The 138,268-nt window shown below is 41.7% G+C and overlaps 1 protein-coding gene across 1 annotated transcript; it reads right to left on the bottom strand.

Annotated features, from left to right (window-relative positions):
• Positions 1 to 29,520: 29,520 nt before the first annotated feature.
• On the bottom strand, positions 29,521 to 120,434 carry lnpep (leucyl/cystinyl aminopeptidase). Its single transcript, XM_034170173.1, is given in 23 exon segments — positions 29,521 to 31,252; positions 35,758 to 35,839; positions 35,947 to 36,087; positions 39,847 to 39,893; positions 39,895 to 40,009; positions 46,701 to 46,885; positions 51,218 to 51,374; positions 51,501 to 51,684; positions 51,774 to 51,862; positions 51,933 to 52,090; positions 57,189 to 57,323; positions 57,459 to 57,590; positions 57,672 to 57,785; positions 57,883 to 58,034; positions 58,148 to 58,268; positions 58,461 to 58,595; positions 61,737 to 61,875; positions 65,180 to 65,370; positions 65,613 to 65,870; positions 70,671 to 70,782; positions 72,898 to 73,100; positions 102,126 to 102,220; positions 120,031 to 120,434. Coding segments are annotated over 23 exon segments (3,141 nt in total). The 5' UTR covers positions 120,059 to 120,434; the 3' UTR covers positions 29,521 to 31,084.
• Positions 120,435 to 138,268: the final 17,834 nt, after the last annotated feature.

Here is a 138,268-nt window from a genome sequence, read left to right as displayed (position 1 = left end):
GTTTATGGTGTGTATGCAGGAAAGGCTTCCTATGCATTACTCTCTCATCCAGCATCTCCTTGTGCAAAGTGCACTGTATAGTTGAACTGATGCACAGAGACACTATATGCAGCAAGATCATGTTGTAAACAGGAAAATTAAGAATGGTTTGTTGAGGCAGGCCAGAAAATTGAGAGGAACAAATGTTTACATTAATGAACACTTGACAAAGAAAAATGTTGATATAGCAAGAGAAGCTAGAAGCCTCCGGAAGCATCAGAAAATTCAGGTGACGTGGACAAGAAATTGCAAAGTGATGATTAAGTCAAATGGAACGCCAGAAGAAGCTAAAGTTATAGTGATAAGAGAACTTTCGGATCTGGAAAGATTTAAATGATGGATATTTGGTTTAATAATGATTATGACTGTGTTGTTAAAAGAACAAGGGTAGGATTAATTGGGGGCAATGAATTCCATGGTATGCTTATGTTTACATTATGTTGAAGTCTGATGTTAATTGTCTTTTTTATTTTATGATGACAGCTGATCCTTTTGAATTTACGTTGGTACAAGAATTACAACCTTTTCAGTATACGGAACATCATATTCAAGATTGGGAATATGAGATAGACCCAGATAATCATTTTTATTCTTCTGTAAATAGTAATTGCTAGTATTATAGTGAGGAGCAGTACAATAAGTGCACTATATGGAATGCGAAGTTCTCAATATTCCACTTTAACAGTTGGAGTTTGTACAAGAATTTTAGGACCTTTCAGTATAATTGCTATAACGGAAACTTGGCTTGCTGACGATGACGTTTCAAATTATGAATTGGAGGGTTATAACTTTAATCATCTGAATAGATATAATAGAGGTGGCGGAGTAGCATTGTATGTTGATAAAAGGCTTAAATACAAAATCAATGATCAAGTGACAATGGCTGTAGAAAATCTTTTGGAATGTATCATAATTGAAATATGTTTGGGAATAAGTAAAAATATAATTGAGACATTCCAGGATTAGAGGACATACTGTCCCCCCACCTGATATTTAAAATACTTTAGTCCAAAATAACAAAATATATCACATAACCTGCCAATTAAACTGTCATAAAGCAAAATATGATAATTTGCTGGAAAGAAATTGTGTCTTTACATAATTAAATATACTGAATAGGTGTAAAATACCCCTAAAAATGAGGTGTTTCTCTTGTCCCTGCCTCCTGGTTGCAAGCTTTTACATCATTTTTAATATCTAAAATAAGTCTTGAATTAATTGTCTTCTGTTGTGTTTTCATTACATGAATCTATTGTACCTGTAAAAAAAAAAAAAATAAAATAAAACATATTTTGAATACTATTTATTGTGCTTTGAAGTTGTGTCCCTGAATGTGCATGCAACCCTGTTACCCATACCTTTTTTCCTGGCTGATGAAGGGTTAAAATATTATGTCATATTACAAACAAGAAATTACATCATCCAAACATTTTCAAAATCCATGGGTAGACCAAAGGTGAGTGCCCACTTTCATCTTTGATATATTTTCAAACGTTTATGGGTTAACTGAGTGCGTAAAGCTAAACCACTCAACCCTGTTGCTTGTAGTTTAAGAATAATGTTGAATAATTTCAATTTTTATTTTCTGTATTTGTAAAACTACATTGGTCCTTGACCTTGGTAAAATAGCTAAATTAAGCAGCTAGCTTTTGTTCATTTGGTAGATGCTGTATTAGCACTGATTTGCAACCCTGTTACATGCAACCCTGTTACTAAAATTATATAACATGGTTATTATCATAGTTAACAGGGTGTTTATGGTAAAAGATGTTTAGTTAAATGATAAAAATTTATTTATTTGTGTATTTTAACGTATTAACATATGAATATCTTTTATATTATTAAAATATTTACATATTTTACATATTTAAAATAGCCAGAATTTACATGTTTCTTCAGTTAGAACAGCATCATTACTGCATAGTGTGCCACAATACATGTAGAGATCAAATAACACCTGAAAATAAATAAATTTTGGTTAGATTGTTGTGATTATTTGTAATTATATTATTATTTGCAATAGATAGGCCAAATATGAGTATTTCTAATATATATATATATATATATATATATATATATATATATATATATATATATATATATATATATATATATATAAAAATCCTTTTGCCAGGCCATATTGTATTTGAAACAGGGTTGCGTGGATACATACACACAGCAAATAAATCATATGTGGTAGAAAAAGTACCGTTGATGGCTGAGCTTGACAAATCATATAATTTAGTAGTTTATGACCCATATTTCTTAAATATACAACATAAGATGCTAAAACTGATGATTTATTTTTAAGAAGTGTATATGCCAAAATGTCCTCTAATTATGGAATGTCCCAATTATTAGTAGTTTTTATAGAGCTCCTGGTTCAAAAATGTAAGAATTTCAAAATTGGGTTGATAAATATTTTTCACAGATGGGTAATAAGCGAGTATTTGTCTGTGGAGATATAAATATTGATCTTTTAAATCTGCATCAAAATAAAGGGACACATGATTTCATTAATACCTTGTACAGCTTAAATTTATATCCAAAAATTACTAAGCCTTCAAGAATAACTTCTCAGTCAGCTACCCTTATTGATAATATATTTACAAATGATAAATACCAAAACAATAAGTGGTTTATTGATCAATGATCAGTGACCACTTACCAATTTTTTATAGTAACAGAGCTGAATTTGAATACTAAATGGAAGGAGAAAATACAATATGTAAAGCATTTGCAATCTGAAGAAACTATTACCGCCCTAAAAAATTATTTACGTGTGCAGGATTGGAATTCCATTTATATATATATATAACAAAAATTGTCTAATTCTACATTGCAGTTTAAATAACAAGTATAATGACCATCCATGGATAACAAATGGACTGCAAAAGGCATGTAAGAAGAAAAATATGTTATATAGAGAGTTCATCAGAAGTAAATCAAGAGAGGCCGAGATTAAATATAAGTACTATAAAAATAAATTAACAACCATTATGCGGAATTGTAAAAAAATAAAAAAAAAATCATACTATGGCAAAATTCTAAATGATAATCAAAATAACATAAAGGAAACATGGAAAATACTGAATAGTATTTTAAGAAATAAACCCAAATCAAAGAATTACCCATCTTACTTTACTTGTAACAATAAAGATGAATATGACATGAACCAAGTAGGGAACAGTTTTAATACATTTTTTGCTAATGTTGGGCCAGATTTAGCAGCTGACATTCCACATACTACATGGGAAAACCAGCAATTAATTGAGAGAAATCCATATACTATGTTTCTTGGCCCAGTTGATGAGAGGGAAATTATTATGGTAGTCAGCACATGTAAAAGTAAAAAGTCAACTGATCATAATGATGTACATATGGCCTTAGTAAAGCAGATAATTCTGGAAATTGCTAAACCATTAGCATATATATTTAATAAATCATTTCAAACGGGAATTGTTCCTAAATGGTATGAAAGTGGCAAAGGTGATACCTGTATTTAAATCTGGTGACAAACATCTTTTTACTAACTACAGGCCTGTGTCTTTATTGTCACAATTTTCTAAGATACTGGAAAAACTTTACCATAACAGACTGGATAGATTTATTGAACTTCACAACCTGCTTGATGACAGTCAATATGGGTTCAGAGCAAATAGGTCCACTGCTTTGGCTTTGTGCAATGCAATCGTAGAGATCAATAAACATGTGGACCAAAGGGAATTAGTAATAGGTCTATTTGTTGACTTAAAAAAGGCTTTTGACACAATCAATCATAACATATTATTTAAAAAGTTGGAACTTTATGGGATAAGAGGAGTGGCTCTGAACTGGATTAAAAGTTATTTGCAAAACCGGAAGCAGTTTGTTAAAATCGGGGACCGCTGTTCTACATATCTGGACATTGTTTGTGGGGTTCCCCAGGGCTCTGTGCTGGGACCAAAATGATTTATTTTATATATTAATGATTTATGTAAAGTTTCCAATGTGTTTAAAGCAGTTCTCTTTGCTGATGACACAAACCTGTTTTGCTCTGGAGAGAATTTGCAGCAATTATTGTTTGATTTGAGAGTTGAAATGATTAAGCTGAAGAGAGTTGGTTTGACATGAACAAACTGTCATTAAATTGGTCAAAAACTAAAATGATGTTATTTGGAAATTATAAACAGGATGTACAAATACAGTTAAATATACTTGGGGTAAATATAGATTGTGTCAAGGAAAATAAGTTGTTAGGTGTGATTATTAATGATAAAATTAACTGGAAAGCTCATATTCAACATATTCAAAAGAAAGTTTCTAAAAGTATTGCAATATTGAATAAGGCAAAGTATATTCGAGATGGTAAATCATTACATACTTTGTACTGTGCACTGATTGCACCTTATTTAACATATTGTGCTGAAGTTTGGGGTAATAACTATAAAACTACATTACAATCATTATTCATCCTTCAAAAAAGAGCATTAAGAATAATTCATAATTCAGGGTTTCAGGATCATACCAATCCGTTGTTTATTAAATCAAAGATATTAAAACTTTATGATATGATTTCATTTAAGACTGTTCAGTTGATGAATAAAGAAAGAAAGAAACAATTACCTCTCAGAATTCAAGAATATTTTACGCTGAGAGAAGGAATGTATAATTTAAGGGGTACATTTTATTTTAAAATTGCTGGCACTAGGACGACTAGGAGGTGCTTCTGTGTCTTTTTTTGGCCCCCCAAAAAATGGAATAATTTACCAGAGAAACTTAAGCAATGTCCAGATATTAACCGGTTCCAACATTTATACAGACAAATGGTATTTTCAAGATATGTATTAGATTAATATGGTTGAGTTGTGTTATATGTAGATGCTGTTGTACTGGAACCTTCATTTCTTTTTTGTTTGTTTTTGTTTTTTGTGAGTTGTCTGGAGAAATATTTGACTTCTTTTATCTGTAACTATGTGCTGCTGTGTTCAGATTGTGTTGGATATAAATGTCTATGAACAGGCATATATGCCTGTTTGATTGATTTTATACAGGAGGGTAGGCGTGGATAAGTGTTGCTTCTACCTACGCCTTTAGGCACCATGTATTTGGTTTATTCTTATCTTATATTTCTTTTCGTCTTTGACTTTTCTGTTATGAGTTTGGTCATTTGTATATGAGTGAATTTCTGTTATGCATGGGTGTCTAATAAAATAATAAAATAAATTATGTTGAACAATCTTTGTTTTCAGGTCATCTGAAATTTGTTTAGAGGTTCCCATGTTGCCACTCATTAGAAGATATGCAAAGAGGGGAAACATTTGCAAATGGCCACCATGAATACCCTTTCTCATGATTGGATTCACCTGTGAAAGGAGGTCAAGGGTCAATGAGCTTACCAAACCAATTCTATGTTCCAATAATTAGTGCTAAATATATTCAAATCAATAAAATAACAAGGGTCCCCAAATTTATGCACCTACCTAATTTTGTTTAAATAATTCTTGCACACTTTCTGTAAATACTACAAACTTCATTTCACTCCTCAAATATCCGTGTGTCCGTCTGCTATATGATATATTTAACTGAAATTTCTGATCCAGACAACCAATGATTTGTAAAGGAAAATTATGAAAATGATCAGGGGTGCCCAAACTTTTGCATACAACTGTATCATAGCACACCTTCAGATATCCAGAAGATGGGTCAGGGCTACATATTTTGGTGGCTAAAGGGGGACCAACACAACATAGGACAGGTGGTCACAAACGTATGGCTAATTGGTGTATTCCTTAAGGCCTTTTGGTGCCAGTGCTTATTTTCGGAATCCGGAACATGAAGGGAGATGGTCTATTACTCCCCCTGGATGCGGTGTTAATCCATTGCAGTTTACTGTCCCAACCAAGGCTGCTACCTAGTTACAGATGGATGGACCAGAACAATGTAGATGAACTGTCTTGATCAAGAATAAAAACATGTTTGTGTAACCTGCATTACACTGCGTCCCTCACTAGGCCAACTAGGACTCACTCAAACTCACACTCATCGGAAAGTGAGGATTTATTTCACCACAGCACCTTCTGCTGACCACCATTACAGTGGCATGACCTGGAATCAAACCCAGCTCTACAGATTGGAAGCTCAACTCCTGATCTATAAAGCCCACTACACTAATAAGTCCTGTTAGACTTAGAAAGGCCAACAAATTTGTTTTATCTTTTTGTGAAGTTGGACACAATTTACTCATACTTTTAAAGCTTCTTCAAAGTATCAAAATCAGTGTTATTGACTTTTCAGTTCCACTTTTGATTAATTTATTTTCCAATTAAGGTTGGGGGGGGGGGGGTGGATCCTATCCCAGTGATCACTGGCCAAGAGGCAGGGTACACCCTGGACAAGCCACCAGTCTAGAGTTGATACATATTGACAAAGTCATTCACATTCACACTGACACCTGTGATCAATGTGGTTCATTCATTCATTCATTTCCTGACATTCAGATATTTTTTGCATTGGCAGTACACCAAGCAGCTTCCTTCCCAAACCAGCTTGGAAATATATCAGTCCAGCATGTTATGGGCATTCGCCAGGGGCCCCATCCCAGTTGGATGTGGCTGAAAGACTTTATCATGGAGAGGACCAGGGGCATCCTCATCCGATGCAGAAACGACTTCAACTAGCTCCTTTCCATACAAAGAAGCAGCACTTGTACTCCGAGTACTCCAAAACTCAGATGTATCTATGACCTTGTTTGTTCAATCATTAGCCACAGTTCATTACCATTATTATGGAAAATAGCAAAAAAAAACTTTTCCACCATTATTGGTCACATGACATACAGAAATAGTCACATGATGTTAAAACACATGGTGTGGTACGTGTGGACTGGCAGTCTGTTAAACGTTGTAAAAGATAGTGGTACAGCAATATTGAAGTTGGGGAAAAAAGCAACAAAACGCCAATATTTAACAGGACTTACCCTTCTATCGCCATGGCTATTATAACGTTATTACAGTTGTCATGAGCGTCTCACTGGAATGACAGCTATCGTGAAAGGGCAAAACCCAGTAGCTGCATTCCATCAGTCAATGGAAATACTGTCATTTCTTTATTGTGTGTCTGTTTTGTACAAATGTGTACTGGAAACTCATCTATTGTTCATGTAGAACTGCTATATGACATATAGCAGTATAGTGACGTATAGCATTATACTGCTATATGATGTATAGCAGTATAATGAAAACTATACAGTATCTCGGGGTCTTGTTCACGAGCGAGGGATGGATGGAGCGTGAGATCTCCAGACGACTCGGTGCAGCATCTGCAGTGATGCGGTCGCTGTATCGGACCGTCGTGATGAAGAGAGAGCTGAGCAGGGGGGCAAAGCTCTCGATTTACTGATAGATCTACGTTCCGACCTTCACCTATGGTCATGAGATTTGGCTCATGACCGAAAGAACGAGATCGCAAGTGCAAGTGGCCGAGATGAGTTTCCTCCGCAGGGTGGCTGGGCACTCCCTTAGAGATAGGGTGAGGAGCTCGGTCACTTGGGAGGAGTTCGGAGTCGAGCCGCTGCTCCTCCACGTCAAAAGGAGCCAGCTGAGGTGGCTCGGGCATCTTTTCTGGATGCCCCCTGGACGCCTCGCTGGAGAGGTGTTCCGGGCACGTCCCATTGGGAGGAGGCCCCGGGGAAGACCCAGGACACACTGGAGGAACTACGTCTCTCGGCTAGCTTGGGAACACCTCGGGGTTGGATCGGGAGGTCTGGGCAGCTTTGCTTGAGCTGCTGCCCCCGCGACCCAACTCTGGATAAAGCAGAAGAAAATGGATGGATGGATAAAAACTATACAAATCATTCCATCTACATTTGTTTGAAGATAGCAGCCGAGAGCCCAAGACAAACAAAGTGAATGAAAGGTAGTGCTGTGGATCACTGTAATTTTGGTGGTGACTCGATCTCGTAGGGGCAGCACAGTCTCACTTGAACCCTGCGTGATACCGTAGGGCAATTGGGAGACGTTGTGTCGGTAAGTGTTAGCCTACAGAGCTAACCAGATTAGCTCCGTTCTCTCGCCTGCAAAACCGCCTCGACACATTTGAGCTCCATCATAAACAAACCGCAACACGTGCCCACTTTCCACCGCATCCTCACTTCTTCTTTATAGTTTCACTTTGTTTGCATGTAATTTACCCAAAATCTCTGAGAAAGTGCTGTGTTTTTGTCCCCGGAAGTAGAGAAATTATGTCATATGCATCATATTTTACCCCTTTAGTGCTCGTTCTCAAACAAGACTGCGCTGCCCAATAAATATTTGCTTAAAGTAGTCAAAAGAGGCCACACAGTCACAGGTACAGTTTAATTCCTCTTCCCTAGATTCCACTAAATTCTTTGCATAGCAGTGATTAGATGTTTTCTTCACAAATCAGCAGTTACATCAGGTCAAACTGATGTCCATCTCCTCTGTTTATGCAACCTGCATAGCTAAAACATTTGCTGTACTCGGTGGCAGCAACAACTTAGAAATTTCAAGTAACAACTGTCAGCCAGAAGCTGTAGTATTGAGCACAAAAGTGCTTATCTAGGAACATCTAATCATTTACATGTTCCTAAACAGCAAAAAGGCAATGTGTTCATTGCACTTTGTCTGAGTGTTTCTTTGTTCGAAGGACATTGCAAAAAGACATGAATAGATTTCAAAGAAATATGGGGGTGCCAGGGTTAGGATTTTATTCAAAAGAAGACCTGAAACTTCATCTACAATTTGCCAGAAGGTACATCTAATTTAATTTAATTTAATTTAATTTAATTTAATTTAATTAGCTTATAATGCGCCAAATCACAGCAAAAGCTGTCTCAAGGCGCCTTACATAAAACAAGTCAACATAAAATTGAATAAATAATTAAAAATGAATAAAAAATTCAAATACATAAATAAAAACAGAAGTAAAAGAATAAAACAAATAAAAATAAAAACTATCCATAAGAAAGAGAATAAAAATAGGTTTTGAGTCTTGACTTAAAAATGTCCACAGACTCAGACTGCCTCATGGTCGCAGGAAGACTGTTCCACAGGGTGGGTGCACGATACGAAAAGGCTCTTTGACCTGCTGACTTCTTCTTCACCCTGGGAACACAGAGAAGTCCCGCATCCTGCGACTGCAAAGCCTGGGCCGGCACATAGAGTTCCACCAGATCACCCAGATAAGATGGCGCCAGTCCATGAACAACCTTATAAGTCAATAACAAAACCTTAAAATCTGCTCTCACAGAGACAGGGAGCCAGTGCAAAGATGCCAAAATGAGTGTGATATGTTCAGACCTTCTGCTACATGTCAGAAGTCTGGCAGCAGCGTTCTAAACCAGCTGAAGACCCCTAATGCTGGACAGTGGTAACCCTGAAAATAGAACATTACAATAATCTAGTCTAGAAGAAACAAAAACATGAATCAGGGACTCAGCATCAGCCATGGACAGGCTGGGGCGGATCCTCGCTGTATTTCTCAGATGGAAAAAAGCAGTTCTAGTAACATCCCTGATGTGGAGGTCGAAAGACAACGTGGGATCAAAAATTACCCCAAGATTCCTCATTTTGTCCATATGATGTATGACACAGGAACCCAGGATGAGCGCCAGCTGGTCAAACTGATGCCGATGTCTCACTGGACCAAGAACCATCATTTCAGTCTTATCAAAGTTTAAAAGTAGGAAGTTACTAGACATCCAACTTCTCACTGACAGAAGACAGTCCTCCAGGGATTTTATGGGAGTGAGATTTCCCGCAGTTATCGGCATGTACAACAGTATCATCAGCATAACAATGAAAGGCAATCCCAAAACTCCGCAGTATACGCCCAAGGGGTGCCACATACAGGGAGAAAAGCAAGGGGCCTAAAACAGATCCCTGTGGAACCCCAAATCTCATGTCAGCAAGGTCAGAGGTAGTGCATTATACAAGACACATTGAGAACGACTGGACAGATATGACGTCAACCAGGCAAGGGCACGTCCAGTAAACCCCAAAAAATTCTCCAACCTATTGAGCAAAATTGTTGTGTGGGCCGCTGAAGAGGAGGTACTGCTGGCCCACCACCAGAGGGCGTCCTGCCTGAATGGCGGGCTTCAGGCACGAGAGGGCGCCGCCTCACAGGAGCAGCCTGGAGTGACAGCTGTCACCCATCATCCACTCATCACCTACTTCCATAAAAGCCAGGCAGCATCTCCACCTCACTGCCGAGATATCGACTACCGACAAGATAAAACTCTCAGCCGTTTTCTGGTGTCAAACGCACAATTGTCTAGATTCTTTGCAGGCGTTCCTGATTAATATCTGCAGCTGGAGGCTGGGATTTGGGGATCGTGAGGAAGACGACGGACTTCGCTCCTCACGCCAAATTGGGATAAGTTATCAGGCGCTGCACGTAATTGTACTGTGTTTGAGGTGGAGGTGTTATTCCCACCTAAGGAACCGTACTTGCTGACCGTTTGCTGGGTGTGTGCACACACACCCGCCGTTAACTGTTTCTGCCTCCTGCCAGCAGTACCAGGTCTGACAGCTGGAGACGGTGCCCACCTGGGGACTCGGGACTTGGCGGCTCCGGCGTACTTCAGACCCGTTGGCAGTGGAAATCGTGTGGGACGATTCTCTGGACAGACGTCTTCTATCCTCGAGCCTGCCCACACGTCACCTTTGTATATTGACTGACTTCAAATTCTGTGATTGTCTGTATTTCATTGTGCACATTCCCAACAGTAAATTGTTGTTTTTTGGCTCATCCATTGTCCATTCATTTACGCCCCCTGTTGTGGGTTCGTCTCACTACATTTTCCCATCAAAAATATGATGATCCATGGTATCAAACGCAGCACTGAGATCTAACAACACCAAAACCGTAGTGGTGTCTGAGTCCATTGCTCACAGAAGATCATTCACAACTTTAGTGAGCGCTGTCTCTGTGGAGTGATATTTCCTAAAAGCAGATTGCAGCGGCTCAAAAAGATCATTCTCAGTGAGGTGGTCTATGAGCTGCCGTGAAACCACCTTTTCTAAAATTTTGGAACAGAATGATAGATTTGATATCGGCAGCGCAGGAGCATGGCACAGAAAAGCCGGCACCTCCGATAAAAATGGGGGCGGAAAGTTCTGTCCACCTGCCGATAACCACACTGCACCACGAACCGGTGGCTGGAGATCCAGCAGAGTTTGATGATCATACACCCACAATGCCTCTGACTCAAAAACAGCATAAATTACATAAAAACAATAAAATAAACAGACTGGAGAGCAGCAGACGAGCAGCCAGACACAACGGCACCATCTTGGCACTCCCTCGAAATTCTTCTGAGATGGAAGCCTAGATTTGATGTTTTGGTGAAAGAAAACCCTCCTCTCTCTCACTTCATCATGAAGCTGTATAATTGGGGATACAAAATGCAAAACATGCACTTTGCACAATTTCTCCAATGACAGCAACAGAAGCCAGAAGCCTGGGTGTCTTGGTGGCTTTCCTCACTTTTCTCCTCCTTGCACAGTTTTTGCAGTTTTTGAGAACTGTCTACTCCATACAGATTTACCATAGAGTGCCATAGTGTTTGTATTTCTTCATAACTGATGTAAATAAAATTCAAGACATATTCAGTGACTTAGAAATGTTCATGTATCCATCCTTCCACTTGTCTGAAGAAAACTGGCAATTAAACAGATTATTTACAGGTATTATACCAAAGGGGCTGATTATTTATGCAACCCATCATCTTGGCTTTTATATTTTTAATTATTTTATATCAAGTTGTAGAGATTTACTTTCAGTTTGAGTCTAATGAAGATAATTTTTGAATTTTTTATATTGACAAGCCTGATTTACTTTTAGTATCTGAAATGCCATAAACAAATTAAAATGCGTGAAATACCAAGGGGCTGAATACTTTTGCAAGCCACTGTAGGTGCCATATGACTTATTTTCATTGTGCAGATAAGAGCAGGAACCAAAAGAAATGGGAGACCTAAGATGGGTATAGAGCAGATAGACGGGGAAAGGAAACTGGACATTAAATCTAACAGTAATAAAATCCTCAGGACAAACCAAGATGGGCAGTCCACAATGACAACTTAAAGAGAACAGGTCGGGTCAGGTCAGGTCAAGGAGTTTGTGTCAGTGGGTGCAACACACCACAGAACAGCCTTGGGTCCTGAATGGCAACTACCCAGGCAGACATCTGCTTCATCCCCACGACTCCTATGTAACCATCTGTCTGTCGCAGGCAGTTGAAATATGGTCATTTCATCAGTCTTTTCCAGTCACTGGGTACTCAACACTGAGGCACCTGTGTGCTGGATCATGCCCAGAGAAATGCACCACATGGCCAAAATGATGCTCCCTCACTATACAGATGATACTCCTCATCTGAGTTTCGCCAAGTAACCACTTACGTAAAACGAAGCCACTCCAGCATAACCCAAAGGTCCTCCAAAGAGACAGAGTACCAAAGAAATCTAGTCATCATCTTAGATCACTGGGTAGCATCCAAGTCTCACAACCATTCACTAAGACAGTAAGCATCAGAACCCTAAAGACTTAATGCTTCATTCTCCTGCAAAGATATCAGCATCGACAAACACCTCTGTCCAGAGACCTCATGACTCCATAAGCTTGGTGTGCCCAATCAGTCGATCGCGATCAACCGCTCAAGCGTATGGAAAAAAAAGAAAATCTGTCACTGGATTCGAGAGGATGTGGTGCTGCTATAACAGACTGATGCAGCAGGTGGCAGAAATGCACCAATACGGATGTTGGCTGCTGTTAAACACCAGAGAAGAAGAGCTCTTCTTCTATGGTGGAGGATAAGAAATGAAAAAGTATCATTTTCATCCTGGATTTTTTTTTTTTCTCATTTATTCGTATGGCAAATCCACCTGTCTTTTCTGCAATTTAAATGTGTCTTTACTGAAGAAAGGGAATTTGGAGCGCCATTTAAGATGATTCACAAGAAATACGATGCTAACTTCTAATGCTAACCCCTCTGCTCGCCCCAAAAAAGTCCAGGAACTGAAAAGTCGGTGAGCAGCACAATGATCCTTAAATATGAATGATGAATCTGGTGAACAAGATTGCAGTGTTCTGTTCAGGCCAGGAGTCTGAGGACACATTCTGTTTGCAGTTGGAGGAGACATACATCTGTTGCACACAGATATTAGTGGCTCAGCAGAGGTAGATATCTGGAACGTTCAAACCATGCTGAATATGCACAGCTTTTGGATTTGAAAGCAAGTTTAAAAGCAAATTACATGTGCTATCAAGCAGGTTGCAACAGATTGACCTGCAGAACTTTCCACACATGGACACAGAACTTAAGCAGCAGGATAAAGACTGTGGATCCTAAGAGTCCACGTTATGATGATCATGTGCAGAGCACCTTGTCAGAATCTGACAGACGCTTCACTTACTTTGCCTCCAAAGAGCCTGTTGTCAGTTTTTGCTGTTTTCCATTTGGGGATGTGGACTGTACATCGTCCAAAGTGGCATCACTCTTCATTCTGGATCCTCACACTGAAAATTGACATTGAGCTGAAATGCAGAGCAACATCTGACATGAATCTGACATGAATCTCGGTCGTCGTCTCTCGTCCTGTTGTGTGTGATCATTGTTCATTGTGCTGATGGGTTTTTTCCTGCATTGCTGCTGCATCAATGAAGGTTTTTCGTTCCCAAGTCTTACCTTGTGTGTGCTTTTTATATGTGTTCATGTACCGGGCCGGCTTATGTGTGTGTTTGTGTGTGTCGTTTGTCGTCATGAGGCCGGTCATGGTTTGCTCAGCCCTGCTGTTGACCTAAGGCAGGACATACATCTGGAGCTGGTCCCCGGGCACCTAAAGGCGACTTCTGCTCCTATCTGGCAATTAGGATGGGTTAAATGCAGTAAACACATTTCATTGTGCAGGGAACATGTTCCTTTGTGCATATGACAATAAAATTCTTTTGAATCCTTGAATGTCCAAATCTGGAATCTAATGCAGACAGAGAGTGTCTGAATGCCTGCTTACGGCTGCAATCAGCTCTTACTGTTCAGACTATGAGAGACGAGCTTCCTCCTCTCGGGGCCAGAAGTCCCACTAAGGTTGGGAACAACTTTTCCAACTTGAGGCCAGTCCGAGGCCTACTTGTGCTTCTTTTCCACCATGTACATTTACTTTAATGATGCATTATTATTGTTAAAACCTGCCAGAAAATTATATTTTATTGGTGCACAATATATTGTGGCTACGCTGTGGGGTTCCATATAGCTTTGTAGATCTTGATACACTGTCAACTTTAAAAGTAGATCTCGGTTCAAAAAAGGTTGGGCACCCCTGCCATAAGCTCCTCCCAAGCACGTCCTGATCTTTTGAAAACCTGATCTTGGTGTTTCCCTTGTGTGCACTGCCTGGGTGGGAGCAGCTCATGGTCACCAAGAGGTTGACATGGAAGCAGAAGCAGGCAGTGGCTGTATGGAGTACACTGCATGACAGCATGAAGTGACAGCCATCAGGTATCACTGCTGCCACACACTCTTGAGAAGGAACGGGAGAGGCATGTTGGTCCCTGGCTGCCTCAAAGACAGGAATAGGTATTGGTGAGGCATGCTGACCCTTGGCCAGTGCAGATACAGAAACAGGGACTGGGAAATTCGCCTACCCTCAGCTGTCTAAGAGGCAGCGACTGGAGAGCCACCCTCAGCCATCTTGGACACAGGAACAAAGATTAGAGCCAGGGTGGTAGGCTTGGATGACTGAAAGAGATAATGCCACTGCAGCACATTCAGTGGCTTCAGTTGCTGGCTGTATGATTTGGACATGCCTGTTGACAGTCCTCCAAACCCACAGGTGACTTCTACCCCCATCTAGAGGCCAAAACGCTGTGTGTTAGTGATAGGGGATTCTATCACCCGCAAAGTTAGATTACAGACACCAGCTGACGTTATGTGTATTCCTGGGGCCAGAGCACCCGACATTGCCTCTCCCATAGGGTGCTATCCTTACACAAGAACAGTCAGCCAAAGGAACACAACACTAGATATAGCCACATCGTTATTCATGCCAGCACCAATGATATTAGGGTGAGACAATTGGAGGTTACAAAAATGGACATAGAGAAGACTTGTGACCTTGGGAGAAAGATGTGATGGCATCAATTAATAGTTTCTGGTCCCCCCCCCCCCCCCCCCCCCCGTCTCTGGGTAATGATGAGGCATTTAGCAGGCTGACATCATTGAATAGGTGGCTGGCACAGTTTTGTAGAGAGGCTTTAGTTTTATTGAGAACTGGTCCTCTTTCTGGGGTTGCCGTGGCTTGCTGGTGCTTGATTTCAAATCTGCCATGAATAAACCATTACTTAAGAAATCTAATCTTGACCCTAGTCTATTGAAAAATTCTAGGCCAATATCAAACCTTTCTTTTGGGGTTGGTAAGGTTAGACCTTACTCCTGTGAAGTGCCTTGAGGCAGCTTTGTTGTGATTTGGTGCTGTATTAATGAAATAAATTGAAATTAAATTGAATTGGATCTGAACTTCCATTTCCTGATGATGGAGGCCACTGTGTTCATTGGGGCCTTCAAAGCAGCAGAAATGTTTCTGTACCTTTCCCCATATTTGTGCCTCAAGACAATCCTGTCTCAGAGGTCTACAGACAGTTCCTTTGACTTCATGCTTGGTTTGTGCTCTGACTTGCACTGTCAACTGTGGGACCTTATATGTAGACAGGTGTGTGTGCGCCTTTCCAAATCATGTCCAATCAACTGAATTTACCCCAGGTGGACCTCAATTAAGCTGTAGAAACATCTCAAGGATGACCAGTGGAAAAAGTGAGCTCAACACCTGAGCTCAATTTCGAGCTTCATAGCAAAGGCTGTGAATACTTATGTACATGTAATTTTTTTTTTTAGTTTTTATTTGTAATAAATTTGCAAAAATCTTAAAAAAAAAACTTTTTTCACATTGTTATTATGGGGTATTGTGTGTAGAACTTTGAGGGAAAAAAAATTGAATCCACTTTGGAATAAGGCTGTAACATAAAGTGTGGAAAAGTGAAGTGCTCTGAATACTTTCCGGATGCACTGTGAAAATATATATATATATATATATATATATATATATATATATATATATATATATATATATATATATATATATATATATATATATATATAGCAAGAATGTCTGCAGTTGCATTCTCAAGATTGATGCAATGTTGCCGGGGCCCAATGTGACAGCTTGTCATGGAGCCCCAAAACCTGGTGGCACCCCTGCTAACTTCATTCACAGCTGAAGTGACCTAAAATCTGTTTTGTATCTTGTCGGTTCACATTCACCATTTTAAGTACATATCTAATCTTTCTACAGAGGACACAGAACATTCATGTAACTAGCCAAATCTGATACAAATGACATTTAATGTTTTGTGCTCCTCGATTCCTATCACTTTATTTGGTACACTGAACACAGCCAGTAAGACTTCCTCCAAAAATAAATGTGATCATATCTCGTCTTTTTGACCTTTGTACGGTGACATGAGGGGAAAAAAAAAAGGTTGTTTGGGTTGATGGGCTCCTCTATCACAACCTGCCTGAGCCCGATGAGTATGGTGCATGATGCATGAAGACATACAGTGTCAATGCTGTGAACATAATCTGTTATTCCACTAAAGTATTTTCCCTTTTTTGGATTGGGGGGAGCTTCTCTCCCCCACTGTACAGTCTGTTGTTGCACTAGGCAGCAAGTGTTGCTGCCCTCTGCTGATAGGCAAGTTTCCTGAATGTGTGTCACAATAAAGACATTTTAAATTTAAAGAAGTAGCAGTTTCACAGACTATAAGAAGTTTAATACTCGTATAACACCTAAATAGACCATTGTCATTTGATTGGTAGATTGTATGTTATGTGACACTGATTTTTTTTTTTTTTGGCCCCATTTTATTGAAAAACAATTTATCTCAATTCTGTGGCGACCCCAAGTGAGAACAAGGAAGCAGCTTAAGAGACATTCATGTTTTTTATGTATTCTAAGAGTCACCTGTGGCCTTTCTGTGTGGAGTTTGCGTGTTCTCCCTGTGTGTGCGTGGGTTCCCTCCAGGTGCGCCAGCTTCCTCCCACATCCAAAAACATGAAGGTTAGGTGGACTGGAAACTTTAAAGTGTGCGTGTACGAGGTCTGTTAGAAAACTATCCGACCTTTTTATTTTTTGCAAAAACCATATGGATTTGAATCACGTGTGATTGCATCAGCCAAGCTTGAACCTTCATGCACATGCGTGAGTTTTTTCACGCCTGTCAGTTGCATCATTCGCCTGTGAGCAGGCTTTGTGTGAGCAGTGGTTCACCCCCCTCATCGGATTTTTATTGCGAGTAAAATGTCTGAACGATTTGGAGCTTTGCTGCATCAAATTTTTCCAGAAACTGTGAGAGACAGCCAGGTGGACACCATTCGGAAAATTCAGATGACTTTCAGGGACGATTTTATGGGGATCACACAAATTAAGGAGTGTTACAGCCAGTTTAAAGACCGCCCACAGCGGCTGAGAGCGCGCCGCACTCTGAGCGGTGATCGATAGGCTGAAACGACCATATCATTTCCAAAGTGAAGGCTGTGTTGATCCGGGACGTCGTCTGATTACCACAGAAATGGCAGAAGACGTGGACATCAGCACTTTTTCGGCACATTCCACTGTTACAGGAGTTTTTGTCATGGAAAGAGCAGCGGAGGAATGCACCACAGAGCCGCGAATGGCGCGGGACAAAAGCACCTCAGTGTTGTATTCACAGGACGGCTTTCAGATGGCTTTCCGTGGCTTTTCAGTCGTGTGACTATTCAAGAAATTGTGGATGAGCTGGACATGCCAGAACATGTCCTGTGAGGCTTCATCACGGCATTGCTTTGCGCCATGCGGCTCCGTCCCGACGTGCGAATTCCTCCGCATGTCTGTCTCAGTGTGCTGAAAAAGTGCTGATGTCCACATCTTCTGCAATTTCTCTGGTAGTCAGACGACGTCCCGGATCAACACAGCGTTCAGTTTGAAAATGAACAGCACATTCCACTGTTACAGGAGTTTTTGTCATGGAAAGAGGAGCGGAGGAATTCGCGCGTCGGGACGGAGCCGCATGGCGCAAAGCAACACCGTGATGAAGCCTCACAGGACATGTCAGATTTCATTATTTTGTGTTATATTTCATGTCATTTGATGTTACAAATAATGTTTAAAATGTTAAACACATTAATATTGGATGGATATCGTATTTGCTGCTGCGTTTAAAAGCCTACATACAGTAGCTTTAAACTGTGAGCAGCAAAGAGCTGCGGCAGACAATTTAACACCATCAGACACAGAACTGTTTTCATTAAATGCTTCTGAATTGGGTTACAGCCGTTATCGTTAGCATTAGATGAGTTTACTCTGCAGAGTATTTTTGTTTTTATTATCGACTAGCTGCCAGACAAGCCGTGCAGGACAGCTTTCAATATTTTATAAATTTTAAGTTTGTGAGATTTTTGCACAAATGATAAACCATCACTGTGCTTTGCTGCATCAAATTTTTCCAGAAACTGTGAGAGGCCTCCAGCTGGACACCATTCGGAAAATTCAGATGGCTTTCAGTGATGATTTTATGGGGATTACACAGATTAAGGAGTGCTCCACCCGGTTTAAAGACCGCCCACAGCGTCTGAGAGCGTGGCACGCTCCGAGCGCCGATGGACAGGCTCAAACCCCGCTCAAACAACCAGATCATTTCCAACGTGAAGGCTTTGTTGATCCGGGACATCGTCTAACTTTCACAAAAAAGGCAGAAGACGTGGACATCAGCACTTTTTCGGCACATTCTACTGTTACAGGAGTTTTTTTCATGGAAAGAGAAGCGGAGGATTGCACCACCATGCCGCTCATGGCGCGGGACAAAAACACCTCCGTGTTGGTCTCACAGGATGGCTTTCAGGTGGCTTTCAGACGGCTTCCGGTTGCTTTTCAGTCGTGTCAGTATCCGAGAAATTGTGCATGAGCTGGACATGCCCCAAGATGTCCTGTGAGGCTTCATCACGGCGGTGCTTTGTGCCATGCGGCTCCGCCGCGACGCGGAGTTCCTCCGCTCCTCTTTCCATGACAAAACTCCTGTAACAGTGGAATGTGCCGTTCATTTCTAAACTAGACGCTGTCTTGATCCAGTATGTCGTCTGACGAGCACAGGAATTGTGAAAAGACGTGGACATCAGCACGTTTTCGGCACATTGAGACAGACGTGCGGAGGAGTTCCGTGCACTGCGGTGGCCGTGATGAAGCCTCACAGGACATGTTGGGGCATGTCCAGCTCATGCTCAATTTCTCGGATAATCACACGACTGAAAAGCAACCGACAGCCTTCTGAAATCCACCTGAAAGCTGTCCTGTGAGACCAACACGGAGGTGGTTTTGTGCCGCGTAATGAACGGCTCTGTGGCACGTCCCTCCGCTTTTCTTTCCATGAAAAAAACTCCTGTAACAGTGGAATGTGCCGTTCATTTCTAAACTGGATGCTGTCTTGATCTGGTATGTCATCTGACAAGTCATGAAAAAGTCATGAAAAACTCATGCATGCGCACGAAGGTTCAAGTTTGGCTGATGCAATCACACGTGATTCAAATCCATATGGCTTTTGCAAAAAATAAAAAGGTCCAATACTTTTTGGACAGACCTCGTATTCTTCCTATTGCACTCATAGACATGGAATATTTGTATATTGCTGTGAAAGTTATAGTCACTAACTTAACAGTATTTAGCTGACATATTTTTTCTTAAATCACAACACAACATGAAAAACTACTAGGTCTGAACTACTGAATGAACCTCTTATGTTATCAACATTTTTTTTAATCATTTAACCACATACAGCAACACATCCAGGTACGGGTGCTGTCAAAATAAATATAATAATGATTTAGTTAATTCATTTAAAGCCTGATTTATGCAGCTGCTGCTCTTTAACTCCGTGTCATGCAATGACGTGCTTGACAGTTTTAAAGTTCTCCATCGCTGGATGGATTAATTTGACTCTCAAGAAGCTTTCTTTCTACAATCATCACCTCCAAATCAAAGGTAAGCTGTACAATTTCCTCTTTTACTGACTTTGTGTGGACTTTTCTGATGCATTTGTAATCAGCGTGTGCACTGCAAAATCTATTATAATATGATGTCAAACAAAGGTGTAAAAGCAGATAAGTGTCAAATCACAGCCTTTTGTGTCTGGTTTAACAGGTGCACGTCCAGGCTGCAGGTCCGAGTCTGAGCACGGTGTGAAAAAATAAACGGTCTGGCTTTTAATCACAGAAATGACTCCGGTCCCACTTTCCTCAAATCTCGCAAGTGTCAGAGCTGAACTCTAATATGTACCTCTGTTACTGTGCACGTCCAGACTGCTCGGGGTTTTTAATGGAAATGCATTGCGGTCGGATGGGATATTTTATCCGATGTGAGTGAAAAAGCTGTTATACACAGTGTTTATTACATGGAAAACAATACAAAAACTTTGGAACTTTTTTGTCCGGTGACTGAGAATATCCGGTTTATACGATTACGTTTTAGATGAGTTTTACTGTACATGGGACTGAACAATAAATTTACCTCTCATAGCTTTGACAATGGTGTCTGCTTCCATCCCACTTAGCTGACTTTATTTTCCCAAATTTTTCTTCTGTTCAGATCTGAAGGGAATCTGTACATCTTGAAGCCCTTGCTGTGTCTATTTGTGCCTCCAAATGCACAACAACCCGGCATTTTCAATGAATAAATAAATAAAATAGCTGGATTTTCATGCAGACAGATTAACAGCAAACACTATTTTGGAACCAAGATGGCACCATGAGTCATGTGACCATTCCCACTCTCAATTAAGGCACTCTAGACACTACTAAAGACTGAAGTATAAAGTTCTTTGTAATCCTGTCTGAGCTCCAAAAAATAATATACACTGCCATACAAATATTTCAGGTACATTACAATAATGTTGCCTTACAACAACAAAGTCTTGGGTTCAAAGCCCACCCATGCCACATCCCCCTTCCAAATCTGGAGTTGCGTCCGGTAGGGCATCTGGCATTAAACTTGTGGCAAATCAGCATGTGGATCCATACCACATGTGCTGTGGCAACCCAAGGAAATGGGAGCCAAATCACACACACAACAATAAAAAAAATAATATAAATCTAATAAATCTGTTTTTATGAACAAATTCGTAAAACCTGTGTCAACTTTTACTTTTAGGAAGCACCATCAGGGGTGATGCATTCAAAATAAAATTTTAGTGGCTTTCCACACACAAATATAGGCCAGGGAAAACTGCAAAATTACTTGTAAGATGAACTATTATTAGATGCAGCGTGTATGCAAATGCGCAGACTTGTGTGGTACTAATTAATGATTCATGGATCGACTGAGTTGGACTATAAATATAGGTTCAATTCTTGGTCACACTACCTGTCTGTGTCTGTGCACAAGACCCTAACTGTGTAGTCTCAGTCCACTCAGCTGTAAAATGGTACCAGCCTTAGATGGGGAAGTAACCCGGGATGAACTCGGAGCCCGTCCAGGGCTAGTTAGTCACGTTCACAAATTGCTCTCGTGCTTTATGAAAGCTTGCAAGCATCAGAATTCTTCGTAGACAAGCACTCCAGGTACTCACAGAGTTACCAGGTCATTGAGATTAAATCAGGACAACTTGAAAAGTACAAGATGTACAGATAAACAGATGATGTTAATCAACGCATGTCAGCTAAAACACATGACTAAATACTCCGTGATGCACCAGAAATATGAAAATGTGACTTTGCAGAAAAGGTTATTTGCATTTTTCATTTGTTCAACAGTAAAAGGTGAAAATTAACATGCAGGATGGATTTCATCATGGTCATTCAATAAACTTCAACTTCTGTCAAGTATTTCTTAGTGTACTTTAACTTTGACTTGTGGAGTGATTTGATTTCTTTTGGGGGGAAAGAGTACAAGAACAGTACAATAAGCAAAGCTTGGGTCACTATGTTTATATAGTGCTGTTTTATTACAAAAATTGCATCAGATTAGTCTTGATCCAGGACCATCCCAAACCCAGACAGTTTGATTCCTCACTCAACCTCTCCAGTGCTGCTGTCAGTGCAGCAAGTCCACAAAGATCATAGCACCACCCACAAAGTCAAGCCCAGGAAACCTTTTATCACTGACAAAATTGACCTGTGACCTGACTGCACAACCTTATCCACCTGCAGTCTGTGCAAGCACTGAACAGAATACAAGACGAAAACACACCCCTGAGGAACACCAGAATTAATGGATCCCCACAGCACTAACAGTATGTGTGTGTGTGAGTTGGCTATTTGACAGTTTGAAAGATTAGATTAGATAGAACTTTATTAATCCCTTGGGAAGACCCCTCAGGGAAACTGAGTTTCCAGTAGCATTGTTTAGCAGCACACAGGATAAGAAGCACACAGAATATCAAAAGTAGAAGTAAAAACAATCTGCAAAATGAATCAGCATGAACCACACATACGTGCTACCAATATTCACACTTACATTCAGTTAGTACTCACAGAGCTACTATGACCTTTTCGGCTTAAAACTGCTCAGGTCACTGAAAAGCAAGTAGCAGGCACCCAATCCTGTTGAGATTCAGCATATATTACTTTTCTATGCATGCGCATTACAATGAAGGGTCATGTGGAGGGGGAGCCAGGACCTATCTCAACCATCATTGGGCGAGAGTCAATAAAATGTGAGAAAATGTCTTCAACCTTAACAAATAATAGGTCCTTCTTGAGCAGTGTTGGAACATGAGCAGTACCTGAAGACACCAACAGAGGGTGGCAACGTGCTTCTCGTAGTGACGAGCCACAGTTTGTCACCCTGGACAGGTGTCAGGTTTGCAGTTTGCATCAGAATAATAAAAGCCATCAGCAAAAAGTTTAATTTACAATTTTCAGTTCCCCACTCAAATTAAAGAAAATTATTTACTGACACAATCAGGAAGTCTTCAAGGATTCTTAGGAAAGAAATATATTACCTGCTATCAAAAAGAGCAACAAGAATCACCCTATTCCGTGCAGTGCACTCAGATGACTGGTTTACGTTAAAAGATCTGGGATGTGTGTTTTCATGATACAGTTTATTCTCATCACGAGATCTGTGAGATGTTTCTTTTGACGTTAAATGTACAATTGCCTTCAGTCGTCCTCTGGGTGCCCAGCTGCTTTCATACACAGTCCCTCCATTTTCAGAGGTAAGAAGGTGAAGTCCAGACTGAAAAGATGTTCCTACTAGCTTGGCTAGTGCAGAATTCCCTTTTGACTGACCTAGTAAGTGCGTTGGTCTGGAGAGCGAGAAATCCGGTGTTCAAACTCCACCGGAGCACAAAAATATGTCACGGTTACAAGTGGGGCAAACTAAAAATAAGGACTCATCTTGATACACTAGGTGGAAGATGTGGCCCACAGCCTTCTGGAGATACAGAAAGGAACGTCCACCGTGTTAACAGAGAACAGCTGAGCTTACAGAATAAGGAACATGTTTTCAGTGCTGACATCTTTAAACCACAACACTGTTGATTCAAACCTGCTCGCAGGCCCTTGTCAATAGTTTTAATAGAAAATGAATTAATTTAAAAAAATATATACTTTTAAAACCAAAGTATTAAATAATATTAATCCTACTGAAAGTGTAACTGAACAGCAACAAGTATGTCAACTTGGGAATAGTGTTCACTTTAAGTTTTATCTGCTTTGAATTGGGTGCAGATGAACCTGCCTGATATCCCGCCCTCTGCACACCCACATACAACCACAAATGGTCAATGTGAAACATTCATTCTCTATACCTGATTACTCCAATCAAGGGTCACAGTGGAGATGGAGCCTATCCCAGCAGTCATTGGGCAAGAGGCAGGGTACATCATAGCCAGCAGACTAACACATTCACACCTACAGTCAATTTAAAGTTACCACTTAGTTCACCTCATCTGCAAGTCTTTGGAAGTGGGAGGAAGGAGGGAACCCATGTGAACTCCACACAGAAAGGCCCAGGAGTGGAGCAGTCCCACGACCTTCTTGCTGTGAAACAACAGTGCTAACCACTAAGCCACTGCACCACCCAAATGCAAAACACCTCAGGAACATTCAAACATCAAGCCTGAAACATGCACTTGTCATTGCAACTGAAAGGAAGAACACATTTCTGAGGCGGATATTGAGGTGCTTGTATGTGATCACAGCTGTGACACTTCCAAACACATGCAAGTTAGGTGAACTGGTGACTCCTAATTGACCATGTATGCGAGTGTGTGCACCCTGGCGTCCTATCCAGGGTGCACGCCTGTTGCCCTATGACTGCTGGGCATAGGTTCCAAGCCTCTGTGACCTTTGATTGGAGTAAGCAGGTCTTGAGAATGAATAATCTAAATCAACACTGGACTAATGAAAACAGTTGTCACTTTTTAACCCAGCAACAGATACAATGATTGATAGCGAATTTATTAATAGAACTACATTGACCTCTAGTGGAAACACTGAAAATGACACATTCTCATGTCGTTTGGCTGCCAAACACCGACCACAGCCAGGGAGCGTGACTGTGCGTGTTACGGGAGATGCCTTAACTGTTTTTAAGCCTCAGGTTCAGGTGAAATGTAAACATGACAGGGGCATGTTGCGCTATTGTTGACTGCTCAAATGGTTATTATAGACTTGAAAGGTGGCGTAAAAGCCGGTGTGGTATTCATGCAACCCGTTTAATTTACACAACTTTTCCACATAAAAGAAAAACCCTGAAGGTTCAAGAAATGGACTCAAATCGTAAGTTTGTTCAATTATAGCTATATCAGTGTTTATTAATAGATGGACTTCGATTTTAAAGAAATCGATGAGTCAAATGGACCCATACAGTAGTGTTCAGAATAATAGTAGTGCTATGTGACTAAAAAGATTAATCCAGGTTTTGAGTACATTTCTTATTGTTACATGGGAAACAAGGTACCAGTAGATTCTCACAAATCCAACAAGACCAAGCATTCATGATATGCACACTCTTAAGGCTATGAAATTGGCTATTAGTAAAAAAAGTAGAAAAGGGGGTGTCCACAATAATAGTAGCATCTGCTGTTGACGCTACAAACTCAAAACTATTATGTTCAAACTGCTTTTAGTTGTATAACCACAGTTTTTCATGATTTCTTCACATCTGCGAGGCATTAATTTTGTTGGTTTGGAACCAAGACTTTGCTCGTTTAAGTAGAAAAGGGGGTGTTCACAATAATAGTAGTGTGGCATTCAGTCAGTGAGTTCGTCAATTTTGTGGAACAAACAGGTGTGAATCAGGTGTCCCCTATGTAAGGATGAAGCCAGCACCTGTTGAACATGCTTTTCTCTTTGAAAGCCTGAGGAAAATGGGACGTTCAAGACATTGTTCAGAAGAACAGCATAGTTTGATTAAAAAGATGATTGGAGAGGGGAAAACTTATACGCAGGTGCAAAAAATTATAGGCTGTTCATCTACAATGATCTCCAATGCTTTAAAATGGACAAAAAACCAGAGACGTGTGGAAGAAAACAGAAAACAACCATCAAAATTGATAGAAGAATAACCAGAATGGCAAAGGCTCACCCATTGATCAGCTCCAGGATGATCAAAGACAGTCTGGAGTTACCTGTAAGTGCTGTGACAGTGAGAAGACGCCTGTGTGAAGATAATTTATTTGCAAGAATCCCCCGCAAAGTCCCTCTGTTAAATAAAAGATGTGCAGAAGAGGTTACAATTTGCCAAAGAACACATCAACTGGTCTAAAGGGAAATGGAGGAATATTTTGTGGACTGATGAGAGTAAAATTGTTCTTTTTGGGTCCAAGGGCCGCAGACAGTTTGTGAGACGACCCCCAAACTCTGAATTCAAGCCACAGTTCACAGTGAAGACAGTGAAGCATGGTGGTGCAAGCATCATGATATGGGCATGTTTCTCCTACTATGGCGTTGGGCCTATATTTTGCATACTTGCATATCATGGATCAGTTTGGATATGTCAAAATACTTGAAGAGGTCATGTTGCCTTATGCTGAAGAGGACATGCCCTTGAAATGGGTGTTTCAACAAGACAATGACCCCAAGCACACTAGTAAACGAGCAAAATCTTGGTTCCAAACTAACAAAATTAATGCCTCGCAGATGTGAAGAAATCATGAACAACTGTGGTTATACAACTAAATACTAGTTTAGTGAATCACAGGATTGCTAAAAAAGCAGTTTGAACATAATAGTTTTGAGTTTGTAGCGTCAACAGCAGATGCTAGTTATTGTGAACACCCCCTTTTCTACTTTTTTTTTTTTTTTTACTAATAGCCCAATTTCATAACCTTAAGAGTGTGCATATCATGACTGCTTGGTCTTGTTGGATTTGTGAGAATGTACTCAATCTACTGGTACCTTGTTTTCCATGTAACAATAAGAAATGTACTCAAAACCTGGATTAATCTTTTTAGTCACATAGCACTACTATTATTCTGAACACTACTGTACTTCCGAAACCCCATGATAGCATGTTTAGTTCCTGTAGATGACAGTTTATAAATGCCTTCCATTCAAAAACTTAAATTCTGACATCGCTGGTCCTGATTCATTGGGGCAAAGGGCTAACATCAGTCAATGCCTTATTTTCAGTATTTTTTCATTTTTGTTGGGGTGTATGAGGTAAATCATGCCAAATGCTTATCACTTTCACATCAGTACAGTGGCAACGACTAGAGTTGTCATGAAAATGCTTTGTGCATTGAATGTGCCGAGGAGGTGAGTGTTAGATACATTACATGCACATCAAGTGACCCATCTGTTAAACTCCTGAGGTTTGCAAATGACACTACAATCATCTACCTCCTGTCTGTAAGCAAACAGGAGGTGGAACAGCTGGTGCCTCTGGTGTGGTCAGAACAAGCTGAACAGCCTCCAAGTGGGATCTGCTAAAAACCACATGAAGCGTCAAGAGTGGAGAACATCTTCACTCTGGCCATCTCAGCAGTGATGTCTTCTATTGGGCAAAATATACCTTCCTCGTCTCACTGCTTTGAGTAACTGAGGTTGACACACACCCTTGCTTGATCTTTGTTCTTTTTCTCCACAGGAACCATGAGGGCACAAAAATTAAAACTCTCATCCTGTTGCTTTATTTGTTCACTCTGGTAATCTATTGGAATAATCGACTCAAGCGACAGTTCTGGGTCTAACTAGGTTTTGGAAAACCTCAGTGTCTGAAATGCCAATCACACTTCCGGCCCTGAGTTGTTCATCAGTTCTTCCTCTAAATTCTCAGTGCTGTGCCAGCTCATACAAACCTCTGGCAAAAGCTTCGATAGGCTCCTCAGGCTTCTGCACTCGCTTGTAAACGCATGTCCTTTCATGTCCTCTTAGGCACAAAATGTTCATTAAATTTGTTCATCTGTGTCATTGTTGAATTCTGAACTTACTCCATCATGGTAAATGGTCTGTATTTATATAGCGCTTTTCCATCTGCCTCAGACGCTCAAAGCGCTTTACAATTATGCCTCACATTCACACAAACGCACTCACAAACTGATGTCAGGGTGCTGCCACGCAAGGCGCTCACTACACACCGGGACCAACTCTGGGATTATGGAACTTGCCCAAGTGCCCTTAGTGATTTTCTGGTCCGGTTGGGGCTTGAACCAAGGATCCTCTGGTCCAAAGCCCAACGCTTAACCACTAGACCATCACCTCCCACATCATCCATTCATCACCATTACCATTAAAAGTTGCCATTCGGTGGAAAACAAACGACTCATAGATGGCCTCCATCCCCTTTCCCATAGCATAAAGAAATGTGTTGACCTGCACGTCACCGTTTTTTACCCAATTTTGTTGCCACTTGATAGTGATCAAACGCCGGCGCCGCATCGACCACTTGGCCAGACACGTAAAGTCAAATGGTTCTGGCGGTCCCAACTTTACCCCTTTATTTTCTCAAGCACATAAAGATGACATCACAGGTGGGCACTATGGTGGCGCGTATAGTCACACTATCACAAAACACAGGGCAAATGTAGTTACCGCACAGTATGCTAACACAAGTTCCTCTTTGTTTCCCCATTAATACAGAAAGCTCCGCATTTACAAAAATGTTTAATCAACTTTCCACCTTTGAAAGTCATCTAAACTGCACTGATCACTTGCGTTCATATTGCATTCCACCATCTGTACCATGATTACACAGGTTCACTTCACAGTCAAAATTTTATCCCATCCCATGATGCATAGCATGCACTGAGGCAAAGTCACTTTTTTTTTTTTTTTTAGCACAGAAACCAGTTTCTTTGTGCTGTATAAAAAGGAAGGCATATTTACAATGATGTCATTCCTCAGGTTTTTAAATTATGCCACATACCTGAACAAACTGGAGGCTGCTGTTGTGCAACTGAGGAAACCTGGACCAGGGACTGATTGGACACTCCTGTCCTTCCACAAAGATGAACTTATCTGCTTTATTCTTAAGTTTTGTTTCCCCAAAGGCTTTATTGTAGTTTTTCCTCAACATTGGAACAACCATCCAAAAAGTTTTAAAGAAACCAAAACACTGTATATTTTTGGACGCTTAAAAGTTTTTTCTTTTCATTTTTAAAAATTATTCTTATTTCAGAATTTTATGTTTTCTTTTTAAGTGATGCATTCATTTTAATAGTGTATCTTGTTGTTTCCTTTCTATAAAATACTGTTTCACTTCTGCCGTTTTGTTCTGTTTGTTTCCACTTTGCATGTACTTTATGAATTAAATATGGGTGGCAGAGTTGTTATAATGCGTGTTGTCTCGAGGGCTGGAACAAGTGCATGCTCTCACTCCGAGGCAGTGGTTTGACTTAACACTACCGCTAAAAAAAAAGAAAAAAAAAAAAAGCCCACTTCACTAATTTCATTTCATAAAACAATTTATTTTTGTCCACAGGAGTGACACTTTTAAAACCCTCTGCAGCATTTCAGCCCAGTGCAAAAACAAAGATGATGTTAGGTTGACAACACATGGCGTTTCACACCAATTCCTCAGTTGTATTGATAGTAAACTGAATTCTGACATAGCATCTTATTGTGAGTGCAAAGAAAGACATCAGCAAAACCCAAGGTAACAGACTTTACATGGAAGCAGCTGCATTTTAATGCTAAACAACAAATCAACGTCCCCCAAAATCAGGTAAAATGATGAATTAAAATGACAGTTTGCAGCTCACAAAGTGTCCTAAACCTTCACCCAATACAACAGTTAAAGGTCCACATGGAGCCGTACATTTCCTACTTAAAAAAAGTATCAACAACTCACACCATATGGACAGTTTCTGCCTTCATCAATGTGAATTATCAAGTGTATCCTCATTTTCTGTGCCACTGCATAAAGCCTGAACATGCACTTGATTTGTGCAGCAAAAAGAGCTGGCAGAGGTCAGAGCTTTACTGAGACTATTTGAGGGAGTGCCTCTTTTTAAGTTCTTCTTCTTTTTGCCCCCAACCAACCGCAGTCATAATAAAACAGTCTTAGCAATCAAGTGTTCGAACGCTCTCCTCACCTTTGACAATTGCTTCTTTTGTAAATTTTGGAATAATTAGCTTCAGAAAAAAATCCATGACAGTGGACTGAGCGACCTGTCAAGAGTCAATATAGTACTTTACACTGATAACACATGCAAACAGGCACCCCCAAACGTCAGAGTGCTGCTATGCCAGGGGCTCACTACATACTGGGAACAAATGAGCGATTTTCCAGTCTGACGGGGATTTGAACTCAGGTCACAAGCACACCGCTTTAACGGCTCTCTCATATGACGCAATTGTCAAAAACACTCAGAGGCTTCATAGCTCAATGTTTTAATATGACTAAGATTGTTTAAAAAAAAAAAAATTAAAGGAAAAATGCCCACACTGGAAGAAGAGACATTATCTTTAAAGTCGTTAATGACTGTGAATTATTAAGCAAGTCAACCGAGGTTCAGAATGAGTCATAAAAATAAAAATTCCTGGAAAAGAAATTGACTGAGTTCCGAATGGGTAGTCAGTCAGAAACAACATGGCTCACGAGCAGCTGAGGGCTCAGACACGTCACTTCTAATATAAAAAGTTCTTTGTTGCACTTTGTATCTTCTGTCTGAATGTTAGCCCTTAACACACAAACATTCTTCAGCAAACCAAGAAATACAATTAAAATGTTCTGACCAAGAGTGCTGGTCAATCCTATGTTTGCAGTTCCTTTTTACAATCTATATACAGAACCAAAAGCAAATGTTAAAACGTTTAAAATGGTACATCCAAAACATTGGTAGCTCAGAAGATGACAATACTTACATCGTAATTACAGGGTTACAATCGTGTTGCTTTGCAACCAAAATGGGCTTATTAATTTGGTAAGTATTTGGCTCCTTGGTGTGCTTGCCGTGCTGCAGAAAACCCCACCTACTACACACAGTGGGAAAGTTTTTAATACATTCAACAGAAAAACACAGACATTTTAAGCTTTAAAAAATTTAATTAAAGCTAAAAGCTTCTCGATGCAATCGGAATAAAACTTAGAAAACGGATTCTGTGCAACACAATGAAGCACAGTGAGGCGTGGTTATTTTTTCAAAGAGTATTTCTATTTATCGTGTCGGTATTCCACCTCTGAACATAAGAGTGATCCCTGACAGCTGCATCTCCAGCCTGAAAACAGACATATTCTTCATAATGTCAACAGCCTACTGGCACAGCAAATGCCGATGAGCAGGCTGAGCCAAAGGAGTGTGGATAAAGTGCTGCTCTCTGATTGTCTGCACCACCGGGAGGTTTACAGGAGAGCAACAAAAGAGGTTTGGTCAATAGCATAAAGTGTGAGGAGTGTGTTTGTGCCTGAAAACCCCTGATCAGAACCACCCTGAGCTAACAACGACAACTCCCAGGACCAATCTCAGAAATCAAACACCCTACCCAACCCTTTGATTAGAACTCTAACCTGGAGAAAAAGACTATTATAGTGCAAACGCTGCCGTTGTCCTCAACACATTCCCCTGTTACTGGTTAGCGGGATGATGGCTGAGTGGAGTGGGCTGTTGTTTCGAGCCAGTCTTGGAGCATGGGAAGGTTCCTGTCCATCCAATGCTGGTTCAGCCTGATTGTTTCCAGGGCTTCTTGCACAATCCGCAAATGAGAGCCATAATCCTTCAAACTGGAGAAGAAAGCCTGCACCTGCACAGAATTTAAAGTGACCAAATTAGATTTAGTGTAACACACTGACAGACAAAAAGAAAACACTTTATACACACCACAAGAAGTGCATGGGAAATCAGGGAGTCATACAAAATAAATCATCGAAAGCTCTTACTGATCTTCGCAGCAGATACAGAAATAAGATGTATAGTCGGTGCAAATCCAATTGGGAGTGGTGACAAATACTCGTACAAAATTCAAGTGTTCCCCAGGAAAGGGTTGGATTTATCAACTTCATTAGGTGTGGGCATGTTGTAATCTGAACACAAATTCAGCCAATTAGCATGACACCTGTCCTGCCTTTTAAACCAGAGTGCACCAGGTGCTGTGGTATTCAAAAACTAAGTGCAGGAATAAGGATTTCTAGTAAGCTAAAAGATAAACGCTAACCTGTGTGGTGGAACTCTCTACATCAGCAAAGACATGCACCAAAGAACTGTCCTTCTGCAAATTTATTAAAGTTATGCAAAGAAATGAGGACCATAATATGCTAGTACACACTGCTGCAAGTGCAGCCAAGCAGAGTGTACAGTACATGTGTTACGAACCTGCTTATGTGTGGCACGTCTGACATGTTGCGTTCTTTGCACAGTGCTAGACAGGGACATCCCTGCTTATTTCAGCAAGACAATGCCAAGCCACATTCTGCACGTGTTACAACAGCGTGGCTTTGTAGTAAAAGAGTACAAGTACTAGACTGGCCTGCCTGCAGTCCAGACCTGTTGCCTATTGAAAATGTGTGGCGTACTATGAAGCGCAAAATACGACAAAGGAGACCCCAGACTGTTGAACAACTGAAGTCATACATCAAGCAAGAATGGGAAAGAATTGCACCTACAAAGCTTCAACAATTAGTGTCCTCAGTTCCCAAACGCTTATTGAGTGTTGTTAGAAGGAAAGGTGATGTAACACAGTGGTAAACATACCACTGTCCCAGCTTTTTTGAAACATGTTGCAGGCATCCATTTCAAAATGAGCAAATATCTGCACAAAAACAAAGTTTATCAGTTTAATAAGCTGTGCTCCTCAAAAAATTTTGGGCATGCTGAAAATTGCATGCCAGCGTGTGACTCATACATCCCACAAATGCTGCCACAAATGCATAAGTTGTAGGTAAGTTATGTGATTGTTGGCACACGTTTCTTGTAATTTACTCATAAGGCTAAATACTTCCATTAATGCTGGCCACTGATTGGCTGAAACCTGCAGTCTTCATGCAAACAGACTGTTTCATTCACACATGGTGTAAATCTGACTTGTTCATTTCAGTCCAATTCACCAGCACAGATGTACATAAATCCACGCAAAGCTCCTGATTTGTGAAAATAATGTCTGGAAATACTTTAATTCGTGGCTGGAAACTCAGTGTTTTAAAGCAAGTCCCTCTGTGGTTTTTCTGCTCCAGGTGCATTTCTCATTCAGTTGTCACGCACTGATCACAAAAAGGAGCACTGTGATGATTTAAACTCTTAGAACGCCGTCGCTGTGGTGTGATCATCAGATGACCTGATCCATCGATCAGGGTGATCACACCTAATTAATGCGCTGTAACTCTTTAAAGCGCCGTCGCTGTGATCATCAGACGACCTGGTCGATTGATCAGGTGAGGTCACGCCTAATTAATGCGCTGTTTAAACATTTGAAGCGCCGTCTCTGTCGGTGATCACCACACCAACAGATCACACAGCACCTCAGTCAAATCACACCTGAAAGCTTGTAAGTTTAAATCATCACAGAGTTTCATTATTCAGGTCTGTGATGACTTGATCAGGTCGGGTGACTGATTAGACCAGAAAGCAGCCGGCACTTTAGACGTTTAAAGAGTCACAGCACTCCAATCATTCATGACAGCATTTACCACAGTGAGCCGACTCATCAGCATTCTGTACACAATGAAAATGGTCCAGGAAGATAAAAAATTTAAATAAAAAATAAAATAACATTAAATTACTCTGTGACTGGCACCACACCGCGCAGTACCGACCCGAACCACTGGGTGTAAACAGGCTGTCGGCATACACTGGCTAATCATCAAGGGGTGACAGCTGCAGTAATTTATTAAACGTACACCAGCGTTTTTAATATGGCCAGCATACGCAGGCTAAATCGTCAAGGTGTGACAGGGCCTTTATAGACATTATCTCGACGTATTTCGACTTATGAGTAACTTACAAGTAGCGTGTGTCAACAATCGCGTAACTTACCTATAACTTATGACCAGTGGTGGGCACAGTTCCACTAATCCGCTAACCACTAATTATCAAAGATAATGTTTTCATTATCGGATTAGCTTTTCAGATAACTTTGAAAACCATTATCGGACTAATTATCTTCAATAAGTTTTGGCCTGATAATTTTGAGGCCTCTAACGTATTTATAACGTACAACAGAAGAAATGCATTTGAGACGCTCTGATCAGGCTCCACTTGGACAACAGCATTAAACTCTTTGTATATTGTGCCTAAAACGCTCGTGAATATATTCTTTGGGTTTATAGACGCTGTTATTGTGTTTGTTTTTTTGTAAAAATGCCAGAAGAAGCTCAGGTTGCTCCTCCATTATTTTCAATTGGAATCATTGCAATCGATTCCTGTTTGCTATTTAGAGTCCTGCTTATGTCAAACACTGTCTGTCGTCTTTGTTCCAGAGTAATATATACATAAGATGTCTGAAATTCAGTCTGCATTTATTAAATTCCATGCGTCTTAAACGTAGCAGACACGGATTATCTGGAATTTTGTTTGGGCAAGTTATCACGGTCTCTACTGCCACCTACTGGCCAATAGTGTTCATGGCAGTATTCGCCCTAAAGCTGGGCAGACACTGCACAATATTTTCAACCGTTGTACTCGGCTCCAGCTCAAACTGTATGACAAAACCGCACAGTGTAAAAGTTCAGAGCTCACGATTTATGTTCTCACACTATACGGCCCGATGCTCTGATGCAATCTGACTGCTCACATTATACGTTCAAAAACCATGTCAGACTCGTGTTTCCAGAAGCAAAATGTACACAGATGCTTTTTTTTTTTTCAAAGTTTATTTACATTTCTTATTTTTACAAAAACTCTCGATGGGAGACATCAAAGTAAAAAAAATACAAGACTTTACATGAATTGAAGAAAGGGAGGAAAAGAAACAGAAGCTGCTCTCCCAAAGAGATGATCACTGTTTATGCTCTCTCCAATTCCGCATCGGTGTTTGCACATACACAGTGCGAGAGGTTGGATGCTTGTAGCGCTTCAGCAGTGGGATACCCTCACAACGGCCGACCAGAATATCAAACAGGTTTGATTTTCATCCGACCATACGATTGCCAATCAGGAGGTGGTCCTGAGAGGTTAAACACAGCTCATTACTCCATGTATACTACACGATGCAGGATGCGCGATTAAGATGAAACTCAGCGCGATCCAAAAAATTCTTGCACGAGTGAAAAATCGTCTGAAAAAGTGCCAAAACTCACACAGTGTAAGCCCATCTTAAGTACTGAGCGTCTGGGCACCAGTAGTTGTCAGTGTTCTATTTATTTTGACACTGGTTATATCAGATGATTATTTAATTACAACTTGGCTTTTTTTTTGAAAATGCCCTTTTTTTTTTTACAAATAAAAAATGGCATATTTTACAAAAGCATGTTTATCTGTAAACACCAACACACGACACACCTCACATTAACGTGTTGGTTTACCTAGAATGAATGAGTCAACCAATCAGTGCTAGAGGAGGCACATTTTACCCATAATCCCTTTGGCATCTGTCTGTTTGTTACAAAACTTCAGAATTAGTGCATTATTCAACATTAAAAGATATATGTTTTAACTTTGTACAAATGACAGAATTGACATTAATGGAGTTATTCTAGCAGTATTAATTTTTAATTGGTTAATTAAGTATTTATTAATTAATGAATCTGTTAGCTGTAGCTTCTGATACATTTTTGGGTGGTTTATCGGTTTAGCTTTATAAAAGATAACTTTTCAGTTAGTTGATTATTTGTTAGCGAAGCTAATTTTTTGGTTAGCTGTGCCCACCACTGCTTATGACCCATGTATGTGGGATGTATAAGCCATACGCTGTCATGTGTCGAAAATATTATCCACAAACGTTTTTCACGAATCGCTGTACTATGACATATACTAGCATGCTTCAACATGCTCTTAACTTATACAAAACTTACCCATAACTTATTAGACTTACGCCAGCGCATTTTCAATAAGTCGGCATACGCTGGCTAAATCGTCATGGTGTGACAGGGCCATAATGAACCTATTCAGGTACTGATTCGCTTGAGGTTCCTAGTGTAACAACAATATTTCTGAACGGGCAGCATTCAGTGTTATCATTGTTTCTGCACAAAATGATTATGGATAGATTGCTTTTGTGGTTTGCACATGGTATAGGCTACTTTCAATTAGACTTTCATAATGGGTCTCTAAAATATGTATAATATATAGATATGTGCCATTACAAAAAATCCATACCTGGTTCAGGTGCGTTTCAGTGGAGAACTGGCAGGTGGCAGACTTTAGGATTTTCTGGATGGAATAGGAACCCAAAGGGAACCTAGTGGCAACAGAATGCATTTATTGCTTCCTGTTCCATTCCAAGTCACTCGTGATCTTGTTACTATTGTTGTAATACATTTTGTGAAGCTGGTGGGGACCACTTACTTCTCTGTGAGGCAGTTCCAGTTTTGCTGTATGAAATCCCAGACAAGCAAGTAGCCAGCAAAGTCTTTACTGACAGTGGTGACGACTGATGGAAACTCATTTGTCTGGATAATGTCTCCCCTGAGAGCAGCTTTCAAAATCCTACAAAGAATGATAAGACTAACAGTACACTCACCCAAACATGAGAAAGAATTCATTTTTGAGTATGTACATTTACACTAGGCCAAATCAAAACACAAGTTGCCCAAAGATACCTAAGGTTTCAGATGTACTCCATGAGCAAGTGCATTGGCAACACTTAATTTCAATTTCAATTTATTTTAATTTATATTGCGCCAAATCACAACAGAGTACCCCAAGGAGCTTCACATAGGCAAGGTCTAACCTTACTAACCCCCAGAGCAACAGTGGTAAGGAAAAACTCCCTCTGAGGAAGAAACCTCAAGCAGACCAGACTCAAAGGGGTGACACTCTGCTTGGGCCATGCTACAGATATAAATTACAGAACAATTCACAGAACAATTCACGGACGTATATACAAGAAATGCTGTTGGTGCACAGGACAGGAGGGTCACCAACACAAATACAACTCCCATTTCTGGATGGAGCTGCACCTTAAACAGAGAGAAAAAACAGAATCAGGCATCAGAAAAACAAGAAATACTGTATAATTTGCCAGCATTAATCAACAAGAAAAACAGAAGAAATACTAAGGTGATCGCCGGCCACTAGCCCTAAGCTTCACTGAAAGACCCAGAATTTAGATAAAGTTGAGGCCGCAGCCCGCTCCAGTTACTAATAAAACAAATTAAAAGAGTAAAAAGCAGAAAACAAAACTGTACCAGTATGCTAGCCATACGAAAAGGAAAAGAAGTGCGTCTTAAGTCTGGACTTGAAAGTCTCCGCAGAATCTGACTGTTTAATTGATGCAGGGAGATCATTCCACAGAACAGGGGCACGATAAGTGAAAGCTCTGTGACCCGCAGTCCTGCACCCTGAGAACGTAAAGCCCAGGCCGATACGTAAGGTTTAATTAGGTCAGCTAAGTAGGGAGGTGCCAGTCCGTGAACAATATTATAGACTAGTAGTAGAACACTTGGAAGGAAAAACTCAGGCATTAAATAGTATTAACATATATTGTGAATATCTATCACAATATATAATTTATTAATGCTGCCAGTTTGAAAAGTATCCTTATGTCTGAAATCTGAAGAAAGTAGCAGGCTCAAGTTATACTTTAGGTCTTTCAGTGAATACTATCAATTATTATTGCTAGTGTATGTCTAAAACTTTTATTGTGAAAAATCAGAACAGGATACGTCCATCTGCTTGCATGTTGCTAGACACCGGCTTCATCCATGCTTCACTATAATGCCGCGTTCACACCGGACAACACACGAGCGACGGCGGCGACAGGTTGCCATGTAATCCCTATGGAAGGATGCGTTGTGGCGCCAAAAAAGTCCAAGCCACGCAATGCAACGTGATGATGCCAATTAAGTGATTTTGAGCGATTGCTGCGTTTGTGGCGCTATATCGCGTTGCATCATGTCGCGTTGCCCTCTTCCCCAATGCTGCGTTCACACCGGACTACATGCAATGCCACAAATTCGCATCCCTCGCCTGGCGATGGACGCATCACCATTGCCCGGTGGGTCGCTCTGCTTTCGCTGCGAAAATTCGCCCAATGCATCATCAAATAGGAGGACCTTCCATTCCGCTCACCGTCAAGTCAACATGCTGGACCTTGATCACACGGTGCGAGCTGCTGTGCTCTGTTTGTTGTGGAAAGCTGACAAACAACGCCAGCGGCACAGTCCCTGGGTTCACAACATCCTCATGAGACGTTCCCAATTCGGGGAGTTTCATTATTTGCTGCAGGAGCTGCGTCTGGATGACAGCTGCTTTAAGCGGTACTTCCGCCTCTCCAGGACCCAGTTTGAGGACCTCCTGTCCCGTTAGTGCGCGCACATGTGAACAATTAAAAAAAAAAAACTGGCTGCTGCGGTGATGCTGCTCGCTCACCACTCCAACTCTGTCATAACTGTGTTATAAACCAGTCACCATTTGTTTTATTATACATCTGTGTAGTTAATAAATAAAATAATCTTCACGGACGATTCGTTCGCGTGCGCATGTGAAAAAAAAAAACTGGCTGCTGCTGCTGTTCGCTCTCCCCTCAAACTCTGTCATAATTGTGAAATAAAGGACAAAAGGGACATAAGTCCTGCTCACAGGCTGGCTGCCAGAGACAGGACATGTCCACATCAAGTATAAACTCCAGACATCTCCATGTCACTACATATCTAGTCCCTGATTGGTCATCGCGACGTGACAAAAATTCAGATTTTTCAACTTGGGGTGGAGGGCAACTGGACGCGATATCACGTCACAAATGCACCAATCGCTCGAAATAGCTTCATTTGCATCGCATTGCGTGGCTTGGACTTTTTTGGTGCCACAACATGTCCTTCCATAGGGATTACATGGCAACCTGTCACCGCCATCGCTCACATGTTGTCCGGTGTGAACGCGGCACAAGTTGAATTGCCCGGTGTGTCGCTCTGCTTTCGCTGCAAAAATTCGCCCCAATGCGACATCAAATAGGAGGAGCTTCCATTCTGCTCGCCATCAAGTCAACATGCCGGACCTTGATCACACGGAGTGAGTTGCTGTGTTCTATTTGTTGTGGAAAGCTGACAAACGTCGCCAGCGGCGCCATCCCTGGGTTCACAACATCCTTATGAGATGTTCCCAATTCGGGGAGATTCAGTATTTGCTGCAGTAGTGACGGCCGCTTTCAGCGGTACTTCCACCTCTCCGGGACCCAGTTTGAGGACCTCCTGTCCTCGCCTGGCGATGGACGCGAATTTGTGATGTCGTGTGTCGTCCGGTGTGAAAGTGGCATTACACCAAAAGATGGCGATATAGCAAAAGACCTTGGGAAATGCTGAATTTGTCATTTGTCAAGAACAAGTTTACTCCATGTAGAAGGTATGCCCCATCATCTCCTCAGCCCTTATCAGCGGGGACTTGGTGGACAGGTTCCCAGACTTAGGGTTTTTGAGCATTCACATTGAGGAAGACTTGACCTGGAGCTCCAACACCACTGCTGTCACGAAGAAGGCAGAGCAGATGCTGCACTTCCTGAGAATAGTCAGGAAGAACTCTCCGACACAAAAACTGCTCCCGAGATGCTGCATCTGTGTGTGGTTTAACAGCTGCACCACTGTTGAGAGGAAGGCCCTCCAGAGGATCATTAACACTGCCCAGAAGATCATCAGTTGCCCTCTCCCCATTCTGAAAGAACTATATACTTCCCGCTGTCTCAAAAGAGCCCAGAACATTTTACAAGATCCAACTCATCCTGGAGACTTGCCACTTGAACTGCTGTCCTCAGGCAAATGGTTCAGGACAATAACAACACAGACAAATAGATTAAAAAAATAGCTTATATCCCAAAGCATTAACAGCACTCAAAGCTGTGTAAAGTTGACTCTTAAGCAATATTCAAGAGGATTGTGTCAGAGCAGATGAATATAAAAAGAGTATGGGCTTTAATTCCACTATTGGTTGCATGACCTTTGACCTTGAATAAGCTCAAAAAGTTAACTGAAGGTCATAAATGTTGAGACCATATGGTTTAAACCTGGTGAAAGGGTTGTGTACTGGTCAGATATAAAGTGGTTCAGTTTTTGACAGAATTGATCAAATATCAAGGCTAGGTCAGCCAGTCTTCATTCCCAGCTGGAGATAAAGAGTGACGCTGTCTGTGTGTTCTGGCAGTGCACCGTCACACCATCCTATTAACTGAAGATGCAGCTTTGATCTTTTTGCAACAGTAAACCACATGACTACAGAATCATTCACGAGGAGGACAAAACAGACACAGGCACTTACCATATGATCTTCCGTGGGTTCTGAGTGGATGCTAGGCCATGGAGTATGTTTTTTTTTCTCTGCGTCATTGGTGACTCTTGGGTATCTTTCCTTCAAAGCTTCCCAACTTTCATCTGAGTGAGCAGCCACAGAGAACACAGTTCTCTGCAGGTCACCTGGGATCCTGCACAAACACAAGGAGCTTTTCTCTCATCACAGCGCCTTTCAAGTCCCTGTTATAATTTTAATGATTGAATCTATTATAACCAGCCACATCCCTGACCTAATACTCCCAACACACTAGAGGTCAAATGAGCCCGAATCGTGTCCGAATGAAAATTCAACCAACATTTGGGGAGTGTCGAGGTGCATTCGAAAACGTCAGACAGCATTCTTAGAGCAGTCTAAACAGTTGGGCACAGTCGTGCAGCCGCAATGAATGTTTTGTACATGTTCAAAGCAGTCGTGGCGCAGTCGAGGTGGAACCACTATGGAACAGCAGTCGAAGTGCCGTCTGACTGCAATCTGACTGCATTCTAAACAATTGGACTGCGTGAAAACAGCATTTGTGACATTTTGATCGCATTCGGCGTGTTTCCACATCGAACGGCGGCCTAATGTCCCGAATGTGCCTGAAGACACCATGAGTAGGCCCCAAGTGCTGCTCTGCCGAACTACAATCATACGGTTTGTAAGTACATTCTTATCCTTCTTACTGCAATCTGGCAGCTGTCCAGGTACTCTTACTGTGTTCCACATACATTTGTACTGTGTTTGGAGGTTCATTCGTACGGCACATGTACAGTAGTGTTCAGAATAACAGTAGTGCTATGTGACTAAAAAGATTAATCCAGGTTTTGAGTATATTTCTTATTGTTACATGGGAAACAAGGTACCAGTAGATTCAGTAGATCATCAACCATCATCAATTTTATTTATATAGCGCCAAATCACAACAAACAGTTGCCCCAAGGCGCTTTATATTGTAAGGCAAGGCCATACAATAATTACGGAAAAAACCCAACGGTCAAAACGACCCCCTGTGAGCAAGCACTTGGCGACAGTGGGAAGGAAAAACTCCCTTTTAACAGGAAGAAACCTCCAGCAGAACCAGGCTCAGGGAGGGGCAGTCTTCTGCTGGGACTGGTTGGGGCTGAGGGAGAGAACCAAGAAAAAGACATGCTGTGGAGGGGAGCAGAGATCAATCACTAAGGATTAAATGCAGAGTGGTGCATACAGAGCAAAAAGAGAAAGAAACACTCAGTGCATCATGGGAACCCCCCAGCAGTCTAAGTCTATAGCAGCATAACTAAGGGATGGTTCAGGGTCACCTGATCCAGCCCTAACTATAAGCTTTAGCAAAAAGGAAAGTTTTAAGCCTAATCTTAAAAGTAGAGAGGGTGTCTGTCTCCCTGATCTGAATTGGGAGCTGGTTCCACAGGAGAGGAGCCTGAAAGCTGAAGGCTCTGCCTCCCATTCTACTCTTACAAACCCTATGAACTACAAGTAAGCCTGCAGTCTGAGAGCGAAGCGCTCTATTGGGGTGATATGGTACTATGAGGTCCCTAAGATAAGATGGGACCTGATTATTCAAAACCTTATAAGTAAGAAGAAGAATTTTAAATTCTATTCTAGAATTAACAGGAAGCCAATGAAGAGAGGCCAATATGTGTGAGATAAGCTCTCTCCTTCTAGTCCCCGCTAGTACTCTAGCTGCAGCATTTTGAATTAACTGAAGGCTTTTCAGGGAACTTTTAGGACAACCTGATAATAATGAATTACAATAGTCCAGCCTAGAGGAAATAAATGCATGAATTAGTTTTTCAGCATCACTCTGAGACAAGACCTTTCTAATTTTAGAGATATTGCGCAAATGCAAAAAGCAGTCCTACATATTTGTTTAATATGCGCATTGAATGACATATCCTGATCAAAAATGACTCCAAGATTTCTCACAGTATTACTAGAGGTCAGGGTAATGCCATCCAGAGTAAGGATCTGGTTAGACACCATGTTTCTAAGATTTGTGGGGCCAAGTACAATAACTTCAGTTTTATCTGAGTTTAAAAGCAGGAAATTAGAGGTCATCCATGTCTTTATGTCTGTAAGACAATCCTGCAGTTTAGCTAATTGGTGTGTGTCCTCTGGCTTCATGGATAGATAAAGCTGGGTATCATCTACGTAACAATGAAAATTTAAGCAATGCCGTCTAATAATACTGCCTAAGGGAAGCATGTATAAAGTGAATAAAATTGGTCCTAGCACAGAACCTTGTGGAACTCCATAATTAACCTTAGTCTGTGAAGAAGATTCCCCATTTACATATAAAATTTTATGGTCAACAGTATCAAAAGCAGCACTGAGGTCTAACAGAACAAGCACAGAAATGAGTCCACTGTCTGAGGCCATAAGAAGATCATTTGTAACCTTCACTAATGCTGTTTCTGTACTATGATGAATTCTAAAACCTGACTGAAACTCTTCAAATAGACCATTCCTCTGCAGATGATCAGTTAGCTGTTTTACAACTACCCTTTCAAGAATTTTTGAGAGAAAAGGAAGGTTGGAGATTGGCCTATAATTAGCTAAGATAGCTGGGTCAAGTGATGGCTTTTTAAGTAATGGTTTAATTACTGCCACCTTAAAAGTCTGTGGTACATAGCCAACTAATAAAGATAGATTGATCATATTTAAGATCAAAATTAATTGCCCCTGGTGGGATGAATAAAGTTGTCTAAGTCTAAGAAGCATTAAATAATGGTAGGGCTTCCTTGAGCAGCGTGGTAGGAATGGGGTCTAATAGACATGTTGATGGTTTGGATGAAGTAACTAATGAAAATAACTCAGACAGAACAATCTGAGAGAAAGAGTCTAACCAAATACCGGCATCACTGAAAGCAGCCAAAGATAACGATACGTCTTTGGGATGGTTATGAGTAATTTTTTCTCTAATAGTTAAAATTTTATTAGCAAAGAAAGTCATGAAGTCATTACTAGTTAAAGTTAAAGGAATACTCGGCTCAATAGAGCTCTGACTCTTTGTCAGCCTGGCTACAGTGCTGAAAAGAAACCTGGGGTTGTTCTTATTTTCTTCAATTAGTGATGAGTAGTAAGATGTCCTAGCTTTACGGAGGGCTTTTTTATAGAGGAACAGACTCTTTTTCCAGGCTAAGTGAAGATCTTCTAAATTAGTGAGATGCCATTTCCTCTCCAGCTTACGGGTTATCTGCTTTAAGCTGCGAGTGTGTGAGTTATACCACGGAGTCAGGCACTTCTGATTTAAAGCTCTCTTTTTCAGAGGAGCATCCAAAGTTGTCTTCAATGAGGATGTAAAACTATTGTGAGATACTCTATCTCACTTACAGAGTTTAAGTAGATACTCTGCACTGTGTTGGTATATGGCATTAGAGAACATAAAGAAGGAATCATATCCTTAAACCTAGTTACAGCGCTTTCTGAAAGACTTCTAGTGTAATGAAACTTATTCCCCACTGCTGGGTAGTCCATCAGAGTAAATGTAAATGTTATTAAGAAATGATCAGACAGAAGGGAGTTTTCAGGGAATACTGTTAAGTCTTCAATTTCCATACCATAAGTCAGAACAAGATCTAAGATATAATTAAAGTGGTGGGTGGACTCATTTACATTTTGAGCAAAGCCAATTGAGTCTAATAATAGATTAAATGCAGTGTTGAGGCTGTCATTCTCAGCATCTGTGTGGATGTTAAAATCGCCCACTATAATTATCTTATCTGAGCTAAGCACTAAGTCAGAAAAAAGGTCTGAAAATTCACAGAGAAACTCACAGTAACAACCAGGAGGACGATAGATAACAACAAATAAAACTGGTTTTTGGGACTTCCAATTTGGATGGACAAGACTAAGAGTCAAGCTTTCAAATTAATTAAAGCTCTGTCTGGGTTTTTGATTAATTAATAAGCTGGAATGGAAGATTGCTGCTAATCCTCCGCCTCGGCCCGTGCTACGAGCATTCTGGCAGTTAGTGTGACTCGTGGGTGTTGACTCATTTAAACTAACATATTCATCCTGCTGTAACCAGGTTTCTGTAAGGCAGAATAAATCAATATGTTGATCAATTATTATATCATTTACTAACAGGGACTTAGAAGAGAGAGACCTAATGTTTAATAGACCACATTTAACTGTTTTAGTCTGTGGTGCAGTTGAAGGTGCTATATTATTTTTTCTTTTTGAATTTTTATGCTTAAATAGATTTTTGCTGGTTATTGGTGGTCTGGGAGCAGGCACCCTCTCTACGGGGATGGGGTAATGAGGGGATGGCAGGGGGAGAGAAGCTGCAGAGAGGTGTGTAAGACTACAACTCTGCTTCCTGGTCCCAACCCTGGATAGTCACGGTTTGGAGGATTTAAGAAAATTGGCCAGATTTCTAGAAATGAGAGCTGCTCCATCCAAAGTGGGATGGATGCCGTCTCTCCTAACAAGACCAGGTTTTCCCCAGAAGCTTTGCCAATTATCTATGAAGCCCACCTCATTTTTTGGACACCACTCAGACAGCCAGCAATTCAAGGAGAACATGCGGCTAAACATGTCACTCCCGGTCCGATTGGGGAGGGGCCCAGAGAAAACTACAGAGTCCGACATTGTTTTTGCAAAGTTACACACCGACGTGAATTACAATCTTACCAAATTTACGCTTAGCCTTAGCCAGCAGTTTCAAATTTCCTTCAATGTCGACTGCTCTGGCCCCCGGAAGACAACTGACTATGGTTGCTGGTGTCGCTAACTTCACATTTCTCAAAACAGAGTCGCCAATAACCAGAGTTTGATCCTCGGCGGGTGTGTCGCCGAGTGGGGAAAAACGGTTAGAAATGTGAACGGGTTGGCGGTGTACACAGGGCTTCTGTTTATGGCTACGCTTCCTCCTCACAGTCACCCAGTCGGCCTGCTTTCCCGGCTGCTCGGGATCTGCCAGAGGGAAACTAACGGCGGCTAAGCTACCTTGATCCGCACCGATTACAGGGTCCTGGCTAGCTGTAGAATTTTCCACGGTGCGGAGCCGAGTCTTCAATTCGCCCAGCCTGGCCTCCAAAGCTACGAATAAGCTACACTTATTACAAGTACCATTACTGCTAAATGAGGCCGAGGAATAACTAAACATTTCACACCCAGAGCAGAAAAGTGCGGGAGAGACAGGAGAAGCCGCCATGCTAAACCGGCTAAGAGCTAGTAGCTGCGCTAAGCTAGCGGATTCCTAAAAACACACAAAGTGAATAATGTGTAAATAATTTAGAGGTGATTCAGCAGAGGGAGTGCTTTAGTTAAGGCACGTGAAGATTACACTGTGAAGCAAATCATTATCTAGGTAACTAGAGCAATCTAACTGCGCAGATTAAACAGCTAACAGATGCAGCAAAACACCGCTGTGATCCGGAACAGGAAGTGATACAATACCGCAGTGAGAGCCAACCACCAGTAGAGGCAAGCAAGAGCTTTCTCACAAATCCAACAAGACCAAGCATTCATGATATGCACATTCTTAAGACTATGAAATTGGGCTATTAGTAAAAAAAAGTAGAAAAGGGGGTGTTCACAATAATAGTAGTGTGGCATTCAGTCAGTGAGTTTGTGAATTTTGTGGAACAAACAGGTGTGAATCAGGTGTCCCCTATTTAAGGATGAAGCCAGCACCTGTTGAACATGCTTTTCTCTTTGAAAGCCTGAGGAAAATGGGACGTTCAAGACATTGTTCAGAAGAACAGTGTAGCTTGATCAAAACGTTGATTGGAGAGGGGAAAACTTATACGCAGGTGCAAAAAATTATAGGCTGTTCATCTACAATGATCTCCAATGCTTTAAAATGGACAAAAAAAAAAACAGACAAAAAAAACAGAAAAAGTAAACAACCATTACAATTTGCCAAAGAACACATCAACTGGCCTAAAGAGGAATGGAGGTATATTTTGTGGACTGACGAGAGTAAAATTGTTCTTTCTGGTTCCAAGGGCCGCAGACAGTTTGTGAGACGACCCCCAAACACTGAACCCAAGCCACAGTTCACAGTGAAGACAGTGAAGCATGGTGGTGCAAGCATCATGATATGGCATGTTTCTCCTACTATGGTGTTGGGCCTATATATCGCATACCAGGTAATCATGGATCAGTTTGGATATGTCAAAATACTTGAAGAGGTCATGTTGCCTTATGCTGAAGAGGACATGCCCTTGAAATGGGTGTTTCAACAAAACAATGACCCCAAGCACACTAGTAAACAAGCAAAATCTTGGTTCCAAACTAACACAATTAATGCCTCACAGATGTGAAGAAATCATGAAAAACTGTGGTTATACAACTAAATACTAGTTTAGTGATTCACAGGATTGCTAAAAAAGCAGTTTGAACATAGTAGTTTTGAGTTTGTAGCGTCAACAGCAGATTCTACTATTACTGTGAACACCCCCTTTTCTACTTTCTTTTACTAATAGCCCAATTTCATAGCCTTAAGAGTGTGCATATCATGAATGCTTGGTCTTGTTGGATTTGTGAAAATCTACTGAATCTACTGGTACCTTGTTTCCCATGTAACAATAAGAAATATACTCAAAACCTGGATTAAACTTTTTAGTCCCATAGCACTACTATTATTCTGAACACTACTGTATGAATCAGTCAGGGCGGGTCAGAGCGCAGTCCTCCACAATTCTTATTACCTCCCAGATGTGGCACAAACTCTGTTTGTTTTGCCATTCTGCCTAATTCGGCTTGGCTCATGCTCATTCGTACTAAGTGTAACGGGGGAATAAAGACGACCTCTAGTATGATAAAGACTTTGGACTGCAGCCATTGTGACAGAACCACGGCGAGCAACATGAACATTTCTCTTGTACTTCACGTACAAAACAGTCCCATTAGACTGGATGTATTGCTTGAAGAGGTCTTTGGCATTCCGGGTGCAGTCGGCATCGTTGAAATCACACGCCATCCCCAACAGAGCCGAGCGCAGCACCTGTCTAGACACTGTCTTCTCCTCCACCCACGTCTGCTTCTCCAACAGAGACCTAAAGAGTTTCAGGATGTAATCCTGTGTAAGGAAGGAAAAAAAAAACTGTCGATGTATGAGTACACAGAAATATTGCAGTCAGTTGAGTAGTCTGTAAAACAACTTCAGAAATTCTCAAACATCACTTTGACTTCACTTATTTTCTATGCACTGCAATCCAATGTGTGTACAAAAACAACTTCACAAGACAATAACATCTTGAATAAAACCTACACACATTAAGGGGTTGATTTACTAAAATCCCAGATAATGAGTGGGCAACTAAATAACCAGCTAAAAAATAAACTATCAATGCCAGGTGATTTAGTTAAAGGCAGAGAAAATAAAAACAACATTTATATTGAGCTTCCTAAGCAAGCATTACAAAGTGCTGGACACCAATTAAAAAATACAATAAAAACTATTAACACAAAAAGAAATGAAAACTACAAATAAGAAGAAAATCCAAACTAATTTTTCCTCATTTAAGGTATCCTACTAGTCACAGAGAAGCAACAGATGAGGACAAATTTATTACCCCCCAATGAAATTTGTCATTTCCTTCAAAATTTTGCCAAATGATTTTTTTTTAACAGAGCAAGGACTTTTCAACACAGCATTTCTAAACATCCTAGTCTTATTTTGGAGGCTAAGATTATTTTACTTTGCACACAGAAACAAAATTATTTCACAAAAACCAAAAATGAGGCATGGTCAAAATTATTAGCCCTCTTAAGAACTGACCTTTATGGGGTCATTCCATGCCAAATGGGTCAAATTTTAAAAAAAAATCCCCCACATGACCCCTTCCAAAAAATAAATAAATAAATAAATAAATAATTGTATTTGTTCCCCTGCCAGAGAAATGGAAATACCCCAAGTTTTAATGAGCCAGCTCTAATACTTTAAGCACAGGAGCAATTTCAAAATCGCAGCATTTTTATTTGAAAAAAGCACTTTATGGCCTACTTTGGAGAGAAATATAGCTTAGCCAAATTAAGTGAAACCCTTCAAACTTACCATTTTAGGTAAAATCGTACTGGAAAACCATATCTGGCATCAAAACAATGATATCTGGCTTCATTTTTTTATCCAACTGTTCTTAAATACTGCCAAAAAATGTATTTTTTCTAAACGAGGTCTGACTTTGAGCATGCACTGTGTTAAAATATATTAATGCCCACACTTCTCTTTAGAGGCATAGACTCTCATGAATTAGTTACAACACCAGAATGTTTCATTTTTCCATTTCAGCCAAAATTGTGCTTGTGAGGGAAAAATTGAAATCGTGCAATTTCAATTTTTCACAAAAATACCCTTTAATTGACCACAAAAATCACCAGGTGAGCAATTAATTAAAACGCTGAAATTGCAACCATGCAAATGGTTGAAATTTGGTTGTTGTAAAGATGATATATACTAAATTTCAAGTTTGGGCAATAAATATTTCTATTTTAATGATTTTTTTTACAATAGGCAATATTCTGTGAAATCGCACATTGACTATATGGTGTTGTCTTAATCAATGGGCTACAAATATGAATATATAGTTATTACATAATAACTATAATAATTATACAATTATTTTAACTTGGTAAAAAACTGTATTGCTGATAGATGCAACAGCACAGGGTACCCAAATGAATGATAAATTTGACAATTTCCCAGAAAAAGGTCAGGCTATATTTAGAATTTCCCAGAAGGTGGGATTAACTGAACAACCGAATTCCAACCTGGTTTCCCAGAAATAGGTCAAAGAATTTCTGGGAATTCTGACCATTGCCTAATCATATTCTCATCAATCATGGAGGCAAAATGTGCTCTAGGGTTGACTTTGCAAGATGAATGTCATCGAAAGACATTGTGTAAGACAGTTGGCTTTCACAATTTTGTTGATTTGAGTGATGCTGGTGCTCGCAAGTACAGTCTGAATGACAGTGATCAGAACAAAGTTGAGTCACTTCTCCCAGGGTTTTTGCACACATAACATGCATACTGATGACAAATATTATTACAGTAGCTAATTTACTATTAGCCTTTTTGCCTGTGCTGTGTCTGCACTAAAACACGTTTTCCTGTACATAACCCAAGAACATAGTTTTCGGACATGATGGCTTTATTTGGTATACATGGTATACATAGATTAAGAGCACTTTGTTTGCAAATGTGTGCATTTTAAAGATTATGTAGGAAATATTACTTGTTCACTGTGTATTTAACTATTAAATAAATATAAGAAATGAATCACTCAGGTAAACCTTGAAAGTATTTTTAGATTACATGACATTGTATATCATGTGTTGTATATCATCTTGGATCTGTATTCATAAAAATTATGACTGTTCAGAAAAATTAAAAATATATAAATATTTCTTGCCCAAACTTGAAATTTAGTATATATAATCTTTACATCCATATAATTGCATGGTTGAAATTTCAATTTTTTTTACCAATTGTTCACCTGGTGATTTTTGTGGTCAATTATGGGGTATGTTTGTGAAAAATCAAAATTGCGTAACTTCAATTTTTCTCTTGCAACAAAATTTAAGCTGAAATGCAAAACTGAAACATTCTGGCATTGGAACTAGTTCATGAGAGTCTATGCCTGTAAAGAGAAGTGTGGGTATTGCTCAAAGTAAGACCTCGTTTAGAAAATATACCATTTTTGGCAGTTTTTAAGAACAGATGGATAAAAAATGAAGCCAGATATCATTGTTTTGATGCCAGATATGGCTTTTCCAGTATGATTTTGCCTAGGATACTAAGTTTGAGGGGTTTCACTTAATTTGGCTAGGCTATACTGCTCTCCAAAGTTGGCCAGAAAGTGCTTTTTTCAAATACGAACAAAAATGCTGCGATTTTGAAACAGCTCCCGTGCCTAAAGTATTAGAGCTGACTCATTAAAACTTGGGGTATTTCTATTTCTCTGGCTGGGGAGCAAGTGCAGTGTTTTTCACTTTTTTTGGAAGGGGTCATGTGGGGACCACTGGCTGACTTGGCATGGAATGACCCTATGTTAAATCAGGGGTTTTCAGAGAGTGGGAGAGTGAGCTCCCCCCAGTTTGAAAACCACTGTGATGTGCTTTAACTGTGTAAATCTTAAACCTTGTAAAATCAAGTTCAAACTGAGGCTTATCTTCTAATGTACACACAGTATTAAAACTTCAGTTACAGTTTGAGCTGTCACGTGAGTAAGCATCAAAACAAATTAGATTAGACTTGAGAAAAATAACTGATGATGCTCTCAAAGCAGAGAAGGAGTTATTACAGCATTTCAAGTGTCTAGAACTGCAGTGAGAAGTATCATCAAGAAATTCAAAGAGAGCCACACGATAAAGGACAAGCCTGGCAGAGGTAGGAAGTGAAAGACTTTCAAAGTGAGAGATGTGTCTAAAGACTCCAGAACAATGTCAAGACACTAGTGAACAGTTTAGACAAGTCGGAAATTGTCGTCTCCAAGAAGGCAATCACTAGCACCCTGGACAGGAATGGACTGCGAGGCTGCAGACCAAGAAAACTCCACTTCTGCAAAAGAGACCCCTTCAAGCCAGACTGAAGTAAGGCCAACCTGGAGAAAGATTTGGTCTCATCTAACCAAAGGATCGTTTGGTCAGATGAGACAAAACTAGAGCTCTTTGGTCAGAGTGACATTGGTTATGTTTGGAGAAAGAAGTGATAGGTGTATAACCCAAATAACACAATCCCCCCAGTGAGGAAGCTTCAGTGTGTCTGGAACTGGGAATTTCAAAAACAATATGTGAAGATTTTGAAAGGAAAACTGGTGCATCAAATTTAACCACTGTCCAATGACTTCATCCTCTTTATGTGCCATTTTAATTTGGTGAGTCCAAAGTTTTGTCAAGCAAGAAAAATTTCATCCTCTTTACGTGCCATTTTAATTCGGCAAACAGGATGTGCACAGGCAGAGAAACTAATGTCCTGGCCATATAAAATGAGAAATTAAAAAAAAAAAGATTTAACTTGTGCGCACAAATAATCAAACAAAATTAAACTGTGGGAATGGATTATATGCTGTGGGCACACATATCATGTCAGCCCCCCCACCATGACTTTTCCTCTCCCCCCATATTTTGCCTGGTGTTCTGTGGCTGTAGACATCTTCATGTGTACTTCCATTCAGGAATTTAGGCAATGGAAAAATCCATCCCCACCACACACAAATTATTTATGTCTGGTGAACTTTGGCCATGGGCTGGCATGATCAATGGTACTAATTTCATATCGCCCTTTATGTCATCAATTTTAAATCTATATCACCCATCCAAATGCCATTTTAAAGAAAATAAATGTGTGAAACCAAATTACATTTTTTTTTTTTGCCTGGCATAGTTTACTAAAGGTGTGTGTGTGTACCTTCATGTGCTTGGAAAGATTCTCCTCCTGTCTTTTATCGAGAAGCTGGTAAATGGTTCTGAGCTGTAGCAGTGCCTCCGTCACAGGAGCAGTCTCATTTTCTTTGGGCATATAATTCAGCAGGGTGACAACTTGTTCGAAAGACACACGTCCCAGTCTGGTCAACACAATAGAGAAAAAAAAGGGGGGTGACAAAAACTGAAAGGATATTTCAATTCATAAGCAGGAATTACAAAACAATGTCTGATTTCAGGTTATCTGTAAATGTGTTTATTCTTCATACTTGGAGAGAGCGAAGATGTTGTGTATAAGTGATGCCCGGTCCTCATGGGTGAAAACACCAACACTGCTGGACAAAGCGTCCACGAGTGCAGCCCAACCCTCATTACCATAGTCAACAATGTAGTAGCCAGTGTTTCTGAAGTTCAGCTTCAGCCACTTCACACTGCCTGGCAGCTTCAGTGTTTCTGAAACACACAAATATGCGTACATTCACAAAAAATTAACCATCACACTTAAGAGATTTTAAAATGTGGCAAACAGAGATGTGTGCTACCTGACTTGGTCTTGAGAGTGAACACTTGACTGCACTCGGGCATCAAACTGCAGCTGTCATTTACGTAGCTCACAGGAATGTTCCACAAGCTAAAGACAGTGCACAACGCAGTTAGCTCTGGGTCACAGTATGCCACGTGTGTGTGTTAATGTATCACACCTGGAAGTGTGCATGGAGCTGTCAGACGTAAGCAGGAAGGGCTCCTGTTTGAGTGTCACCATTTGGCCTTTGAGGCTAACAGTGACCAAAGGGAAGCCTTTCTGTGACGTCCACGAGGTCATCATCTCTGACACATTCTGGTGCTGATGGACTTCAACCTGTGAAGATCCACCATACACTCAAATGAGCAACACATTCATGTTACTTATTTCCAGTGTTGCCACAGTTACTTTGAAAAAGTAATCCGATTACTGATTACTCCTTGAAAAAGTAACTTAGTTACTTTACTGATTACTCAATTGTAAAAGTAACTAAGTTAGATTACTAGTTACTTTTTTAGTTACTTTTCCCAGCTGCCGACAACAACCCTCTGCCACCTCAACATGACAATGATACCTGTTTTGCCAAAACTTACTTTATAGTCACCCTTTCTTGACTTCAATGAAAATAAATACTTGTTTTATAAAAAGTAAAATAAAGACCTCTTTCTTGACCTCATATTTAACTGTTGACAGCACTGTAACAGTAAAACTTGCAATTTCGAACCTACATTTTTTATAAATGTAACTATCAAATTTTAACATTTTTCTAACATTTAAATTCTCTCTAAACATTTTACTTGTCGAAATTATTATTATTTTAAGCAATATTAGTAGTTGTAGTAAAAAACGGCTTCAAAACTGGACCTTTAATCTAGGGGTGTTGTGAGGGGGGGCACATCCTTGCCCCACGCCCCCATTCCATCTGGATTCGCCCCTGCTTTGGCGTTTGAGCACAAAGAATGGATTACATTTATTTATGCAGAAAACATGACCAGATTTACAGGTAAGAAAGTTTTATTGCGTTTTCACATCATGTGGTCCTCAGAAAGAGAGTTTAGGTGCATTTGAGTGGAAAATAGTGTTAGTTGTTGACACGTCGTGGAGGATCAGCTGTTTTTAACGAGACGATACAGAGTGGCTCAGCTCAGAATTCTAAATAAAGGAGGAAAAAAAGTATAAAAATGTCTTTGTAAAGCTCAGTGCAGGTATGCTGATCACCGCGCTTTAAGAGGTGAGGACGAGTCGAGCGGATGAAAAGCTCACAGCTCGCTTAAAGTGGGCAGTTCAGTCGAACCCCGACCTCCTGCCCACAGACCAAGTTTAATGCTGCTATCGACCCACAATGAAAAATAATAGTAACGCACAGTGACATGGAGAAGTAACTTTAATCTGATTACTGATTTGGAAAGATTAACGCGTTAGATTACTCGTTACTAAAAAAAGTGGTCAGACCACTGTGTTATGCTGATATTTCAGATTGAGTCAGTCCACTGTGAAGATCGGTTATTTTGATGTGGCAGGAAAACAAGCTGAATCCAGCTACTCTCATTAAATTATATATCAATGATATAACATCAGTGGATAAGGATTTGGGATACAAAAACATAGTCCTGTGTTTGATTCCCGCTCATGGTACCTGTGTCCTTGGACAAGAAGAAGGAGGACTGTATTTCTATAGCACTTTTCCATCTAGCAGATGTTCAAAGAGTTTTACAACAATGTCCCACATTTACCTCCACAATCAAGGCCGGTACCCATTTTTACAGCTGGCTGGACCGAGACAATGCAAATTAAGGGTCTTGTCCAAGGACACAGACAGGTAGCATGAGCAAGATTCAAACACAGGTCTACATATTACTAGCTCTTTATCCAATGTTCTACCTGTCGCCCCAGCTATAAACACAGATAGGGTGTTTCCTCACAAAAGTAATGTATTACTTATTACTCACTACTTTCGAAAAAAGTAATGCCTTACTTTACTTCTTTGCCATCTGTGGAAAGTAACTCTTTATATTACTAGTTACTCAGAAATAGACTATAGTTAAACCTTAAACCCATGTGCACTGGCACACACAAAATTCCTGTGGTTATAAGAAAGTCTTTCTCTCTCAGCCTTAATGTCGTGATGCCTGCCTAATATTGTGTAGTTCCCACTTTTGCCATCAAAGCAGCCTGGCATAGACTATATTAGACCTCTGAAGGTGTGCTGTGGTATCTGGCACCAAGACATTAGCAGTAGATCATTCTGTTAGACTGGACAACACAGACCAGCCTTCTTTCCCCAAATAGTTTTTGTGAATGAGAAGTCATCTTAAATAGAGTGTGGCTGGTTACATCACAGGATGTTGTCATGATAACCACAGAAACATTTCACAATATCCACATCCATGAAAAAGATAATTCTAGTGCATAATACATATCGTACAAAGAATGTTAACATTGGCCATTACTAGTCTTTATACCAACATCCCCATGAAGGGGTTATAGAGGCACTAAGGCATTACCTCCAACAGAGAGACAGTTCATCTAGTCCTAATAAACTTATTCTGGATCTCACTGAATTGATCATGAAACAATTATATTTGCTTTGAAAATGTGCTTTATTTACAAACGTGGTACAAGCATGGGTACCATTTGTGCACTCAATTATGCAAATTTGTATGTTGAATTTTTTGAAAAGAAATCTGTTCAATCAAGAAAAAAATCCATTCATGCATAAAATTCTCAAATGGTTCAGATACATCGATGATATTTTTTGTGTCTTTAATGGCAGCCCACAAGAGGCCAATGAATTTGTTAATTCACTGGTCATCACCTCATTGGGGGAGGTGATGGTCTAGTGGTTAAGCTGTTGGGCTTGAGTTTTGAACTCAGTCTATTTTTCACACCACAATACAGTACCGAACGAATCAACTTTTTGAATATGCTGGTGATGAAAGCTAATGGTACCACCATTACTTCATTATACGGGAAGGAGACTGATAGAAATACTTTGCTATTAGCTTCAAGATTCCACCCCACACCACTCAAAAAGGGTCTCCCAGTTTTACAGACTTAGGCGCATTTTGTCACTCTAATGAGAATCAGTGGTTTCTGCCACTAGTCTTCTGTGTTTTGCCCCGACGCGTCATTCCTATCGGACAGCGCGAAGCTACGTCACAGTTCAGAGCGGCAAAAGTTGGACTGGGTTGAACTTTGACCATGGCAGCCTGTTGACAAGCGGCAATGCACGCTCCCGTCAGAAGCGTCAGTTTAGCTCGGCTTTTGACGCGACGCTTCTGATGCCTCTAAAAAGCAACGCATCTCCCCGGAAATAATGCTTTTTAGACCGATTCGTGAAGTATCTGACGTTTCCAAAGCGTCCAGTGTGAAAGGCCCTAAACACCCTCCCCTTTTTGTTAGTAGGAGGGGTAAGAATCTTAGAGACTATCTTGTCCGTGCCAACCTTACCCCCAAAGCCGCATCTACCCAGACTTTACTGGCACCTATCCCTAATGGAAATTACGGGCGTGGCAACTGTACACAATGTAATAATACTTAAAAAAAAAAAAAACTACCTTTTTCCAGCACCCCTACAGCGGCAAAAAAATATCCATTCGGAATGTAATAACTTGAACATCTACATATGTGATTTACCTGTTGCGCTGTCCTTGTGGTTTAGCATATGTGGGGAAGACTACAAGAAAATTAAACAAAGATTAATTGTTAGTGTCATGATTGGTATAAAAGGAACATCCCCAAAAGTCTCAGCTGCTCACAAGCAAAGATGGGGTGATGATCACCACATTCTGAACAACTGTGTGAAAAAAATAGTCCAACAGTTTAAGAACACTGTTTCTCAATGTTCAATTGCAAGGAATTTAGGGATTCCATCATCTACGTCCATATTAAAATCAGAAGATTCAGAGAATCTGAACAACTTTCTACACATAAGCGGCAAGGCCGAAAACCAACATTAAATGCCCGTGACCTTCGATCCCTCAGGCGGCACTGCATTAAAACCTGACATCATTGTGTAAAGAATCTTACCGCGTGGGCTCAGAACACTTCAGAAAACCACTGTCAATTAACACAGTTCATCGCTACATCTACAAGTGCAAATTAAAACTCTACCATACAATGCGAAAGCCATACATCAACAACATCCAGAAATGCCACCGCCTTCTCTGGGCCCAAGCTTATTTGAAATGTACAGACACAAAGTGGAAAAGTGTGCTGTGGTCTGACAAGTCTACATTTCAAATTGTTTTTGGAAATCATGGACGTCGTGTCCTCCGGACAAAAGAGGAAAAAGACCATCCAGATTGTTACCAGCAATAAGTTCAAAAGCCAGCATCTGTGATGGTATGGGGGCGTGTTAGTGCCCATGGCATGGGCAACTTACACATCTGTGATGGCACCATCAATGCTGAAAGGTACGTCCAGGTTTTGGACCAACACATGCTGCCATCTAAGCAACGTCTTTTCAGGGACGTCCCTGCTTATTTCAGCAAGACAACGCCAAGCCACATTCTGCACGTGTTACAACAGTGTGGCTTTGTAGTAAAAGAGTGCAGGTACGAGACTGGCCTGCCTGCAGTTCAGACCTGTCGCCCATTGCAAATGTGTGGCACATTACGAAGCGCAAAATACAACAATGGAGACCCCAGACTGTTGAACAACTGAAGTCGTACATCAAGCAAGTATGGGAAAGAATTGCACCTACAAAGCTTCAACAATTAGCGTCCTCAGTTCCCAAATGCTTATTGAGTGTTGTTAGAAGGAAAGGTGATGTAACACAGTGGTAAACATACCACTGTCCCAGTTTTTTTGAAACATGTTGCAGGCATCCATTTCAAAATGAGCAAATATTTTCACAAAAACAATAAAGTTTATCAGTTTGAACATTAAATATCTTGTCTTTGTGATGTATTCAATTGAATATAAGTTGAAGAGGATTTGCAAATCATTGTATTCTGTTTTTATGTGCATTTTACACAACGTCCCAACTCCATTGGAACTGGGGTTGTATTATGCACTAGAATTATCTGTTTCATGGATATGGATGTGGATATTGTGAAATATTTTCTATGGTTACATGACAACATCCTGTGATGTAACCAGCTACACCCTCTTTAAGATGTCTTTTCATTCACAAAAACCATTTGCCTGACAATGGCCACTGGCCGAAACGTTGCTTGATTTAAATTACACTGGTGGTGCAAGTAAAGCAGTGTGTGAGAGCTTTTTTGTCTTCATGTTCATGTTTCTCACGCACCTGTCGCTAAGGGATGTGCGAAGTGACTTCCTCCTTTACATTTTATATGAAGTGGAATTAGATATGGAATTAGACAATATACTGGGTAAGATTTTGCATTTTTGCAGCATAACAGACGAGAGAAAGGAACTGAATGTTTAAAGTTCCCCAGCAGGTAAATCACTCATGCATACCTACCTGTGTGAGAGTGTTCCAGAGGTCATTAGTTTCAGTGTTTGAGCCACTGAACTTTTTTAGGTATTCTATGATACCCTTTCTGAACTGTTCATGCCCTGTCACAGAGACATTCAGCATAAGGAGAAGGGATGCACCCTAGAAAAGAGAGACATCAAAACCACAACGGTCAAACACAAGACAGACTTGAAACTAAGTCAGTGAGACATCCGAATGTCTGCCTGAGAGACAGAAGAAGAGTGTATTAATTGACACCATCTTGGAGTACTGTACCTTCTCGTAAGAGACTGAATCAAACATCTCAGCCACCTGCTCCGGTGTATCAACTTGTGCTGACACTGCATGAGAAGAGTTGAGTGAATCTTTGTCCATGGCTCTGAACCGCATGAACAGAAACAAATCATCCTGCAAGCAGAGGAACACAGTGAAGCACCAACTGCTCCAAAACATATGAAGAGTGACACACGAGACAGACGCATCGCCTACAGTTTCTAGCTGGGGTAACACTGCCTGCAGCGACATGTACTGCATGTATGTGGCAAAGCCTTCATTCAGCCACAAGTCATTCCACCACCTCATAGTTACCAGGTTTCCGAACCACTAGGACACAACATCAGAGTTAGATTAGGAGCTGGTACATATTTACTCTGCATCTTCCACAAGCAAATGGGAGAAAAAACAACAACAAAAAAACTACCTGGTGGGCAAACTCATGTGCTATGACTTGTGCAACTGTTTGTTCCTCCAGAGAAGATGAATGTTTGGCCAACAACAAGCTGGTCTCTCTGAACGTGATCAGGCCCCAGTTTTCCATACCTCCTGCCAGGAAGTCTGGGATGGCAACCAAGTCTGTCAAGGAGAGAAAGACCAAACTGAGACATGTAAAGTTGAATGAGTTGAATACAAAGCAAGGGAAGGATCATTAAAAAAAATACAACTACAAACAGTATTTAAGTGCCCACCAAGCTTTTCAAGAGGGTAGTCAATCTCAAATAATTTATTGAAAAATTCCAGTAATTTGGAAGCTGTATCCAGAGCATAGGCAGTGTGCTCTTTCTTCTCAGGCACAGAGTACACAGACACCTAAAACACACAGACAATTTAATTTCATCGCAACACCAGAAGCTGACTGCAGAATAAAGTACCATGAGGAGTTCAGCATTTTAATTTCAAACCAAAGAAATTACAAATTAAAATAATTTTGCTGTGCCAACTCAGATTAATGAACAGCATAAACAAGACCTCAAAGAATACAGGAGTGTGTTTTACACTTACCAGTGTATTGGAGACATTGTTACTAACACAAGTGAAGTCAGCGACAATGAATGCCAGCAGGTAGGTACTCATGTTGACACTGCTCTTTTCAAACTCATCTAGCAGGAGGCCAGAAGGAAGCTCTGTGGTTTTAGCCTAGAAGACGAGGTACAATTCAAAGATTAGGTGCTAAAGAGGCTAATGTATATTGAATTTGTTCATTCTTGACTACAGGATCCTACAAATCACAGCAGGAGCTGCCATGAAAGTGAAATATACAGCAACACATTTAGTGTAACCCTTGGCTAATAAATTTGAGTAACACATCTATCTATGGAATGTACAATGTCAAATAAAGTGACTTATTCTACTTAAAAATGTAATGTGTAAATTCAAGATTACCTTCCATGATGTAAAAAAAAATGTCCAGCTGCAGAAGACAATTAGCTGGCGAGCAGAAAACAATACTATGCAATTTTTTTTTTCTTTGTCCTTGTGTGTGTGTTGAATGTACTGTATAAGGATGTGTTTTAACAATTAACTAAAAGTAGTGGCTGTTGCATTTGATTAGTAATCTTTGTTCTTGATCATAACCTTAATCAGGATTTCTGATTTGTTCAGAATCCTGAACAAAGGGCAGGTACATTGGTCCTGAATTTTTTTTAATCCTGATTAAAGGTCAAATTAAGATCAATAGGCACATGAAAACATAACTTCATTGGTGAGGAGAATCAAAGATGAAAGATCAAGGTCAAACTCAATATTCAATGATGAGTGATCAGTATTAAAACTTGTTGTTCATGATCAAAAGGTCAGGCACCTTGGTTCTGATTCTGATATTGACTGCAGGCCAAAGCAAGACAGACAGGCATGAAAACATAACCTCCTTGGTGATAAGGATAAAAAAATGAGTGACCAAGGATCAACGTTAAGGATTAAAAATGGATTTTCAGTATCAAAGCCCAGCAGTAAGAATCAAAATTGAGTTATCAGGATCAAAGCTGCTCAGGATTAAAGGTCAGGTTTAAACATTGGCAATCAAAGATAAGAAAACAAAAGAATAAACATCACACAAAGAAAAAACAAAGGCAAAAGGAAAATGTCAACAGATGAAAAACAAACACTGCTGAATCTTGGCTTTGGCATGTGCTCACTGAGTGCCCTTGCATTGTTTTTATTAAATTAAATTCCTCTAACACTCCCCACTCTTATCACATATTACAACAAAAATCTGCCCTATACCTGTAAACCAGCCCTCATGAGATACAAGAAAAAAAAATAGGGCTGATAAGCATGCACTTGTCCTATCCATTTTCCGGCCCTGGAAACTGTGGCAATAAAATCAGGGTGATACAAATCTTAAAACAAAACAGGGTGATACCAAAAAAAAAAGACAATGAAAATACCAGGCTTTGTATCACCCCGCTTTTCATCCAATCAGGAGCCACCATTTCTCAGCCCCACAAATGACACACCCCCATTTTGTGTTACCTTGGTGACAAGTGCAGGATCCTGATACAGGATCCAGATCATTCCAGTCAACCAAGATGTGTGATCAAGGTGAGAATTTTAGCATCCATGGCAGGGAGAATTCTGCAACTTGAGTCTCATACTGAAGTTGTGAGACATCAAGAAGTTAGTGAAGAGGACACTCATGACTTTATAGAGACACATAAAAACAAGAGCACCACCAGGAAAACCGAGAGTGATGTGAACTTCACTGAATGGAACCAAGAAGGAGAAGAGAGGGCTCCTTGTTCTTTCTACAGTGGAACCTCACAAATGAGTTGATGATAACTATATGGTTCTTGTTCTTTATTTTTGTTTTAATATGTGATAAATATCTTATCACATGTCTGGTTATGTATCACAACCTGCATCATGCTCATCGTATCTGTATGAGTCCTCGTCTTTCGGACTCGAGCTGACACAGATACATCAGGGCACAATACAGGGTGTGATACATAACCAGACATGTGATAAGGTATACATATCTTATGCTCTGATACAAGTCAATCTACTTTTAACACACGGAGCAGGATGTTTCAACTTTGGCACCACCGATTTACTAGATAGGGTCGACCTGTACAAAAGGCCAGCCCCGAGCGGATCGTGCCCCGCCATCTTGGAAGTTTGAAGCGCTGCAGCGGTCTCGCGCTGTCTGCCCTTGTAATCACTGTCGATTCTCTGCCCGACTTCTCCGCTGTTATTTACATTTAAGATGTGAAAACTTGTGCTTAGGTCAATTCAGATACGTAGATTCTATTTCTGAAGTCGGATTTATCATAACTGTTGATTGTTTCTCCCTATAAGGCTGCAAATGGAGCGTAAAGTGGGGCTCCTGTCAATAGAAAACTCGTCATCAATCAACTCTCTGGCTGATTCCTCTTTTTTTCCCTCTGTGCTTTGACAGCGAAGGATTAGAACAAAATCATTCCATGCTGGAACACAGCCCACTGCCGACCGCGCCCACCGCCCGGTGAGGAAGGGCAACCACGCGGAGCGTGTGGGTGCCGGAGCCCCCGCCCACCCAGCAACCAAGTTCGCATATATACGACCGCCAAGATCCCCGAACTGGCCAGTAACGCCACTCATGAGCTCCTCGTCATTGTGGACAGCCAGCTGCAGGTAACGGGGAATGATAAGAGTCTTCCCACTGTCCCGAGCAGCGCAGCTGGCCAGCTCAAGGAATCCCAGCAGCCACACACGCAAGCACAGCCGCCAGGTAAACGGGGAGCTCCGGCACCCACACGCCCCACACAGCCACCCCCCTCCACCCAGCAGACGGTGGACACGGCTGACTGGAACCTGCAATCTAGCAGAGGAGAAGCAGGTCTTCGCCTTGGCTCTGGCTTTGCTGCCTGTTTTGCCTCTTCTGCTCATGATTTCATTCTAATCCTTCTCTGTCAAAGCACAGAGAGAGAGAGAAAAAAAAGAGTTGACTGATGACATGAGTTTTCTATTGACAGGAGCTCGACTTTACACTCCATTCACAGCCTTATAGGGAGGAAGGATCAGCAGTTATGATAAATCTGACTTCAGAAATCAAATCTACGTATCTGAATTGACCCAAGCACAAGTTTTCACGTCTTAAATGTAAATAATGGCACAGACGTCGGCCAGAGAATTGACAGTGATTACAAGTGCAAAGCATGCATTTTCCACTGACAGCGAGAGCCTGCTACAGCGCTTCAACCTTCCAAGATGGGCGGCTCAGCGCTCCAGGTCACGTGATCATAATACCTGTCTATTATGGGATGTCTATGTTTGGCACCATAAGAATAAACAGGAAATTACCTTAGGCATGTTGGAAAGAGCGATGAAACTGGGTTCTCTGCTGATTTTAATCAAGAAAGTAGCTTTGAATTCTGGTTCATCAAAACAAGGGAAGGCTTTTCGAGCTGCTAGGGGCTCAAACTGGGTGGCAGCTAAGACCCTGAGGAAAAAGTTGAATATAGTAGTTTAAATACTGTCAACACACACAGTGCATACAAAAAGTATTCAGTGGTTCAGCTGTTGCACATTTTATGTTGCAGCCTAATTTCAAAACTGTAGGAAATTCATTTTTCCCCTCAAAATTCTCCACACAACACTCTATAATGACAACATGAAAAAGGTTTTTTACATTTTCGCAAATTTATGAAGAATAAAAAGCTAAGAAATCACATGTACTTAAGTATTCACACCCTTCACTTAATATTTTGTTGATGCACCTTTTTGTGAATACTGATGTACATGAGATTTCTTAGTTTTTTATTTCAGATAAATTTGCAAAACTCTTTTTTCACATTGTCATTATGGGGTATTGTGTGTAGAATTTTGAGGCAAAAAATTAATTTCATCCATTTTGGAATAAGGTTGTAACATAAAATGCGGAAAAAGTGAAGTGCTGTGAATACTTTCTGGACACACACACACACACACACGTACTCAAACGTTTACATACCCTGGCAGAATGTTTGATTTTTTTTGGGGCCATTTTCCAGAGAGTATGAATGATAACACACACACACACACACACACACACACACAAACATACACAAAAACCCTTTTTTCCACTCATGGTTAGTGATTGTATGAAACCATTTATTGTCAAACAACTGTGTTTACTCCTTTTAAATCATAATGACAACAGAAACTAACTAAATGACCCTTATCAAAAGTTTCCATACCCTAGTGATTTTGGTCTGATAACTACAACTCACCACTCCTGTTCCCGGGAAGGCACCTGCCCTGTATGTTTTCTAACTCTCCCTGATCCACTCCCAGACAATTAACCCTATCAGGTGTGCTCAGCCAATCAGGAGCTGGAAAATAGCACTTAAAAAAAAAAAATCAGGTGTGACTTGAGTAGGTAGACGTGGAAAATTTGCACACATCAACCCAGAAGCTGTGTATGGGACATACTTGAATGTTCGAATATGACAACGATCCAAAACACAAGGCCAAGTCAGCACTTTTTCGGCACATTCCACTGTTACAAGAGTTTTTTTTTCATGGAAAAAGAAGCGGAGGGATGCGCCACCGTGCTGTTCATGGCGCGGGACAAAACCACCTCCGTGTTGGTCTCACAGGACGGCTTTGAGATGGATTTCAGATGGCTGTCGGTGGCTTTAGTCGTGTGGCAGTCAGTAACGGTTACTTTTTAGACCAAGCAGAGGGAAAAAAATATGGAATCACTCAATTCTGAGGAAAAAATTATGGAATCATGAAAAACAAAAGAACGCTCCAACACATCATTAGTATTTTGTTGCACCACCTCTGGCTTTTATAATAGCTTGCAGTCTCTGAGGCATGGACTTAATGAGTGACAAACAGTACTCTTCATCAATCTGGCTCCAACTTTCTCTGATTGCTGTTGCCAGATCAGCTTTGCATGTTGGAGCCTTGTCATGGACCATTTTCTTCAACTTCCACCAAAGATTTTCAATTGGATTAAGATCTGGACTATTTGCAGGCCATGACATTGACCCTATGTGTCTTTTTGCAAGGAATGTTTTCACAGTTTTTGCTCTATGGCAAGATGCATTATCATCTTTAAAAATGATTTCATCATCCCCAAACATCCTTTCAATTGATGGGATAAGAAAAGTGTCCAAAATATCAACGTAAACTTGTGCATTTATTGATGATGTAATGACAGCCATCTCCCCAGTGCCTTTACCTGACATGCAGCCCCATATCATCAATGACTGTGGAAATTTACATTCTCTTCAGGCAGTCATCTTTATAAATCTCATTGGAACGGCACCAAACAAAAGTTCCAGCATCATCACCTTGCCCAATGCAGATTCGAGATTCATCGCTGAATATGACTTTCAGCCAGTCATCCACAGTCCACGATTGCTTTTCCTTAGCCCATTGTAACCTTGTTTTTTCTGTTTAGGTGTTAATGATGGCTTTCGTTTAGCTTTTCTGTATGTAAATCCCATTTCCTTTAGGCGGTTTCTTACAGTTCGGTCACAGACGTTGACTCCAGTTTCCTCCTATTCGTTCCTCATTTGTTTTGTTGTGCATTTTCGATTTTTGACACATATTGCTTTAAGTTTTCTGTCTTGACGCTTTGACGTCTTCCTTGGTCTACCAGTATGTTTGCCTTTAACAACCTTCCCATGTTGTTTGTATTTGGTCCAGAGTTTAGACACAGCTGACTGTGAACAACCAACATCTTTTGCAACATTGCGTGATGATTTACCCTCTTTTAAGAGTTTGATAAAACTCTCCTTTGTTTCAATTGACATCTCTCGTGTTGGAGCCATGATTCATGTCAGTCCACTTGGTGTAACAGCTCTCCAAGGTGTGATCACTCCTTTTTAGATGCAGACTAACAAGCAGATCTGATTTGATGCAGGTGTTAGTTTTGGGGATAAAAATTTACAGGGTGATTCCATAATTTATTCTTCAGAATTGAGTGAGTCCATATTTTTTTCCTCTGCTTGGTCTAAAAAAGTAACCGTTACTGACTGCCACAATTTTTTTTCCTGATTTCTTATAGTGTTTCTTAAGGCCAGAGAGTTGCCATTTGAAATGACTTTAGTTTTGTGTCATGTCTGTGATCTGCTTTTTTTCTACAAAATTAAACAACTGAATGAACATCCTCCGAGGCCGGTGATTCCATAATTATTGCCAGGGGTTGTATGTATGTACAAACATTTGGATTACTTGTGATTACTGATTATTGGATTAATCTGATTATTTTTGGATTACATTTCAAAGTAATCCTACCCAACCTTGTACACACACACACACACACACACACACACACACACACACACACACACACACACACACACACACACACACACACACACACACACACACACACACTATTTTCCGGAGTATGTCGTACTGGAGTATAAGTCGCACCCATCAAAAAATGCCTCCTGAAGAGGAGAAAAAAAAATGCATACAAGTAACACAGGAGTATAAATCACACCTGTGTTATGTGCACTTTAATTTGGGATTTTTGGGCATTGTTATGGTTTTTGATTTTATTACTGGCATTTTTCTTTTACTATTGGAGTTTATTTTGTTTAGTGCTTTGATTATTAGGAGAGTTCTATATAAACAGTCATTATAATTACTATTATTAATAATAAACTTGTGAATTTTTGGTATATAAATCGCACCAGAGTATAAATTGTAGGGCCTCCAGAACTAGTAAAAAAAAAACAAACAACTGCGAGTTATACTCCAGAAAATACAACATATATTTAAATAAATAAATAAATCTTTTATACCTCTTGTTTCCATTTTTATCTAAGTATGTGCTGTTGTAGAACCCATCATAGGTGTCTGACATGCTGGCAGAGTAATCCAGAGTCAAAACACAGAACTGGCCTGCCTTCAGCTCCTTGGAGAACTTAACAGCTATCTGCTGCCTCGGTTTGTACTCAAGCACAGTCACCTCAGTGGGCTTCTCGTCACTCAGCTGGAAGAAAGCACATCACTATTAACAGCTAACAGGTGGCATGACATCAACTCCACAAATTACTGCAATGTTCAGACACTTCAAATATTCACACACAATTCGAGACAAAGCTGAAATATTTGTATAAAGTGATGGACATGTTGACAGGCCAACTGTGCACACTGTAGGCTGACAGGTACACATACAGAATATTTGCTGTATTCTGCAATTACGCTTATCTCTCAAAGACCTTTCAGTTGCACCTGGAAGGTTGCTTTGGTGATGCGGAGATCAGCACTGTGGAGGACAATGCGCTTGGTGTTGTGATGCACAAACATGCTAATGATGGCACTGCCAGTGAACGTCATGTTATTGAGGTCAGGATTCAAAGTGAGGTCATAGCTGAGAGGGTGTATGCTGGTAGGCAGACGGAACTCTGCCCAAGGGAACAGTTCACCACTGGTTGACACAGGATAGACTTGCTCAGGGGGAATTGTGTTGTTCGTTTTATGACAACCAGCCTGCAAGGAGAAAAAAGGGTTGTGATGAACCACATCCACGACAAAACAGAAAGGAAAAAAACTAATATACAGTGCATCTGGAAAGTATTCACAGCAGTTCACTTTTTCCACAATTTCTTATGTTGCAGCCTTATTCCAACATAGAGTAAACTCATTTTTCCCCCACAAAATCTCACTACTACTCACAACACCCCAGAATGACATGAAAAAAGTCTTCTTTTTTTTTTGCAAATTTATTAAAAATAAAAAAAAAACAAAAAATCACATGGACATAAGTACTCACACCCTTTGCTCAATACTTTGTTGATGCACCTTTGGCAGAAATTACAGCCTCAAGTCTTCTTGAATGATACCACAAGCTTGGCGCACATATCTTTGGGCAGTTTTGTTCATTCTTCTTTGCAGCACCTCTCAATCTTCATCAGGTTGGATGGGAAGCGTCGGTGCACAGCCATTTTCAGATCTCTCCAGAGATGTTCAATTGGATTCAGGTCTGGGTTCTGGCTGGGCCACTCAAGGACATTCACAGAGTTGTCCTGAAGCCACTCCTTTGATATATTGGCTGTATGCTTAGGGTCTGTTACAGCACATATTGTTGCCACAGTAATATATGCCGACGTTCATGGCCCCATTGCGGCACATATTGTCACCAGCAACAATATGTGCCAGGTGTGTTACTACATACAATCCACTGCACCAGCGACAATGTGTGCCGTGAGCATTGGTACATTGTCATGATATGCCACAACAGTTTGTGTGTGTGTGTGTGTGTGTGTGTGTGTGTGTGTGTGTGTGTGTGTGTGTGTGTGTGTGAGAGAGAGAAAAATCATAATTTTGTATTTTATTAATTTGTGTATATAGATGGCTTTGTAGCCATTTTTAAGTTTTTATGTTTTTTTTTTTATCTTTGTTGTTTGTTTTTCTGTGTTGTCATGGGGACCATGTATGGAAATAAGTCTGTGCTTTTTTGTGCCATCTTTGGCACGTATATGTATGTATACTGTCATTGTTATTTCATATCATCTATTTTGCCAAATCAATCAAAGAGAGAGGGACTTGCTCGAATTAGATACGTGCACCTCATGTGTAAAAGCTGGTTGAATTGGTGCGTAAATCTGTGGATCAGCGAAAAAACTGTGGGCGCAAAGTAAATCCCCGTGTGATTGTTCTGCCGGAATCATCCTCGTCTGCACGTACACGACAATATATTATCGTGCACGCTTAATAGAACTTCACAGCAAAAAGCACCTGTTCAAATGTCCTTTAGTCTCACTTTGGGGATCACATCACCATGCGACAGTCATTTTCTGTGCAACTGCACACTTTGGCAAACCCATGGTGAGGAAGAGAGGGCATGAGAGGACTCAGCAACTGCACGCACGGTGAATATTTCATCCAAAATTGCCACCGTGCTTATGCACAGTGTGAGGGTTCAGGGTCTTCGGCGCGCGTCCTGTTCTGTCACTGCCATCAGCAGCAGAAGCAGCAACAGCACCGGCATTTTTATTATTACTGAGCCAATATCACCTGAGCGCTTTGAATAATTCACCAACATCTGAGTGCTAAAAGTCATGTTGAAACAATGTGGTATTCTTCAGCCTGCGCAGAAGCATCACCGCGTACAGTACAAGATGGATCAAACCATCTTCCTCGGTCCTGTGTGCACTGGCCGCAAAAAGTCCTGGAGCTGTGAAGAAGGCTTGCAAGAAAATTAATGTGACACTTCATACGCTCACAGTGATAAAACGCCACAACCAAACCCGGTGTGCATTCAAGAGAAGCGTACGTTTTAGACCTCCGTGCGCCAACTGCCCGTGTCGTGGGTTAGTGGTCGACGCGTGACGGTCTCCGTCACCTTGTCCTCCTGAGCACCCCCGGGGGCCACTCGAAAGGAAAAAAAAAAGAACACCTTTGGACTACAACTTCAGATCAGAAGACACCACCCGCTGAATTTAAGCAGCATATTAAATAAATAAATAAATGCTTGCCAATGATTTTATTACATTCTTGGCGGACGTAATGAGAGTGAGTGAGTGTGCGTGTGTGGAGCATGGTGCCACCACCATGCATCACTGTAGGGATGGTGCCTGGTTTCCTCCAAATATGACCCCTGGCATTCACACCAAACAGCTCAATCTTTGTCTCAGGTCCTTCAGGTACCTTTTGGCAAACCCCAGGCGGACTGCCATGTGCGTTTTACTAAGGAGTGGCTTCAATCTGGCCACTCTTCCATACAGGCCTGACTGGTGGATTGTGCCAGAGGAACAATGTTGTTGTTCTGGAAGGTTCTCCCCTTGCCAGAGAGGAATGCTGGAGCTCTGACAGAGTGGCCAACAGGTTCTTGGTCACCTCTCTGTCTAAGGCCCTTCTCCCCTGATCACTCAATTTAGATGGGCAGCCACCCCTAGGAAGAGTTCTGGTGGATCCGAACTTCTTCCATTTACGAATGATGGAGGCCACTGTGCCCACTGGGACCTTCAAAACAGCAGAAATATTTCTGTACCCTTCCCCAGAATTGTGCCTCGAGATAATCTTGTCTTGGAGGTTTACAGCCTTTCCAAATCATGTCCAATGGACTCCAATTGAGCTGTAGAAACATATCAAGGATGATCACTGGAAACAGGATGCATCTCAGCCTAATTTTGAGCTTCATGGCAAAGGCTGTGAATACTTATGTACGTGTGATTTCTTAGTGTTTTTTTTTTATTATTGTTATTAAATTTGCAAGAATAATAAAAAAAAATATCTTTCACATTGTCATTATGGGGTATTGTGTGTAGAATTTTGAGGAAAAAATTTGGAATAAGGTTGTATAATCCAGTAGTATTAAGGTCAGGGGTGGAATATTTTGATAAGCTGAAAATTTGCACAGAGGTCCAGGAGAGTGTCCTAAACAACATACTAAAAGTCCCCATGAATTCCATTTCAGGAAAATTGAGAATTCAAGATGGCATCCAATAGGGCCAGATCGCATTTTGAATTCTGGGGAGGAAACTTCACTGACCAGACAATTGAACAGTTTCTGATGAGGATGTTGAAAACATCTGGATGCATGACACATGGCCGAGGTATCACGAATAGTGATCTGTGATGCACTAGAACAGTTTGCAGAAGTTCCCTCCATAGGCTCTGAGCAACAGAAAGACCTTCGTTCAAGTAGCCAGTCACAGGACCAAAAGGATCAAGCGATATTTGTGCAGTGATTTCAAGCACACCTGCCTTTTGCTGGATATAAGCCAGATCATTTGGTATCTCTGTCAACAGGAATCATTGTTGATAGTGCAGTGAACTGTGATGATGCAGTAGCAGTTTGGTAGCTGCTCAAATGGATGGAAGTTCAGAGCGAAACTCTTCAAAAAAAAAAAAAAAAAAAATGACAGAGTGAAGACAACTGGTGATCAGGAAGCGTCCGTCAAAGTCAGAGGACAAAATGCAATTGTCAATCCCAGCCTCTTGCTTAACAGGATTACTTGCGTGTTAAATAACTGTTCTGACATGGAAACATTTTTGACACATGATCTTGCACCACAACCACCTTCACTCTTCAAAGATGGTCAGATGATAAAGGCAACAAAGATCACCCTGGGTAATATCTTGAAATCGTATGGTGCTCAGCATGCCACTGTTCCAGAAAATAGCATCTTTGTTGTGGATGGTAGTCACCTACTCCACAGTGTGGCTTGGCCACCAAATTCCACCTACAGGGAGATTTCCCGAACATACATTAGCTACATGCTGAAGCACTTTGGTGTTGCATCCACAGTTGTATTTGGTACGACAGTAACAGATCAGCCAAGCAATGTGAACTGAGGTGCAGATCTCAAAAAACATCTTGTGACATCATGTTTGATGAAAGTATGCCAGCATGCCAGAAAGCAGTTGGTAAAGCTTCTCTTGCATCAACCTTTGAGCTTGCAGTTCTGCCCCCAACTATAGCAGCTGCAAAGCAGCATGCCTATTGCACTTACCACACTGTTCAGGAGTGGCTTGGTAACTGCTTACTACCAGAAGAATGGGGTTGGCAGTCGCATGATGGTATTCTTGCACCAGTAGAAACTGACATACAAATTGCTCCAGATTCACTCCTCAATGTTGTATCTTGTGGTTGCAAGGAAGATGGCTGTGGTGGAATGTCATGTGGATGTAGAAAACTTGGCCTCTTCAGTAATTCAATGTGTAGTAAATGAAATGGTCTTTCATGCCAAAACAACTTCAGCTGAATCTGCAGTAAATCTCAATGGCGACTTTGATAGTCGACAGCAGGATTAACTTTATGCTGTAAGAACTTCTTTTCAGTTTGTGAGAACATATACATACTGTGTGCAGTATGAACATTCAGGCAACGTATAACGTGTATAAAAAGTACAATAGTTTCTAGTGCGGTATCTACCTGATGAAAAATCGATGTTTTTACCTAATCTTCTTATTCAGTCACCATATCCATGGTTGTGAAACATTGTTTATGACTAAAATGCAACAAACATGTTTTTAAATGACATTTATTTCATTCTTCTTTCTGAAAACGTGGCCAAAATTTATATCAGTGGCCATATTGGACACCATCTTGAATTCTGATTTTTCCTGAAATGGGATTCATGGGGACTTTTAGTATATTATTTAGGACACTTTCCTGGACCTCTGTGCAAATTTTCAGCTTGTTATCAATTTATTCCACCTTGGGCAATTTTTTTTGTGCTAATGTCTTGGACTAGTAACATCAAATGTGGGAAAAGTGAAGCATTATGAATACTTTCCAGATGCACTGTACAGAGAAGAATGCAGAAAGAAAATTTTCCTTACCTTAGTAAAGGTGCACCCAGGTGTGAAATACAATGTCGTGATTACGGACACAATTATTACCAGCAACAACACACAAGAAACCATGATGCGGACTGAAGGTCGGAAACAAGATCTGCAATTTAAAAAAAATAAAAAATAACACTTTTTAAAACCACAAGCAAAAATAAGAACATCTTTTATTACCACAAGCATCCAGACTGCTAACTGATAATCCTCGCAAGCACCATTCCTAACACAGAGTAAACCCTTGTAGTTATTGCAATCCAGTTGATCTTCCATTCCTTTTGAAATTATGAGGAGCCCTTTCTTCCAGTATGGAGAGATGACACCCATTTACCAAATAAAAAAAAGATTGTTTGCAATGCCAGGAGAAAAGCCAAGAACATTAGGTAGTAAAAATAAATAACTGGGGGAAAAAAAAAAAAAAAAAAAATCACAGTTTGATCATAATTTTTTTAAAAAAGAAAGTTGTGTTGAGTATGACAACTCTTGTTCATGCATACTTCGTAGTTCATAATTTCCTACTACATTGAATGTCAATTCTAAGGCTGTTCTGTTACTCATTCATACACTTAAGCATATTCATGTTCTGAGTTTATAAAAAAACCTGTTCTGTAAATAGTTCTCTTACTTTTGTGATCACAAACATTGATTTTAATCTCAATGTTGAGGCTGGTCTGTAAACAGTTTTCAAATAAACAATAAATACAGCAACTTCTGATCAATCAATATCAATTTCAGACTTAAAATGTACTGATTTAAGCCCCGTCCATTTTGGGTTAAACCACGCCCACTTCCAGTTTAGGTCACTACGAGTACAGATACGGATACAGATCATTTAGATGGTTAAACAGATACAGATAGTGGTGTACTCGCTCATCCCTAGTTAAAACCTTTAATGAACTGTGACTGCTTTGGTTCCAGCATTACGAGTGCATTCCACTCACCCATTTGTATCTTCTTCCTCAGTTCCTGGTCAACGACAACAGCATTCCACCTGGTCCTGGTTATAGATTCCTTAGTTGTCACTCTCCATCAAGACTGGCTCAGGATACTGCAGCTCACTCATTTCACTACTAGGAGGTGGGCCACTCTCCATACTGCAGCGCAGCACTTTCAGTTCTTCCATCCATCCATCCATTTTCTTCTGCTTCATCCGGAGTCGGGTCGCGGGGGCAGCAGCTCAAGCAAAGCCGCCCAGACCTCCCGATCCACACACACCTCCCCCAGCTCCTCCGGGGGAACCCCAAGGCGTTCCCAAGCCAGCCGAGAGATGTAGTCCCTCCAGCATGTCCTGGGTCTTCCCCGGGGCCTCCTCCCAGTGGGACATGCCCGGAACACCTCTCCAGCGAGGCGTCCAGGGGGCATCCGGAAAAGATGCCCAAGCCACCTCAACTGACTCCTTTCGACGTGGAGGAGCAGCGGCTCGACTCCAAGCTCCTCCCGAGTGACCGAGCTCCTCACCCTATCTCTAAGGGAGCGCCCAGCCACCATGCGGAGGAAACTCATCTCGGCCGCTTGTACTCGCAATGTCGTTCTTTCAGTCATGAGCCAAATCTCATGACCATAGGTGAGGATCGGAACGTAGATCGATCGGTAAATCGAGAGCTTTGAGTGAGGGACTTTCGGTTCTCATTTATTGTAAATAAATATCTTTTCCTTTTGTACTCCTCTCCGTGTCCAGCTCCCTGCATTTGGGTCCATAGTCTGAAACGATTCGGTTCAACCCGAACCACTAACCATAACATTGTGCCTTTTATACATCCTTTTACTTTGGTTTTTGAGGTACTGTTTACACAAGCCAGCTGGGATGGATTAATGCCCACTTAAGTACATCACTGCTGTGAAACTGAAGTGATAACAGCTATTTAACAATTTGTTGAAATTTTTTTAAAATGTTTTAACAACACTGTGTATCCACAATGGAATACTGTCTATTATGTCTTTATAGCTTTCATTTAGATTTTGCAGCTAAACAGAAATGCTGGCACAAATACAAAAAAAAAAAAAAAAAAATTGATGAAAGAGTATGTTACACAACTAAAAATTTTATGCACTCATGTTGATTTTTGCAAAATTATAATATATGAAAATTATACAGCCCTGATTTGAGACATTTTAAATATGACAAGTGTGCAAAAATACATTAAGGCAGACGTCTTAGTAAAACTCTGTCTAGGCCAAAAACAACACAACATCCCAACTGATGGTCTATTCAGGGCATTACCTAGATGGTGCCTGTCTGCTGTAGGGGGTAGAGGTGGGTCTTTGTGTGCTGCTACGATTCATGAAGGACATGCCCAGCAGCCGGGCTGAAGATTCGCAGTCCTCTTCATCCTCATCCATTTCATTTTCTCCCAGGCCTCGCACCAGCAACAGTGAGCTACGAGGCTCATACGCCACCTCATCTGGGTCTAGAGCTGGAAATGTCTGCCAAAAACATGTACAGGACACATACTTTTCATGTCGTTTCTCACGCAAAAGTACATTTCCTTTTAGAATCCTTTGTAAGAGAGCATATACAACCCCAATTCCAATGAAGTTGGGACGTTGTGTAAAATGTAAATAAAAACGGAATACAATGATTTGCAAATCCTCTTCAACCTATATTCAATTGAATACACCACAAAGACAAGATATTTAATGTTCAAACTGATAAACTTTATTGTTTTTGTGCAAATATTTGCTCATTTTGAAATGGATTCCTGCAACACGTTTCAAAAAGGTTGAGACAGTGGTATGTTTACCGCTGTGTTACATCACCTTTCCTTCTAACAACACTCAATAAGCATTTGGGAACTGAGGACACTAATTGTTGAAGCTTTGTAGGTGGAATTCTTTTCCATTTTTGCTTGATGTACGACTTCAGCTGTTCAACAGTCCGGGGTCTCCGTTGTCGTATTGTGCGCTTCATAATGCGCCACACATTTTCAATGGGCAACAGGTCTGGACTGCAGGCAGGCCAGTCTAGTACCCGCACTCCTTTACTACGAAGCCACGCTGTTGTAACGTCCAGAATGTGGCTAGGCATTGTCTTGCTGAAATAAGCAAGGACGTTCCTGAAAAGGCACCATCAGTGCTGAAAGGTACATCCAGGATTTGGAGCCACACATGCTGCCATCCAAGCAATGTCTTTTTCATTGTTGTTAGAAGGAAAGGTGATGTAGTACAGTGGTAAACATACCACTGTCCCAGCTTTTTTGAAACATGTTGCAGGCATCCATTTCAAAATGAGCAAATATTTGCACAAAAACAAAAAAGTCTAACAGTTTGAACATTAAATATCTTGTCTTTGTGGTGTATTCAATTGAATATAAAGGATTTGCAAATCACTGTATTCTGTTTTTATTTACATTTTACACAATGTCCCAACTTCACTGGAACTAGCGTTGTATGAAGATGGAGAGAAGAGTGAGATCAGAGACTCAAATGTGAAGCATTGAGAGCCAACCACCTACTGGTGGTTGGCTCTCACTGCGGTATTGTATCACTTCCTGTTCCGGAGCACAGCGGTGTTTTTCTGTATCTGTTAGCTGTTTAATCTGCGCAGTTAGATTGATCTAGTTATCTAGATTACAATTTGTTTCCCAGTGTAATCTTCACGTGCCTTAACTAAAGCACTCCTTCTGCTGAATCACCTCTAAATTATTTACACATTATTCACTTTGCGTGTTTTTAGGAATCCGCTAGCTTAGCGCAGCTACTAGCTCTTAGCCGATTTAGCATGGCGGCTTCTCCTGTCTCTCCCGCACTTTTCTGCTCTGGGTGTGAAATGTTTAGTTATTCCTCGGCCTCCTTTAGCAGTAACGGTACTTGTAATAAGTGTAGCTTATTCATAGCTTTGGAGGCCAGGCTGGGCGAATTGGAGACTCGGCTCCGCACCGTGGAAAATTCTACAGCTAGCCAGGCCCCTGTAGTCGGTGCGGACCAAGGTAGCTTAGCCGCCGTTAGTTCCCCTCTGGCAGATCCCGAGCAGCCGGGAAAGCAGGCCGACTGGGTGACTGTGAGGAGGAAGCGTAGTTCTAAACAGAAGCCCCGTGTACACCGCCAACCCCTTCACATTTCTAACCGTTTTTCCCCACTCGACGACACACCCGCCGAGGATCAAACTCTGGTTATTGGCGACTCTGTTTTGAGAAATGTGAAGTTAGCGACACCAGCAACCATAGTCAATTGTCTTCCGGGGGCCAGAGCAGGCGACACTGAAGGAAATTTGAAACTGCTGGCTAAGGCTAAGCGTAAATTTGGTAAGATTGTAATTCACGTCGGCAGTAATGACACCCGGTTAGGCCAATCGGAGGTCACTAAAATTAACATTAAATCGGTGTGTAACTTTGCAAAAACAATGTCGGACTCTGTAGTTTTCTCTGGGCCCCTCCCCAATCGGACCGGGAGTGACATGTTTAGCCGCATGTTCTCCTTGAATTGCTGGCTGTCTGAGTGGTGTCCAAAAAATGAGGTGGGCTTCATAGATAATTGGCAAAGCTTCTGGGGAAAACCTGGTCTTGTTAGGAGAGACGGCATCCATCCCACTTTGGATGGAGCAGCTCTCATTTCTAGAAATCTGGCCAATTTTCTTAAATCCTCCAAACCGTGACTATCCAGGGTTGGGACCAGGAAGCAGAGTTGTAGTCTTACACACCTCTCTGCAGCTTCTCTCCACCTGCCATCCCCTCATTACCCCATCCCCGTAGAGACGGTGTCTGCTCCCAGACCACCAATAACCAGCAAAAATCTATTTAAGCATAAAAATTCAAAAAGAAAAAATAATATAGCACCTTCAACTGCACCACAGACTAAAACAGTTAAATGTGGTCTATTAAACATTAGGTCTCTCTCTTCTAAGTCCCTGTTGGTAAATGATATAATAATTGATCAACATATTGATTTATTCTGCCTTACAGAAACCTGGTTACAGCAGGATGAATATGTTAGTTTAAATGAGTCAACACCCTTGAGTCACACTAACTGTCAGAATGCTCGTAGCACGGGCCGGGGCGGAGGATTAGCAGCAATCTTCCATTCCAGCTTATTAATTAATCAAAAACCCAGACAGAGCTTTAATTCATTTGAAAGCTTGACTCTTAGTCTTGTCCATCCAAATTGGAAGTCCCAAAAACCAGTTTTATTTGTTATTATCTATCGTCCACCTGGTCGTTACTGTGAGTTTCTCTGTGAATTTTCAGACCTTTTGTCTGACTTAGTGCTTAGCTCAGATAAGATAATTATAGTGGGCGATTTTAACATCCACACAGATGCTGAGAATGACAGCCTCAACACTGCATTTAATCTATTATTAGACTCTATTGGCTTTGCTCAAAATGTAAATGAGTCCACCCACCACTTTAATCATATCTTAGATCTTGTTCTGACTTATGGTATGGAAATAGAAGACTTAACAGTATTCCCTGAAAACTCCCTTCTGTCTGATCATTTCTTAATAACATTTACATTTACTCTGATGGACTACCCAGCAGTGGGGAATAAGTTTCATTACACTAGAAGTCTTTCAGAAAGCGCTGTAACTAGGTTTAAGGATATGATTCCTTCTTTATGTTCTCTAATGCCATATAACAACACAGTGCACAGTAGCTACCTAAACTCTATAAGTGAGATAGAGTATCTCGTCAATAGTTTTACATCCTCATTGAAGACAACTTTAGATGCTGTAGCTCCTCTGAAAAAGAGAGCTTTAAATCAGAATTGCCTGACTCCGTGGTATAACTCACAAACTCGTAGCTTAAAGCAGATAACCTGTAAGTTGGAGAGGAAATGGCGTCTCACTTATTTAGAAGATCTTCACTTAGCCTGGAAAAAGAGTCTGTTGCTCTATAAAAAAAGCCCTCCGTAAAGCTAGGACATCTTTCTACTCATCACTAATTGAAGAAAATAAGAACAACCCCAGGTTTCTTTTCAGCACTGTAGCCAGGCTGACAAAGAGTCAGAGCTCTATTGAGCTGAGTATTCCATTAACTTTAACTAGTAATGACTTCATGACTTTCTTTGCTAACAAAATTTTAAATATTAGAGAAAAAATTACTCATAACCATCCCAAAGACGTATCGTTATCTTTGGCTGCTTTCAGTGATGCCGGTATTTGGTTAGACGCTTTCTCTCCGATTGTTCTGTCTGAGTTATTTTCATTAGTTACTTCATCCAAACCATCAACATGTTTATTAGACCCCATTCCTACCAGGCTGCTCAAGGAAGCCCTACCATTATTTAATGCTTCGATCTTAAATATGATCAATCTATCTTTGTTAGTTGGCTATGTACCACAGGCTTTTAAGGTGGCAGTAATTAAACCATTACTTAAAAAGCCATCACTTGACCCAGCTATCTTAGCTAATTATAGGCCAATCTCCAACCTTCCTTTTCTCTCAAAAATTCTTGAAAGGGTAGTTGTAAAACAGCTAACTGATCATCTGCAGAGGAATGGTCTATTTGAAGAGTTTCAGTCAGGTTTTAGAATTCATCATAGTACAGAAACAGCATTAGTGAAGGTTACAAATGATCTTCTTATGGCCTCGGACAGTGGACTCATCTCTGTGCTTGTTCTGTTAGACCTCAGTGCTGCTTTTGATACTGTTGACCATAAAATTTTATTACAGAGATTAGAGCATGCCATAGGTATTAAAGGCACTGCGCTGCGGTGGTTTGAATCATATTTATCTAATAGATTACAATTTGTTCATGTAAATGGGGAATCTTCTTCACAGACTAAAGTTAATTATGGAGTTCCACAAGGTTCTGTGCTAGGACCAATTTTATTCACTTTATACCTGCTTCCCTTAGGCAGTATTATTAGACGGTATTGCTTAAATTTTCATTGTTACGCAGATGATACCCAGCTTTATCTATCCATGAAGCCAGAGGACACACACCAATTAGCTAAACTGCAGGATTGTCTTACAGACATAAAGACATGGATGACCTCTAATTTCCTGCTTTTAAACTCAGATAAAACTGAAGTTATTGTACTTGGCCCCACAAATCTTAGAAACATGGTGTCTAACCAGATCCTTACTCTGGATGGCATTACCCTGACTTCTAGTAATACTGTGAGAAATCTTGGAGTCATTTTTGATCAGGATATGTCATTCAAAGCGCATATTAAACAAATATGTAGGACTGCTTTTTTGCATTTATGCAATATCTCTAAAATTAGAAAGGTCTTGTCTCAGAGTGATGCTGAAAAACTAATTCATGCATTTATTTCCTCTAGGCTGGACTATTGTAATTCATTATTATCAGGTTGTCCTAAAAGTTCCCTAAAAAGCCTTCAGTTAATTCAAAATGCTGCAGCTAGAGTACTAACGGGGACTAGAAGGAGAGAGCATATCTCACCCATATTGGCCTCTCTTCATTGGCTTCCTGTTAATTCTAGAATAGAATTTAAAATTCTTCTTCTTACTTATGTTTTGAATAATCAGGTCCCATCTTATCTTAGGGACCTCGTAGTACCATATCACCCCAATAGAGTGCTTCGCTCTCAGAGTGCAGGCTTACTTGTAGTTCCTAGGGTTTGTAAGAGTAGAATGGGAGGCAGAGCCTTCAGCTTTCAGGCTCCTCTCCTGTGGAACCAGCTCCCAATTCAGATCAGGGAGACAGACACCCTCTCTACTTTTAAGATTAGGCTTAAAACTTTCCTTTTTGCTAAAGCTTATAGTTAGGGCTGGATCAGGTGACCCTGAACCATCCCTTAGTTATGCTGCTATAGACGTAGACTGCTGGGGGGTTCCCATGATGCACTGTTTCTTTCTCTTTTTGCTCTGTATGCACCACTCTGCATTTAATCATTAGTGATTGATCTCTGCTCCCCTCCACAGCATGTCTTTTTCCTGGTTCTCTCCCTCAGCCCCAACCAGTCCCAGCAGAAGACTGCCCCTCCCTGAGCCTGGTTCTGCTGGAGGTTTCTTCCTGTTAAAAGGGAGTTTTTCCTTCCCACTGTAGCCAAGTGCTTGCTCACAGGGGGTCGTTTTGACCGTTGGGGTTTTACATAATTATTCTATGGCCTTGCCTTACAATATAAGGCGCCTTGGGGCAACTGTTTGTTGTGATTTGGCGCTATATAAAAAAAAATTGATTGATTGATTGAAATGTGAAAAAAGGATCATGTGCTAAAAGGTCTTCAGTAAAACACCAGGACAAAAGTGTAAGCTGAAACACAATGTTCAGAGTTTTTATTATTAGCTGTTCTTTGTTTTTATAATTAGAAACCTGGTTTAAGGCTTTAAGCTGGACTCTCATTGCTGATATTTGACCATCTGAAATTTTACAGATTTTTTATTATTATTATTTCATTAGTGCATCTTGAAAGAAATAATTTCTGCATTAATATGGATTTGACTGCTCACCTATTCTGATGCCAGGCTACAGTTTAAGCTAACATTAAAATACAATGCATTTTTTTTTTTTTTTTTTTAATTGGAGCAAAGAGTGAGCAGGGGTGGTGGCCAAGTGGTTAATGCGCTTGGTTTCAGTTCAGAAGGCTCCGGGTTCAAATCCCACCCCTGCAACATTTCTCCATGTAACGTGGAGTTGCGTCAGGAAGGGCATCCGGCGTAAAACCTGTGCCAATTCACCATGCAGATCCACCTTGGATTTGCTGTGGCGACCCAAAGTGCAAACAAGGGAGCAGCCGAAGGGACTTACTGGAGCAAAGAGTGAGCAATTACACTGATAAAGCAAGCAGTCAGCGATTTTATTGGAAAAGCTGCCAAACTGACCAAAGCGGGTAGCGATCCACACCCCCAAAATTTTCAGAAGTTTATGGCTTAAAACATCTTTAACAAGTTACAAAAATTTTCACCCTCATGGAGGCAGAAGCTGCTTAAAGAGACCAAACCTGTTTTTTGTATGAGGCTATAAACATATTTATTTCTTGCTCAAAAGTTGACTTTTTAACAAGGAGTCCAATGGGAAAGTGCTGTTTTGGAGTCAGCCACAAGTAGCCAGCCATGGTACTACACTGGCCTCATTTCACACAGTCTCTGGCTGCTGCAAACAAGTGCTCTGTCATGTAACTGTTGTGTTTGGTTTTCATTCTTTGAAGTTAAAAACTGTGTTCAGATGGAGCCAGAATTCATCACTATGTGCTTCTTGTTCTGTGGTATTTCAAATACAGTCCAAAAATAGGTGGTTTCCTGTTTTATTACAGAGTGCAGCACCTGCAGCTCTACGCTGTGTCCCCAGATAGAAGGAAAATGAAAGCTTGACAGAGCGTAGCTCAAGGACAAAAAAAAAAAAAAAAAACCTTCAAATTATCCACTTCCTGGTACACACACACACACACTGTTTAGTGACGTGTGCAAGTCCAATGCCTCAGACTTTTATTGACAGCTATACAGTCATATAAAAAGAAAAAGCATAGCACACTCAAAATATTGATGTCCTGTCGCTGTTTTATTTCATAATAACGTTTCGGCCAAAGGCCTTCGTCAGATTGCAGCTTCAGTTGGACCAAGTGTTCAAAACTGTTTGTCAACCCAGGTGCTCAAAACCCCCTCCAACGAGTGGGAGGTCCCAAGAGTGATGACACCCAGCTATACAGTCATACCACATGTTCTGTGTACCAAATCGCCACAGTTACATGTATTGTGAGACTTCTAAAATATATATATACGAGGTCTGTGAGAAAAGAATCCGACCTTTTTATTTTATGCAAAAAATATATGGATTTGATTCATGTTTTTACGTCAGCCAAGCTTGAACCTTCGTGCGCATGCGTGAGTTTTTCCACGCCTGTCGGTTGAGTCATTCACCTGTGGGCAGGCTTTGAGTGAGCACTGGTCCACCCCTCTCGTCGCTGTTTCATTGCAAGAAATGGCAGAATGATTTGGGCTTTTTTTTCCCCATCAGAATTTTTTCAGAAACTGTTAGAGACAGGCAGCTGGAAACCATTCGAAAAATTTATCTGGCTTTCGGTGAAAATTTTACGGGCTTCACAGAGAATATGGAGTGTTACTACAGCTTTAAGGACTGCCCACAATGGCGCTCGGCGCGCCGCGCTCCGAGCAGCCATCGAGAGGCAGAAACCACCACATCATTTCTAAACAGATCGCTGTGGGGAGCCAGGACCGTTGTGAACAATTTCTCAGGTTATCACAAGAGCGCCATTGTGGCAGTCCTTAAAGCTGTAGTAACACTTTGTGGGGTAAGGATGATTCTGAGAAATCTCAGAACTACATAGGAGGACCTGGTCAATGACCTGAAGAGAGCTGAGACCACAGTCACAAAGATTACATTAGTAACACATGATGCTGTCATGGTTTAAAATCCTGCAGGGCAGCAAGGTCCCCCTGCTCAAGCCAGCACATGTCCAGGCCCGTTTGAAGTTCACCAGTGACCATCTAGATAATCCAGAGGAGGCATGGGAGAAGGTCATGTGGTCAGATGAGACCAGAATAGAGCTTTTTGGAATCAACTCCACTTATCATGTTTAGAGGATGAGATCAACCCCAAGAAAACCATCCCAACCGTGAAGCATGGGGGTGCTCTTCTGCAAAGGGGACAGGACGACTGCACCGTATTGAAGGAAGGATGGATGGGGTCATGTATTGTGAGATTTTGGCAAACAACGTCCTTCCCTCAGTAAGAGCATTGAAGATGGGTCATGGCTGGGTCTTCCAGCATGACAATGACCCCAAACACACAGCCAGGGCAACTAAGGAGGGGCTCTGTAAGAAGCATTTCAAGGTCCTGGAGTGGCCTGGCCAGTCTCCAGACCTGAACTCAATAGAAAATCTTTAGAGGGAGCTGAAACTGCAAACGTGAAAGATTTGGAGAAGATCTGTATGGAGGAGTGGACCAAAACCCCTGCTGCAGTGTGTTAAAACCTGGTGAAAAACTACAGGAAACATTTGACCTCTGTAATTGCAAACAAAGGCTACTGTACCAAATATTAACATTGATTTTCACAGGTGTTCAAATACTTATTTGCAGCAGTAACATACAAATAAATGATTAAAAAAAAAAATCATACACTGTGATTTCTGTTTTTTTTTAGATTATGTCTCTCACAGTGGACGTGGACCTCAGATGAAAATTTCAGACCCCTCCATGATTTCTAAGTGGGAGAACTTGCAAAATCGCAGGATGTTCAAATACGAGGTCTGTGAGAAAAGTGTCGGACCTTTTTATTTTTTTCAAAAACTATATGGATTACAGACAAGCTTGAACCCTCGTGGGCATGCGAGAGTTTTTTCACGCCTGTCGGTTACGTCATTCGCCTGTGGGCAGGCTTTGAGTGAGGAGTGGTCCACCCCTCCCATCGGAATTCCTTTGTCTAACAACTTGCTGAGAGACTGGCGCTTTGCTTTATCAAAATTTTTTCAGAACCTGTGAGGCAGATCAAAGTGGACACCATTGGAGAAATTCAGCTGGTTTTCGGTGAAAATTTTAACGGCTGATGAGAGATTATGGAGTGTTACTGTCGCTTTAAGGACTTCCCACGGCGCAGGACATCGCGCCGCGCTCCGTGGTGCCGTCGTCAGCCTGTTTCGAGCTGAAAACCTCCAAATTTAAGCCTCTGTTGACCCAGGACGTCGTGAGAGAACAGAGAACTTTCAGAAGAGGTCGGGATCAGCAGTTTATCCAGACATTCCACTGTTTAAAGGAGAATTTGTAATGAAAGACGTGCAGACGGATTGGCGCATTGGCAGGCAGCTGGCGCGGTGCGCCGCCGCAGGAAAAACACCTCTGTTGGAAGCCTTAAGGACAAGTTGGAACATGTCCAGCTCTTAAACAATTTCTCAGATACTCACTCTACTGAAAGCCATCAAAAGCCGCCTGGTTTTTACAAATGGTTATCAACAAGGAGGTGTTTTTCCTGTTGTGCCGACGCGCCAATCCGTCCGCACGTTAAAATTTTCACCGAAAACCAGCTGAATTTCTCGAATGGTGTCCACTTCGATCTGCCTCACAGGTTCTGAAAAAATTTTGATAAAGCAAAGCGCCAGTCTCTCAGCAAGTTGTTAGACAAAGGAATTCCGACGGGAGGGGTGGACCACTCCTCACTCAAAGACTGCCCACAGGCGAATGACGTAACCAACAGGTGTGAAAAAAACTCACGCATGCGCACAAGGGTTCAAGGTTGGCTGATGTAATCACACGTGATTCAAATCCATATAGTTTTTGAAAAAAATAAAAAGGTACATTACTTTTCTCACAGACCTTGTATTTGCAGGCCATGACATTGACCCTATGTGTCTTTTTGCAAGGAATGTTTATATATATATGTGTGTGTGTGTGTGTAAGGATTAAACAGCGAGAAGCCGTGCATTATACGGTTTGAATGCACGACGCAGAGTCTAAAACACCACTCCGCTTTGCAGTGTTACGCCGCGAAGTGCATTCAAACCGTATAATGCACGGCTTCGAGTTGTTTAATCCGCTTATACCATGGTCCCACACAGTCAGATAACACAAATATTTATTTAAGTTAACAGACGTTGATAAAAATGTGAGAGTATTTGGGTCTATTTTATGTTTTTTCTCCGATGCGCTTACCGAGTCTGCAGGCTATCAGGATATGAATCTTCATTAAAAAAAAAAAAAAAAATTGTGGGTTCCAGATTGTTCACAAACAGACAAACAAACAATCTTCGTTGGAGGAGGTTATGTTATCATGTACTGTCTTCATGTACTAGTTTGAGCTAAGTATGCTTTAAATCAATTGTGCTATTGCACTGTTGATGGTGTGTGCCACTGCATAATCGTGTGTGTCCATCTACACACGACTGTGTAGATGAGGTTGGGACATTGTGTAAAATGTAAATAAAAACAGAATACAATGATTTGCAAATCCTCTTCAACCTATATTCAATTGAATACACCACAAAGACAAGATACCATGGAGAACAGGTGACTGCATTCCTCCATAGTAAACATATTGACATTAATAACGAAAATATCAAAGCTTGTCACAATTTGACATCCACTCCAGCTATCATCATCCATTTTGCAAATAGAAGGCACAAAATTGAACTAATCAAACAGGGAAGTAAGTTGAAAGGCACAAACGTTTATATAAATGAGCATCTTACCAAGAGTAATGCAGACATCACGAGGAAAGCAAGGCGGCTTAGAAAACAGGGAAAAATTCACTCAGTCTGGGTCACAAACTGCATGTTGTGTGTTGGGGGGTTTGGCTGGATGTTTTTGTGTTGTTTTCTTTTCTTTGCTCTCCAGGTGGTATGCAAACTGGTTTTTGTCTGTGGAGAAGGTGCTGGCAGAAGAGTCCTTCACCCTCATCAGCATTATTAGCTGCACCGCTGGAGGATGTTCACGTGCAGGCCTACTGACTCGCAGCACCTGTGGATGATGCTCACGTGTAAACTTAAAGACTTTCAGCTGAAGCAGATAATGAGATGGCGTTCTGCATTTAAGCCATGAGTGGTTCAAGCAGAATTGCCGGGAACTCGACCTTGTGACGTTCGTTTGTGATACGCTGAGGACCGCGCCAGGGTTTGACACATCGTGCCTGTGAAGGAGGACGGGTGAGGGACACATGCTGTCAGCACACATCAGAGGTGATTATTGTCTGAATGATCGTTAATAGTAATTTGGCATTCTGTTATGCAGTATATTTGAACATTGATGAGAATTGTGCAGTTTGCTTCTCACTGCCGTGGCGTACGGACTGATGATCCTCCACCTGTTGTGAGAAGCTGCTCATTTACATAAAGCTTAAATTCAGACCCGAATGTGTTGCTGATAGTGTGTGCCTCTGAAAGATATTTGCTGTAGCTCTGTTGACTTACCTCACCTTTTCCATCCTACACAGAGTCAGTTTGTCGTGTCCACCTGGGGGGTGTTTGGCGGTGAATCTGAGTCCAGAAACGCAGAGGCTTCGATCCTTTTGGGCGCTGGAGAGCGCGCCGTCCTTCACTCCGCCAGACAAACTCAATATTTATGTTGTACACTAATTATTGCACTAGAGGGGAAATAAAATCGTTTTGTTTGTGGAACCGCTTTCTGGTTATTTAGTGCTGGGTTCGGTCAGACGTTGGTCCACTCCTCAACCTGCGTCTGCACATAACAGTAGTTCCCGGCCATTCCAAAATGGACCCAGCGGCAGAAGCGGTTCCGTTTGCCGAATGAGTTCAAGAACACTTGGAGAAAATATGGGAGCAATTACAGCATCTCGTAAACCAAATTAAACAAACAGATGCCCGCGTTACGGAGCTTGCAGTGCAAGCCGTTCCGCTTCCTGCTGTTCCAGCTGCAGCACCATCGATACCGGTGCAGATAACTCCGTCACCCAGAGATTCGGCTTCCAAACCAATCATTTGTCATCCGGAGCCTTATGCGGGAAACGTTGAAGCCTGTGCTCCGTTTTTGATGCAATGTTCTCTGGTTTTTGCTCAGCGACCGGCTTCCTTCTCTTCTGATGATAGCCGTGTCTCATATGTGACAAATTTGCTCCGAGGTGACGCTTTAGCTTGGGTCACTGCGTTGTGGAGTAATAACTCTCCATTGTTAGGATCCTTTAAGGATTTCTCCCGGGAGTTCCGCTTGGTTTTTGACCATCCGGTGAAAACAAATACCGTTGCCCAACGGTTGCTGAATCTCAGGCAGGGGAGGCGGAGTGCGGCGGATTATTCCGTGGATTTCCGAATTTTTTCTGCTCAGTCCGGTTGGAATGCCGCAGCTTTAAGAGGAGTGTTTGTAGATGGTTTGATCGATCCATTAAAACACGAGCTAGCAGTCCGTGATGAACCAAAAGATTTAGATGAACTAATATCTTTGGTTATTCGTCTAGATGATCGGATAAAGGAGCGTGGATGCGAGAGAGGATGGACATCAGAGCGGGTTTTTTCATCTCGGGACTTTCCCCAACACAGATCTGGGCTGCCTCTTCTTCGCCCCACTGAGACTCCTCCGACGGGACCTCTGGCTCCTCTTGCGGATGAGCCCATGCAGCTCGGACGAGCTGAAGCCGCCATATTGCCCCAGTCACATAAGTGTCAAGAAAGATAGTGATGACGTATCTCCAGGTGTTCTGGGACAGGCATAAAACTGGACACATAAAAAAAAACCCTTTGGTTGTTTAGTTATTTGGGCTATTTTTGTTTTTTTTTGTAAGGGGTTATAAATTGTTTGGGGATTTAGAGGCGGTTCTGGAGGAGTGAACAACTGGCAGTTCGGAGCTCGGCTGGACTCAGGTAATCGTTTGTTTTCATTATTTGGACTTAGGTATTTTCTGTTTGAGGATTGGGTCGTTTTGTTTTGTTGTTTTTTATTTCCCTGCTTCCCTAACCCCAACCTCACATTGCTCTGAGACCGTTTTGTCTTTTGGATTGTGGGGTGGTGCAGGTTGGTCACGCTGAGCGTTTCTCAGAAGACCTCTGCACCTAGGGGGGGGTTGTCAGGGGTGTTTTATTGGGTTTGGTTAGGGCCCGGTTCCTCTCCAGCCCCGGTGGGCCTTTGACCGTTCGTCATTGGTGTTACCGGGGTGTGGTACAGCGGGAACATACCTCAGTCGGAGTGGTGGGCCGATCTGTTGCCGTTCGCCATTTCGGTAGTTCCACCCCTCCCGATAGGCTGGTGGTATGGTCGGGTTGGCACCGGACGTCTTTCCGTTTTTCCGCTGCGCTTCGGGGATGGGACCGGGTTAGTTTTTCCTGGTTCCTTCCCCAGCTTAGTAGTTTTGTGCCGTTCGCCAAAATTGGGCTAACGATAGGCTCTGGGAGTGATCTGGGGTCTTTCGGGGTGCTGGGGGGGTAACAGGGTTTGACAGTTGTTTTATTTTGCCCCCGGGGTGTTTTAATGAAGTTCGCTGGGGGTTGTATTTTTGTGTGGTTATGTTTCCTTCCAGGTTCCACCTCCAGGGTCGATGGGACGGTCCTCTGGGGGGGAATTGATTGTGGGGCCGATTAACTAAGTATGGCCGGGTCTGGGGTTCCTGGGTTGTGGGGAGGGTGCCTCCTGGGGTTGATGGTACGGTCCTCTGGGGGGCGCTGTTCCTCCGTGTAAACCTGGGGACGTCTGTAAGATTCCGGTTTTGGTTGTTCTCTCCTGGAACTGGCGGTAAAGGTCTTCTGGGGGGGGGGGGGGGGGTTGTTTGTTATTTTTCTTTGTGAATTTATGTTTATATTGTGTTGTTGGGGCTGTGTTGGGTTATTGCATTTGGGAGTTTTTCTTTTCTTCCCGGGGTTGGATGGGACGGTCCCCTGGGGAGGGTTTGGGTGGGTTTTGTGTTTTTCTTCTATGTTGGGTTGTATATGGGACTTGTTTGGGGTTTTTGTTGATGCCAGCCGGCCTTCCAACCGCGGTGCCCTGTCCTGCCGTCTGCTTTCTGTCATGGACCCCGGAGGGAGGTGTTGTTCTCGGGCCTGGTCTGTTCGGTCGCCGGGAGGCTTCCCGTTGATGGGGGGGTACTGTTGTGTGTTGGGGGGTTTGGCTGGATGTTTTTGTGTTGTTTTCTTTTCTTTGCTCTCCAGGTGGTATGCAAACTGGTTTTTGTCTGTGGAGAAGGTGCTGGCAGAAGAGTCCTTCACCCTCATCAGCATTATTAGCTGCACCGGTGGAGGATGTTCACGTGCAGGCCTACTGACTCGCAGCACCTGTGGATGATGCTCACGTGTAAACTTAAAGACTTTCAGCTGAAGCAGATAATGAGATGGCGTTCTGCATTTAAGCCATGAGTGGTTCAAGCAGAATTGCCGGGAACTCGACCTTGTGACGTTCGTTTGTGAGACGCTGAGGACCGCGCCAGGGTTTGACACATCGTGCCTGTGAAGGAGGACGGGTGAGGGACACATGCCGTCAGCACACATCAGAGGTGATTATTGTCTGAATGATCGTTAATAGTAATTTGGCTGTTAAAACTGAGGTGCGGAAGGGCAGGAATGTGACATGTATCTACAGAGCGCAAGACTCAAATGTGGACAATTTCAGAGACAGCTTTGAAAATATATTAGATACACAGAACAACCAGAAGAATTTTTTTCATTGGTGGAGATTTTAATATTGATTTTCAAAATCCAATTAAACGCAGAGATATTTCTGATTTTTTGGAGACATTATCTGCTCGGTCCCTTTTTCCTTGATTTTACATCCAAGTAGGATGACCACATCTTGTGCAACATTAATCGATAATATAATCACAAATGACATTGAGCATATTGCTCAGAGTGGTTTACTGACAAATGATATCAGTGATCATTTACCTGTCTTTACAGTTCTTGATTGTCAGCTTAAGAAATATGAGAGGTCAAATCAGTCCACATACTTCAGAAACGAGAAAACAATTTACGAATTTAGAAGAGAACTTTTAGAGCAAGACTGGTCTGGAGTCTACGTGGATGATGTAATGAAGCCTACAAATTTTTTAGAAATACCTATTTGCTATTATATAATGCATGGTGTCCACTAAAGCCAAATAAGATAATCTCAAAAAGTGGAAAGCCTTGGTTTAAGATAGGAATGATGAGGGCATGTCAAAAGAAAAACAAACTGTACAGAAATTATTTAAAAAAACAGATACATAATAGTGAGATCAAATATAAAGTATATAAAAATAAACAACTATTATGAGAACTGCTGAGATGGACTATTACAATAGAAAATTGAGGGAAAATCACAGGAATACAAAAGCAACAAGGAAGCTATTAAATAGTGCAATGAGACTTAACTCCAAACCAAGACAGCTACCAGAATATTTTATTGAGAATGATGTTGAATATACCAACAACAAAATTATTGCCAATGAATTTAACAGTATTTTTTTCAAATACTGGAGCTAATATTGCAGAATCCATGAATACAAATAATCAAAAGAAATCATATTATGAGATATATAATGGAAAGTAGAATAATGCAGTGTCTCTGTTGGGGAGGTCAGTGAACATGAAGTTTTATCTATAGTAAGAAAATGGAAAAGTTATCGACAGATAGTGATGGATTAGACATGACAAGAACTACTGACAGCATTCTCAAACCGCTGAACTATATTTTTAATCTCTCCATACAAACCGGTGTGTTTCCTAAGCAAATGAAATTGGCTAAAGTGATCCCTATTTTTAAAAGAGAGTGGCTATACGCCCAACCGTTGGGTCAATAAAGTAAATACGCAAACATATACGCCCAACCACAACCGACCAATGAGCGCGCTTGTAAGCTCACTTCCGGTTTCAACGCGGAAGGGAAAAAGGTGGATATTTTCTCACCGGCTGCGGGAGGGTTCGCAGCCCACTGAGGAGCTGTGATCTAAAGCGGTTCTGTTTGGCTCATCACGCCCAGGGAACAGTGTCAAACTAACACAATCTTACAGCCAACAAGCAGCATTTTGTTCAAAAACTGTTTCATCGTTGTTAACAGGCTTCCGTTCAAAATGCTTATGAAGTTTGTCTGTTTTCATCCATTGTGGTGTTTTCGCAGTAATTAAAGACGGCGCCCATTAAATGTATCAAACATACGCCGCAATAAAGCCTTAAAAAGCGGTGTAAAAAACGTAGTTTAGATGCACAAAAAATGTCAAATGCACGATCACGCTTGGGCGACTAAGATAAGACATTATATTTATCTGCCCAACGGTTGTGCATGTAACGTTCAATGTATGACTTATCTGCCCAAAGGTTGGTCGGACAAGGTAGGACATTATATTTATTTGCCCAATGGTTGGGAGTATAGCCTTTGCCTTTTTAAAAATGGGGATGAACACAAATTTAACAACTATAGACCAGTATCGCTGCTATCACAGTTTTCTAAAGTTCTTGAGAACTGGTTCACACAAAAACTAACAAATTTGTTTGAGAAACATAAATTAATTAGTGAAAAACAATATGGATTTAGATCTCAACAATCTACAAGCTTAGCGCTCATTGAATTAATAGAAACAATTAAAACTTCAGTTGAAATAAAAGAGTATACTGTAGGAGTGTTTATTGCTCTACACAAAGCATTTGATACTATAAATCATGAGTTTTTACTAAAACTACAACCCCTGGCAAAAATTATGGAATCACCGGCCTTGGAGGATGTTCATTCAGTTGTTTAGTTTTGTAGAGAAAAAGCAGATCACAGACATGACACAAAACTAAAGTCATTTCAAATGGCAACTTTCTGGCTTTAAGAAACACTATAAGAAATCAGGAAAAGAATTGTGGCAGTCAGTAATGGTTACTTTTTTAGACTAAGCAGAGGGAAAAAAATATGGACTCACTCAATTCTGAGGAAAAAATTATGGAATCACCCTGTAAATTTTCATCCCCAAAACTAACACCTGCATCAAATCAGATCTGCTTGTTAGTCTGCATCTAAAAAGGAGTGATCACACCTTGGAGAGCTGTTGCACCAAGTGGACTGACATGAATCATGGCTCTAACACGAGAGATGTCAATTGAAACAAAGGAGAGTATTATCAAACTCTTAAAAGAGGGTAAATCATCACGCAATGTTGCAAAAGATGTTGGTTGTTCACAGTCAGCTGTGTCTAAACTCTGGACCAAATACAAACAACATGGGAAGGTTGTTAAAGGCAAACATATTGGTAGACCAAGGAAGACATCAAAGCGTCAAGACAGAAAACTTAAAGCAATATGTCTCAAAAATCGAAAATGCACAACAAAACAAATGAGGAACGAATGGGAGGAAACTGGAGTCAACGTCTGTGACCGAACTGTAAGAAACCGCCTAAAGGAAAACGGATTTACATACAGAAAAGCTAAACGAAAGCCATCATTAACACCTAAACAGAAAAAACAAGGTTACAATGGGCTAAGGAAAAGCAATAGAGGACTGTGGATGACTGGATGAAAGTCATATTCAGCGATGAATCTCGAATCTGCATTGGGCAAGGTGATGATGCTGGAACTTTTGTTTGGTGCCGTTCCAATGAGATTTATAAAGATGACTGCCTGAAGAGAACATGTACATTTCCACAGTCATTGATGATATGGGGCTGCATGTCACGTAAAGGCACTGGGGAGATGGCTGTCATTACATCATCAATAAATGCACAAGTTTACGTTGATATTTTAGACACTTTTCTTATCCCATCAATTGAAAGGATGTTTAGGGATGATGAAATCATTTTCAAGATGATAATGCATCTTGCCATAGAGGAAAAACTGTGAAAACATTCCTTGCAAAAAGACACATAGGGTCAATGTCATGGCCTGCAAATAGTCCGGATCTTAATCCAACTGAAAATCTTTGGTGGAAGTTGAAGAAAATGGTCCATGACAAGGCTCCAACCTGCAAAGCTGATCTGGCAACAGCAATCACAGACAGTTGGAGCCAGATTGATGAAGAGCACTGTTTGTCACTCATTAAGTCCATGCCTCAGAGACTGCAAGCTGTTATAAAAGCCAGAGGTGGTGCAACAAAATACTAGTGATGTGTTGGAGCGTTCTTTTGTTTTTCATGATTCCATAATTTTTTCCTCAGAATTGAGTGATTCCATATTTTTTTCCCTCTGTTTGGTCTAAAAAAGTAACCGTTACTGACTGCCACAATTTTTTTCCTGATTTCTTATAGTGTTTCTTAAAGCCAGAAAGTTGCCATTTGAAATGACTTTAGTTTTGTGTCATGTCTGTGATCTGCTTTTTTTCTACAAAATTAAACAACTGAATGAACATCCTCTGAGGCCAGTGATTCCATAATTTTTGCCAGGGGTTGTATATAAATATGGGATTAGGGGCACAGCACACCAGTGGCTTCAAAGTTATATCACAAATCGTCAACAGTATGTACATACAGTAGTGTTATGTGACTAAAAAGATTAATCCAGGTTTTGAGTATATTTATTATTGTTACATGGGAAACAAGGTACCAGTAGATTCAGTAGATTCTCACAAATCCAACAAGACCAAGCATTCATGATATGCACACTCTTAAGGCTATGAAATTGGGCTATTAGTAAAAAAAAAAAAAGTAGAAAAGGGGGTGTTCACAATAATAGTAGTGTGGCATTCAGTCAGTGAGTTCGTCAATTTTGTGGAACAAACAGGTGTGAATCAGGTGTCCCCTATGTAAGGATGAAGCCAGCACCTGTTGAACATGATTTTCTCTTTGAAAGCTATTGTTCAGAAGACATTATTCAGAAGAACAGTGTGGTCTGATTAAAAAGTTGATTGGAGAGGGGAAAACTTATACGCAGGTGCAAAAAATTATAGGCTGTTCTTCTACAATGATCTCCAATGCTGTAAAATGGACAAAAAAAACTAGAGACGCGTGGAAGAAAACGGAAAACAACCGTCAAAATGGATAGAGGAATAACCAGAATGGCAATGGCTCACCCACTGATCAGCTCCAGGATGATCAAAGACAGTCTGGAGTTAACTGTAAGTGCTGTGACAGTTAGAAGATGCCTGTGTGAAGCTAATTTATTTGCAAGAATCCCCTGCAAAGTCCCTCTGTTAAATAAAATACGTGCAGAAGAGGTTACAATTTGCCAAATAACACATCAACTGGCCTAAAGAGAAATGGAGGAATATTTTGTGGACTGAAGAGAGTAAAATTGTTCTTTTTGGGTCCAAGGGCCGCAGACAGTTTGTGAGACAACCCCCAAACTCTGAATTCAAGCCACAGTTCACAGTGAAGACAGTGAAGCATGGTGGTGCAAGCATCATGATATGGGCATGTTTCTCCTACTATGGTGTTGGGCATATATATCGCATACCAGGTATCATGGATCAGTTTGGATATGTCAAAATACTTGAAGAGGTCATGTTGCCTTATGCTGAAGAGGACATGCCCTTGAAATGGGTGTTTCAACAAGACAATGACACCAAGCACACTAGTAACCAAGCAAAATCATGGTTCCAAACCAACAAAATTAATGCCTCGCAGATGTGAAGAAATCATGAAAAACTGTGGTTATACAACTAAATACTAGTTTAGTGATTCACAGGATTGTTAAAAAAGCAGTTTGAACATAATAGTTTTGCATTTGTGGCATCAACAGCAGATGCTACTATTATTGTGAACACCCCCTTTTCTACTTTTTTTACTAATAGCCCAATTTCATAGCCTTAAGAGTGTGCATATCATGAATGCTTGGTCTTGTTGGATTTGTGAGAATCTACTGAATCTACTGGTACCTTGTTTCCCATGTAACAATAAGAAATATACTCAAAACCTGGATTAATCTTTTTAGTCACATAGCACTACTATTATTCTGAACACTATTGTATAAACGGATTAAATTCTGATTGTAGAGAGGTTAAATGTGTTTTAGGACCTTTGCCTTTTCTCTTGTTTATTAATGACATATGTGAATCTTGTAAAATGCTGAGCTTTTTGTTGTTTGCAGATAATAACTAGTATATATTAGTCAGGAAGCAATCTGTTGAAAATAACAGAAGTAACAGGGGAAGAAATGACAAAAGTAAGAAACTGGTTTAATGAAAATAAGTTGGCTTTAAACTGGGATAAAACAAACAATATGATTTTTGGCAATCGAAGGAAGAATGATGATGTGAAAATTACCACTGATGGACATAATATTGAAAGAGTTACTGAAGTTAAGTTTCTTGATGTTGTGTTGGATGAGAAATTAAACTGGAAAGCCCACATAGATTACACAACAAAGAAAGTTAGTGAAAGCATCGTTATCTTATCTAAAGTAAAAGATTTGTTTGAATATAATTCCTTGTGTATGTTGTACTGCTCGATGATTCTCCCATACTTCAGTTACTGTGCTGAGGTCTGGGGAAATACATATAGCAGTACCACTAAACCACTGTTTTTGCTACAAAAGAGAGCGATTAGAATAGTCAACAAAAAAGGTTACAGAGAGCATACTAACAATCTGTTTACTGCAGCCAATCAGTTAAAATTTAAAGATATTGTTGACTCAAAAATTGCAATTATGTGGAAAGCAAAGAATGGTCTTTTACCAGAGGAAGTCCAAAATGTATTCAGTTTTGCTACACAGGCGATTGGCCATAGAAATATAACTTTCCAATTACGTACTCACAAACTACTATGAAACAAAAGTGTCCCTCTGTGTACGGAGTTAAGCTTTGGAATGCACTGACTCGAGAAATTATATGTTGTACAAAAGTTCACAAGTTCAAAAAACTAATAAAGAAAATTATGAGAGAATACAGTAAACTAGAAAAAAATGAATACAGCTCCTGAATTGTGAATGTGGATGCTGAAATGGTGAATAATCAGTTGATGTTGATGATGTCTGTTCGATGTTTGGTGGCTTGATGAGGGAGCGGTGTTGAGATGAAATTGAAGTAACAAGTGGATCTCTGTCTATTTTGTTTTTTATTTTGTTACAAGGAACACAAAATACAAGATTGATCTTCCTTCTGTTCCTATTTGTTCATGATGTGTATTTATGGAGGATGAGAAAGAATGAAATGCCATGACATGAGTATGAACAAATAAACATTATTATTATTATTATTATTATTATTATATTTAATGTTCAAACTGATAAACTATTGTTTTGTGCAATTATTTGCTCATTTTGAAATGGATGCCTGCAATATGTTTCAAAAAAGCTGGGACAGTGGTATGTTTACCACTGTGTTACATCACCTTTCCTTCTATCAACACTCAATAAGCGTTTGGGAACTGAGGACACTAATTATTGAAGCTTTGTAGGTGGAATTCTTTCACATTCTTGCTTGATGTACGACTTCAGTTGTTCAACAGTCCGGGGTCTTCGTTGTCGTATTTTGCGCTTGATAATGTGCCACACATTTTCAATGGGCAACAGGTCTGGGCTACAAGCAGGTCAGTCTAGTACCAGCACTCTTACTACAAAGCCACACTGTTGTAACGCGTGCCTTGGCACTGTCTTGCTGAAATAAGCAGGGACGTCCCCGAAAAAGATGTTGCTTGGATGGCAAGTGTTGCTCCAAAACCTGGATGTACCTTTCCGCATTGATGGTGCCATCACAGATGTGTAAGCTGCACATGCCATGGGCACTAACACACCCCATACCATCACAGATGCTGGCTTTTGAACTTTGCACTGGTAACAATCTGGATGGTCTTTCTCCTCTTTTGTCCGGAGGACACGGCGTCCATGATTTTCAAAAAAAAATTGAAATGTAGACTCAGACCACAGCACACTTTTCCATTTTGCGCCTGTCCATTTCAAATGAGCTCGGGCCCAGAGAAGGTGGTGGAGTTTCTGGATGTTGCTGATGTATGGCTTTTGATTTGTGTGGTAGAGTTTTAACTTGCACTTGTAGATGTAGCAACAAACTGTGTTAACTGACAACGGTTTTCTGAAGTGTTCCTGAGCCCATGTGGTAAGATCCTTTACACAATGATGTTGGTTTTTAATGCAGTGACGCCTGAATGATCGAAGATCATGGGCATTCAATGTTGGTTTTCGGCCTTGCCGCTTACATGTAGAAAGTTCTCCAGATTCTCTGACTCTTCTGATTATATTATGGACTGTAGATGATGGAATCCCTAAATTCCTTGCAACTGAACGTTGAGAAACACTGTTCTTAAATTGTTGGACTATTTTTTCACGCAGTTGTTCAAAGTTGTGATCCTCACCCCATCTTTGCTTGTTAAGGGCTGATCCTTTTGGGGATGCTCCTTTTTATACGCAATCATGATACTCACCTGTGAAATGTTCCAAACAGGTGCATTCATGTTTGCTGCCCCTGTACCAGCTTTTTTGAAATGTGTTGCAGACATCCATTTCAAAATGAGCAAATATTTGCACAAACACAAAAAGCTCTATCAGTTAGAACATTCAATATCTTGTCTATGGGGTGTATTCAATTGATTAAAGGTTGAAGAGGATTTGCAAATCATTGTATTGTTTTTATTTACATTTTGCACAATGTCCCAACTTCATTGCAATTGGGGTTATATGTAGGAAGGAAGGAAGGCTAGATGGACAGACAGAATTAAATTATTTTTTGTCTTGTGTTCCACTGCTAATTTTACTATGTTTTACTACTAGTCTTACACACCTCTCTGCAGCTTCTCTCCCCCTGCCATCCCCTCATTACCCCATCCCCGTAGAGACGGTGCCTGCTCCCAGACCACCAATAACCAGTAAAAATCTATTTAAGCATAAAAATTCAAAAAGAAAAAAATAATATAGCACCTTCAACTGCACCACAGACTAAAACAGTTAAATGTGGTCTATTAAACATTAGATCTCTCTCTTCTAAGTCCCTGTTAGTAAATGATATAATAATTGATCAACATATTGATTTATTCTGCCTTACAGAAACCTGGTTACAGCAGGATGAATATGTTAGTTTAAATGAGTCAACACCCCCGAGTCACACTAACTGCCAGAACGCTCGTAGCACGGGCCGAGGCAGAGGATTAGCAGCAATCTTCCATTCCAGCTTATTAATTAATCAAAAACCCAGACAGAGCTTTAATTCATTTGAAAGCTTGACTCTTAGTCTTGTCCATCCAAATTGGAATGTTGTGTGTTGGGGGGTGTGGCTGGATAGTTTGGTGTTCTTTTCTTTTCTTTGCTCTTCAGGTGGCATGGAAACTGATTTGTCTGTGGAGAAGGTGCTGGCTGAAGAGTCCTCACCCTCATCAACATCATGTGTAGCACCTGTGACTGGTGCTCACATGCAACCTTAAAGACTTTCAGCTGAAGCAGATAATTGGATGGCGTTCTGCATTTAAGTCGTGTGATTCAAGCAGAACTGCCGGGAACTCGACCTTGTGATGTTCGTTTGTGAGACGCTGAGGACCGCGCCTGGGTTTGACACATCAAGCCCGTGAAGCAAGGAAGGGTGAGGACACATGCTGTCAGCACACATTAAAGGTGATTGAGTGTTTGATTAATTGTTGATAGTAACTTGGTGTTTTGTTGCACAGTATACTTGAGTTGTGATGAGAATTGTGCAGCTTGCTTCTCACTGCTGTGGCGTGCGGATAAGTGATCCTCCACCTGTTGTGAGAAGCTGCTCATTTGCATAAAGTTAAAAAAGATACAGACCTGAATGTGTTGCTGATAGCGTGTGTCTTTTGAAAGATATTGTTGTAACTGCTGACTTACCTCACCTCTTCTTTGCTTCACAGAGAGTCAGTTTGTCGTGTCCACCTGGGGGGTGTTTGGCGGTGGTAGTGAGTCCAGGAGCGCCGGGCTTTGATCCTTGCGGGCGCTGGAGAGCGTGCCAACAGTCACTCCACCAAAAGGACGCTATTTTTGTTTTTACACTTTTTATGCACAGCGGGTGTAATAAATATATTGTTTTTGGAACCGCTTTTCTGGTTATTTGTAGCGCTGGGTTCCGTCTGACGCAGATCCGCTCCTCAACCCGCGTCGACACATAACATGGAAGTCCCAAAAACCAGTTTTATTTGTTGTTATCTATCATCCACCTGGTCGTTACTGTGAGTTTCTCTGTGAATTTTCAGACCTTTTGTCTGACTTAGTGCTTGGCTCAGATAAGATAATTATAGTGGGCGATTTTAACATCCACACAGATGCTGAGAATGACAGCCTCAACACTGCATTTAATCTATTATTAGACTCAATTGGCTTTGCTCAAAATGTAAATGAGTCCACCCACCACTTTAATCATATCTTAGATCTTGTTCTGACTTATGGTATGGAAATTGAAGACTTAACAGTATTCCCTGAAAACTCCCTTCTGTCTGATCATTTCTTAATAACATTTACATTTACTCTGATGGACTACCCAGCAGTGGGGAATAAGTTTCATTACACTAGAAGTCTTTCAGAAAGCGCTGTAACTAGGTTTAAGGATATGATTCCTTCTTTATGTTCTCTAATGCCATATACCAACACAGTGCAGAGTAGCTACCTAAACTCTGTAAGTGAGATAGAGTATCTCGTCAATAGTTTTACATCCTCATTGAAGACAACTTTGGATGCTGTAGCTCCTCTGAAAAAGAGAGCCTTAAATCAGAAGTGCCTGACTCCGTGGTATAACTCACAAACTCGCAGCTTAAAGCAGATAACCCGTAAGTTGGAGAGGAAATGGCATCTCACTAATTTAGAAGATCTTCACTTAGCCTGGAAAAAGAGTCTGTTGCTCTATAAAAAAGCCCTCCGTAAAGCTAGGACATCTTACTACTCATCACTAATTGAAGAAAATAAGAACAACCACAGGTTTCTTTTAAGCACTGTAGCCAGGCTGACCAAGAGTCAGAGCTCTATTGAGCCGAGTATTCCTTTAACTTTAACTAGTAATGACTTCATGACTTTCTTTGCTAATAAAATTTTAACTATTAGAGAAAAAATTAATCATAACCATCCCAAAGACGTATCGTTATCTTTGGCTGCTTTCAGTGATGCCGGTATTTGGTTAGACGCTTTCTCTCCGATTGTTCTGTCTGAGTTATTTTCATTAGTTACTTCCTCCAAACCATCAACATGTCTATCAGACCCCATTCCTACCAGGCTGCTCAAGGAAGCCCTACCATTAATTAATGCTTCGATCTTAAATATGATCAATCTATCTTTATTAGTTGGCTATGTACCACAGGCTTTTAAGGTGGCAGTAATTAAACCATTACTTAAAAAGCCATCACTTGACCCAGCTATCTTAACTAATTATAGGCCAATCTCCAACCTTCCTTTTCTCTCAAAAATTCTTGAAAGGGTAGTTGTAAAACAGCTAACTGATCATCTGCAGAGGAATGGTCTATTTGAAGAGTTTCAGTCAGGTTTTAGAATTCATCATAGTACAGAAACAGCATTAGTGAAGGTTACAAAATGATCTTCTTATGGCCTCAGACAGTGGACTCATTTCTGTGCTTGTTCTGTTAGACCTCAGTGCTGCTTTTGATACTGTTGACCATAAAATTTTATTACAGAGATTAGAGCATGCCATAGGTATTAAAGACACTGCGCTGCGGTGGTTTGAATCATATTTATCTAATAGATTACAATTTGTTCATGTAAATGGGGAATCTTCTTCACAGATTAAGGTTAATTATGGAGTTCCACAAGGTTCTGTGCTAGGACCAATTTTATTCACTTTATACATGTTTCCCTTAGGCAGTATTATTAGACGGCATTACTTACATTTTCATTGTTACGCAGATGATACCCAGCTTTATCTATCCATGAAGCCAGAGGACACACACCAATTAGCTAAACTGCAGGATTGTCTTACAAACATAAAGACATGGATGACCTCTAATTTCCTGCTTTTAAACTCAGATAAAACTGAAGTTATTGTACTTGGCCCCACAAATCTTAGAAACATGGTGTCTAACCATATCCTTACTCTGGATGGCATTACCCTGACCTCTAGTAATGCTGTGAGAAATCTTGGAGTCATTTTTGATCAGGATATGTCATTCAATGCGCATATTAAACAAATATGTAGGACTGCTTTTTTACATTTGCGCAATATCTCTAAAATTAGAAAGGTCTTGTCTCAGAGTGATGCTGAAAAACTAATTAATGCATTTATTTCCTCTAGGCTGGAATATTGTAATTCATTATTATCAGGTTGTCCTAAAAGTTCCCTGAAAAGCCTTCAGTTAATTCAAAATGCTGCAGCTAGAGTACTGACAGGGACTAGAAGGAGAGAGCATATCTCAACCATATTGGCCTCTCTTCATTGGCTTCCTGTTAATTCTAGAATAGAATTTAAAATTCTTCTTCTTACTTATAAGGTTTTGAATAATCAGGTCCCATTTTATCTTAGGGACTTCATAGTACCATATCACCCCAATAGAGCGCTTCGCTCTCAGACTGCAGGCTTACTTGTAGTTCCTAGGGTTTGTAAGAGTAGAATGGGAGGCAGAGCCTTCAGCTTTCAGGCTCCTCTCCTGTGGAACCAGCTCCCAATTCAGATCAGGGAGACAGACACCCTCTCTACTTTTAAGATTAGACTTAAAACTTTCCTTTTTGCTAAAGCTTATAGTTAGGGCTGGATCAGGTGACCCTGAATCATCCCTTAGTTATGCTGCTATAGACTTAGACTGCTGGGGGGTTCCCATGATGCACTGAGTGTTTCTTTCTCTTTTTGCTCTGTATGCACCACTCTGCATTTAATCATTAGTGATTGATCTCTGCTCCCCTCCACAGCATGTCTTTTTCCTGGTTCTCTCCCTCAGCCCCAACCAGTCCCAGCAGAAGACTGCCCCTCCCTGAGCCTGGTTCTGCTGGAGGTTTCTTCCTGTTAAAAGGGAGTTTTTCCTTCCCACTGTTGCCAAGTGCTTGCTCACAGGGGGTCGTTTTGACCGTTGGGGTTTTTCCGTAATTATTGTATGGCCTTGCCTTACAATATAAAGCGCCTTGGGGCAACTGTTTGTTGTGATTTGGCGCTATATAAATAAAATTGATTGATTGATGTTAAACACTTTGTGGCATTTGTTTGAAAGAGTCACATAAATTAAATGATTCTTAATATCAAAACTAGTTGACCTATTTTGTTCACACAGAGATGGACACAGGCCAGAATACACAAAGACACACATATATAATAATAATAGCAGCATATAATACTTGCATGGCTGACGTCATACTTGACTAGTCGTTCTCACTGTGTTTTGTACACTAACACTACCTCTAACCTTAGTGACATGAAATTTGGGGTTCCACAGGGGTCTGTCTTAGGCCCCCTGCTTTTCTCCCTTTATATAGCACCCCTTGGGCACATATTGCGACGTTCTGAAATTACCTTTCACTGCTATGCAGATGATACTCAGTTTTCCATGCCGATAACTGCTGGTAATCTCGTTCACATAAAATCCTTAGAAGAATGCCTTGCAGCAGTGAGAAGTTGGATGTCTAGAAACTTCCTACTTTAAACTCTGATAAGACTGAAATGATGGTTCTTGGTCCAGTGAGACATCGGCATCAATTTGACCAGTTAACGCTCAGCCTCGGTTCGTGTGTCATACATCACACTGACAAAGTGAGGAACCTTGGGGTAATTTTTGATCCTTCGTTGTCCTTTGACCTCCACATTAGAAATATTACTAGGACTGCTTTCTTCCACCTGCGAAATATAGCGAAGATTCGTCCCATCCTGTCTATGGCTGATGCTGAGACCCTGATCCATGCATTTATCTCTTCTAGATTGGACTACTGCAATGTTCTATTTTCTGGTTTACCGCAGTCTAGCATTAGGGGTCTCCAATTGGTTCAAAATGCTGCAGCCAGACTTTTGACATGAAGCAGAAAGTTCGACCACATTACACCCATTTTGGCATCCCTTCACTGGCTTCCTGTCCCAGTGAGATCAGATTTTAAGGTTCTGCTACTAACCTATAAAATTATTCATGGACTGGCACCTCCCTACCTAGCTGACCTAATTAAACATTACATACCGGCCCGGGGCTTTACGTTCTCAGGGTGCAGGACTACTTTGTGTCCCTAAGGTGAATAAGAAGTCTGCGGGTCACAGAGCTTTCTCTTATCGTGCCCATGTTCTGTGGAATGATCTCCCTGCGTCAATAAACAGTCAGATTCAGTGGAGACTTTCAAGTCCAGACTTAAGACGCACTTATTTTCCCTTTCATATGGCTAGCATACTGGTACAGTTTTGTTTTACGCTTTTTACTCTTTTAATTCATTTATTAGTAACTGGAGCGGGCCGCGGCCTCAACTTTACCTAAATTCTGTGTCTTTTAGTTAAGTTGTAGGGCTAGTGGCCGGCAATCGACTTAGTATTTCTCTGTTTTTCTTGTTGTTTAATGCTGGCAAATTATACAGTATTTTTTGTCTTTCTGATGCCTGATTCTGTTTTTTCTCTCTGTTTAAGGTGCAGCTCCATCCAGAGATAGGAGTTGTATTTGTGTTGGCGATCCTCCTGTCCTGTGCGCCAATAGCATTTCTTGTATATTCGTCCATGAATTGTTCTGTGAATTGTTCTGTAATTTATGTTTGTAGCATGGCCCAAGCAGAGGGTCACCCCTTTGAGTCTGGTCTGCTTGAGGTTTCTTCCTCAGAGGGAGTTTTTCCTTACCACTGTTGCTCTGGGGGTTGGTAAGGTTAGACCTTACCTGTGTGAAGCACTTTGAGGCAACTCTGTTGTGATTTGGCGCTATATAAATTAAAATAAATTGAAATAAATTGAAAAATTTAAATAATAGCAGCAAACATGAAATAGTAGCTAAAATGTATACTCCTAAAAGAATGTGTGCAGTTTGAACTTTATTTTTTTTTTAACTGACTGTTCAAATGGCTCCTGAGGGAAGCCAGAACATGACCAGTGGCCCACAGGTACTTTGAATTTGACAATGCTGACATAAATGTCGGGCAGCAGACACCACACACTTGAAAATACATACTGGTCACAAAGTGAACATGTTGGCCAACATGTGTTGATGACAGTCGGTTGCAGCTAAGAGATTTACTTTGGTTCAGGTCCCCTCATAATGTGAATAAAAGTGGATATTCTCCACTGAAGAGATCCATATTTATGATGCTACTATATAATCTCCTATGCTCATTAACAGATTAACAAAATCACCCCATTTGTGAGAAAATATCCATAGTTACTTCAGAAACTTGTGTTTTTGGCTTGCCCTTCAAATAGAAAGATTGTACAATGTGCGTACCGGAAAGATTGAGGAGTCTTTTGCCAAATCCACAATGTCAGGTTCTTCTTCAAACATGCTGTTCTCAATCATGTTTCGAGGCAGGTTGGCTCGCTCTGCAGCACAAAAGAAGAGAAACAACACAGATGATCGCCATGAAGGAAAATGGCACAAGAAAGAAAAAGTGAGCAAGAGAGCAGAATCAAAATGATTATGGAAATTTGAAAGTGTGCAGGACATTGGCCTACATGCTTGTTTTGTTTTATATTATACTTGCAATAAACATCATGACAGCAAAAACATATATTTGGCACTGGCTTCACAAGCAGTATAAAGAACACTTAAACTTAAATCTCACTGAAGCTCAGTTTACCTTTGGTAAATATGACTGACTGTCTACTTCCTGCTTCTTTCACAGTGTGAGACAGCCACCCTGAACTGTTGAACAGCAGTTCCTGTACAACTTAACCGCACTTAGCTATAACAAAAAAACATGTTCACAGCCAAGAAAACACAAATGCTAAAAATAAAATAAAACCATCACATGGTCAATGGCAATGCCATAACAGGTGAGTAAACGCCACATTCCTGCAAACTAATCAGTGTGTGTGCATCATTAGATAAAGCCCAACGTCTTGTCTTGGAAACCCATGTTATATTCCTGTAGTCATTCTTGAAACAATCTGGGTCATCTTCCACTTCCAAGTTTAATAACTAATGAATGGAGCATAATTTTGAAATAATAGCTTTACTAAGTAAAAACAATGCATTTTATGGTGTTGGCAATCATTAATATGAATAAGAAACACTCAGCAAACACACAACTACCTATTGTTGATCAGGTTTTTCATAATTACAGCTGATGCATAAAAAAAGTATTTCAAAATATTGTAATATTTAATTTTAAGTCTGAGTCACTCACTGTTTATGCAGTATAAATACCCTGAAACGTTGTTTGGTTCAAATAAGCACAACTACAATCGTGAGAGATGGCCGACTTGACAGCTGTCCAGAACAAGGACGGTAAACCACAGAAGGGCATTGCTGAAAGGGCTGGTTGTTAGAGAGCAATGTATCAAAGCATCTTCATTTTAAGTTGACTGGAAGGGACAAGTGTGGTAGAAAAAGATGCAGAAGCAACAGCGATGACTATAGCCTTGAGAACACTGTAAAGCAAAGCTGATTTTCAGACTTCACAAGAATTGGACAACGGGTGAGGATAGTGCGTCAAGAGCTACCACTCATCGTCGTGTCCAGGAAATGGGCTACAAGTGTCGCATCCATAGTGTGAAGGCACTCCTGAACCAGAGACAATGGCCCTGTTTACATGCACATACAAATCCGGTTGCTATCTGATTATTGGCTGTTATATGATTATTAAGTGGTCGTGTAAATGACAAAATCCAATATGCTTTATCCAAAAAGGACCGTTATCTGATTATGACAAATAGGATTTAAGACACCTGGATTTCTCCCCAAACCTCCAATGTCTTCAGTACATGTAAACTATTAACTAGATTTATTTTGTTGTTTTACATCTGTGCATGTGTAAAAGTAGTTGTCACACTTGCAGAGGTTCAGCGGGATTACCTGCTGTCTCATCGGGCCTCATAACATCCTTCATCAGATCACAAAGTTCAGAGAGTCCGCTGTGTGTCCAAAAACAATTTGACAGGATACCCAAGCGTCCTTGAATGGCCTTGTGTTTCAGTGTTCTAAAAACAAACAAAAAAAAATCTTCGCGATCTATGCAGTTTATAGACGAATATATTAAAGTTGAGCAGAGTTTCCTAAAACCATGAAGTCATATTTTGAGAGTGAGGGCATTCAACACTGTAAACCTCTGCACAGAGACAGAGAGAGTGCGCACACTTTTTTTCCCAGTAGGAGCTGCCCTTTCTTCTTTCTCCACTTCCAAAGAAATCCAACGAATGAACTGAAACCACGTAAGCCTGGTTTTTCCAATTATCGGATTACTGAAGTGCATCTAAATGCGCGAACAGATTATTACAGTTATCTGATTACTAACAGTTATCTGATTATTATGGTCACGTAAACTGGGCCAATGCCAGAAGCACCTGAACTGGGCTAAGGAGAAAAAGAACTGTACTGTTGCTCAGTGGTCAAAAGTCTTCTTTTCAGATTGAAGTCAATTTTGCATTTCATTTGTAAATCAAGGTCCCAGAGTCTGGAGCAAGAGTAGAGAGGCTTGAAGTCCAATTTGCTTGAAGTCTTTTGTGAAGTTTCCAGTCAGTGATGGTTTTGGTATCATGTCATATGCTGGTTTTGGTCCATTGTGTTTTATCAAGTCCAAAGACAACACAGCCATCTACCAGAAGATTCTAGAGCACTTCATGCTTCTATCTCCTGACAAAATTTATGGAGATGCTGATTTCGTTTTCCAAGGACTTGACACCTGCCCACAGTGCCAAAAATACTTTGCTGACCATGATAAATGGACTGCATTTATCTAGCACTTTTCCATCTGCATCAGACACTCAAAGTGCTTTACATTTATGCCTCATATTCACCCATTCACACAAAACACACTCGCACACCGATGTCAGGACTCTGCCATGCAAGGTGCTCACAACACACCAGGAGCAACTAAGGGATTAAGGACCTTAACCAAGGGCCCTTAGTGATTTTCCAGTCAGGGTGGGGTTTGAATTGAGGATGCTCGGGTCTCAAGCCCAACACTTAACCACTAGACCATCACCTCACCATGTTATTACTGTAAATGATCGGCTTAACAACTCGCCTGACCTGAACTCCATACACAATCTATGGGATATTGTCAAAAGGAAGATGAAAGACACCAGACCCAAAAACAAGCTGAAGGCCACTATCAAATCAAATCAAATCAATTTTATTTATATAGCGCCAAATCACAACAAATAGTTGCCCCAAGACGCTTTATATTGTAAGGCAAGGCCATACAATAATTACGGAAAAACCCCAACGGTCAAAACGACCCCCTGTGAGCAAGCACTTGGCAACAGCGGGAAGGAAAAACTCCCTTTTAACAGGAAGAAACCTCGAGCAGAACCAGGCTCAGGGAGGGGCAGTCTTCTGCTGGGACTGGTTGGGGCTGAGGGAGAGAACCAGGAAAAAGACATGCTGTGGAGGGGAGCAGAGATCAATCACCAATGATTAAATGCAGAGTGGTGTATACAGAGCAAAAAGAGAAAGAAACACTCAGAGCATCATGGAAACCCCCCAGCAGTCTAAGTCTATAGCAGCATAACTAAGGGATGGTTCAGGGTCACCTGATCCAGCCCTAACTATAAGATTTAGCAAAAAGGAAAGTTTTAAGCCTAATCTTAAAAGTAGAGAGGGTGTCTGTCTCCCTGATCTGAATTGGGAGCTGGTTCCACAGGAGAGGAGCCTGAAAGCTGAAGGCTCTGCCTCCCATTCTACTCTTACAAACCCTAGGAACTACAAGTAAGCCTGCAGTCTGAGAGCAAAGTGCTCTATTGGGGTGATATGGTACTATGAGGTCCCTAAGATAAGATGGGACCTGATTATTCAAAACCTTATAAGTAAGAAGAAGAATTTTAAATTCTATTCTAGAATTAACAGGAAGCCAATGAAGAGAGGCCAATATGGGTGAGATATGCTCTCTCCTTCTAGTCCCTGTTAGCACTCTAGCTGCAGCATTTTGAATTAACTGAAGGCTTTTCAGGGAACTTTTAGGACAACCTGGTAATAATGAATTACAATAGTCCAGCCTAGAGGAAATAAATGCATGAATTAGTTTTTCAGCATCACTCTGAGACAAGACCTTTCTAATTTTAGAGATATTGCGCAAATGCAAAAAAGCAGTCCTACATATTTGTTTAATATGCGCATTGAATGACATATCCTGATCAAAAATGACTCCAAGATTTCTCACAGTATTACTAGAGGTCAGGGTAATGCCATCCAGAGTAAGGATCTGGTTAGACACCATGTTTCTAAGATTTGTGGGGCCAAGTACAATAACTTCAGTTTTATCTGAGTTTAAAAGCAGGAAATTAGAGGTCATCCATGTCTTTATGTCTGTAAGACAATCCTGCAGTTTAGCTAATTGGTGTGTGTCCTCTGGCTTCATGGATAGATAAAGCTGGGTATCATCTGCGTAACAATGAAAATTTAAGCAATGCCGTCTAATAATAATGCCTAAGGGAAACATGTATAAAGTGAATAAAATTGGTCCTAGCACAGAACCTTGTGGAACTCCATAATTAACCTTAGTCTGTGAAGAAGATTCCCCATTTACATGAACAAATTGTAATCTATTAGATAAATATGATTCAAACCACCGCAGCGCAGTGCCTTTAATACCTATGGCATGCTCTAATCTCTGTAATAAAATTTTATGGTCAACAGTATCAAAAGCAGCACTGAGGTCTAACAGAACAAGCACAGAGATGAGTCCACTGTCTGAGGCCATAAGAAGATCATTTGTAACCTTCACTAATGCTGTTTCTGTACTATGATGAATTCTAAAACCTGACTGAAACTCTTCAAATAGACCATTCCTCTGCAGATGATCAGTTAGCTGTTTTACAACTACCCTTTCAAGAATTTTTGAGAGAAAAGGAAGGTTGGAGATTAGCCTATAATTAGCTAAGATAGCTGGGTCAAGTGATGGCTTTTTAAGTAATGGTTTAATTACTGCCACCTTAAAAAAGCCTGTGGTACATAGCCAACTAATAAAGATAGATTGATCATATTTAAGATCGAAGCATTAATTAATGGTAGGGCTTCCTTGAGCAGCCTGGTAGGAATGGGGTCTAATAGACATGTTGATGGTTTGGAGGAAGTAACTAATGAAAATAACTCAGACAGAACAATCGGAGAGAAAGAGTCTAACCAAATACCGGCATCACTGAAAGCAGCCAAAGATAACGATACGTCTTTGGGATGGTTATGAGTAATTTTTTCTCTAATAGTTAAAATTTTATTAGCAAAGAAAGTCATGAAGTCATTACTAGTTAAAGTTAAAGGAATACTCGGCTCAACAGAGCTCTGACTCTTTGTCAGCCTGGCTACAGTGCTGAAAAGAAACCTGGGGTTGTTCTTATTTTCTTCAATTAGTGATGAATAGTAAGATGTCCTAGCTTTACGGAGGGCTTTTTTAATAGAGCAACAGACTCTTTTTCCAGGCTAAGTGAAGATCTTCTAAATTAGTGAGATGCCATTTCCTCTCCAACTTACAGGTTATCTGCTTTAAGCTGCGAGTTTGTGAGTTATACCACGGAGTCAGGCACTTCTGATTTAAAGCTCTCTTTTTCAGAGGAGCTACAGCATCTAAAGTTGTCTTCAATGAGGATGTAAAACTACTGACAAGATACTCTATTTCACATACAGAGTTTAGGTAGCTACTCTGCACTGTGTTGGTATATGGCATTAGAGAACATAAAGAAGGAATCATATCCTTAAACCTAGTTACAGCGCTTTCTGAAAGACTTCTAGTGTAATGAAACTTATTCCCCACTGCTGGGTAGTCCATCAGAGTAAATGTAAATGTTATTAAGAAATGATCAGACAGAAGGGAGTTTTCAGGGAATACTGTTAAGTCTTCAATTTCCATACCATAAGTCAGAACAAGATCTAAGATATGATTAAAGTGGTGGGTGGACTCATTTACATTTTGAGCAAAGCCAATTGAGTCTAATAATAGATTAAATGCAGTGTTGAGACTGTCATTCTCAGCATCTGTGTGGATGTTAAAATTGCCCACTATAATTATCTTATCTCAGCTAAGCACTAAGTCAGACAAAAGGTCTGAAAATTCATAGAGAAACTCACAGTAACGACCAGGTGGACGACAGATAATAACAAATAAAACTGGTTTTTGGGACTTCCAATTTGGATGGACAAGACTAAGAGTCAAGCTTTCAAATGAATTAAAGCTCTGTCTGGGTTTTTGATTAATTAATAAGCTGGAATGGAAGATTACTGCTAATCCTCCCCCTCGGCCCGTGCTACGAGCATTCTGGCACTTAGTGTGACTCGTGGGTGTTGACTCATTTAAACTAACATATTCATCCTGCTGTAACAAGGTTTCTGTAAGGCAGAATAAATCAATATGTTGATCAATTATTATATCATTTACTAACAGGGACATAGAAGAGAGAGACTAATGTTTAATAGACCACATTTAACTGTTTTAGTCTGTCTGTGGTGCAGTTGAAGGTGTTATATTATTTTTTCTTTTTGAATTTTTATGCTTAAATAGATTTTTGCTGGTTATTGGTGGTCTGAGAGCAGGCATCGTCTCTACGGGGATGGAGTAATGAGGGGATGGCAGGGGGAGAGAAGCTGCAGAGAGGTGTGTAAGACTACAACTCTGCTTCCTGGTCCCAACCCTGGATAGTCACGGTTTGGAGGATTTAAGAAAATTGGCCAGATTTCTAGAAATGAGAGCTGCTCCATCCAAAGTGGGATGGATGCCGTCTCTCCTAACAAGACCAGGTTTTCCCCAGAAGCTTTGCCAATTATCTATGAAGCCCACCTCATTTTTTGGACACCACTCAGACAGCCAGCAATTCAAGGAGAACATGCGGCTAAACATGTCACTCCCGGTCCGATTGGGGAGGGGCCCAGAGAAAACTACAGAGTCCGACATTGTTTTTGCAAAGTTACACACTGATTCAATGTTAATTTTAGTGACCTCCGATTGGCGTAACCGGGTGTCATTACTGGCGACGTGAATTACAATCTTACCAAATTTACGCTTAGCCTTAGCCAGCAGTTTCAAATTTCCTTCAATGTCGCCTGCTCTGGCCCCCGGAAGACAATTGACTATGGTTGCTGGTGTCGTTAACTTCACATTTCTCAAAACAGAGTCGCCAATAACCAGTTTGATCCTCGGCAGGTGTGTCGCCAAGTGGGGAAAAACAGTTAGAAATGTGAACAGGTTGGCGGTGTACACGGGGCTTCTGTTTAGGGCTACGCTTCCTCCTCACAGTCACCCAGTTGGCCTGCTTTCCCGGCTGCTCGGGATCTGCCGGAGGGGAACTAACGGCGGCTAAGCTACCTTGGTCCGCACCGACTACAGGGGCCTGGCTAGCTGTAGGATTTTCCAAGGTGCGGAGCCGAGTCTCCAATTCGCCCAGCCTGGCCTCCAAAGCTACGAATAAGCTACACTTATTACAAGTACCATTACTGCGAAAGGAGGCCGAGGAATAACTAAACATTTCACACCCAGAGCAGAAAAGTGCGGGAGAGACAGGAGAAGCCGCCATGCTAAACCGGCTAAGAGCTAGTAGCTGCGCTAAGCTAGCAGATTCCTAAAAACACACAAAGTGAATAATGTAGTAATACTATCAAAACAACTTGATGTTCCAGAACACTTCAGCAGTGCCAGACCCACACTGAAGCAGTATTCATTGAAAAGAAGCCCCAACCAAGTATTGACAGCACTTTTGAGAAGTTTGACATTTCTGTATTATAAATCATTTTAGATGTTTTGGGAGAGATCTTATGAAATATTCTTATATTTTAAACACACATTTTCTACTTTTTGGAGCTGTAGGATGTAATTATCACAATTTAAAAATTCTTGAAACAGTTTATAAATATTAAGTCAAGAATATATAAAATTTTCACTTTATGAATAACTGAGAAGAAAATTGAACTTTTTCACAATATTCTAATATTTTGAGATTCAATTTGTTTTTAATATATCCATGACATATTATTGACCTCATAGACACAGCTCTTTCTAAATCAGCTCATGGATTTCAAACTTTATTGTTTTTGTGCAATGGTTGGACACCATATCAGGATGTGCATGAAGGAAAATAATTCCCATAACTGGACTTCATATGAGAGAGCCAGAGACAGCCAGAAAACAGACCTGTTGAGCGCACTACACAAGCTGACCTGTTTGTTCATTCAGATAGTAATCATAAAAGATTTACTATCACCGATCAACAATACAGGCAAGCAACTACTTGGGAAAGTGGGAGATATCATTTTGTGAGCAATACTCAGCTCTAGTTTTATTTTTTTATTTTATTTTTTTTGCCAACAGAAAATTATATAAAACAATTTATAAACGGTCTTAACAAATCCAAGAGGACATCAAATCAAGGGATGGGGCTAATCCAATCCAATATCGGAATCAGGTTCCGATATCAACGTAATTCACAGATCGGACATTTCCGATACAACCTGTGGAGTTTTCTGATCCAGAGCTACATCTGTGTTTCTGCTGAAACATCTTGCTGGCTGCAGGAAGCTGAACAATCAATGGGTCCCACGATTTACCCCAACTGACTGCATATGAGTAAATTAAGTACTTTTATTTAATGTCAATTGTTTTGTTTTTTTTTGTGGCATTTTGTAAATGCCGAATCGCGCTCCATCGTCACGTACCTCAAAAAAAGAAATCTAACCAGACTAAGCCTTCAAAACACTTTAACATTATGCTGTGTTGCATAACTGTTTTTGCTTTTCCCCAATGGCCAAAAAAGCAAAAGGCACCGGTAGTGGTACTTTCACATTAGTGGAATGTAGTTCAGCTTCCTACAGCAGTGGTGTCCAAAGTATTCCAGAAAGGGCCAAAAAGGTGCAGGTTTTCTTTGCAGCCACTGACTGTAGCAGGTGATTTCACTAACATCACTTTGAGCAGATGGTATGAGTTAATCCAATCCGAATGAAAATGGCGTGTGAGTTCTCACCAGGAATTTTCCAATTTCCATTCCAGGTTTCTCCCTTTTGTGCAGCTAAAATGTGTTGAACTATTCAAATTTGACATGTTCATACAACCCCAATTCCAATAAAGTTGGGACGTTGTGTAAAATGTAAATAAAAACAGAATGCAATGATTTGCAAATCCTCTTCAATCTATATTAAATTGAACACACCACAAAGACAAGATATTCAATGTTCAAACTGATAAACTTTGTTTTTGTGCAAATATTTGCTCATTTTGAAATGGACGCCTGCAACATGTTTCAAAAAAGCTGGGACAGTGGTATGTTTACCACTGTGTTACATCACCTTTCCTTCTAACAACACTCAATAAGCATTTGGGAACTGAGGACACTAATTGTTGAAGTTTTGTAGGTGGAATTCTTTCCCATTCTTGCTTGATGTACAACTTCAGTTGTTCAACAGTCCGGGGTCTCCGTCATCGTATTTTGCGCTTCATAATGCACCACACATTTTCAATGGGCGACAGGTCTGGACTGCAGGCAGGCCAGTCTAGTACCTGCACTCTTTACTACAAAGCCTTGCTGTTGTAACACAGGCAGAATGTGGCTGAGCATTGTCTTGCTGAAATAAGCAGGAATGTCCCTGAAAAAGACGTTGCTTGGATGGCAGCATGTGCTGCTCCAAAACCTGGATGTACCTTTCTGCATTGATGGTGCCATCACTGACGTGTAAGTTGCCCATGCCATGGGCACTAACACACCCCCATACCATCACAGATGCTGGCTTTTGAACTTTGTGCTGGTAACAATCTGGATGTCTTTGTCCTCTTTTGCCCAGAGGACACAACGTCCATGATTTCCATGATTTGAAATGTCGACTCATCAGACCACAGCACACTTTTCCACTTTGTGCCTGTCCATTTCAAATGTGTATGTACGTATATATACATATGTATATTTATGTTTACATTTATATAAATATGTACATATGTAAGTTTATTGATACATAAAAAGACTTTTCCTTTTCTTTCCTCCTTGTTTCCCCCTCTTACATCATTTACATCATTATCACCAGATCAGGGTCGGCAAGTGGGGGTCTGTTGCTCAAAGGTCTCCCCCTTCTGCCAGCAGACTCCAAAACCTTGTCTTTTAATGCAGAGCCTAGGACATTCAGCAAAGGGTGGACCTGTGTCAGGGGGCGACCCCTCTCTGGCAGCAGGTTTACAAAATACTTTGCATCTTTTAATGCACCTCACAAATGACAAATTGGGAAGGAGGGGAAGGGGAAAAAAAAAGAAAATAATGATAAATTAATAAAAAGGTTAAGGTAATTAAATTAATAAAATAAAATGAATGTAGCATAATTGTATATATGTATATGTATTATGTGTATTTTGTGTATGTAAGTTCGCATGTATGTGTGTATATATATATATATATATATATATATATATATATATATATATATATATATATATATATATAGAGAGAGAGAGAGAGAGAGAGAGAGAGAGAGAGAGAGAGAGAGAGAGAGAGAGAGAGAGAGAGAGAATTACCATCGACACACACAAGAATAGTCCTTTTAAATAGTCATTTTCTGAGTAAATGTGGGGAATTTATTGACATATGAAAATGGCTTAAGGAATGACACCAGCAATATCAATAGCAATTAAAAACAATGGTAGTAATAATAATAATAGAAATAAAAACAAAAAAAAAAAATTTTGATTGACAATAATTACTGTCATTATTACTGTCTATTATGGTGGGAATTGTTTTTATCATCATTATTATTATTATTATTATTATAGATACTCATCACTAATATATGATATCAATTACATAGTAATAAAAAAGGAATATTGGTCACACTCGGTAGTCGTAATAACGTAAGGGTATTTGGGGGTGGGATTAAATAAGTTCGTCTTCATCCCACCCCTTTTCGGGTTAAGTGTGCGGGTATGTATGCGTGTATGTTTGTATCTCCTGTTCTTTTCAACCCAATGTGTGTAAATGTAGATGTCAAAGAAATGCTTATTTTGTAAAACTCAAAATAAATGATCAATCAGTCAATATGTATGTATATGTACGTGTATATATGTATATGCATATATGTAGTATGTATGTGTATATATGTATACATGTGTATATGTGTAGGGGTATGTATATGTGTAGGGGTATGTATATGTATGTGTAGGTATAAATGTATGTATGTGTACAAGGGCTGTCCATAAAGTATAGGTCCTTTTTATTTTTTCAAAAACTAGATGGATTTCATTCATATGTTTTTACGTCAGACATGCATGAACCCTCGTGCGCATGCGTGAGTTTTTCCACGCCTGTCGGTGACGTCATTCGCCTGTGAGCACTCCTTGTGAGAGGAGTCGTCCAGCCCCTCGTCGGAATTCCTTTGTCTGAGAAGTTGCTGAGAGACTGGCGCTTTGTTTGATCAAAATTTTTTCTAAACCTGTGAGACACATCGAAGTGGACATGGTTCAAAAAATTAAGCTGGTTTTCAGTGAAAATTTTAACGGCTGATGAGAGATTTTGAGGTGACACTGTCACTTTAAGGACTTCCCACGGTGCGAGACGTCGCGCTGCGCTCTCAGGCGGCGTCATCAGCCTGTTTCAAGCTGAAAACCTCCACATTTCAGGCTCTATTGATCCAGGACGTCGTGAGAGAACAGAGAAGTTTCAGAAGAAGTCGGTTTCAGCATTTTATCCGGATATTCCACTGTTAAAGGAGATTTTTTTAATGAAAGACGTGCGGACGGGTCCGCGCGTCGGGACGCAGCCGACGCGGTGCGGCAGCACAGGAAAAACATCTCCGTGTTGATAACCATTTGTAAAATCCAGGCGGCTTTTGATGGCTTTCAGTGGAGTGAGTATATGAGAAATTGTTTAACAGCTGGACATGTTCCAACTTGTCCTTAAGGCTTCCAACAGAGGTGTTTTTCCTGTGGCGGAGCGTCGCGGCGGCTGCGAGCCGACGCGCGGACCCGTCCGCACGTCTTTCATTAAAAAAATCTCCTTTAACAGTGGAATATCCGGATAAAATGCTGAAACCGACTTCTTCTGAAACTTCTCTGTTCTCTCACGACGTCCTGGATCAATAGAGCCTGAAATGTGGAGGTTTTCAGCTTGAAACAGGCTGATGACGCCGCCTGAGAGCGCTGTGCGACGTCTCGCACTGTGGGAAGTCCTTAAAGCGACAGAATCACCTCAAAATCTCTCATCAGCCGTTAAAATTTTCACTGAAAACCAGCTTAATTTTTCGAACCATGTCCACTTCGATGTGTCTCACAGGTTTAGAAAAAATTTTGATTAAACAAAGCGCCAGTCTCTCAGCAACTTCTCAGACAAAGGAATTCTGACGAGGGGCTGGACGACTCCTCCCACAAGGAGTGCTCACAGGCGAATGACGTCACTGACAGGCGTGGAAAAACTCACGCATGCGCACGAGGGTTCAAGCATGTCTGACGTAAAAACATATGAATGAAATCCATATAGTTTTTGAAAAAGATAAAAAGGACCTATACTTTATGGACAGCCCTCGTATATATATGTAGTGTATATTTATTTGTTAGTGGGTATGTATATAGGTATATATGTGAGTGTGTATATGTGTGTGTATAAGTGTATATATGTATATAATGTGTGTGTATGTATGTACGTATACAGGTATATATGCACGGCCCAAGCAGAGGGTCACCCCCTAGAGCCTGGTCTGCTTGAGGTTTCTTCCTAAGAGGGAGTTTTTTCTCACCACAGTTGCCTAGTGCTTGCTCTGGGGGTCGGCAGGGTTAATACGGAGTGACTTGGGCCAAGTTTGCTGTGATTTGGTGCTTTATACATAACATACTTATACATGAATTGAAATGTAATTGAATATTGAAGTGTATGTCTGTGTTGATATGTAGTGTGTTGTGAATTTGTGTATATGTTGTTATGACTTATAATTGTTGGACTCATTCTAGCAGGGGTGGGCGTTGATAAGCTTTGCTTCTGCCCACACCCTTTCGGACTCACAGGCTTGTTTATATAACATTCATATTATTGGTATGTTTCTGTTCTTTCGGATTTGTGTGTGTGCCGAATAAATCCATTCATTCATTCATTCATTCAATGTGCTCGGGCCCAGAGAAGGTGGTGGTGTTTCTGGATGTTGTTGATGTATGGCTTTCGCTTTCCATGGTAGAGTTTTAACTTGCACTTGTCGATGTAGCGACAAACTCTGTTAACTGATAATGGTTTTCTGAAGTGATCCTGAGCCCACAAGGTAAGATCCTTTACACAATGATCTTGTTTTTTAATGCAGTGCCGCCTGAGGGATCGAAGGTCACAGGCATTCATTGTTGGTTTTTGGCCTTGTCGCTTACATGTAGAAAGTTCTCCAGATTCTCTGAAGCTTCTGACTGACTACTACTATGATTGAATACTATGGACTGTAGATTATGGAATCCCTAAATTCCTTGCAAGTGAACATTGAGAAACGTTCTTAAACTGTTGGACCATTTTTCACGCAGTTGTTCACAAAGTGGTGATCCTCGCCCCATCTTTGCTTGTGAATGACTGAGCCTTTTGGGATGCTCCTTTTATACCCAATCATGACACTCACGTGTTTCCAATTAGGTGTTCTTTGAGCATTCATCAACTTTCCCAGTCTTTTGTTGCCCTGTCCCAACTTTTTTGAAATGTGCTGCAGGCATCCATTTCAAAATGAGCAAATATTTGCACAAAAACAACAAAGTATGTCAGTTTGAACATTAAATATCTTGTCTTTGTGGTGTGTTCAATTGAATATAGGTTGAAGAGGATTTGAAAATTGTTGCATTCTGTTTTTATTTACATTTTACACAATGTCCCAACTTCATTGGAACTGGGGTTGTATTTTAATGTACAACCAGTGCTATTTTCAAATAAACCGAATCAACTGGAACGGGAATGTATTTCTGTGAGTATTTTCGCGTTGATCCGATTGCCTATTGATTCTACAAATATAATACTATCATTGATACAAAGGAAACTATAGCTGTACTTGTACAACTGGAATCAGAGAATGGTTACCATACTCCCAAGAAAAACTGCTCACTGAATCAATTATGAACAACTATGAATCGTTTCAGCTTCAGTAATGCAGCATGTCTACAATAAAAACAGTATAAAAAAAGGCACTTGAAATTCTAATAATGATTTCCCAACTTAGTAATAACAGCGAAGGAATTGTGGTGATATTATTTCTGGCATGTAAAAGCAAGAGGACATGGTTAGTTATACTTGAGTGAGATGTTGGTAACAGTTCCGTGAATTTCTTTACACTTGTACAGTATGTAAACACCACAGTAAAGTACTTTTGATGTAAATGAGGTCCTCTCTCCTGAAAACCAATAGAAAGTCCACCATCACAGTGCTGTAGTTAAACACAAGCCTGCCTTTTGATTCAGAACTTATTTCTGACTGACAACAATAAGGGAAGTACACTACATGTTTTTACTGCCTTTATCTGCTCTATGTGTGACTGATTATGAGTTTGGTGTTAAAAATAAGGAAGTCATAATCAAGAACACAGAAAAATCAAAATCCCTTTTTGAAGAACTATCAAGATTGAGACAAACCTAAAATGAACCAACAATCAGGGGCAGGTGTCCATGTCAATTCCACTTTTAGGTTCTCTGTAGCCTGACTCCAAATCAAAAGTCTAAAAATGATGAATTCCAATTCAATAAACACATATTCCAAGTCCATTTTCACAGCCACTCAGCTTTGTGTATGTTTAATCCTTTCAGATCTCAGAAACTATAGAGAGTGGGTCCTGGTTAGTAATTGGATGAAAGACCTCTTAGGAAAACCAGGGGCTGTGTGTTTTCCTCCCAATAAAACTGGAGTTGTGCCACGACAGCATCAGACATAAAACCTATGCCAGTTCCTAATGCAAGCCTGTACTACATCCGCTGTGGTGAAACTGAACAGAGACAGCCTGAAGACAAACAACAACATTTTCCAAGTCCATGTGTAACAGTAACTGCGTTTACATTGACAGATATCCTGACTTTAATCTGACAAGAATACACTCTGAACAAGACACTTCCATGTGAACAGAATTTTCTGATTACCTTAACCAGAATAAGCTCAGTATCAGAGTAACCGATGACGTTATATTAGAGTGTTGCCAACATTTTGCAACACAAAGACATATGGGATGTAATGTGTGCTAAAGTTTTCTTTTTTTTTGTCTACAGGGTTGCCATGCAGCACCCATGGTAGCTTCAGAATAAGGTGGATGTGACATGTGGCAAAAGCACATGCTCCCAAACCTGACCTGTATTATCAAACTGCAGGAGATCCCAAAAGTATTCACAGTGCTTCACTTTTTCCACATTATGCTACCGCCTTATTCCAAAATGGAGTAAATTCATTTTTCCTCTCAACTCACAAACCCCATAATGACAACATAAAAGTTTATTTTTTATTTTTGCAAATTTATAAAAAAAAAAATAAAAAGCTAAGAAATCAAGTGTTTATAGGTAATCCCATCCTTTGCTCAGTACTTTGCTGATGCACCTTTAGCAGCAATTACAGCGTCAAGTCTTCTTGAATATGATGCCACAAGCTTGGTGCACTCAGGTTGGATGGGGAGTGTCGGTGCACAGCCATTTTCAGATCTCTCCAGAGATGTTCAATCAGATTCAGGTCTGGGCTCTGACTGGACCACTCAAGAACATTCACAGAGTTGTCCTGAAGCAACTCCTTTGATATCTTGACTGTGTGCTTAGCTCACTGTCCTGCTGAACCATTGCTCCAGTCTGGTTCAACCAGGATGTCTCTGTGCATTGCTGCATTCATCTTTCCCTCAATCGTGACTAGTCTCCCAGTTCCTGCCGCTGAAAAAAACCATCCCCACAGCATGATGCTGCCACCACCATGCTTCACTGTAGGAATGGTGCCTGGTTTCCTCCAAACATGATGCCTGTCACTGATGCCAAAGAGTTCAATCTTTGTCTCATCAGAGCAGAGAATTTTGTTTCTCATGGTCTGAGAGTCCTTCAGGTGCCTTTTGACAAACTCCAGGTGGGCTGCCATGTGCCTTTTACTAAGGAGTGGCTTCCTTCTGGCCACTCTTGCCATGTGCCTTTTACTAAGGAGTGGCTTCCTTCTGGCCACTCTACCATACAGGCCTGATTGGTGGATTGCTGCAGAGATGGTTGCCCCTCTGGAAGGATCTCCTCTCTCCACAGCGAAATGCTGGAGCTGCTGGAGCTCTGACAGAGTGACCATCAGTTTCTTGGTTACCTGACTAAGGCCCTTCTCCCCTGATCACTCAGTGTAGACAGGTGGTCAGCTCTAAGAAGAGTCACAGTGGATCCGAACTTCTTCCATTTATGGATGATGGAGGCCACTGTGCTCAGTGGGACCTTCAAAGCAGCAGAAATGTTTCTATACCCTTCCCCAGCTTTGTGCCTCGCGGGAGGGAGGTCACAGTCTAGTGGTTAAGTGTTGGGCGTCAGACCAGAGGATCCCCTGTTCAAATCCCAGCCTGACCGGAAAAATCACTAAGGACCCTTGGGCAAGGTCCTTAATCCCTAGTGTGTAGTGAGTACCTTGCATAGCAGCACCCTCACATCAGGGCTTTGAGCGTCTGAGGTAGATGGAAAGGCGCTATATAAATGCACTCCATTTACTACTGAACATGAATAGGAAACTGTATATGAATTTTCAAAATATGCCATTGCAAGGCAGCAGGCTTTGCACTTGCTGGAGTGCTTTGTCTAGTTTGCAGCTTCTTTTCACAGCTGGAGTCACTTGTTATTTTCATATGATCTGGCAACCGTAAGGGGCAGCATGGTTACCCAAGCAGAACGGTCCGGTTCATTAACATCTGGAGATGCTTCAGGAAGAACATCACCCTTCCAGTACCGGATCCTGATGTGGTCACCAGAGCAAAAACGGGGAAACCCAACAAGAATTAGTCTAAATCTGGCAACCCTGAAGAGCATATTACATCTTACTGTATAAGATAGACATTGCTGAAAAATGCTATTAACTTTAAGCGATTCTGTTCCAGTGTAACTACAGTCACTTGCCCAGTTCCGGATCATTGCCAGTTCCAGATCACTGCTGTAGTATTTGCGCCGCCGTTTCTCGTAATCAGCGCGAATAAGCTAATACTTGGTACCAATGGAAAATCTGATGGTTTGTCTACAAATGACCACAAGCTTGACCGGATCCAGCCATGCTTGTGATCAGCAGAGGAATCAAAACATCCCGGTGTCTGCGGTGTGCGCGCTTTTTCCTCACTCACTCATTCCTGCAAGTCTGAAAGTAACGATCTCTAAGACGTAGCAAAGGTGAGTTACCCATTCAGTGTTTTTGGTTGTAGAGTGGGAAAATACTTACTTACTTGGGTAGAAAATGTCAGTGTGTTATGTCTTGCTGTTTAATTGCTGCACGCAATCTCAGACGCGAAAATTTGCCGGTTGTGGATCACTGAAGCAGCAGCCTCGTGTCAGTACTTGTGAGCCATGTGTATTGTGGGGGTCATCTCAACATCACGAATGGGCATGAATGTGGGGGCTTTTACTTTTTAATTTGGGAGAAATCTCACCTCCACACTTCAGTTTTTGCTCGTAAAAATGTATAACGGTGCCTTTTGAAACTAAGTAAATTCTCATTTAATAAGTATAATTTATATCATTTTGTGTTCAAAACACATTCTCGGACACAGTGGGTATCATTCTGCATTAGAAGGGCTCTAACCAGATGCCAGGAATGCCCCCAAAGTGACACAGTGTCGTGATCCAGAACTGGGAAAAGTGATCCATTTCCGGCAAATATTTGCACCACATATAATGTGGCTTCACACTTTAAGTAGAAGGGCTACACCATCCAGACCTTTTCAGCTAGATAACATCCAAATGCCTAATACAACAATACCCAATAAAGGATATTCAGTTGCATTATGGCTCCGTATAGCGGGACTTTAAAAAAGGTGATCCGGAATTGGGCAACTGTCTGTACCATTTACCACACTGCCTGCACTGAATTGTACAACAGATATTAACATGCCAAAGACATAATTCACAACAAAATCAAGACCAGAAAATAACTCCTGAAAACGACTACTCAAAAATACAAAATCGGTCGCCTAGACAGCAAGTAAGCCACGTACTTTAATTTTGATTCTTCAAAAGCAGACATTTGTATCCTCGGGTGAACATCTGTCTTGTAGCTAAACTATTCATTAGTTATTAGCTGGCCTGCTGTCACTGAATCCTTACCTGTACTGATACTGTCAAATGGATCCATGTTGTCTTCGTGTCCAAAAAATAAAAATGAAAAAAATTAAACAAACTTGACAGACGTAACGTTATCGAGTTGGTCACAACACACCGGAGCCGACCAGCCGTTCAAAAATAAAAACAAATCTATATTCTGACTGAAATGACATTAGCTCCGAAAGAGCTAGCTGTGATTAGCCAACTTCTGACATGTAACACACAGATAACTAACGGTGACTGACGTCTATCATTTTATCGCCGATAATCAGCGGAGACGTCAACATAAAAGCTTAGGATTTGGTCAACTTTACGCTTAACATTAATCAACACACCGCGAATAAACAAATGACACTTTCCTTCCTCTCTCCGAACAGTTGTTGACCGCCTCCATCGTACTAGAACACTGTCATCCTATTGGATGTTACGGGCGAAGGGCGGGGCCACGCGACTCCACGATGAAGGCTGTGGGATTAGATTCTGTGTCTGAAATGTCAAAGCACAACATTGAAGAAAAATTAGCTTTCCTAATGAAATGTAAGGTGCTGATCTGACTGACCACTACAGTAATAAAGGCCTTTCTTCATTGTAGTCACATGAGGTAACTACAATTGCATCAAAAAAGCTTCTCAGTTGTGTGTCCCCTGTAATGACTTCACACAGGGGAAGTTCCCCCTGTTATGATGCTCACAGGTATGACAAAACTGAACTTTGTGAGCCAAAACTAAAAAGGCAAAAAAAAAAAAACTTTATTCTAATAATTGTAATTTATGGTATATTTCTTTATTTGTTCAATAGTGGTTCAAGCTTTGTCAAAGAGCATTTGATGGAGCCCCTTTTTTAACACCAACTTTTCAATCAGATTGACACTGGAGTGCTTCCTGGTCTTGCCACTGATGAAAAAAATCTGAACATTGTTTGCATCATCATGACGCAACTTTATCGTCACACCAATCTTATTTTTTATCAAAGTAATGTGAAAAGTAGAGGTGGGCGGATCGATCCTAATATCGATACCAACGCTGGTATTGATATTGAACCATCCTCGTGTAAAAAGATCGAAACTCAAGCTTTTTTTTCTCTCACGCACGCACTGACTGCTGCGCACGCAGATTCATCAAAGTCTACTCTCTGTAAGAGCAGTGCTGTGCTGTGTCACACAACACAGAGCAGCGCACCCTTGTATTGTGGTTTGTCAGCCCTCTACCTCAGGAGATTTTGTTTTAAGTTGTGTTGAGCAATATTTTTTAAACAAAAATGTTGATTATGATAATAAAGTATTTTGTTGTCACGTACAATGTTTGGCGAAATTCTTTCCTAGGTTTTTTGGATCCTTTGGAACTATGAATCTTAAATATGAAAAAGTATCGGTATCGATATCGGCGATACTGGGCCTGTATTTACTTGGTATCGGATTAATACCAAAATTCCCGGTATCGCCCACCTCTAGTGAAAAGTGTTGAAAATGTCACTGTACAGCTGTGCATTGACCACTGAGGAGATGACTTTACCATGCAAACATATTATAAATGAATGGGAAAATTTGCTTGTTCAGTTCAGCCAGTCATCTATTCATGCTCCAACAGAACTGTTCAGGTGTTAGTACTGTTTTTTGGGTGGCGTTACTTTCAGTAAATCATATTTTATTTAAGTGATGTCTCACAGTTAATCGAACAAACCGTGACTCCCCTTTCAAGCCATTTGCTTTTCATTTGTTGTGCATTTTCCACTTTCCAAGGCCTACCATACAATCCTCTTCATTATTTCAATTGGCAACTCTTGTTGGAGCAAAGCTTCCTGTAATTAGTCAATCCCTCCAGCTCATTAAAGAGTTTTTTCAAACTTTTTCAATATTTAGATATTTTGGGTTTTATCTTTTCACTTGGGTCAAAAATGGTTTTACTCCTTCCAGTATCTGGAATCTGGACTGGGAATGCTAACACATCATGGGCTAAACAGCAACACAACATAATGGTAAATAGTAAATGGATTGCATTTACAGCACTTTTCCATCTATATCAGAAGCTCAAAGTGCTTTACACTGATGCCTTGCATTCACCCATTCACACAGACATACTCACACACCGATTTATGGTATGGGGCAAGCTAAAAACACTTATCGTAAGCTGCTTTTTGTATAGAAGGACACGGGTATAGTACATCACTTCCGGTGAAGTGGTGAATCCGAAGGCGAGAATTTGTATTTCCACAACAGCCGCCTGCTCAAAAAAACACACTCGGGCTGTATTGTCTATTGAAATCACCTGGTTTGGTTTTGTCTCTCGCTTGCTTCTTTCAGTCAGCTGACAGTTCTCACTGCCTGGAACAATGAGATTTATCCACCAAGCTGACCTGAAATGAACCATTGTACATTAAATTGACTTTATTGACGAATCTGATCCCTTTAAAAAGTGACCAAATTACATGTATTTGTATTGAGTTCAGCAATGTTTTCAGCAGCCAAAAATGCTCACCAGAGGGCACTCAGGTAAAGTCTGCACCCTTCTACAGGTAAAAAAATGTAATTAGAAGTGTACAGTATAGTACATGTAAATAACATACGTGTGTGCTTACCTTTTTAAATGTAGAAAATTTTTTCCCCACACATATTATAAAGTTAGCCCCTTACCTTAGCCTCCTTCCTGTTTGGCAGCGCCGGTCTCCACTGAGTCTTTGCAACTTGGTTGTCGATGAGGCGCTTGTTCTCCTGGTTGCAACTGGAACAAACCAACAATTACTGTTCCAAATTAAACAGGTAAGGCCTTTCAAATTTCACAAAACTGAAAAAAATGTAGTTTCTAATGAAATCTAAGCATTATGACGGTTTATTTTGAAGCGTGTTGAAATTTACAGCTCATTTTATTGAACAGAACATATCTACCTGGGTAAGTAAGTCCCTTTGGCTGCTCCCTTGTTTGCACTTGGGGTCGCCACAGCAAATCCAAGGTGGATCTGCATGTTGAATTGGCACAGTTTTTACGTCGGATGCCCTTCCTGACGCAACTCCACATTACATTGAGAAATGTGGCAGGGGTGGGATTTGAACCCGGAACCTTCTGCACTGAAACCAAGCACATTAACCACCTGGGTGAGGGTGGAAATTCCATAATGAATGTGTTATTTTGCTGTTAATGTGGTCTACAGGAGTAGTGATGTGTGTACACAAGGTGTGTGTTGTGAAAGTGTAGTGACACGGACCCACAACAGGGGGCGCAAATGAACGGTCAATAGATGAGCCAAAAAGTAACAGTTTAATGTTGTGAAGGTGCACAACGAATACACAGACAATCTCAGAATATGATTACAGTCAATCCACAAAGGTGACGTGTGGGCAGGCTCGAGGATAGAAGACGTCTGTCCTGAGAAGAGCCGGAACCACACGATTTCCGCCGCCACCGAACCTGGTGAATACTGGAGCCGCCAAGTCCCGAATTCCCAGGTGATCACCGTCCCCGACTGTCGGATCTGGTACTGCCGGCAAAGAACAAAGACAGTCAAGTGTGGGTGTGTGTACACCCAGTAACAACAACGGTAGGAATGCCACCTCCACCTCTCACTCAATATGCTGATGAGTTTGCAGTGATCCCTCAGAGGAAAAGAGTGCCGTCCTGCACTCACTCAGCCTCCACAAAACGAGGGACCGGTACGCCTGCAAACACTCACAATGTACAGATTATAAGTAAACACAAATGATATTACCTCCATTGAAGTACGATATCTCGGCGATGAGGTGGAGATGACGTCTGGGTTTTATGGAGTGAGATGATGAAGAATGAGTGACAGCTGTCAGGAAATAATGAGTAACAGCTGTCACTCCCGGCTGTGTCCGTGGCGGCAGCGCCCTCTCATGCCTGAAGCCCGCACTTCAGGCAGGGCGCCCTCTGGTGGTGGGCCAGCAGTACCTCCTCTTCTGGCGGCCCACACAACAGTGTGCACACTAACATCCATAAGATGTCTTGTAAATCACTTCAGAGGTGTTATCTGGTTTCAAAAACAACATTTTTAGATTTAGAAGTGTTTATTTCTCACTATCACTTCCAAAATATATCTGAAACATATTAGATTTATACAGAAATAAGATGTTATGGTGCATTTTCCACCATATTGGATTATTTTGTTAGGAGAGCAGCCAGCAGATGTCACTGTGCATCTCTACTCTGATTGGCTGTTGCCGTGTGCTTACCAGCATCCCTCACACAAGTCGGGGAAACCTCACATGATCTATGACGTCACTATCAGACTGTATGGGTCCCTATGTAAGTAGTTCAAGGCTGTCTGTTCTTTTGAATTTTTCCCCTTCAGGGGAACGTTTTCTATGGTGAATCTGGAAAATATTCACGGCGCTGCAGTTGTTACACATTCTTTTATGTTACAGCCTTATTCCAAAATGGATGACATTCATTTTTTTCCCCTAAAAATTCTATACATAGTACCTCATAATGACATTGTGAAAAAAAAGTTTTTTTTTATTTATTTTTTTTTTTAGATTTTTGCTAATTTATTACAAATAAAAAAAACTAAGAAATCACATGTACATAAGTATTCAAGCCTTTGACACGACGCTCAAAACTGAGCTCAGGTGCATCCTGTTTACACTGATCATGTTGTGAAAGTGTAGGAACACGGACCCACAACAGGGGGCGTAAATGAACGGGCAATGGATAAGCCAAAACAGTAACAATTTAATGTTATGACGTGCACAACGGAATACAGACAAAACAGGTTTGGAAAAACAGTCAATTATACGTTGAGTGACGTGTGGGCAGGCTCGAGGATAGGAGACGTCCGTCCAGAAACGAACCGGATCCCACACGGCTTCCACCACCAACGGATCTGAAGAACACCGGAGCCGCCAAGTCCTGGGTCCCCAGGTGGCCACCGTCTCCAGCTCTCAGAACTGGTACTGCTGGCAGAGAGAATAGAAACAGTGCAGGTGAGTGTGAGTTCACACACTCAGTAATCCCTCAGTCTGTGTTCTGTAAGGAGGGAGAACCTCCACCTCCAATAACACACTCGTGCAGCGCCTGTGAAACCACTTATCTGGTTGGGGTGTGAGGCAAAGCCGTCGCAATCCACACCAAACGCCAATACAGCAGACAAGGACACCGTCACAGGAAAACGGCTGCAAATGAGATCAGACTATTGTCGTTTTAGATACAGCAGAGAATTACCTTTAGGGTAGCTGATTTCTTGGCGGGGAGGTGGAGTTGCAGTCCGGCCTTTATGGTGATGGTGATGAGTAGTGGATGAGTGACAGCTGGTACTGATGATGAGTGACAGCTGTCACTCCCGGGACAGGGCGTCAGATCATTGGTTCTTCGTCCTGGGGCAATAAGTGATCTGAAAGTCAAAACGCCTGAAGAACAGTGACCAGCGGGCTTGCCTGGGGTTCAGACGCTTGGCGGTCCGAATGTACTCCAGGTTCCGATGGTCCGTGAAAACCGTAAATGGTACCGAAGCTCCCTCCAACAGGTGTCTCCACTCCTCCAGAGCCTCCTTCACCGCAAGAAGTTCCCGATTGCCGACGTCATAGTTCCTTTCAGCCGGGGTCAACCTGCGTGAAAAGTAGGCATATGGGTGGAGAACCTTGTCAGACTCCCCGCTCTGGGATAGCACAGCTCCTATCCCTGAGTCAGAGGCATCCACTTCAACTATAAACTGGCGTTTTGGATCGGGCTGCACCAGAACTGGTGCGGTCGAGAACCGGCGTTTCAACTCCCTAAACGCGGCTAAATGCGCACAGATCCGACCAGGTGAAGGGGACTTTAGTGGAGGTCAGGGCTGTCAGGGGGCTAACTACCTGACTGTAGCCCTTGATGAACCTCCGGTAAAAATTCGCAAAACCAAGGAACTGTTGCAGTTTCCTACGGTTTGTTGGTTGGGGCCAGTCTGTCACCGCCGCAACCTTGGCCGGATCAGGGGCGACGGAGTTGGAGGAGATTATGAACCCCAAGAAGGACAAAGAAGTGCAGTGGAACTCGCACGGGGTGTTAAATGCCGTCTTCCATTCGTCTCCCTTCTGGATCCCCCGCGGGCCAGCCTCCGTTGTCTGTTATTTGATTTGACTTTGGCCCTGCTCGTGTCCATAGCTTCGTCAGCAGGGGGAGCTGTTGCCACACAGGAGTCTCTGGCTGTGGAGTGTGGGGACGGCGGCACCCTTTCGGACCCGGAAGAGAGAGGGACGGCTCGTGCCCGGCCACACCCCCCGCCCTGCTCCCGACGATGTTCCTCTAATCGGTTATCTAATCGTATAACCAGATCAACAAGCCCATCCAAATCCCGCGGTTCGTCCTTAGCCAGCAGGTGCTCCTTCAGGACCGGAGACAGTCCGTTTACGAAGGCGGTGCGGAGCGCAACGTTATTCCAGCCGGACCTCGCAGCCGCGATGCGGAAGTCGACAGCGTACTCCGCTGCACTCCGACACCCCTGTCTCATTGACAGCAGCATGTTCGAAGCATCTCGCCTCTATTGGGGTGATCAAAAACCTGTTTGAACTCCCTCACAAACCCAGTATATGTCGTTAGAAGCCGTGAATTTTGCTCCCAGAGCACCGTAGCCCAGGCGCGTGCCTCTCCTCAAAGCAAATTTATTATGTAAGCCACCCGGCTAGCGTCTGACGCGTACATGACGGGATGCTGTGAAAAGACGAGCGAGCACTGCATCAAGAAGTCCACGCATGTCTCGACACAGCCTCCGTACGTCTCTGGAGGGCTTATGTAGGCTTCAGGGGATGGTGGGGGGGTTCGTTGAACGACCAGCGGAATGTCTGTCTCTGGCACTCGGTCAGCAGGAGGAGGTGCTGCAGGATGCGCTTCCACCTGGGTGGTGAGAGTCTCCATCCTCCGATTGAGAATAACGTTCTGCTCGGTAACTAAGTTCAACCGAGCAGTAAAAGCGGTTAAGATTTGCTGCAGCTCACCTAACATGCCTCCTGCTGGCGCCTGTGCACCTCGCTCTTCCATTGGCTGTTCAAGCAATGGTTGTCGCCCCTCGGGATCCATGACGCTGGCCGAGAAATCCTGTTGTGAAAGTGTAGGAACACGGACCCACAACAGGGGGCGGAAATGAATGGGCAATGGATAAGCCAAAACAGTAACAATTTAATGTTATGACGTGCACAACGGAATACAGATAAAACAGGTTTGGAAAAACAATCAATTATACATTGAGTGACGTGTGGGCAGGCTCGAGGATAGGAGACATCTGTCCAGAAACGAGCCGGATCCCACACGGCTTCCACCACCAACGGATCTGAAGAACACCGGAGCCGCCAAGTCCTGGGTCCCCAGGTGGCCACCGTCTCCAGCTGTCAGACCTGGTACTGCTGGCAGAGAGAACAGAAACAGTGCAGGTGGGTGTGAGTTCACACACTCAGTAATCCCTCAGTCTGTGTTCCGTAAGGAGAGAGAACCTCCACCTCCAATAACACACTCGTGCAGCTCCTGTGAAACCACTTATCTGGTTGGGGTGTGAGGTGAAGCCGTCGCAATCCACACCAAACGCCAATACAATAGCTGATTTCTCGGCGGGGAGGTGGAGTTGCAGTCCGGCCTTTATGGTGGTGGTGATGTGATGTGGATGAGTGACAGCTGGTGCTGATGACGAGTGACAGCTGTCACTCCCGGTTGCTATGACGCCCTCTCGTGCTTGAAGCCCGCACTTCAAGCAGGGCGCCATCTAGTGGTGGTGGGCCAGCAGTACCTCCTCTTCAGCGGCCCACACAACAGATCATTTGATGTTTCTACAGCTTAATTGGAGTCAGTTGATTGGACATGATTTGGAAAGACACACATCTGTCCACATGTAAAGTCCCACATTTGACAGTACATGTCAAAACACAAACCACACACAAAGTCAAAAGAACTGTCTGTAGGCCTCCGAGACAGGATTGTCTTGAGGCACAAATCTGGGGAAGGGTACAGAAGCATTTCTGCTGCTTTGAAGGTTCCAGTGAGCACAGTGGCCTCCATCATCCATAAATGGAAGAAGTTCAGATCCACCAGGACTCTTCTTAATGCCAGCCACCCATCTAAACTGAGCAATCGGGGGAGAAGAGCCTTAGTCAGGGAGGTGACCAAGAACCCGATGGTCACTCTGTCAGAGCTCCAGCATTCCTCTGTGGAGAGAGGAGAGCTTCCAGAAGGACAACCATCTCTGCAGCAATACACCAACCAGGCCTGTATGGTAGAGTGGCCAGACGGAAGCCACTCCTTAGTAATAAGCTCATGACAGCCTGGCTGGAGTTTACCAAAAGACACCTGAAGGACTCTCAGACCATAAGAAACAAAATTCTCTGCTCTGATGAGACAAAGATTGAACTCTTTGGCATAAATACCAGGCGTCATGTTTGGAGGCAACCAGACACCATCCCTACAGTGAAGCATGGTGGTGGCAACATCATGTTGTGGGGATATTTTTCAGCAGAAGGAATTGGGAGACTAGTTGAGGGAAAAATGAATGCAGCAATGCACAGAAACATCCTGGATGAAAACCTGCTCCAGAGCTGCTCTTGACCTCAGACTGGGGTGACGGTTCATCTTTCAGCAGGACAATGACCCTAAGCACACAGCCAAGATATCAAAGGAGTGGCTTCAAGCCAACTCTGTGAATGTCCTTGAGTGACCCAGCCAGAGCCCAGACCTGAATCTGAATGAACATCTCTGGAGAGATCTGAAAATGGCTGTGCACCGATGCTCCCCATCCAACCTGATGAAGCTTGAGAGGTGCTGCAAAGAGGAATGAGTGAAACTGTCCAAAGATAGGTGTGCCAAGCTTGTGGCATCATATTCAAGAAAAACTGAGGCTTTAATTGCTACCAAAAGGTGCATCAACAAAATATTGAGCAAAGGGTGTGCATACTTATTTACAACATGATTTCTTAGGGTTTGTTTGTTTGTTTTAAATATAAATTTGCAAAAATTTCAATAATGTTTTTCATGTTGTCATTATGGGGTGTTGGGACTAGAATTTTGATGGGAAAAATTAATTTGCTCCATTTTGGAACAGAGCTGTAACATAACAAAATGTTACAAACTAAGGCGTTGTAAATAATTTCCAGATGCACTGTATCTGTTTTAGAAATGCAGATTTTGAGGTGATTTCATTTTTTTCTCCACTTGATCGTGAGGAAATAAAACATTAACTGAAGTGATTCAGTTTGATTCTTTTGTAGTATGTTTCACTGAGCCACAATATTCAGCTATTGTACAAAAATGTCATTTCTATGATTTGTTTGTTTGCCTACAAAATAAAGCTGGTTGAACACGGTGCTTCCATAATATTTGTCATGCTTTGTGATACCCATTAGAAGAAGCTGTTCGATAAGGCTTTGTGGAATTAATCCATTTGTACTATAGTTGGCAACCCTAATTTTACTGTACCTGTTATGACCACAAGTTTGTTTACAGCTTAAAGCTGCCTGACTGTAGCTCTGGTGGAGTGTACTACCAGAGAGGCTGCTTCTCAAACAGGCGGATGGCGTTAATCACTCCAGACAACTTTCAAGACTGGACTGGCATGATTGTGATCTCCTGCATGAAAAGCAACCTCTGGAAAGAAAACAAAACTTGTGTTCTGTTTATGTATGATGAGTCTTCTTGGACTCACTCTAAGAAACAACATGCAATATTTTCTTTACTGTAGTTATGTCAACCAGTTTACACAAAACCTGATTGTTTAAATGGAAAAGCAAATTACAACAAATTCCATCCATCCATCCATCCATCCATCCATTTTCTTCCGTTTTATCCGGAGTCAGGTCGCGGGGGCAGCAGCTCAAGCAAAGCCACCCAGACCTCCCGATCCACACACACCTCCCCCAGCTCCTCCAGGGGAACCCCAAGGCGTTCCCAAGCCAGCTGAGAGATGTAGTCCCTCCAGCGTGTCCTGGATCTTCCCCAGGGCCTCCTCTCAATGGGACGTGCCCGGAACACCTCTCCAGCGAGGCATCCAGGGGGCATCCGGAAAAGATGCCCGAGCCACCTCAACTGACTCCTTTCGACGTGGAGGAGCAGCGGCTCGACTCCGAGCTCCTCCCGAGTGACCGAGCTCCTCACCCTATCTCTAAGGGAATGCCCAGCCACCCTGCGGAGGAAACTCATCTCGGCCGCTTGTACTCGCGATCTCGTTCTTTCGGTCATGAGCCAAATCTCATGACCATAGGTGAGGATTGGAACGTAGATCGATCGGTAAATCGAGAGCTTTGCCCCCTACTCAGCTCTCTTCACCACGACGGTCCGATACAGCAACCGCATCACTGCAGATGCTGCAGCGATCTGTCTATCGATCTCACGCTCCATCCATCCCTCACTCGTGAACAAGACCCCGAGATACTTAAACTCCTCCACTTGAGGCAAGGACACTCCACCGACCTGAAGAGGGCAAAGCACCTTTTTCCGGTTGAGAACCATGGCCTTGGATTTGGAGGTGCTGATTTTCATCCCGGACACGTCACACTCGGCTGCAAACCGCCCCAGTGCACGCTGAAGGTCCTGATTTGACGAAGCCAACAGAACCACATCGTCCGCAAACAGCAGAGACGAGATTCTGTGGTTCCCAAACCAGACCCCCCTACACCCTGGCTGCACCTAGAAATTCTGTCCATAAAAATGATGAACAGAACCGGTGACAAAGGGCAGCCCTGGTGGAGGCCAACGTGCACTGGAAACAGGTTTGACTTACTACCACGCTCCATCGGGTGCTCGAGGGTTCATAGGAGTTCACCCAACCAGTCCACATGTGTTTTGTGGATCTGGAGAAGGCGTTCGACCGTGTCCCTCGGGGCACCCTGTGGGGGGTGCTCTGGGAGTACGGGGTCCGGGGTCCTTTGCTAAGGGCTGTCCGGTCCCTGTACGACCGCAGCAGGAGCTTGGTTCGCATTGCCGGTAGTAAGTCAAGTTACAACAATTTTTTATAATTAATTGTATACTGTATAATTATGTTATAATTGTACACTGTAAAGAAAAGTCTGCAAAATTCAAAAGAAAAGCAATGGAGCAGCATTTAATTTACAACAATAAAATGTGGAATGAAACTGAACTGTGAATTTAACAGTACGAATATGTTAAAATAATCATATAGCATTGTGGGATTTACAAATGACTACTTTAAACGCAGAAAAACTGTAATACTAAAAACTGTACAATACAGTTAGACTTTACAGATGAGAATTTTCACAAATATGGTGAAATACTGATAATTAAGGGTTTGAAAGAAGGAGGTGATGTGTCTGTTTAACCTTCTAAAGTTGAATGATCGATGATGAAAGTCACATCGTGTAACACTCAATCTGCTGCACGCTGAGGCTCCCTTAGAATGCATGTTGAACGTGGAGACTTCAATCTTTATAACACTTTTTAAATTTTGTTAATAGGCCTAGTATAACTTGACTTATGAGTATTTTTTACGCCATGCGTTTTCATGAATATTATTGTCATTTTTCGCTGAGCATTTATGTACACACGCACACACAGCCAAAAGGATCATTTCCTTCTCTACTGCAGCAGCAGTGGGAAGATATATGACTGCTTCTTCCTCATTGGTTGGCTCCTGAAATTTTCCACCAATCAGAAGTCACTAACTCCACGTGTATTTGATCACAGCCCATCCATGCCACATAGGTCTGATTGTGTGTGCATTTTCTCTTTGTTACTGGTGGGAAGCATGTGTGGTTAATGTTGTGTTTGGAGTTTTTTTTGTTGTTGTTGTAAAAATTAGGCATTTTATGAATGTGGAGCAAATGCTTGAGTTATTTTTGAACTGGAGGAAGACAGAGCATGTAACGTGTTGTCAGATTCTGAAACAGACAGTGAGGATTCTGGTCATGAAAGAGATGATCCCGCTTCTGTTCTGGAGGAGCAACCAAAGCAGGTGGATCCACCAACATGTGCACAGAGATCTTAACAGAGGGTCGGAGCTTACGCTTCTGTTTCCAGATCTCCGCTTGACCACACAGCAGAGACACACCCCAGCCCTGCCTCCTCTAACATGGAGGAGGATGGAGACACTGGTCCAGCAGTAAGCAGATTTCAGCCTTGGAGAACACCAGGAGTCCAGGTTGATGCACTTTCCTTTTGTTTTTTGCAACTGACACAATTAGAACAATTTACACCAACACCAAAAAAATTGCTGCAAAAAACAAGGTATTAGGGAAAAATACAACTGGACAGACATTGAAATGGAAGATCTGTACAAATTATTTGGACTTCTGATATACAGTGAAGAAAATAAGTATTTGAACACCCTGTTCTCCCACTTAGAAATCATGGAGGGGTCTGAAATTTTCATCTTAGGTGCATGTCCACTGTGAGAGACATAATCTAAAAATAAAAATCTGGAAATCACAATGTATGATGTTTTAATAATTTATTTGTATGTTACTGCTGCAAATAAGTATCTGAACACCTACCAACCAGGATAGAATTCTGTGTTGTGAAGGTGTAGGAACACGGACCCACAACAGGGGGCGTTAAATGAACGGACAATGGATAAGCCAAACAGTAACAATTTAATGTTGTGAAGTGCACAACGGAATACAGACAAATACAGTTTTGGTACCACAGACAATTAAATGTTGAGTGACGTGTGGGCAGGCTTGAGGATAGGAGACATCGGTCCTGAACCGAGCCGGATCCCACACGGCCTTCACCGCCAACGGATCTGAAGAACACCGGAGCCGCCAAGTCCTGGAGCCCCAGGTGGCCACCGTCTCCAGCTGTCAGACCTGGTACTACTGGCAGAGAACAGAAACAGTTTTGATGAGGGTGAGTACGCACACTCAGTAATCCCACCGTCTGTGTTCTTTTGGGAGGGAGCACCTCCACCTCCAATCACACACTCGTGCAGCTCCTGTCTAACCACTTATCTGGTTGGGGTGTGAAGTGAAGCCGTCGCTGATCACACCAAACGCCAATCCCACAGATAAGGCAACACCAGAGGAAAACGGCTGCAAAGAAGTTCAGACTATTACTCAATGTTTTACTTCAGCAGAGAAAATTACCTCCGAGGTAGCTGATTTATCGGCGGGGAGGTGGAGTTGCAGTCCGGCCTTTATGGTGGTGGTGATGTGATGTGGATGAGTGACAGCTGGTGCTGATGACGAGTGACAGCTGTCACTCCCGGTTGCTATGACGCCCTCTCGTGCTTGAAGCCTGCACTTCAAGCAGGGCACCATCTGGTGGTGGTGGGCCAGCAGTACCTCCTCTTCAGCGGCCCACACAACAGGACCCCCCCCTCAACGGGCGCCTCCTGGCGCCCGACCAGGCTTGTCCGGGTGCCGCCGGTAGAAGTCGGCCAGGAGGGCCGGGTCCAGGATGAAGCTCCTCTTCACCCAGGAGCGTTCTTCGGGTCCATACCCCTCCCAGTACACCAAATACTGGAACCCCCGGCCCTTCCGACGGACGTCCAGGAGCCGGCGCACAGTCCAAGCCGGCTCCCCGTCAATGATCTGGGCAGGCGGCGGCGCCGGTCCGGGGGCACAGAGGGGAGAGGAGTGGCAAGGTTTGAGTCTTGACACATGAAAAACCGGATGTATTCGCAGTGAAGCTGGTAGCTTTAGCTTCACTGCGGCAGGGCTGAGGACTTTTAGGATGGTGAAGGGTCCGATAAATCTGTCCTTTAGTTTTTGGGATTCCACTTGTAGGGGAATGTCTTTTGTGGATAGCCAAACCGCCTGCCCGGGCTGATACGTAGGGGCCGGGCACGCCGGCGGTCTGCATGGGCCTTAGCCCTCGTCCGGGCTTTGAGCAGGGCAGAGCGGGCAGTATGCCACACCCGACGGCACCTTCTCAGATGGGCCTGGACTGAGGACACCCCGACCTCTCCTTCCACCAACGGAAATAATGGGGGCTGGTACCCCAAACATATCTCGAATGGGGAGAGGCCGGTGGCAGATGACACTTGGCTATTATGAGCGTACTCGATCCAGGCCAGATGGTCACTCCAGGCCATTGGGTGCGCGGAGGTCACGCAGCGGAGGGCCTGCTCCAATTCCTGATTTGTCCGCTTTGCCTGCCCGTTCGTCTGGGGGTGGTACCCGGACGAGAGCCTTACGGTGGCCCCCAGTTCCCTGCAGAAACTCCTCCAGACCTGGGAGGAGAACTGAGGACCATGGTCTGAGACAATGTCCTATGGAATCCCATGCAGATGCACGACGTGGTGGAGCAGGAGGTCTGCAGTCTCCTGGGCCGTCGGGAGATTCGGGAGGGCCACGAAGTGGGCCGCCTTGGAGAACCGGTCCACTATCGTGAGGATGGTTGTCTTGCCCTGGGACGGCGGGAGGCCCGTGACGAAGTCCAGGCCGATGTGAGGCTAGGGGCGATGAGGCACGGGCAAAGGCTGGAGGAGACCCTGGGTTTTTTGGTGGTCCGCTTTGCCCCTGGCGCAGGTGGTGCAGGCCTGGACGTACTCCCAGACGTCGGCTTCCAGAGACGCCCACCAGAAGCGCTGCCAGACAACTGCCACGGTTCTTTGCACCCCTGGGTGGCAGGAGAGTTTGGAACCGTGACAGAAGTCCAGGACTGCAGCTCTGGCCTCTGGTGGGATGTACAGTCTGTTCTTGGGGCCGGTCCCCGGGTCCGGGTTCCGTGTCAGGGCCTCCCGGACGGTCTTCTCCACGTCCCAGGTGAGGGTGGCCACGACAGTGGACTCAGGGATGATGGTTTCGATCGGGTCTGACAGCTCGGTCCTGACTTCCTGTTCATGCACCTGGGACAGGGCGTCAGACCGTTGGTTCTTTGTCCTGGGGCGGTATGTGATCCGAAAGTCAAAACGCCCGAAGAAGAGTGACCAGCGGGCTTGCCTGGGCTTCAGACGCTTGGCGGTCCGGATGTACTCCAGGTTCCGATGGTCTGTGAAAACCGTGAATGGCTACGAAGCTCCTTCCAACAGGTGTCTCCACTCCTCCAGAGCCTCCTTCACCGCAAGAAGTTCCCGATTGCCGACGTCATAGTTCCTTTCAGCCGGGGTCAACCTGCGGGAAAAATAGGCACAAGGGTGGAGAACCTTGCCGGACTCCCTGCTCTGGGACAGCACGGCTCCTATCCCTGAGTCAGAGGTGTCCACTTCGACTATAAACTGGCGACTTGGATCGGGCTGCACCAGAACTGGCGCAGTCGAGAACCGGCGTTTCAACTCCCTAAACGCGGCTTCGCACTGATCCGACCAGGTGAAGGGGACTTTTGTGGAGGTCAGGGCTGTCAGGGGACTAACCACCTCACTATAGCCCTTGATAAACCTCCGGTAAAAATTAGCAAAACCGAGGAACTGTTGCAGTTTCCTATGGTTTGTTGGTTGGGGCCAGTCTCTCACCGCCGCTACCTTGGCCGGATCGGGTGCGACGGAGTTTGAGGAGATGATGAACCCCAGGAAGGACAAAGAAGTACGGTGGAACTCGCACTTCACGCCCTTCACAAACAGCCAGTTCTCCAACAACCGCTGCAGGACCTGACGTACATGCATAACATGAGTCTCAGGATCCAGGGAAAAGATGAGTATATCGTCTAGATATACGAAGACAAACCGATGCAGGAAGTCCCGCAAGACATCGTTTACCAAAGCTTGGAATGTTGCGGGGACGTTTGTGAGGCCGAACGGCATGACCAGGTACTCAAAGTGACCTAACGGGGTGTTAAAGGCCGTCTTCCATTCGTCTCCCTTCCGGATCCGAACCAGGTGGTACGCATTCCTAAGATCCAGTTTTGTGAAAATTTGGGCTCCTTGCAGGGGCGTGAACATTGAATCTAACAGGGGCAGAGGGTATCGGTTGCGAACCGTGATTTCGTTCAGCCCCCTGTAATCAATGCATGGACGGAGTCCGCCGTCTTTCTTGCCCACAAAAAAGAAACCAGCACCCATCGGGGAGGTGGAGTTCCGGATCAGCCCGGCAGCTAATGAGTCCCGGATGTAGGTCTCCATTGATTCTCGCTCAGGACGTGAGAGGTTGTACAGCCTGCTGGACGGGTACTCAACGCCCAGGATCAAATCAATGGCACAATCGTATGGACAGTGCGGGGGAAGTGTGAGCGCCAGATCTTTGCTGAAAACGTCAGATCGTGGTACTCACTTGGCACCGCCGTCAAATTGGGGGGGACTTTAACCTCCTCACTAGCTGTCACACCAGGTGGAACCGAGGATCCGAGACATTCCCGGTGGCAGGTTTCGCTCCACTGAGCCACAACCCCAGACGGCCAATCAATCCGGGGATTGTGTTTTATCATCCAAGGATAACCCAATATCACACGGGAGGTAGAAGGTGTTACATAAAACACAATCTCCTCCCTGTGATTACCAGACACCACCAATGTCACTGGCTGTGTCTGGTGTGTGATTAATGGAAGAAGGGTGCCATCTAGTGCCCGTACCTTCAAAGGTGAAGGTAGAGCCACTAGAGGGAGCCCGACTTCCCTTGCCCATCTGCTGTCCAGCCGATTCCCCTCCGACCCCGTGTCCACCAGTGCTGGGGCGTGAAGGGTTAGATCCCCACTCAGGATCGTGACTGGGATGCGTGCAGATTTTCGGGGTCTCCCCGGTTGGGTATTATGACCCACCCTTAGCCCAGTCTCTAAGGACGAGTGCTGCTGTACTGACCGTTTGGGGCAATTTTTTCTGTGTGTGCTCGGTTGAGCTGCAGAGAAAACACTCCCCACGGACCAGCCTCCTTTGTCTCTGATCTGATCGCCTTTTGGCCCTGCTCGTTTTCATAGCAACGTCAGCAGGGGGAGCTGTCGTCACGTGGAGTACCCTGACTGTGGAGCGTGGGGAAGACGGCTCCTTTTCGGACCCGGGAGGGAGAGGGACGGCTTGTGCCTGACCACGCCCGTCGTTTTGCTCCCGTCGGTGTTCTGTTAATCGGTTGTCTAACCGTATTACCAGTTCGATAAGCCCGTCTAAATCCCGCGGCTCGTCCTTCGCCACCAGGTGCTCCTTAAGGACCAGAGACAGCCTGTTTACAATGGTGGCGCGGAGCGCAACAGCATTCCAGCCGGCTCGCGCTGCCGCGATGCGGAAGTCGACTGCATACTTAGCTGCGCTCCGACGCCCTTGTCTTATCGACAGCAGCACGCTTGAAGCGGTCTCGCCTCTATGAGGGTGGTCGAACACCTGTCGGAACTCCCTCACAAACCCAATATATGTCGTTAGGTGGTGGGCCAGCAGTACCTCCTCTTCAGTGGCCCACACAACATTCTGGCTCACACAGACCTGTTAATTTTTCTTTAAGAAGCCCTCTTATTCTGCACTCTTTACCTGTATTAATTGCACCTGTTTGAACTTGTTACCTGTAATAAGGACCAGGAGGCAGAGCTGTGGTCTTATACACCTCTCTGCAGCTTCTCTCCCCCTGCCATCCCCTCGTTGCCCCATCCCCATAGAGACGGTGCCTGCTCCCAGACCACCAATAACTAGCAAAAATCTATTTAAGCATAAAAATTCAAAAAGAAAAAATAATATAGCACCTTCAATTGCACCACAGACTAAAACAGTTAAATGTGGTCTATTAAACATTAGGTCTCTTTCTTCTAAGTCCCTGTTGGTAAATGATATAATAATTGATCAACGTATTGATTTATTCTGCCTAACAGAAACTTGGTTACAGCAGGATGAATATGTTAGTTTAAATGAGTCAACACCCCCGAGTCACACTAACTGTCAGAATGCTCGTAGCACGGGCCGGGGCGGAGGATTAGCAGCAATCTTCCATTCCAGCTTATTAATTAATCAAAAACCTAGACAGAGCTTTAATTCATTTGAAAGCTTGTATCTTAGTCTTGTCCATCCAAATTGGAAGTCCCAAAAACCAGTTTTATTTGTTATTATCTATCGTCCACCTGGTCGTTACTGTGAGTTTCTCTGTGAATTTTCAGACCTTTTGTCTGACTTAGTGCTTAGCTCAGATAAGATAATTATAGTGGGCGACTTTAACATCCACACAGATGCTGAGAATGACAGCCTCAACACTGCATTTAATCTATTATTAGACTCTATCGGCTTTGCTCAAAAAGTAAATGAGTCCACCCACCACTTTAATCATATTTTAGATCTTGTTCTGACTTATGGTATGGAAATAGAAGACTTAACAGTATTCCCTGAAAACTCCCTTTTGTCTCATCATTTTTTAATAACATTTACATTTACCCTGATGGACTACCCTGCAGTGGGGAATAAGTTTCATTACACTAGAAGTCTTTCAGAAAGCGCTGTAACTAGGTTTAAGGATATGATTCCTTCTTTATGTTCTCTAATGTCA

The sequence above is a fragment of the Thalassophryne amazonica genome, chromosome 5 (assembly GCF_902500255.1).
Source record: "Thalassophryne amazonica chromosome 5, fThaAma1.1, whole genome shotgun sequence".
NCBI lineage: Eukaryota > Metazoa > Chordata > Actinopteri > Batrachoidiformes > Batrachoididae > Thalassophryne > Thalassophryne amazonica.
Note: the sequence above shows the minus strand (reverse complement) of the source record. Positions and strands in the feature narration are given on the sequence as shown.